The sequence below is a fragment of the Callorhinchus milii genome, unplaced genomic scaffold (genome assembly GCF_018977255.1).
Source record: "Callorhinchus milii isolate IMCB2004 unplaced genomic scaffold, IMCB_Cmil_1.0 Scaffold13, whole genome shotgun sequence".
NCBI lineage: Eukaryota > Metazoa > Chordata > Chondrichthyes > Chimaeriformes > Callorhinchidae > Callorhinchus > Callorhinchus milii.
Window position 1 is genome coordinate 11,985,311 of NW_024704754.1, and position 121,896 is coordinate 12,107,206.

Below are 121,896 nucleotides of genomic sequence, written 5' to 3' on the forward strand. Positions count from 1 at the left end.
TTTTCATTTGCCAACCCTGTTCCCCCCGACTGTGAATTTTTTTCAGAAGTACATTCAGATTAAAAAAAATAATTTAGAGCTTCCCCAGTGGCTCCCAGTGAATGTATTCAGTAAGCAGCTGCACCAAACACACCAGAAATATGCTATGTTCCATCCTTGGTCTGTATTGCGTTAGCTAATGTCAGCCGAGGAAAGAGTGTTGTGATTAGTTCAGAACTCCCCAACATCGTTTCTGTTCTTTATCACTAGCGAGTGGTTGAACAAGTAACGACAGGATCAGGCTTGGCTGTAAGAACCTTGTTGCCAATTCTAAATATTAAGGTTCCCCCAAGAATACTGTGCTTTGCTCAGGTAGCCATTCCCCCCACCCTTTGCCCCTATTTCTCTTTTAATTCTGCTTCTTGAGCTTTTTGTGGGTCATTACTGCGTGCAAATTGGCTGTCGCATTCGCCTACAAAATGCACAGTCACTGCATTTGACAATGAATGTATAAAGCGTCTCCTCCCAAAGTGAACGCCGTTATATTAAATGCAAAGATATAGCTCGGGTGCCCACTCCATCTTTGACATTTTCCCAATATGAAAGATGTTATGCCAGCGCAAATTATTGTTGTTCCAGATGGGGTCATTGTATACTTGTTGGAAACAATTGTTAACGACTGCGTGTTTGGCTGTCACAGGGCGAGCTGTGCTACACTAGGAACTGCTGTCTCAGCTGTGCCCTCCAGTGAATTATTAATGAGACTTCCACACATTTGTTCCTACACCTGGTTGCAGTTGGTAGCATTTAAAGAACAATGGGTTACCATGAATTATTCAGTCCAAGTGATTTAACAAGAATTACAAGGCTTGTCATGTGTAAACAAATGGGAACAAATTAATTATTGATATAACGTCTGAGGGGCATGAGATAACTAAGAAACAGGAGGTTGAATTTAAGGATGAATTACACAGTTGTAAGAGAGTTTCAGTGGAAGAAGACCCTTTGGTCCATTTGACCTCATTCTCCCAGAATACACACAACACCATCCTCTCGTCCTTCTGTAATGAGAGGGCAATTGTCAGGTGAATCATCAAGTGAACGGCCAATTCATTTGGAGAATCACTGTCCAGAGCACCAGGTGAAACTTTTTTTTCAAATAGTGCTGTGGGATCTTTAATGTTCACCTGAAGAAAAAGCAGTATAACTTCTCACCTGAAGGGCATCTCCCCTGACAATGCAGCACTCCCCCAGTACTAGAGGATTTGAACCTCTGTTCTGTGGATTCTAATATCCAGAGGTTTAGAAATGCTGCAGTGTGCATCATTAACTTATTGTCTCACTTGGTACAGCTGATGCAAGTCCCCTTTCTGGGTGACCATTCTCTAAACTGTTTTTTCACCAACAGGTGTGAACTCTTTCCTAGTTTACATGGCGTACAAAGATTACTATCAGATGTCAAATGTGGAGGTAAACAGAAAACCTACATGTTTTTACTTGGGCTCAATATAGGTTTACATCGTTGAATGTTGAGATAAAATCTAAAAATTTAATTTACTCGAATCCCTGAGCCGTAAGGCACACATTTTAAATTTTAAGAAAGATAATCGTTGACTTACAGTTACTATATATTTAAGCACTTGTATTTTACTGGCAAGATTTAAAAAATATCAATTTGTAGACTTCGACTCTATCTCTTTTTCTCAAACTCTCCCTTTCTCTCTCCCTCTTTCTCTCTCTGGATGTGTGTTGAGCTAAGTGGCTTTATCTCACACCAAGCTTTGTTTCTTTGGTAATGTTTCTAGACTTGAAAATGTTTCAAAACTTGAATGTAGATAACTGAGTACATACTGTCCTGATATATTGCTTGAATAAATATACCTTTTTGTCATCTGCCAATTGTCATATGCTTCAGTAAGACTTTATAATGTGCCTTTGGCCTGTTCATGTGTAAACTGACCTGTTTCCTCCTTGTGTTCCAGCTCTATGAAATCTGCAAGTACGTGGGAGAGCTTGGGGGGATACTGCAGGTCCACGCTGAAAACGGTGACATAATTGATCAGGTAAAGCACCGTCCACATGCTTGAGGTAGGGGTAAAGGATCGCCCACAAAATACAGGGTCACATCACTTAGTAAGATCCTGTGAAGCGCTTTGAGAAGTCTTGATGGTTTGATTAGGCGCTGTACCAAATGCAAGGATTATTATTCAATGAATTGTGAAGGACATTCACTCTTCTCTTTTCCAAGTAGCTCAGTTGTTTGAGTACTACTATATTGCAGGTGTAAATCCTGGAGGTCCTCTCATTGCTTCACCCTTTTTAAGGTTGGTGAAACAAGCGCCGTATTGAAAATTAACTAGGTGGGGGGAGATGGTAATAAGTGGGATATCCTTGAGGCTGAACTGGGTCAGTGTAGACATATCCTCAAAGCTTTAATGGACAGGGTGAACCTGCTTGATAAGTTGCATGCTAAAGGGATACCATTTGGTGCCTCCCACAATGTCCAATTTTTTTCCTGCCAATACACATTGTTCATTGAGCCATCTGGGAAGGCTTGCATACTGACTGTTTTCTACAATTTATTTTTCTTTTAGGAACAAAAACGCTTGCTGGAAATGGGGATCACAGGTCCAGAGGGACACGTGCTTAGCAGGCCAGAGGAGGTAATCCTGTTCTCTTTGTTCAGTATGGTAATTGTCACAGCTAATGGGCTTCAGGAAGGTGCTTGAACAGCATAACCAGTGGATTAACAGTAGAAAAAGAGGTTGTGAAGTGTAACCTGAATTTTCTGTAGTTATTCCCTTGGTCATAAACTGTCTATGTTCCTGAGGCACGAGACTTCAATTGTGACCCAAGTTCTCCTCAGAATTGATATCTCGTGAGTCAGCATCGCATAATGCGAGATTTGTTTTGAGAAAAGGCAGTTTATGCCACCAAACACTTCTACAACTCCAGTGTGTTGGGAGGGGAGATAGGGGAGGCAGATGGGGCTTCACAATAAGTAAATCTTTTTTCCTCTGAGCGAGCGAATTGGTTTTCAGGTGACCAGCTATGGTGCTGCCATCCTGAACTGTTCAGGAACAGTATGTGATTGATGTGGGCTGATACAATCTTTCACCTTTTCACAACGGCACGGAGGGCGGGTGGGGAATCTGTTTCAACATCTCCCCTTTAACTGGAGACCAAAATAATCAGCGTAAAGTGAAGCCTCAAGCAGCCACAGAAGAAGGCAGCAGCCCAACCTCATCCACATGTTTTATTTCTCCCTTTTATTACTTGGTAAAATGCTGAAGAAAATGTCTCTTCCACTCGGTAATTTTTAGCTGATGTTTCTAGAGGGGACATTCAGACTTTCAAAGAGGCCATTTCCTGTTGCAGAGACTCTGAAATGATGAGATATGAATAACTACCTTGTGAAAACATAACTCGGCTAATGGAACAACATACCCTGTGCTTACAATGTAAACCACGCACTGATAAAAGTCTGGAGTCCTTGAGGACTTCAGTGGTCAGGAATGCGTGCCAGTGCCATGGATGATATCATGCATCATATGATGTGCAAGAAAAACAGCAGCAATTTTTTTTCTTTCCCCCAGTGAAGATTTACAAAATGACTAGTGTTTTATGGTGCCTTTCCAAGCACTGGATGGTAGCTCTGGTGCACTTTCTTAACAGGCACTTTAATTGGGGATCTCCAGGTGTGGTTCTGTAATGACACAGCCCTCCCCTGCCCCTGGCTCTGCACTACTGAATTCCAGTGGGAACGGGGTTCAGTCCTAACCTTCGGTGCATTGTGATCATGCTGGCAGAGATCCCAGCCCACTGCTGGATATGGAAACCTGCTGGGATTGAATCAACATTCCCAGTCATGGTAACAGGAGGACTTAAGTGTTACCATGACACTTGTAACACATTCTAACATTTCTCTCGGAAGCAGTGTCTTTTACATTTTACAGTAAATATTGTGAAGCACTTTGAGATGTCCTCTGACGTGAAAGGCTCTATATCATATGTGAGGATTTTTTAAAATAGATGTCTCCGATCAGTACTGTACATTTCTGTACTAATTATAATTAGTACATTTAGTACAGAATGAGTTATATGATCAGCGAACAGGCTGTGCAGATTAAGGGCCACCTCTGAGGTAGGTGAAAATTGTGTAGTTGTAGAGAGGACTGGACTTCTGCAAATCTGAAACACTCACTTAACTTCCGAGCTCCCTGCCCAGGCTCTCAATGTGCTCACTTTCTTTCTCTTTCTCTGTTGCCGGCTTTAACTTTGGATAAAAGCGTGGCAGATCCGCACATTCCCTTCTCAATAGTGAAGTTGGAGAAGATGTGTCTACAGTGTTGGCTTGTGGATCGCTGCATTCACCAGCAGCTTTTTAGTGAGCAATATTGTTTAAAGGCCAGTGGCCCAACTACAGTGAAGAATGCATTCAGCAAGCTGCACTTGAATTCTCCAAATTCACCATTGAGAACATGTCAGGAATCCGTTCTTGTCCGTTTGATGTGATGAATTCTACATGGAATGCAAATTTAACAAACCCCTCCCACCCCCAACATCCCAATTTACTACATTCAAGGAACAAAAAGTGACATGGATTTTGAAGGTATGGAGAGAGGGAACAAGGTGGGGGGAGAGAAGTAAGCCAAAATGATTTAGTGAGAGAGTTCCAGAGAGCAGTGGGATGGTGTCTGAAAAGGAGACTGATGGTGCAAGTGAGGAACAAGTAGAGTGAAAAGCAGAGGAGGGCAGACTGGAAAAGATTGCAGCCGGAGGGGGAAGGCGGTGAAGGGAGTTGAATGTACCTTGGACCTAGCTCCTCCAGGTGAGTGTAACCTGAACAGACCAGAGAGGTCTCCATTACCCTTTGCCAGCAGTTAGTAGAGGTTTGTCACATCATGTAGTTTCTATTTTCTGCAGAAGGTTACTGCTGTTCCCCAAGCAGATGGAGCTGCTTGAGCCAAATGTTTTTGTTGTAAAGTGAGACTCGAGCCTTTAAATGTGTTCTTTATTATTCAGCTGGAAGCAGAAGCTGTATTTCGTGCAATCACGATCGCTGGCCAGACCAACTGTCCCCTTTATGTCACGAAAGTAATGAGTAAGAATGCTGCTGACATCATCGCGCAAGCCAAGAAAAAAGGTGGGGCCCAACTTTCACTTCCTGTTGGTGTGATTGATTCATCTTTTAAGTGCAAAGATGTTGTAGAATGACTGTAAACACACAATGTTTCTTTTTTGTGGTTTCTAGGGAATGTTGTCTTTGGGGAGCCAATCAGTGCTAGTCTTGGGACAGATGGAACACACTATTGGAGCAAAAACTGGGCCAAAGCTGCCGCTTTTGTCACTTCCCCACCCCTGAGTCCTGATCCCACCACTCCAGATTATCTGGTTTCCCTCATAGCAAGGTAAAGCTCAGTAGGATCTGAAGTGCACAGCAACAACTTGCACTTATATAGTGCTTTTTGTGCGGGGTAGAGTCTCAGGGCGCTGAAATGTAGAATTAAGTAGCAGGAATTGGAAAAGTCAATTCAGAATGCAGACTTCTTACTATCCACCTGGCAGAACTTAATCTCTCCTTAATAGGTCACTTGTTATGGACTGTATCCTGGAATGGAAGCCCAGTTGATTTTTTCTTTTCTTTGCCCAGAAGGGGCGGTAATGCTGATTGTAGCTCTAACTGCTGCCCTTACTCAGATCAGCAAACTCAGCACAGATTGGGATTTTAATCTTGACAGTGGGTTTAGAGCTACACCAAGTGGTGCCTTTGCCTACCGGGCAATCAGAGAAGCTGTTTTAGGACTTTTTTTTAATCAAATAAAAATATATTTATACTTGCCTCATGATACTATATTCCTAACAGGAAAAAAGAAACGCAATTCTTTCATAATCTGTTACAAATTGCAAAGGCTCGTCCCTTTGTGAACCTGTCTCTTCAGACTTCACTTGAATGGACAGACTAGGGAGAAAAGCCATTTAAAGATTTTTTACCACAAACATTTGTAGTCCCTATATTTGACCTGGGAGCTCCTCCTGCTGACCTGGAAATACTTGCTACTAAAACCTGGTGCAACAAAGCGGGGAAAATGGGTGATTATCATCTTGAAGCAAAAAAGTATTTAAAAGTTGTAAATAATGGGGAACCACAAGAACTCCTTTTTGCATTGTCCAAAGAAAGCGGAAAATACGTGAAAAGGATGGGTTTAGGCGTAGATAACCGATCAGATGCTGAGACAGATGCCTTGTTCTGACTGTTAGAGGTGAGGTTGTATGTGCTGATGGCACCTGTCCCTTTACAGCGGTGACTTGCAGGTGGTCGGAAGCAGTCACTGTACATTCAGCACAGCACAGAAGGCGATCGGTAAGGACGATTTCACCCAGATTCCCGAGGGCACAAACGGAGCAGAAGAACGAATGTCCATCCTCTGGGACAAGGCAGTGGTACGTGACTTTAGAGCATTGCTGTTCTGTTCCCTTTTTGCTGTAAGCCAAGGATTGAATAGACTTTGACCCATTACCAAGTACTGCATGAGAGATATCCTATCTGGCAATAGGAAAAGACAGTGGCTCCCGATTTGAGGATAATGAAGTTTGGCCTGGCAGTTGTCTGAAACGTACTCCAGTGTGAGATTTTCCACATGAGCCCTGTCCCCTGATAGATATTTGTAAACATGGAATCCGTTGATCGAGGTGGGGACCTGTCAGAAACTAACCCCAGGCACAATAACATACCCAGTGGAACCTGGAAAGCTCTGTCTTGCATCGCAGGCATTATGGCTTCCCACTCACAGCTTCCCTGTCAGTATAACGGAATTTGCACCATTCATTGTGAACAGTTCAGTGTAAGTGTGGGGGAATCCAGTCAGCTCAAGCCTTCTTGATTGGAAATAATGTGACCTCTTTATGAGGTGCTATTCTACATGTAGGTGCAGTTAGCAGAACGTTTTCATTCTCAGCTATGTTTCAGTTGTGTAAGTCTTTGGAATGAGCAGCGATACTAATTAGTCTGTCCCAACAGGCCACTGGAAAAATGGATGAGAACATGTTTGTTGCTGTAACAAGCACCAACGCTGCCAAAATCTTCAATCTCTACCCAAGAAAAGGGAGAGTAGCTGTAGGATCGGATTGTGACCTGGTTATCTGGGATCCTGATGCAGTGAAGACGGTTTCTGCCAAAACTCACCAGTCGGTCAGTGAACAGCTTTTATTCTGAACTTTTATTGAACGATATTCTGGTGCATTTGGTTAAAAATGAGGTTACTCACAAACCAGAAGTTGAGATCTAGGTGAGAAAAAGGCCTGAAAAATCTGACAAAAGATTGCGACGCAAAACATTGGGTGCAGACTGCCATTGACGATTTATCAAATTTCGATTTCCACATCCCAATGAGTTAGCGAGTTTATAGGGAATGTAAGGTTCTGGCTCGTGAATATCACATTTTCAACTTTATTGTTCCTTATACAAAGTGCTTGTGCAATAGATACCACAGTATATATTTTTCAATTTTGCCTGTCGTTGTTCTCCTTTCCTCTGTTCTTATGAAGGCATATTGTCTCTTTTTGCCTTCTATTAGAGCACTGTTGTATGTGTCCCTCTGCTTACTTGCGCATATGACCGTTATTTATGTGATAAGTCTTATTTCCCAATCTTGCCCACCTGCACAAATTCTATCTGGGTCTAGACTTAAACACTATTTGCTATTACTATTTCAGAAGATGCAGAATTTGGCAAATTCTTCAATTCAGTCTTAATTCTTGGTGGATTTTCTGTAGGTTCTTTTAAGAACTTGTATCTTTTCGTTCTGCTGTGTTGGCAGATCTGAAAGTGTTGTTCTGAGTTTATTGTTCTTGCATCTGGTGTCAGAAGGTTGTAGATTCCAGTCTACGTCAGTCCAGGCTGACAGTGTTTGCTGTAAAGTGGAGTGATTGTATTTTATAGCCAATTTGCACTAAGCACAAGCCATAAATCATCCCTCTAACACTGGCTTTAACAGGATACAGCAAATTATTTGTATCACCTTCCCCTTTTGCATTAGAACTCTGATCTTGTTTGGAAATCCAAGGCTGAATCATCATTGCCACTGGGAGCTGCCTCTTGAGGGCTGAGCCACTACCTGCAGTGAACTGTTGGTGTAAACAGGATCAGGATGTTTATGCTGGAGTCTGCAAGTTTAATGATCAGCCTTGCACAGTTTATGTGTTTAACTCTCGGAGTTTAGGTTTAATATCAGAATGTTTTCCTTGAGACGTATTTCAAACAGTTACACTAATAATAAAGCTGCATATATTTCTTAAAAGTAGAGTATCATGGTAGAGTCCCTCTGTGATAATAATAACCTATACATTTGATATAGTGCTTTATCACGTCTTTGAAACGTCTCAAAGCGCTTTACAGAATATACTGTAAAGTGAATTGACTATTTTGTGGGCGAAATGTGGCAGCAGTGTCCCACAAACAGTTGTGGGTCGAGTGACCAATTTATTATTATTATTTTCGAAGGAATTATTACCCCCCAGAAAAGCAATCCGCCAGTCGACTAACAATGGGTTTCTACTTACTGCTAGGTAAATAGAGACGTGTAGAGTAAAGAAACTTGTCCAACATTTCACCCTGCCGGGAATCAAATCCAAGTCTCTCACTTGCGAGGCGAGTGCTCTAATCAATGAGCTACAGGACTCCACATATATGTTATTGTATTCAAATTGAATACATTCAAACCTGTCTTCAACAACCACACGGGTTACTGGGTGAAAGTGGCCTTTATGTAAGGGTGGCCTCTGAGTAAGGGTTTGTGGGGTACAAACAGGGCTATTCAGGATGGTGTTAACAGGGGCTGGAAGTTGAATGGAGGTGGATACATCTTCATTACAAAGAATTAGCCGCCTGCCCCCATTTTTAAAATCTCCTCCTATCTTTTCAAGCATGCCTTCAGCCACACAGTTTTCGATTTAGCGCAAGTTGAGGACAAACACCAGGAAATAAGTATTTCTATACAAAGAGGATGAATCAACAGCTGGAATGAGTTATCTGGAGGGGTGGTGGAAGCTTGGATGCTGGACTCATTTAAGAAACACCTAGAAGTCTGAGGTCAAATGGGACCAAAGAGATTTCTTCATCATACCTCTCGTGTGATGATTCCTGTCCAGTTCATCATTAAAATAAACCATAATGTGAGAGTCCAAATTCTTAACTATTTAAAACCTTTCACAAAGTCCAGTCAGTCCACGACTGTTTGTGGGACACTGCTTGAGTAATTGGCTGCCGCATTTTGCCCTCAAAAATACACAGTTAATCCACTTTACAGCCTATTCTGTGAGCACTTTGAAACATCTCAATGCCGTGATAAGGCGCTATATAAAATGCAGGGATTATTTTTATTAAAGATCACAAGCTAGCCCCAGTAGCTTTTTCACACCTTGATTGCAAATTTCTTTCCAGTTCCCAGGCTTTCAATAAATTCCTCTTGATATTTTTGGCTGATCTTCCCCTACATCTACTCCACAAAAATTAGTTGAATTGGCTACTCATCTCATTGTTTGGGGACAGGTAGCTGGAGTAATACATTAATATTTGGTGAAGCTCTTTGTGCATTCCTTTACGTGGTGATGGTGCTATATAAATGCAAGTTATTGGTTGTTGTAATGAATACATTGGGAATTTCCAATAAGTTCTGATTTAGGCTCAGAACAATCATATAGTGATTGTGCTTCTTTCAGTCTCTACCATCATCTACCACCATTCATGTCAAAAAGGGGACCCTTATGTGCAATAGATTTCTCCAGTGGAAATTTACCCGAGGAAGGGAAGGGGGAAAGTGGGATCTGTCGGGGTTACTTAGATTTGAATTTCATCAATCTGCAGTCATCTTAAACCCAGCCTCAGGGGATGGGAGCTTTTCTTCTAGCTGAGATCAGAGTAAAATACTCGGTGCCTCCTAGGCTGGAGGTTTTACAGCATGTCAGCTATAAACTCACATCAAAGGTAGCAAAAATGTGGCTTTAGTTTCTGCCAGTAACTTCATCAAAGAATTGAGCCTTTCTCTTGATCACACAAGTATTTTGCTTTAGCTGCCAGAGTTGTAAAGACAGTGAATAACATTGTATTTTTCTACCGTTCATTCAAGTGTTCAATAAAACATTTTTTAAAGGAAAAAAATGACGTTCACTTTAACATGCCCATTCCTCTCTTCCCTTTTCTTGCTCAAACTCCACGTAGCTACACATTTTATTGTTTAAGATTTTGCTGTGTCTCTCCTTGTTCTCTTGCCTCTCGGAGGTCTGACTGAAGTTTTGTCTGCACTGTCTGTTACACCTCCTCTTCAGCTGTGTCTACTTCACTTGAACCATGGGTGTATAGTACGGGTATCTTGCAGGATGCAAAAGTGTCAAGGCTGTTCCTCAGATCAGTCTCTCACTCCTCTTTTGTGGGTCAGAATCCAAAATGCTGTTAGCAACATTAAGCAAGTTTCAGGCAGACATTCTTCCAAGTTACAACTTATTTCCTGGTCATGAACCATTCCTGGTCCCTCAGTTAGTGCTGTTACAGATAGTGATGGCAAACCCTATGTTACTAGCTACCAGGGGCATCCTCACAGTGTAGCCTGCCCACTCGTGGCCAGTACATCTGGCAGCCAATGCTTTTATTTCTCCTTAGATTTAATAGTGGGTTTTCCACTACAATGAAATTTACCGTCTGTCTTTCACCCTCCCACCCCACTCTCCCCAACCACTACTCCAAGTTGTGGGTACTACCGCATGCTATATTTTGTGTTCATGTTTTTATCTTTATTCATGATTTAAAATCAAATTTAAGTAACAAGAAAAAGCTCTCTCTGGTGCTCCACCATCTGTGCCGTGAACATGCTGCTATATAAGGATCTGCAGGGTGTGGATTGCATGATGATATGGGTGCTTCTCTCTGCCTTTACTTTACTGAGGTGTTGGAAGCCATGCTGCATTGCATCAGCAGTCCCGCAATAACTCATCCATGTAAGCATTCTTCGTGTAATAGCTGTTCGTTCAACAGAGTATGCACTTGGGCTGATCAGTGGCATTTGAAGTTCAATACAGATTAATGCAAAAGGAATTGCATATTGGAAGTAAAAGTATTCCCAGTACAGTGCATTTGCCCACTAAGATATTAGGTGTGTTTGATGAAAGGTTTTTCAAGCTGAGTTTTATCTGCATATTCCTGCAGATTATCACAACTCAATCGAGGAATTTCTTTTGTCCAAAAACTTCAGCCCAAATATTCCATGCGCACTTTGCCACAATGTTCTGGTTTGAACTACCCACCACTGAGCATCCAGTTCCTTTCTTTCCTTTCGCTTGTCAAATTGATGTTGGTGTGTGTGTGTGGCTGCTTAGACTGACTGAATCTGATTTGCTGACAGATTTCCCCTGAGTGTCTGAGTGTCTCTTCTCCAGGTTGCCATCCATGTCTACCCAGCTTGGATTATTTCTTGGAAATTAACTTGTCCATGCCAGATAGTTCAGATCATCTGAGGAGTAGACACCCAAGGCCTGAAATACTACATCAACTTACCCTTAAACCGTCATCTTAAGATTTCAAAGCGTGTAGAACTTTAGAAAATTTGTAATTTCAGGCAGTTTTATGCCATTTAAAAGGAGCTATGGAAAACTAGTTCTTGAATTAACACTAAATTTAAGAATTTTCTAAAATTCTGCACAGTCATACATTTTAAAGCAATGGTCCTATAGGTAAGACGATATTGGAATCTCTGTCGTGTCTTGTTCATAATTTAGTTTCAAGCTCATTCATTTAGGAAACATATTTTGTCTCGTAAATGTAAAAGTCATTAAAGTCATTAATGATTTTCTCATTATAGCTTTACTCCGGTATATATTACCGAACAGTTGAATCTCCCACCATATGAGTGAAGAGTCTGTGTGGGGCAGTAGGTAAACCGGTGCCTTTTCAGTTTTGAATCCTGGGTTCAAGTCGAGCTAGGGTAATCCTAACTATTGCAAATTAGATTGGTCAATTCGTAGTGGGCTGTTTGGCACTAAATCGAAACTGGAGACTATTTGTTTGCTAAAAATAGTGATCCTTTTGTTAAGTCTTTATAATAGGATTTATGGAGCTCAGCAGAGACGGAGCTCTCCGTTATTCCAATGATAGACTCTGGAGGTTTCAGCGAGTGACATTGAGTGAACAGATTTTTTCCCCACAGTTGTTCAGTTTCTTTATTCACTGGAGCTCATTCACTGCACTGATTAAAGCACTGCCTGTGCATCACTTCATTAACTGTCTGAAAGGCTGCAATTAGCTAAGTCTTGAGTGAGTTCAAGCTCCCTTTCTCCTCAGCTGTGCCATCTGGTGAGCACTCTTGAGTGTAGCAGCTGTGTGTTTCTCTTATTGCACTGATGTTTTAAAGGTATATTCATTAATGTCCAGTTGCATTCATCAATAAATTATTTTTGAAGCTTTGTTTTCAGTTGGGAATGGGAGGGAAGAAGCGGAACAATTATATCGAACTTTGTTCGTAACAGCACTTGATGGTGTCTCCTTGGCTCTGTTGGATTCTCTCTAGCCTCTGGGTCAGAATGCTGTTGAATGGGTTGAAGCTCCATATAGGAACGTGAGCTGATTGTCTTGGGCTGACGCTCCAGTTCAAGACTGGAGGGAGCTCTGCATTGTCAGAGTGAATGCACTTCACACAAGATCCCATTTGCCTGTTCAGCGGATGTTAAAGATCCCGCAACATTATTTGAAAGGAGAGGGAGTTTGTCTTGGTATCTTGGCCAGGAATCACCCAAATAAATTAATCACGCACTTCATAACTGATTCTGGGACTTTAGTGTGTGTGTGTGTGTAAAATGGCTGCAATGTTTACCTACAGTAACAGCGCTATGCTTGACAATGATTATTGTGAAGCACTTTGAGATATTTCAATGTGATAAGGTGTTATAAAAATATACAAGTTCTTTCTAGAAGCGTGGGACTCACATTTTCACACTTCACAATGTGGCAAACAAATGAATAAAATGCTTGGTCAGAATTAAAATTCATTGGTGAAGATGGTGTTCCTTTAATACATTGTTTATACAAAGTCAAAGGGTCTGTGGAAATTTACTGACTTGGATTCAGTGGGAATTAGATGAGGTAGAGTTCATCTTCCGGAGTTGATTGAACATCTGACTTTTTTTATGTTTAGGGCGGGTAGAGACTTCTAACTCAACAATCCTTAGTCCACTGTTTTGCAGTGCTCCACATGTGTCTCCAATTCAAGTGATGTATATCTAACATGAAATGTCAATTACAGACTTGACTTCGGGGAGTATTTCAGCTGTCTGTGTAAACATGGTTATTTCAGAAACAGAATTTGGCCTAAGCAGTCTCTTCTTCAAAAAACTATCAAATCCAATCTACATTTAATGTACTTGAATACGATCCAGCCTCAGCAGGAAACATTGCAATCTGTAATTTCTTTGGGGAAAAAAAGGGAGTCTGTAAATTTGCTCAGCGTAAGTTAATGGGAAACTTTCAAAGAGTTTTTAACTATTATTGCTGTCTTTACGGTTTTGTAATTTGAGGTGCTTTGAATCTTGTGAAATTACAGAGAAGACTGTTGTGGAATTTTGCTTCAAACCAATATGTAAAAAGGATATTGAGAAATGAACATAGCTTAAGAGGCCATTTTGTTAATGATGGAGCTGGATTATTGGAAAATGATTCATAAAAATAGCGCTAACTATAAAAGGATTAAAATGTCCGCTGCAGCAGCATTGCTTCTGTTCAGATGTTTGGTATCAGTTAAATGGGTGGTGACTGTTGTAGGCCTGTTCGCTAACTGAAAAAGCCAATTATTCCACCCTCAGGGCATCGAAACAGCCTGTGTGAATATAATTCCCAGTTGTATATGCTTATCGTCATAATGCAATTGAATTTTACTTCCTTATCTTGAGAGGCTGTTCGAGCTCCTCTCTCGTATTACTGAGCTGGATACAAACACAATCTGATATGGGAGACTTGTCTCACGTCTCAAATCCATCTATTTTTTCCACTGCAGCCTTGTTTTTCCACAATTTTATCAATAATCATCTTTTGAACCTTCCTTTCTTGTCCTTCACAAGCTGTAAATATACCACCCCCCACACACTACAGTGTGTAATCCAGTTGGAAGCAAAAAAATCATTATTCTTTTTTACAATTAATGTAATAGACTCAAATTACAGATAAGTGTGTGTGCAAATTGTACATAAGTACGTGTAGGAATGAAATAATCCATTAGAAGTGCTGTTAGATTATATCAGCACTAAAAGCCCGGGGAAGACTGGCAATGTGCTATATGAGCGACGCTCCTGTTGGATAAGTAATTGTAAGCAGAACTGCTGACCTTCCCAAAGAAACAAGCAATCAATAGCACTTGGACTCCATTTTGTTATCCCTGGAACCTGGCCACTTTTTCAGCTTCACATTTATCTCTGGTAAATGGAGAGTTCTTCTTGTTTTTTTTAAAAGCAAGGGGCAGTGCGGTGTGTCTGAGTCTAAGCTCATGCATATTTATATATATATAATATGTGTGTGTGTATACACAAGGGAGTTTGTGTGGACACTGTATATGCACAGTATATTTGTGCAAATGAATTGTAGTCAAATGTGAACCACAGAGAAAAAATAAAAACACCTCCACAAACTCTGCAATATATAGTTGTTAAAATAATGGGATGTGATTTACAGACAGTAATCTTGGGGTTTATACGACTATTATAAGCTCCCTGGGCTGTATCACTGATAGCGCTCCAGGACGCCATCCGGCATGGCGCTATATAAATGCAAGTTGTTATTTGTGGATTGTCCGTTGGAGCAGAGCTCATATTGTGAGTTGTTTAGATTCACAACCCCATAGTGATGTGAATGCCAATCATAGGGAGTCAACTGCAGCATAAGTGGATCTGTACACATCGACCTCTCTCTGGAGACGGATTTGTTCCAGTGCAGTAGACTGAGTCGAACACATCCACCTGCTTCAATCTGCAGTCCCAATGCAGTTTCTTCTGAATCAATACAGGAAATTGCTGCTTGACTTACTGTACTTTTCTGCCCCCCCCCCCCCGTTTTCTCCTGAGAATGAGAATGGCCCCACATGAAATAATGATCCTTTCATAGAGTGGGTTAGTCCAATAGATGCCAGTTCCAGTAGACAAGACTCCTTCTTAAGAAGGATCCAATTGACCAAAGCTAATTTGTCCAGAGACCCATCAGTGCCTTCCTCTGTTCACCTTTAATATTACTGTTATTCAAAATGCCATTAATATTAAAGGTTTCTAAATTGCCTGAGTTCATAACATTAAAAAACATTTTTAATTTTTTTTATTATTTTTGAATTAATTTAGTTCAATACTTTCCGTAGGTACCTGGATATTCTGATCTGATGATCTTGCTTGATTTATTTTTTACAGGTAGGCTTTTTAGCAAAAGAGTAAGAGGAAGATTATAAACTACGTGGATGCAATTTGCAATGTTTCCTGAAGCATTACCTGAAGTGCTCCGAGACTCTACCCTGTATGAAGGGTGCTATATAAATGCTAGTTATTGTTGTTGTACTTGTGTTATTTAGCAAGAGGAATAGAATCATAGACATTTACAGTGCAGGAGGAGGCTATTTGGCCCATCAGGCTTGCACTGTCTCTCGGAGCAAGTTGCCATTCACTGTCACTGCCCTCCATATTACCTAAGGGGGGTGAAGGGAATTGTAAAACATTGTTATCTTCACCCCATAGTTCCTGCCCTCTTCCCCCCCCCCCCCCCCCTCATCTCAGTATGTAAGCAAGTGAATCCTATTATTTTGAGGTGGTGCTGTCGATCTTTTAAGGTTCAATGCAGTGAGTATTGTGCACAAATACATTGTCACATCTTCCTCTTTTCCTCCCCCCACCCACCCGCGCTTCCATAATGATTTGGTGGCAGATAGAGATGCGATTATGACGGCTAATAACAATATTTTCTACCCTACCAAACAGAGCATAACATATTCAGTGAAGTGACTGGGTCTGATATTTCATGTGTAAACACAGCTGTGTTGTGCGCCATGTGTAAACTCATGCACAAATTACTGTTCCCCTTAATTATGTAATTATCAACCAATCCTGGTTACTGAAAGGAGTCTTTAATAAGAAATCCCATTTGAAATTCTGTTGATTAACAACTCCCTCAATATAGGTCTTTATGTGGTCTCTGCCCTTTTTACTGTGTTCGCTGAGGTAAAAGATTCGCCAAAGTCTTTCCTGACTCACAAAGTAATTGAGCACGCCACAATATTGCTCCCTCCCCGCTTAGGAAAGTCTAGTCAGTTCACATATGACATTTTGTTGAATTTGTGACTGCCCCACCATAGCAACCCTCCGTTCCACTCTTACATTATCCCAGTCACTACTTGCCAATAATCTTAACCAGACATTTATCCAACTTTTATCAACAGTGGATTTGACCTCACATCTCCTACCTTACCACCACCACCCCCGTGCTTCACATTGTAGCACCCATACTGAAATAATGTCTTCTCTGCCCCCCCACCCCTCCAATTATGTCTCCTGTCCTAATTCATTCTCAAAGGCATCTAGTTGCTCGGTAACAGTGTAATAAAGATGTAGCAAAGGCCTCCATTCATGTTCTTTGCAGGTAGTTGACAAGGCCAATCTGAGACCACTTCCTCATCCCCTCTATCTCATATCACCCTCCCTTCCTCCAAGCTCTCCACCATTCTTTTCTGCTCATGGAAAACACTTATATTATTATTATACACAAAATTCAATTAATCCAAAACTAAACTGCCCGGATACAACAACAACTTGCACTTATATAGCTCCCTCCACACAGTGTAGCGTCTCAGAGCGCTTGATTATTATTATTATTATTATTATTGATGGTGGCGGAGCCTGGTCCGAGCCAGGCGCGTGGTGGTAGGTGACCGTAAGTACAGTCAAAAAGGAAAGTTTTCAGGCAGGACTTGATAAAGAGGCGAGAGGGGGCAAGGCGGAGGGTTTGAGGGAGAGTTTTCCATAGTTTTGCGGCGTAGTTACTGAAAGAGCAACCTTCAATGGTAGAGTGGAAGGTGTAAGGGACAAGCAGGAGGCCGGTGCCAGTCGGTGGTGGTGCCAGGTGGTTGAATGGGGAGTGAGGAGGTCGGAGAGGCAGGGAAGTGCCAGGGAGTGAATGGATTTGAACACGAGTGAGGTTCTTGAAGTCGATCCGTTCGCTGATGGGGAGCCAGTGGAGCCTGGGCCAGAACTGGTGAGATGGGGGTATGGAGTTTGGCCGGGTCAGTGTGCGGGCGGCAGTGTTCTGAATGAGCTGAATTTTTTGAATAGTGGAGCTAGGGAGACCAGCGAGGAGTGTGTTTGAGTAATCCAGGTAGGAGGTGACAAACAAATACACACAGGGGATACTCACAAATGCGCACAAAATTCCATATCCCCATCAGTCTTGTAGCTCAGTGGTTAGAGCACTCGCCTCGCAAGCGAGAGACCTGGGTTCGATCCCGGGCAGGGCGAAATGTTGGGCATGTTTCCTTAATTGACACTCCTCTGTTTACCTAGCAGTAGGAACCCGGTTGTTAGTCAATTGGCAGATTACTTTTCTGAGGTTAATAATCCCTTCAAAAGCAAAATAATAATAAATTGGTCACTTCAAACCACGACTGTTTGTGAGACACTGCTGCAGGCAATTGGCTGCCGCGTTTCGCTCACAAAATATACAGTCAATTCACTTTACATATTCTGTGAAGCGTTCTCAGATGTCTCGAAGATGTGATAAGGCGCTATATCAAATGCAAGGATTATTAAGGATTATTATCATACCAGTCCTTGCCAGGTTCCACTGGCTTCCAATTACCAAATGGATCGATTTCAAGATCCTTTCAACTCTTTTTCAAATTCCTTTGTGCCCTCCCACCTCCTGCCTATCCAATCTGCTTACCCTCCACCCCTCCCTCCCCATTTTCAAATCCTGCCTAAAGACCTTCCTTTTTCATCATGCTTATGGTCATTTCCCCCTCCCTCTCCCTGTCACTCGGGGTCAGACCCTGCTACCATCAAGCACTCTGGGACGCTACCCTGCGTGAAGGGCGCTATATAAATGCAAGTTGTTGGTTGCTTTCTGAGGCTCTCTGCTCTCTCCTTTCTCCCCACTCATTGTTGCTCACTGGGAAAAATAGCTGGTGAGGAGTGGCCCTGAGTTTTTATAACTATAAACCAGACGTCGTCCTGTGTGTGTGTTGTGTTTATATATGTGTTATCTTGCCTCTTTCTCGTACAGACCTTGGATCGTTCCTGTCTGTCTCGTTGACCTGCCAGATGTGCTGAGGTGCAGCTTCCACATCTGCCATTTCAACTTTTCTTATTTTTGTCGCTTTCAGCCCAGACCCATAAATCACAGGTTCAGGGCTTGCCGAGAGTGAGCGGTACAAAGCCTGACCTGGCTAACCAGCCTGACATTAGTCCAGCTGCTGGGAAGGATCACCTGACTTTCCAGGAGGTTTATTCTAGTGCAATGATGCGATCACTCTTAACAACTTTTATTGACTGGTGGGTGTTAGTTAGTGGGCTGATATCCTTTACCTTCAGGTACCAAATCCTCTCCTTTTTATCTCTCTCTTTCTCCTCCCTCCCTTCTCTCTCCCTCTCTTTTATATCTTCTCTCTTCATTCCCCCTCTCTTCTCTTCTCTCATTCTCTCGCTCCCTCACCCCTCTATTGCGCCCTCTGTTTGCTGGCTGTGAAGTTTGCTGGCTACAGAGCAGGTTCGGCTCTAATTGAGGCAGTAACTGGTAGTGTGGTTCACTGACTGCTTCCAGCACTGCAGCAATCCTGATGTTTAAATTCCTTTTGTTTTTCAAATTTTGGGGTTAGACTTCTTTAAATTGTTTTCTTTCCATTTTCTTCCGTACACTTACAACATGTCACCAACAGCGTAAGCCTGTCCAGAACATTCTACAATCTATTCCAGCATCGTTCCTCAGTTGGTTGCCAAGAGGTCCAAGGTCCATGTGTGCGATGCAAGGAGGGGCTGGCTTACTTGGCTATTTTACTCCCTTTTTCCTCTCCTCCTCCCTAAGGCTAGGCTCACCCCCAGGGAATGTCTCTGTGTTTGAACCCGAGTCACTTGGCTGACAGCCTAACACACATTCCTCTATTGTAAGTCCAGTAGAAGCAAAGCGGAGTCCAGTTAAAGCAGAGTTCAGTTTAATGTTTCTTTCTCTGCTGCTCAGAGTCTAGTCTTTTATAATCTCCCTGGGTAGTGCATCTTGAGATCAGAGACAACATCCTCAGGCTTTAGAAAAAAGCAAGCAGATGGCACACTCAAGAAAGTTCTGTGAATGCTGAATGGGAACTAATGACTGTGACTAGAAGGTTATTCTGTGCACAATTGGCTGCCACGTTTTGCCAACAAAATACACACATTTCACTTTACAGTATATTCTGTGAAGCATTTTGAGACATCTCAAAGGCGTGATAAGGTGCTATATCAAATGCAAGGATTATTATTATTATACAACCACTAAAATTATCTTTCCCTCCCCACCCCTCTCAGCATTCCGTAGGGACCTTTCCCTCCATGACTCCCTGTTCATTCCTCCATCACCACTAAACAGTTCCTCTGCTCGCCCCGGCACCTTCCAATGCCAGCGCAGGAGATGTAATACCTGCCCCTTCACCTCCTCTCATACCACTGTCCAGGGCCCCAAACACAGTTTTCAAGTGAGACAGCGATTTACATGTACTACCACCAATGTAGTTTACTGCATTCGCTGTTCACGATGTGGATTCCTCTACACTGGGGAGACCAAACGGAGATTATGTGACCGATTTGCCGAACACCTCTGTTCTGTCCGCAAGCACAACCCTTAGCTTCCGGTCTCTTGTCATTTCAACTCTCCCTCCCACTCGCACTCTGACCTCTCCCTCCACGGTCTCCTACACTGTACTAATGAGCCACAGCGCAAGCTTGAGGAACAGCACCTCATCTATCTACAAACCTCATCTATCTGTTAGGGACCTTACAGCCCTCTGGCCTCAATATTCATTTCAATAATTTCAGACCATAACAGCTCATCTTCCCCTTCCCACTCTTCTGTGACCATTACCACATCATCTTGGTCCCAGACACACCTTTTCTCTCTCTGCTCTGCCTTTTTTGTTGCAATTCTTCCCCCCTCCCCCCCTTTTTATTCTGCAGTGTTAACACCTCTATTCCCCTGCTTTGTTTTGCATCATTAACGCCTCTTTAACCCATCATCCCCTGTCCTCTACCCCATTTTCTCCTTTGTCTTCCTTGCCCTGCCTCTGCCCTCTCTGTTAGCCCTTAAAGCCTCTCCCTCCCAACATGCCCCAGTTCTGACGAAGGGTCGTGGACCCAAAACGTTGACTCACTAACCTTTCTTCATAGCTGCTGCCTGACCTGCTGAGTGTTCCCAGCGACTTCTGTGTTTGTTTTCAGATTTCCAGCATCTGCAGTATTTTGTGTTGTTTTTATTATTATTATTATTGTCTTTGCTTATTCGAGGGTAAAAGCCATGCTGAGTTTAGCACCAAATGAAAATATTAGGTATTGCCACCAGCTGGGCGAGATTCTGTGTGAGAGGGATGTTTGGATTCCCACTTCCAGCTCCCCACCCCACCCTGTGTGCATTTTTTCATTATCTTGTGTGTTGTGTCACGGTACTTTACATCAGTTGCCCTCCAGTTCCTCACTAAAAGCTATTCACGTGTAAGCTGAGGCAAGCTAAGACAGCAATTTGACTGTGGGGGTGGGGCATCAGAGCTGAGCCCAACCTTGTCCTCAGTTGATGTCCAGGAATGTGCACTTTAGGGCGGGGGTGGTGTTTATTGGTGTTGTCGCTGTATAGCAGTCAGGAGTGACATCCCAAATTAATAGTATTTTCCCTCACCAGCCTGGGCACACTGGATTGTAATTGAGATCAAATCTGTTCCTTCCCTGATCCTTGCCAGCAGTGCATTCACCCAGTCAAACGCCCAACAAGAGGAATTGGATTCAACCCAGCCTTACAAAAGCAGGTCACAGATTTTAAACAGATTGTTAAATGTTTTCTCCAGTGTTCAATCAGCTGCCTGTTCAGGTTGGACGATAAAGATTTCCAGGTCAGTACTGAAAAGGAGAAGGGAATTTCTCACCGTGTCCTGGCCAAGTATCCTCCAGATAAATCAGTCATTCACTTCACAGCTATTTGTGGGACCTTAGTATGTGCAAAATGGCCGGAGATGTTTGGACTTGACTGTCATTATCTGTGAAGCATTTTGAGACGTTTTACTTTATAGACACAATAACCAAATGAAGGATGATTATTATTATCACTATCTCTTTGTTTACAGGAATATACAACATGATTGCCATTTTGACTTTGTCATTGTTTATATGAACATCTGTCTCTCTTGCAGGCTTAAATAAACCTTCTCTCTTTTCTTCCCACTCTCTTGTGCAACAGGCTGTAGAATACAACATCTTTGAAGGGATGGAATTGTTTGGCGCTCCTATAGTTGTGATCAGCCAGGGCAAGATTGTCCTGGAGGATGGAAATCTGCACGTGACCCCAGGAAGCGGACGCTTTGTCCCTTGCAAGCCCTTCTCAGACTATGTACACAAGCGCATCAAAGCACGGAAGCAGGTAAGAGCCATCACCTCCTCATTCCTCCAGTAGCCTGATTGAGCCCTGTGTACTTTCCAAATACAAGTAAACCACAGGAGAGCCTTAATTGCCCATTCTTACAGATATTAACGAAGTGAGCCACGTAGTTTAAATTTTGTGTTCTCATTGCCAGCATTCGTGAAGCCGGCTCAATTATTCAACTTCATTTAACTTGACTGGCGGTCAACAGAAATACACTTGAGCTCTTTGTTCACTAAAACTCCACAAAAGCAGTGACCAGCAGTTGAATGCTTGACCCAGCTTCACAAATGTCACGTTTGAGAATTGTACCACAAGCAAGGAGGAGGGGCAATGGTTCCACCACAAACATATTCTTACGTATTCCTACACATTTATATATTTGATATATTCTGTATGTTTATAAAAACCTTTGCTTTTTGCTTTTGATATAGTACCTTTCATGTCTCAAAGTGTTTCACATAAAGTGCAGTGACTGTGTATTTTGTTGGCAAAGTTTCCCAGTTTGTGTTTACCCCTAATCACTGTAACCCACGCACTTCTTCTGGTCTTGGGGATGATCTCTTGAACTCATTCACCTGCAAAATACCCAAGTCACTACACTTTACAGTAAATTTTGTGACGTGCTTTGAGATGCTCCCCTGAAGTGAAAGGTGATATATCAAATGCAAGGATTATTATTATTATACTTACTAGCATATAGAATATAAACCCAGGGAGAGAGACAGGGGACAGCTTTGGAAGGGCAGTAGAAAGTCCTTTGTGAAACATCACAGAATTTCCATTACTTCACTGGTATTAGTTTGTCCTAGGTGATGATCTAATCATATGTCGTCTAGAGACTTCTGTTTTGTCTCTAATATGTGTGTGTCACATTGCTGCTCTGTGTTGAGTTTATACAGTGTTTTTATTTCTTAAGCTATTAAACAGAAGGGCCTTGCAGGGCCCTGCAGCAGATTGGTCTTATGCCAAGTTGTTTTTCCTCCCTGCCCAGCTAGCTGATTCTCATGTAAATGGTGTTATCTTGTGTTGGTGTAAATAATGCCTCAATGCTGAACAAGGAGAAGCGGCACAAGATGTAATGTGTGTTTCCTGCAGGGAACCCCAAATACGTGATGCTTCTTAAACTTAGACTTCCAGAATGATCTCAGGTCAGAACCAAATTCTCATCTGTTATGTAACCAGGGTTCCTCCAAAAGGCGCACTTTACATCCCAAGGTACCACCTGAGCTACGGATTTCCTGAAAAGTGTCTTGAATCCTTTTGCTGTGATAGTTGGCCCGAAACATATCAGGCACGTGGGGTATCTCACCTTCCCTCCCATTTGTTCCATCCCTCACGCAGACTTCTCAGTAAAAAAACTTCCATCTGAATGTGAAGGGAAAACTGCAAATAGATATAAATAGCTGCAGCGAGAAAAGAGGAAAGGGGAAGTAAGGGTTTCACACAGGAAGTGGATCTAGACTTGCTTGGCCACCCAGCCAATTCCATGCATTCCTCAGTGCTTCACTCTTGGATGCAAACATGTGTGTCCGCAAAAGTTAACCAGTGTTGGTGATGCTTGATGGGATGGGCCAGCTGGTGAAGGGGTGGGTGGGATGGGGGGGGGTCACTGAGATTTGCTTATTTTGCTGAAAACTGCTGTTGGGGGAGGGAGAACAAGCGAATGCAGGTTTTAAATTACATTCCCACGCCAACATCTGACACCACTTTCATTCTTGAGAGAGAGAAGGAAATGATCACAATGACTGCTTTCACCAGCTTCAGGGCTGATACACTGAGTTTTGGTTATTTTTGGTTGTTATAAATCTGTTTTGGAAATGTAATTTTGTTGTTGTTAGAAACATTTACAGCTATATCTCAGGTGTTGGATCTGGGGATCGAGGCCATAAATCTGTTCTGACAATAATCCTTTACATGTGGTCCAGCGCCTTATTATCTCATAATATCATAAGTGCTTTACAGTGCTTGTTCTGCAGTGCTCACATTTCTGTTCTGTCAGCCCTGTCAGTAAACTCAGTCTCGATGTGGCTCAAATGCACAACCTTTTGACTCAGAAATGAGAGTGACCAACTGAGTCATGCTGACACCTCTCACATTCGAAACTGTGCCGCATTTTTTCCTCGCAATCTCCACTCCACACCCCCACCCAACCCCCTTCACCACCACCACCTCCCCATCAAATTGACAGCGCTTTCATCTCTGGGTCAGAAGGTTGTGGGGCCAAGCCCAAAATTGGGACTGAGCTAATAGTCTAGGCTGACATTCCATTGCAATATTGGGTGGAGCACTGCATTCTTGTAGGTGCCATCCTTCAGGTGAGATGTTGATCATGTTGAACATCTGCAAACATTGGAGATCTCATGAAAAGAGAAGCAAATTTCTCCTGGCCAGTATTCCTTCACATAACCTGGTCAGCCAATCCACATAATATAGCAACCTTGTGATTGTTTGTGGGAGGACTGTGCTGGACTGGCTGCCCATTTGACTGCAAAAAAAGTTACAGTAATTTCCTGTAAAACTCTTTGAGATGTTGCAATGTCATTAGTTCTATTATTGAAGGCAGGAATTATTATTGTTTATTATCACGCATTGATGCCTGGATTTGACATAGGATTAATGTGGATTTTTTTAAAAAAATACTATCCCGTCTCTCTACCTGGGTTTATATTCTATATGCTGGTAAGTATAATAATAATAATCCTTGCATTTGATATATCACCTTTCACTTCAGGGGAGCATCTCAAAACACGTCACAATTGACCATACTGTCCTCCTCCACTACTTCTCCTGCCTCATCCACTTCAGTGGGTGCACTAGCCTGGTTTGAGTCCTACCTAACAAACCACCGTCACTTTATCTCCTCAAACGGTTGCTTCTCCCTGCCCCCGCCCGGTAACCTATGGTGTACCCCATTCTTGGCCTCTTCCTCATCTACATGTTCCCTTTCGGCGATGTCATTCGCAGACATGGGGTAAACCTCCACATGTATGGAGATGACACACAAATCGATTTCTCCTTCAGCTGTGACTCCAGGTCCCCCGATGTTCTCTTGTTTGTCTGACGGTTATCAGGGCCTGGATGAGCAAAAACTTACCTACAACTCAAAGTTGACAAGACGTAAGCCATACGCATTGGCTTCCATCAACGTTTTCTATCCTGCGGCTCTCACCTCCTCAACCTCCCTGGCCTATCCCTCAGACTTACTGAACCAGTGCGCAACCTAGGCATCAGGTTCAACCCACAGCTGTCCTTCCTTCCCCACATCCGGTCCCTGACCAGGACCGCCTTCCTTCACCTCCGCCACATTGCCCGCCAACAACCGTACATTACCACAGACACAGCCAAAACATTCATCCATGCATCCATCCCTCCCAACTCAGCTTCTCAAATGCGCCCTTTGCCGGTTTCCCCAGCTCCACCATGCACAGGATCCAGCTGATCCAAAACCCTCATACTCACCTGTACTAAACTCTGTATCCCCACCACACCGGTTCTAGCCAGGCTCCACCTGGTCCCTGTCACCCTATCATCGATTTCAAATTCCTCACACTCATTTTCAAATCCCTTCATGCCTTGACACCTCCCTACCTCTGCAAACCCACAACCCTCTGCCTCCGCTCGACTGGCGTGTCCCTCGTGAACTCCGTTCCACCATTGGTGGCTGCGCTTTCAGCCAATAGCCGCGAAATTCTGGAACATCCTTCCTCTATCCCTCTGCCTTGCCCCCTCCTTCGCCACCTTCAGGTCGCACATGAAGACCTTCCTATTCGACTGTGTCTAGGCTCACCTCCCCCTGGCTCGGCATTGTGCTAGACAAGCGCTTTGGGAAGCTACCCTGCGTGGGGCACTATATAAATGCAAGTTGTTGTTGTTGATACCCAAATCAGGTGTAGAATTCAATGCCGCTAGACTGTAAAATAATACCTTTATTAAAACATAACAGCACTAAAGATTTAGTGGGATTTATTTAATCAGTTTGGAGTTGGTATTTCAGGCAACAGTTCCTTATAATTATTATCTTAATTACTATCTCTCAGACATCACTGCGCATGTGTTGAGGCCAGTGTCATTGGTGGTCGGTAACTGGGGTCATCACATTTATTAGTCCAAATATTTTCATTCACATTATATCATCAGCTTAAACCAGCCACATTTTTTTTGCAGCTTTGGAAACAGGGGCCCTGATAGAGCTATAAAAGTAGCTTAAAAGGTTAGAGAAAGGAAATCCAGGTCCAACGTAACAACAGAAAAGGACACCGATTCAAGTTGTGAATGGCAATATTAGGTCAAGCTTTAGGTCATATATCCTTACATATGGAATATGAGGGTATCCAGAGCATTGAGACTGATCTATTATATATCTGATTTGGGAGCAGCTTATCTGTCACTCCAGCCCAGATCAATAATTCTGTAATTAGCAGAGATCGGTAACTGTCAGTTCATCATGGATTGGTCTGTGATCCCTATTAATCTGTCGGGTTTGTTACAAACCATCTGGTTGCGTTTTTCCAGTGCCTTGCTGATACTTCAGTGTTAATTAACACAGGCTTATGATAATATTTATACATTCTCCTGCCGCACACCAAATAAATTGCACTGATCCGTCAATACTAAGCTCATCTTTGAGTGGAAGTTTCCATAAGTATCATGTGTGCATGGCAAAAGTGAGGAATTTCCATCTGGAGCTGCAGCAATGTTTCCATATCAGGCAGTAACTCACAGAGGCCTCCGGGCTAATTCCTCGATCAGTTCTGCTGTCTCTGATACAGTAGCAAATGGCTTAAACTGCAGGGCCTGCCCTGATGTAGAAACAAAGTAGAAAGCTGAGTTTTTTTATACAGTCAATTACTGGAGTTGAAAAACATTTGTCAGAAAAGTGTATAATGACGTGGGCATTATCATAAATAATGCCTCAATAATGCAACTGCGGACATAATGTGTCCTTCCTGCTGGGAGCTCCATAAACACCAATACAGAGGTGAGGTCTTGTCATGAACATGAAAGCCAACAGACTGGTTTAATGTCAAAATTAAAAGATGACACTTCCAACAATGCAGCAATCACCCAGCACTGTTAGACTAGATTATGAGCCCAAGTGGGACTTTAATCTGAGACTAGGATGATTGTTTGCCATGTTGTTCGATTCCGTCCTGATGTACATATTTTTTTCTCTTCACTTTATATCTTTCTTTCTCTTTCCTAGTTGGCAAAGGTCCGTGGTGTGCCAAGGGGAATGTACGATGGCCCAGTCTATGATATAGGCACTCCTAAAGCAGGAACCCCTTCAGCATCAGCTAAGACATCTCCTTCCAAACAGCCCCAACCAGTGCGAAATCTACACCAGTCTGGCTTCAGCCTTTCAGGTAAGAATTCATTGGCATGTTTCCAATTGTTCAATTTTTGTTTTTATAATTATTTTTCTCTGTTTTAGCTGTTGGTTCTTATAAGTGAAGGCCAGGGACCTGACAAAACAAATTTCTAAGTTGTGTGTCAGGCTGGCCAAGTGGTAGCATTCTCACCTCTGTTTCAGAAGGTTGTGGGTTCAAGTCCAAGTTCAAGTCACTTAGTCCAAGCTGATGCTCCAATGCCCATGCAGTGCTGGGGGAGCGCTGCATTGTTGGAGATGCCATCCCTCCGATGAGACGTTAAACCCAGATTCTATCTGCTCGTTCAGGTGGACACTAAAGATCCCATGGCACTATTTGAAACAGTTCCTCCCGGTGTCCTGCCAACAAATCCCCCAAATAAAATTGGTCACTCACTCCATGGCTGTTTTCAGGACATTGCATTGTACAAATTGACAACTGTATATTGCCTGCAAAATATACAGTCAATCCACTTTACAGTATATCCTGAGAAGCGCTTTGAGATGCCTTGACGACATAGTAAGGTGCTATATCAAATTCAAACATTATTATTACTTTAAAATAACACATTATTCATGTGTTCCTCCTTCTCATAACGTTCAATAATCTTGCATTTAAGTGATAAACAAGTCATTTCTGTACAGTGTATCAGACTTTGCTGTCTTCAACACACTGTCAAAAATTCTACTCTTCTCCCAAGACCTTTCCTCTTTGCTCCACCTCCGTGAAATCATACTTCCTGGTTCCACTTTTTCCACTGTCCCAGTGACTTTCACTATGTTTCCTCCACTGGCTTCTCTTACACCCGCACAGTCAAATATCCTTGGTCTTCTCCTTTTCCTCATCTACATGCTCCCCCCTTAGTGACATCAACCACAGACATGGGATCCACTTCCACATATATGCTTCCACTCTTGATTTGAGACCCACTGTTGTCTTGACTGTTTCCTGATCAGACATCAAGTCCTGGATGAGCCTTAAATTCCTTCAACTGAATGTCAACAAACCTGAAGCCATCCTTGGATCCTGCCACGACCTCCTCACTGTGAACACTCTCCCAGGTGCTCACAGAGCCTAGTGTTTTGTTCAATCCTAATTTCTTATGCGAAGAATCATTCCATTGTGCACTGAACCAGCTCCCAGTACAAGTTGGAGCAACCAGCTCCCAGTACAGAAGAGCAAAGGAGAAAAATTGGACAGATAGGAAAAAATGTGTACAAAGAATATGTTTTTAAAAAAATGAGATCCTTTTAACAGGTTTAGTGCCAGAAATTGCTGGCAGTTTAGTTTTTATGACTCACTTTGCACCCTGGAACTCGAGTGGCGGAATTTTGGCACCTAATGGAAGTTGTGCTAATGGAACTTGTGCTAATTTGAGACATTGCTTCATTGAGGAGTTGAACTGTGGCTCCAGTTAATTGATTGTTTTCTTGTTTCTCTGCATGTGTTGTATTTGGTCTTGATGTAGATTGCTCAATAGGGCAGCTGTGTTCCCTCTGCTACATCCCAGTTAACAGTTGCTTCAAGCTAAACAATAAACAGGGGGGAACGGGGTGAATGAGTTTGGTTTGAGGCTGGACCTAGAGAATCTCAATGAAAAAGAGCATCTTCTTCCCAATAAATCCCAAAACTCTTTTACTTCTCATGGATAAAAGTGTTGATTCTTTCAAGAGTAAATTAGACATATTTCTGTCAGGAAACAATATCTCGGGATACAATATATATTGTTGGACATGACATGCAAGTGCCAGGATGGTGGAAGGCAAACTGGATGGACCTTGTATTCCTTCGCCTAGATATGTTTTTATATTCTTAACTTGTGTTTGGTACTGAATGAACCTGATTTGGTGAACCAGATTTTCCGGTGGCTTTAATGATCTATCTTTTATATAGAATTATATAGGAATTTAGGAACAGGAGAAGATCATTAGCCCATTGCGGCTGTTTCGCCATGAACTGTTATCTTCCCTGATCTCATTTCCCTGCTTTCTGACCATTTCCTTTAATATTACTGATAACTCAGCCCCTCTCCAAGGATCTTCTAACCTTCCTTTATCTTTACTTGATGCCACACACTCAGGATCCTATTCAAGTTCCTACATTATGTAAACTCTGTTTGTCATGCAGCTGCAGAAGTTTCCAATTCCATCATTGTAGCTATCTCAGCAACAACTTGCATTTAAACAAACCCTATTTACATATAGAAATGTTTCTCACCCAACTTTCATCCAGAACATATCCACAGCAACTCTATTTACATAGACTGACTAAAGATCAGAAAGTCACCAATTGTATTTATCTGGAAATGATGATACCCTGGGTACAACTAAGTGGAAAAATATCAGTTTATAATTTTGCCAGCAAGGATTAGTAATGATCAACAATTGCTGTTTCTTACAATGCATATTCAGTGTTTGAGTGGGAAGAATAATTCCCTTTGTCAAGTTAATCGGCCAATGTTCTTTTACATGCATTGCCTTTGAGTGGGAAGAATTATCCCCCTTCTTTTCTATTGGCAAATGTGCCAGTAAGTAAATCTTAACTACAATAGGGAACAAGTTCTCCTTCTCTGTTTTAATTGGCAGAAGTGCTGTGTTAGCTCACACTGGCCTAAAAGGCGCAGTGGGTTTAACACTATGTAGGAAGGGGGTGATGACATGATCAGACAATGCATTGAAATTTTATAAGCCAATGATCTTCACACATGGCTTTGGCCCATTACCCATCGCACTGTGGAGTTAAGTTTCATTCAGTGAATGGCAGTAACTATTACCCTCTGGTGAATGAACCCTTTATTTTGTAACGCTGATATTTAACTGGATATTTTAGGTTATGGGGAAATTGAATTTCTAAATGGTGTTGAAGGTTGAAAGTATTTAGCTGGATGAGATTTGATTCAGTGAGAATTATCACTAAGTAGATTTGAGTGTAATTTAAGAATTGGATATTGAGGTGATTCTGCTCTTGTCCCAAGATACTTGGTAAGGCATGTGGAGTTAATCATGTGGTTTTAATCTAACTACCTTGCCATTATGTGCTTCTGTGGTCCCTATCCTGCCATGGAGTCTAATTTGCGGTATTTCTTAACTGGAATATTTAAGACGGAATTCTGTTAGAATTCCCATCGGCAGCAATTCTGCTCCAAAGCTTGAATTGCAGCCCACATTTAACCCAAATTGTTCTGTGCTTGTTGCAGTTTAACAGATCACCTAGAGTGGCCTCAATATAGAGGCTGGAGGGATTATGGGGATAAGACAGAGAAGTGGATTTGAATGAACACCTTGCTCTGAGAGCCAGTACAGAAACAATGACCTCTTTCTGTCCTGTAAATTTCTATGATTCTAGTTGACAACTAACAGGAAAGTAAAATTATTCATAATAACGATTATCAATATTGAAAAAAGTATGACTTGGAAAAAGCAGGTTGACCGAACGGCTGCCTTTTAGGCTGAAAATAATAATGATAATAATGATAATGCATTTGATACAGTGCCTTATCATGTGATTGAGACTCAAAGCTCTTCACAGAATATAATGGAAAGTGGAGTGACTGTGTATTTGTGGGTGAAGCACCACAATAGTGAAACAGCCAATTGCGCACAGCAGTGTCCTACAAACAGTCATGGATTGAGTGGCCACATTTTTTTTGAGGGTTTGTTAAGGGGTTATTTTATTTCTGACCTACTTGCTGAATCTATTTGATGTTTGCTGAAGGTTAAGGACTTCTGCCGTATCTGCCGCTCAGTTGCCAGTGACTTTTGCTTCACAGCGACCGTCTCATTGCTTGCAGGGGCTCAGGTTGATGACGGCCCACGCCGCAGTGGACATCGCATCGTTGCCCCGCCAGGCGGCCGGTCAAACATCACCTCGCTGAGTTGAAGACCGAGAGGAGGAGCAAAGGAAGGAAAGAACGACAACATTGTGCTGTAATGATGACGTTATATTAAAAAAAAGCAAAAGATTAATTGTGTTTTGTCCTACAAAAAAAGGTTACATTGGATTTGAACGTTAACAACGCCACAAGCCTTATCAATGAGCAATGTTACTTTGCCATAGCTTTAAGAATGTGTTTTCCATTTATTTAGCCTTAAGCTGTCACAGTTTACAAGTTAACAGTAAGGATGCAAAGATTACAGTTTTTGTTTTAATTTATTTGTTTTAAAAAAAAAGCAGTCTGTTTGCTAAAATATCATCTTCCTCCTGCTTCTCCCTGGAGATTGCTGTTGCATTTCACAGTGAAAATCTTCACTCCTCCCTTTTTTGAACTCAAATTTAGCGCACTTCTGGACGTAGTTTAGAGGAAGCACGATACAGAGCTGCATTTGGTGCTGGCATTAAACTAACCCAGTCTGAGGGTGGACCCACCACCCCTCCATGCTCTATATGTAACACTCGTTTTGTGGATCTTTTGCCTAATTGTAGTGTCAGTTTAGAGAAAAAAAAAGCCATATTTTATGTCGTACAATGCTTTTCACGTCTTCTGTTCTGTCTTGGCTTTAACTTCAGTGGAGCCTTAAGGTATTGTAGTCCAGTTTATTAGGTTTTTATATTGTAAACATTGTTAGCTGTAACTGGGTCCCTGTAAGATTATGTCCTTAACAGAAACCAGTGTAAAATGATCCTGTATGAGGCATTGGTACAGTGTTCATGTGACTGCAGGTCCTTTAAAGGCACATATGCAATTTACACACAACGTGGAGCTTATTTTAAATGTGCACTGTTTCATTCAGCCACAGCACCAAGTTCAGATTGTCGCTACCTTGAAGTGGGAATTGTAAAGCATTACCCTTTTTTTGTCTAGTTTTAAATGCTCTAGCACACTTTCCTTTCCCTTAAAGGGAAAGGGATAGTGTCCAAATGATTGGCTCTGCCCCAGTGGCTCTCAGGCTTTGCATTTACAAATCACATTCATTCAAGTCTGTAATTCTTCAGCCTGATTTTTCCAATCGCCAGTCAGTTTAGATTGAAAATGCCTAAAGCAATGAGGGAGCCAGACAAGTGGGTGGATGATAAAGCCAGGCATGCCCACAGTAATCCAAGGCATGATAATGTTGGACCAGCCTGACATTCTGATTGATAAATAAACAAAATAATTATTTAACAATTTCTCAAACAAATCTGCATAATCCCCTTTTAGTTCATTGACAGGATGTCAAATAAGATCTGTAATTTTATTGCAAAAGGAAAACATAGGCGTAATAAACAAACAGCACTTGGGAAGCAGTTGGTGAAAGGGTTAATGCACAGTTAGGCCTTGGGTGTCTGCTTCCAGTGGGTTTACAATTCACAGAATGTAAAATCAAATCACCCTCTGACCAAATTCACACTTTACTACAAAATTGATTTTCGGAATCACTTTACATCCACCCCAAACAGTTCAGATTATTCTCCAAACCAGTCCAATTCTCCTCTCCCCTCTCTGTCCCATCATTTTGGACAATTTCCAGCATGCTGTAATCGGTGCATCCTTCCGAAAGGTAACAAGATCTAATACATTATGTGGCAATTTCTAATGGGATTCCTGCTATAAATAGGAAGCCAAATGTAGGCTCCTTCCGGTAATCGGTAGGAAATCACGCCAGGCTATGGGAACTTAACTCCGAAAGTAGATTCCATAGAAACTCCCATAGTTCAGCATGATACTTGTTTGCTTTTTTTTAAAGCAACCCACAAGAATTTGGGCCATAATAGATCCCACTAGCGCTGATAGATATCTGTAAATCCTACTGCATGATGGTGAATTTTCCAGGACTTGGCTCATTAAGTTGTACATTGTTTTGTAGATCTCTTCCCACTTCACTGTGTGTGTGTATATATATATATATGGTGTATTCATTTATGTCCATGCTACCTCTGAATGCCACCTCACTGACCAAGTAGGCATCAGAATATCTTTGTGTTGATGATAGAGTGATCCTATTTTCAGAAACATTTCTGTGTGCTCTTATTAATTGGCAGTGTTTTCTACAATTGTATCGTAAGAAAGCAGAGTACGACAGTAAAACTCACAAAAGTCATATCAATGGGGACCATAACATGCCTTACGTGAAGTCCGAGCTACAGGCAAACTGTATGAGTTGTACAAAATCCAATTTAATCAATATCTACATTGTGCATGTGTAATTCAATGAGTTTCAAGTTTCCCATGATTCAATGAGTCTTGACCCGTCGCCACATGTGCACTTCCCGCCAAATATTGGAATCGCATTAAATCACAAGAAATGAAGTTCTTCTGCGCATGCGGCGGCAGGTCAAGACTACGTTTCCTGTGGTTCAATGCAGTCGGCCAATAAGTGCACATGCATCGACGGGTCAGGACGTCATCTCTCGCTATTCATTGCAGCTGGGAAATGTGGGAGTAATGGAAGATCAGGGAGCGGAGTTACGAGTTAGGAGATGAATTGTTTATAAAGTACGGCTAGTGCAACAAAATCTAAGTGGATTGGATAGTAAACTAAATGGAACTCGGGTGCATGTACGGATTAGGCAATTATATGATTTCTAAAGATAAGACTTATGCGAATTTTACTGTATTTCTAAACAGTTCAGTTTTTTTTTCCTCTCAACTGTTGCATGTTGATGGAGTTTGCATGGTACATTTAGTTGGTTTCAATCCAAAGTATCAAGGATGCTGTTAAACCCTGTAAACTAAAGTGATCACCCAACACCAGGTCATTTATTATTAAAGACTTCCCTTCCACCCCCTCCACCCAAATTTGTTAGCTCGATCTACTCAATGAGTGTGTCAGAAGGCAATAAAATAGCAAATTGCCTCAGGTCAACCAGGAAATACAAACATTAGAAATCATTGACAGCTCATAGCATGGGGGAAGGAAAGTTCTTTAAGTCATTTTCTTGCCTGGATCCTGTAAAATCCCACTTTGCTTATTTCATCTCCAGTCAGAAATGTCTATAGACTTCTCCCCTAGATAACCGACCAAACTGTACACATGCATCTCTGTAATTTATGCCTGGCTGGTCATTTTCTACAGATGATCATCGCCATGATCTCAGAAGCCTGGGAACATTCATTTCCACAGAGTGTACGATCATCTCAGTCTTCTTGTTTGTGTGAAAGATTGAAATTAATGTCCCTCTGTATATAATGCTGCCTTTTGGAGTTACAGCCAACCCGTTTTAAAATCATAGAGTGTTTGTAGCACAACAGGAGATCATTTGCCCCATCAAGCCCATTGCTGATGCCAGCTTACCCCACTGGCATGACCTGCTCTTTCCCACTGATTTGTGATCATCCAAAAATGGACTAATAGATCCTATGGTGTACTGGAAGTCACGTAAAAAGGATCTCCAATTACTTTTACAAAGAGACCAGTGTTTTTCCATTGCATCAGTCGTGCGCCAAATTATAAATCGGATCCGTTGTATTGCTTATAGTAACTTCAGTCAATTAGCCGTCTAACCAACATTTAATGAGACATTTAACTGAGACTCACCAGGAAGACCCTTCTCAGTTAAATGTCTTAGTTTCAGAGATGTCTTGCCCTCTGCTTTCTTAATTCCAGTTTGAAGTGTGGGTGGGTTGAGAGGTGAGGGGGGACAGTTCTCAGACCGTGTGTTGGGTTGTTTGTTTCCGTGTTGCCCACAGTGGTTCAGTGCACATCTTAAACTAGCAAACACACACTAAAGTCACATCATGTCCACAGTACTTAATGCGATTTGAACAATTAAATAACCAATTTCTTCCAAAACCTGTTTTTTAGAAGGTGTGAGGACAACGTTACCTAGGTGATTGATGTTTAGGAATCATTTAGTTCTTTCTTATATTTAATTGCGTTTGTATCTACAGTACAAGTATGGAACTAATAAATTTATGCAAATATGGCTTCACAAAGACAGTGTGTGCATTTGTTCCCCTTCTGCTGTCTATTATTCTACAAAGTCTCTTCAGTATTCTCTTTTCCAGACAATTAGGAGAAATCAGGAAAATTATTCCAATTGGTAATAATAATTCTCATATTTGAGATAGCGCTGTTCACATTAGGCGGACATCTCAAGTGCTTGACACGATATACTGCAAAGTTCATCAAGTTCACTTCACGGCTGTTTGTGGAACATGGCTGTGCGCAAATTGGCTGTCACATTTCGCCTACAAAATATGCAGATACAGCACTTTACAGCAAATCCTTTGAAACGTCCACCTGACGTGAAAAGCACTATATCGAGTGCAAGGATTATTAAAGTGTAGTCATTGTGTATTCACTAGTCTCATTAATAATAATCCTTGCATTTGATATATGGCTTTTCATGTCTTATCAACGTCTCAAAGCGCTTAATTAAATCTTTGAGGTGACAAATGGGTCATTTTAGTCAACTGCTATTTTAGACTTTCAACAGTTGCTGTTCCCGGGTGATGTTGTCAGCCTTGTATCAACTATGGAGTCAGCATCCAGCCCTGGCTACTTTGCACAGGCATGTAACGCAGTTGCTGTTTCAGAGCTGCTGAAACCTTTGTTGCTCAGCGCAGCAGTTATCACATCAGAACAACAGCTTAGCTTCATGGCAATATGCTGTTCATTCAAAATTATATGCATACAGAATGTTTTTATTGTGTTGTTTTATTTCTCCATCCCAACTCATCTCCCCCCTACAAAATAAAATAGGGATGACGATTTTGCCGCATTTCTTAATTAAGAAATCTGGAAGTCTTTGAAGCCAGAGCTGCAACTGAATTTTAACAATACTCCTTGCACCCCAGGCTTCACTTTTCCACCACAAACCGCCTCCCCCATCCATCTTCCCACGCCTCGCCCATCCTCTCCTCAAACTCCAAGATGCTGGACTTTCTCAAATCCAAAATCGAGGGGATATTTTAATCCACCTCTTCTCCGTCCACCGCCACTCCCACATCACCTCTCCCACATGACCCAACCCCCATCCATCTCCTTCAACCCTATACTCCTTCAACCCTATCTCTTCCTCCTCCGTCACCGCCATCGTTCGCAAAATCAAGCCCACCACCTGCTCCCTTGATCCCATCCCCACCTCTCTCCTTATCTCCCAGTTCTTCTGGCCCCTCTCCTGTCCGACGTCATCAACCTCTCCTTGTCCATCCGTTCAGTTCCCACTCCCCTAAAAACAGCCGTCATCATCCCCATCCTGAAAAAACCTTCCCTGGACCCATCCCTCCTCTCCAACTACCGCCCCATCACTAACCTCCCATTTCTTTCCAGCTCTGCTCCTTTCTCTCTCGCCATTCCCTCTTTGAACCCCTCCAATCCGCCTTCCGCGCTGCCCACAGCACATAAACAGCACTGGTCAAAGTCACTAATGACATTCTGAACATCTGTGATCAGGGCTCCCTCTGTCTCCTTGTCCTCTTCGACCTCTCTGCTGCCTTCGACATCATTGACCACTTCCATCCTCATACACCGCCTCTCCACTTTACTCAATCTTCACAGATCTGCCCTTGCCTGTTTGATTCCTATCTCGCTCACCGTCTCCACTTTGTTGCCTCTAACGGTTTCTCCTCCAGCCCCCGCACTGTCACATCTGGCATCCCCCAGGGCTCTGTCCTTGGCCCTCTCTTTAATATCTACATGTTCCCCTTTGGTGACATCATCCGCAGACATGGGGTCAACTTCCATATGTATGCGGATGACACCCAACTCTATCTTTCTGCCTCTACCCTCAACTCCAGGACCACTGCTGTCCTGACAGACTGCCTGTCGGACATCAAGTCCTGGATGAGGGCAAATTTCCTACAGTTGAATGTGAACAAGACTGAGGCCCTTCTGATTGGCTCACGCCAGCGCCTCAGCACCTCAGGCTTTGGCAGCATCAACCTCCATGGTTGTACACTACAACTCACCAGCCAGTCAGGAACCTCGGTGTTTTGTTCGACCCTCAACTGTCTTCCCCACATCCAAGCCATGACCTGCTCTGCCTTTCCTCACCTCCGTAACATCGCCCGACTCTGCCACAACCTCACCCCTCAGGCCACTGAAACTCTTGTTCACGCCTTCATCACTTCCAGGCTCAACTATGCAAACCCCCTGCTTGTCGGCCTTCCCAACTCCTCCCTCCACAGACTGCAGATAATCCAGACCTATGCAGCCTCTCCCGCACCAAACTCTGTGACCCCATCTCCCCCACTCTTGCCCGACTCCATTGGCTCCCTATCCTTCAGAGGATCCAGTTCAAGATTCTGGTCCTCCCGACGTGAAAGGCGCTATACAATTGTAATCGTTGTTGTTTCATTTTGACAGAGCGATTGTACCATTGAAGCGTTTCAAAGCATTCAGAAGTAATTGCTGTCTAGTGTAGTGACTCTGTTTGTATGCAATATATTTTTGGTTTTGTTGAGTCCCAGAGTGGCCTACATGCTGCAGTCTCGGTAACTGAAAGGAGTTCCTGTAGTTTTACACTGGAAATGTTATCATTCTGCAGTGTGACCCATCCAACACTCAGCAACATTGGTGTTCAGTCACCACCAAGTGGCCAAATGGGAAAAGGAATTTTAACAGAATGCTTAAGCTTCGACTTTGAAAGTAGGAAGAGCTACAATTTGTTTTAACCCTTATGTTGCCAGTAGATTTAAAGTCATTTATGCACTGATTCTTTCTGTTCATTTTTGAGCTCCCAATTGGGCAGAATTGCAGAACACCCTTTGGCGTTAACAAACATTACAGGAATAAACAACAACACAACAACAACAAGATTCCATTTATAAAGCGCCTTTCACGTCAGGAGGACGTCCCAAGGCGCTGCACAGTTGGGTCATGACCCGAGCAGGGGGGAAATGGTCAGGGTGAGGGAAGGGAGGGAGCGAGGAGGGGGAAATGGTCAGGGTGAGGGAAGGGAGGGAGCAAGGAGGGGGAAATGGTCAGGGTGAGGGGAGGGAAGGGAGGGAGCGAGGAGGGGGGAAATGGTCAGGGTGAGGGGAGGGAAGGGAGGGAGCGAGGAGGGGGAAGAGAGTCGAGAGGGGAGCTGAAGGCACGGTCAAAGAGAAAGGTTTTGAGACCGGCCTTGAAGGAGGAAAGGGAGGAAGCGGCGAAGGCACTGGGGGATGGAGTTCCAGAGCCTGGGGCTGAGAGGCTGAAGGCCCGACCACCGATGGTAGGGCGGTTGGGGCGGGGGACGTGGAGCAGACCGGAGCCAGAGGAACGGAGGGTACGGGCAGGTAGGTAGGGGGATAGTAGGTTGGAGAGGTAGGAGGGAGCAAGGCCGTGAATGGCCTTGTAGGTGAGGATGAGGATCTTGAAATCAATCCTCTGGGGGATGGGGAGCCAGTGGAGGCGAGCGAGGGTGGGAGTGATGTGGTCCCGAAGCCTGGTGCGGGACAGTACACGAGCTGCAGAGTTCTGAATGACCTGCAGCTTGTGGAGGGAGGTGGCGGGAAGGCCGGCGAGGAGAGAGTTCCCATAGTCCAGCCTTGAGGTGACAAAGGCGTGAACCAGGGTTTCAGCAGCGTGAGGGGTGAGGTAGTGCCGTAGTCTGGCGATGTTCCGGAGGTGATGGAAGGCGGTGCCAGTTGTGGTGCGGATGTGAGGGAGAAAGGACAGCTCAGGGTCGAACAAAACGCCGAGGTTCCTGACTGGCTTTGAGAGGTGGAGAGTGCAGCCTTGGATGCTGATGGTGTCAGCGCCTGAGGTGCGGAGGCGCTGACGTGAGCCAATCAGGAGGGCCTCGGTTTTTCGCACGTTGAGCTGAAGAAAGTTGTCTCTCGTCCAGGACTCGATGTCGGACAGGCAGCTGTCAGGACATCGGTGGTCGTGGAGTTGAGAGTAGAGGAGGAAAGGTAGAGTTGGGTGTCATCCGCATACATGTGGAAGTTAACTCCATGTCTGCGGATGATGTCACCGAGGGGGAGCATATAGAGGGTGAAGAGGAGGGGACCGAGGACAGAGCCCTGAGGGACACCACATGAGACAGTACGGGGGGTGGAGGAGAAGCCATTCGTTGAGACAAAGTGAAGACGGTGAGAAAGGTACGACCTAAACCATTCAAGGACAGTGCCTTGAAGGTTGAGGTGGGAGGACAAGCGGTGGAGTAGGATAGCGTGGTCGACCGTATCGAATGCTGCCGATAGGTCGAGGAGGACGAGGAGACAGAGGGAGCCCTGGTCACAGATGGTCAGGATATCATTGGTGACCTTGACCAGGGCAGTTTCTGTGCTATGGGCAGCACGGAAACCTGACTGAAGGGGTTCAAAAAGAGAATGGGTGGAAAGGAAAGAGCGCAGTTGGGAGGCGACAACTCTTTCCAAGACCTTGGAGAGAAAGGGGAGGTTGGAGATGGGCCGGTAGCTTGATAGCTGCGACGCATCAAGGGAGGGTTTTTTCAGGGTGGGCGTGATGATGGCAGTTTTTAATGGAATGGGGACAGAGCCAGAGGAGAGGGACAGGTTGATGATGTCAGTGATATGTGGGGCAAGAAAGTGGAGCTGGGAGATAAGGAGTGGAGTGGGGATGGGGTCAAGGGAGCAGGTGGTTGGTTTTAGGGATAGGATGAGTTCAGTGACAGAGGGTGGGGAAACGGGTACGAAGGTGTGTAGGGGAGGATGGGTAGGAGTCGGAGTGTGGGAGGGAAGGGGTGGGTGGTGGGTGGAAGTTGGAGGGGAAGTGACCGCGGAGCGGATTCCCTTGATCTTGGATTCAAGGAAATCCAGCATCTCCTCGCAGTGAAGGTTGGAGGAGATGACCTGCGCGGGGTGGCGGGGGGACGGAGGAGTCGGGTTGTGGTGGAAAACAGTAGCCTGGGGTTGTTCTTCGCCTCCAGGATTATCCTGGAGTAGAAGGACGACTTGGCCGAGGCTAGAGTGGAGCGGTAAATTTTGAGGAGGTCCAGCCAGATTTGTCGGTGGACCGTTAGGCCAGATTTGACACAGGTGCGTTCAGCAGCCCGCACCTGGCTTTTCAGTGAGCGGAGGTGGGTGGTGTACCAGGGGGAGGAGCGGGAGTAGGAGACAGTGCGGGAAGTGATGGGGGCAAGAGTATCGAGTGTGGAGGAGAGGGTATTGTGGAGGAGGGAGAGAGGAGAAGAGGGGTCGGTGAGGGTTGAAGGCCAGAGGGAGAGGAGTTCAGAGGACTCCAAGGCATCGGTTAGGGATTGTGGGGGTAACTTCTTCCAAGGGCGGTAGAAGATGGTGGTGGGTCTGGTGGAGGTGGGGAGGGGGGTGGAGGTGGTGAAGGAGATGAAGTAGTGGTCAGAGATGGCCTTGTCGGTAATAGTGACATCCGAGACACTGAGGCCCCGGGTGATCACCAAATCGAGTGGGTGGCCGTGACTGTGAGTGGGGGAGTTTATGTGTAGGAGAGGTTGAGTGAGGAGAGCAGGGAAGAGAAGTCTGTGGAGATGGAGCAGGAGGGGGTGAAGTGTAGGTTAAAGTCGCCCAGGATGATGAGGCGATCGGAGCAGAGGCAAAGAGATGTGAGGAGTGTTGAAATGTCAGAGATGAAGGTGGGAGAGGTTTTAGGGGGCCGGTAGAGGAGGAGGATTTTAAGGGAGAGGAATGAGGGGTGGGAGAGGGTGAGGTGCTCAAAGGAGGGGAAAGAGCCAGTGGAGTAGGGGGATAGGGCAAGTGGTGTCCTTGAGATAAGGGCAACACCACCGCCACGGCGGTTGGGGCGGGGGATGTGGTGGGAGGTGTAGCCGGGTGGCGTGGCCTCCGTGAGGGGGAAGGTGTCGCCTGGGGTGAGCCACGTTTCTGTCAAGGCCATGATATCAACGTTCTCATCAAGGATGAGATCGTTGATGACCAGGGCCTTGTTGCAGAGGGAGCGGACATTTTGCAGTCCGATGTGGAGGGAGCGGTTGACAGAAGGGTGTGTGGGAGGGGAGGGGGGTCCCGGTTGTGAGGCAGGGGTGGGGGAGATGGGGATGAGGGAGGAGAGGTTGACTCCCCGGGTCTGTGTCCGGGGTGGGTGGCAAGTGTGGTGGGGAATGGAAAGTTGCTCAAGTAGGATTGCCTATCAGTGTATTAATATACGCAGTGTATTAATCAGCGCCTTGGGACGTTGTAATATAACTCACCAAAACAAATACAAAATCGCAAATAGGTATAAAATACTTTCAAATATATTTATTTTCCTTTCTTTTTATCACCATTTTCTCACATTCACCCTTTGTAATCTATTTTCCATTTGCAGTATTTGCCGTTTTTTGCTACGGTAAGGTTTTAACCTACTCATTTCCTTTTACTGTTCTATTTACTGCCTATTTTCAAAGTGGCTGTTTTTTTTCGGAGTCCTAAATATGTAAGTGATAAAAAAAACATGAAAAAGGGGTCAAGAGCGAATCTCTAAAGCTTTCACTCAACCAAATTTCTGAATAATGTTTTCCTTTCTGCAGAAAACTATTTAGCTTCTGTCCAGCTGCCCCTATGAAATGAGTTTGGGAACCCATGCTGCAACCCAGTGTACCACTTGACTCCTCAATATCTAATAGAATCATAGAGCACACAAAAATAGCTCACTTGGAGAACCCCTAATTCCCTCTATACAGATGCATTTATACGAGGTTAGCACAAATCAGACCACAGAAACTACCAACGTGCATCCTAAATCAGGAAATGGTGGAAGTGAACAAATGTACTCATCATTAGACACCAGGTTGCTATTACACTGAACAAAGAACCACATTCTTCATTGCAAAGACAAGTGTATATCAGTCTATATTGTACATTGGACCTATTCCTGTTCTCAAACTGCCACTCTATCTCCAACCTCCCTTTCCTTTCCAAGATCCTGGAATGAGTCGTTGCTTCCTAGATTCGATCCTTCCTCTCCCGCCCTTCCCTTCACGAACCACTCCAATCAGGTTTCGGTGCTGCCCACAGCACGGAAATGACATTCTGTCCATCTGCGACCAGGGCTCCCTCTGCCTCTTTGTCTTCCTTGACCACTCTGCTGCCTTCGGTACAGTTGACAACTCTATCCTCCTCCACCGCCTCTCCTCTCACTTCAATCTTCATGGTTCTGTCCTTGAATGGTTCAGATCCTGTTTCTCACACCATCTCTATTTCATCTCCACACATGGCTTCTGCTCTAGCCCCCGCACTGTCTTGTGCAGCGTTCCTCAAGGCTCTGTCCTTGGTCTCCTCCTTTTCAATATCTATATGCTCTTGGTGACATTGTCCGCAGATATGGGATCAACTTCCACATGTACCCGGATGACACCCAAATGTATCTCTCTGCTTCCACCCTCGACTCCAGGACCACTGCTGTCTTGACAGAATGTCTATCAGACATTAAGTCCTAGAAGAGAGCTAACTTTCTTGAATGTCATCAAAACCGAGGCCCTCCTGATTAGTTCCCATCAGCACCTTCACACCTCAGGCTCTGACAGCATCACCATTGAAGCATGCACACTCCACGTTACTAAGCAAGTCCAGAACCTTGGCATCTTGTTTGACCCTCAACTATCCTTTCTATCCCCCATCCATGCCACGTTCCCATTCTGTATTCCCCCACCTCCGCACACATTGCCCGGCTCTCACCACAGGCTGCCGAGACCCTCATACACACATTCATAACATCCAGGCTCAACTACGTAAACTCCCCGCTTGTTGGCCTCCCCAACTCCTCTATCCATAGGCTGCGGATCATCCAGAACACTGCAGCCCGCACCAGGCTCAGCGACCCCAACACCCCCATCCTCGCCCGACTCCACTGGCTTCCCATCACACAGAGGATACAGTTCAAGATCCTGGCCTCATCTTCAAAGCCCTCCATGGCCTTGCTCCCTCCTACCTCTGTGACCTTCTAACCGCCTACTAATCTGCCCACTCCCTCCACTCAGTGGGCTCTGGCCTGCTTCACTTCCCCCGCCTCGCCCGTTCCACCATTGGCGGGGCGGGCCTTCTGCCACTCCTCCCCTGCCCTCTGGAACTCCATCCCGCAGTCCCTCTGCCTCGCCCCCTCCCTTGCCTCCTTCAAGACCCTCCTCTTCGACCATGCCTTCGGTCACCCTCCTTCCCCTGCTCTCCAACCTCCCCAATCCCAGCTCAGGTCTGAAACACCAATTGGGCAGTGCCTTGGGTCTTCCTCTAGACATGAAAGGCACTATATAAATTTAATTTTGTTGTTGTAATACAATCCTTCTTGTAGTCAAAGACAGTGGCAGTGTCAAAGGCATTTTGATTAAAATAGTCTCATTCCTCTCTCCCTCTTTACTATGTTTTTATTGCAGCTCTGGTTACCGGCCTCAGTGATATTGACCAAAGAAGGCAACACCTCAACTGCTGATATTGAAGGAAGACTTCAAGGAAGGATCCTAGAATGAAAGTCCATTTTAAACTGTAGTTCAAACTTGTCTTTTTGATAGTTCCTTTTTCCAGTAAACAAATAATTATATATAAAATAAATGCATGGCCAAAAGTACAGCATGGGTATGAGAAACCAACTTGATACCAGGAGGTGTTTGACATCCTCTGACACCTTGATTAGACTTTAAAGCCTCAAGTTTGTTGCTTTACACTCACCATATAAACTGGGTTTCAGAAATACAATTGCAAGCAGCTGTTGTAGATGCTGGGAGCCACTGGCTATGGTTTCAGCAGGTAGGCTGGGCTGGGCATGAACACATGGGGAGTGAAAGGGCCATGGTCTTTGACTTGGAACCACTGCAACATTTTGTGGTTGAAATTAAGTAATTTGAGGTGATCTCTCAGAAATAAAATTCCAGTGCACCAGCAATCAACACAGTACCAGCTCATCCCACTGTGCTAGGGATCAGCACTCCGGTGATGTTCTTTGTATGAGATGGATGCAAGTGAGAATTGCAAAGGCTAAATCCCTTAGCGTAATAGCTCTCCCAGAACTTCAAACTAAATTTGGATGAACAGTTTACCTGGGCTACATAACAAAGTGTTCCAAATATTAAATACTGTGTAAAGTGGTTTGATGTGACATTACGCTCTATTTTAGTGGTTTCCTAATGTTAGCAGTAGCAGCTGGCTCAGCGAGGAAGAGTAAACTGTAAGCCACTGATGGGCCCAAATTTATAGTCGCAAGGAACAAACCTTGGTGAGAGTGGTGTTGGTGGGGAGTGTGGGGGGAGGAGAATATCTAATATGTGAATATCATTATCAGATTAGGTCACTGATTTTAATTGCTATGGTTAGGCACCAAAGTCTAGGAAGCTTCGAGACCTTATGCTCAGTTCCCACCAAAGATATCCTGTGGATTAGTCACAGCTGCCAGCTGCCTGATCCTTCTGTCTGCTGGTGGCACAAAACTCACGACTAATCTGATTTAATCAAAGTAAAATTCACTGAGGAAATTAAAATAAAATAGAAACCTGTTATGCAAAAGCTAATGGGTTTATGTTCATGTTAAGTGAATGTCATTTTTTCTGAAGTTTCATGTTCATAAATAAATCTTGTTGGAATAATAATAATCCTTGCATTTAATATAGCGCCTTATCACGTCTTCAAGACGTGTCAAAGCACTTCCACAGAATATACTGTAAAGTGAATTGACTGCATATTTTGTGGGTGAAACGTGGCAGCCAATTGCGCACAGCAGTGTCCCACAAATAGTTGTGGATTGAAGTGACCAATTTATTATTATTTATTTAATTTTTACTATATTAAATGCAAAGATTATTATTATTATGAAAGAATTATTACCCCCGGAAAAGCGATCCGCCAATCGACTAACAACTGGGTTCCTATTTACTGCTATGTAAACAGAGGTGTGTGGAGTAAGGAAACTTGCCTAACATTTTGCCCTGCCGGGAATCTAACCCAGGTCTCTCGCTTACTCAAATTTCTAAACATATGTAAACTGCAATAAGGCCTGGGAAATTAAAAATTATGGAAATCAAACAATTATATTTTTACTGAAATGCTTAATTTCAAATGCAATTATAGCATTTCATTTGAATTCATTTTTTTCCTAAATTGAAAACAAAAATTTTAAAATTTCCAAATCACAATTCTTGAGAGAGAAATATGGATGTGATAATCATATATCATATTTCATTTTTGTAGAATATTCAGTATTACATTAAAAATAAGCAATATTCTAGTATTTTCTAAGAATGCATCAGGTGAAATTTTTAAAATAAAGACAAATGAACAAAAGTAGAATTTTTTTAATGAATTCTGAGAAATCTAAAATAATACAATATGCAATGTTACGTTTGAAATCCAGTTACTTAAATTTTCGCATAAAAATGACATTCAACCATTTGAAATGTATAAAACATTGAACACAAAGAAACTGGGAAATGTTTAAAGAATACAAAGGAAAATATAAAATATGAAAACATATCCACTTTTTAAATATATTTTTAAAATCTGGATATTTCAAGCAGATTTCATCTTCTATTTAATATTTAATACTATGTTAAACACCAACAGAAAATCCCAGGATAATCTAATCTAAATGCACATTGTCAAGATGGGTGCATTTACTGATAAATATATTAATTTGACAGAAAACACTGAAGTGCTTTGAGACAGTTGGAAGAGTAAGGCACTATATCAAATGCCATAAGACTATATCAGTCTTATAATATGACTCACCAAGCTCAGGAGAGAGGAGAGTTAGACAAAACTTCATGAAGCTATAGAATGACACATGTGAAAGAAAGTCCAAAAGTGAAAAAGATTGAGGGTTTTAGACAGATTTGGAATATCCCTAATGAGTAACTGATGCAGTCATTTCTAAATGTAGTCCTCTTTAGTCTTAACGGTTCCACAAACATTAAGATTCACTTACAAAAAATACATGAGCAAGACTTTTCTGAGCTGGAGTAATCCCCATAAACTGTGTTACAAAGGACAAGGGCTGAATAAGGTGCCCAGGCAACTTTTTTAAGGGTGAACTTTCGAATATTTGCTAAGCCAAAAAGCCAATGTTCTGTCCAAGTGGTTAGCTTCTCACACATAACAGCATTGTATGTTCTGACAAGTGGTTTAGAGGAATGTTAACCTTGTCAAACATCTTTTGGAATGCTTATGTCCAATTTAAAAAAAAGAGGATTTTATAATACTTGTCAGTACTGTATTGGCTCCAATCTCTACATATCCTGCCCTTTCAGCATCAACTAATAACAAGTTTTAGCAGTTAATCTGCAGAGGATTCCAATTTCCACTGCTCTTTGGCAGTCTACATTTGTAAATATAACTGGGCAATGTCAGCAATGCATTGACTGACATGTTGAAAAATAAGGCAAGATACTTTGAATAATTTTGGGGGGTCAGATGTAATCTCTTAGTGAATTTTAAACTACAACAACTAATTGCATTTACACAATGCCGTTCATGTTAGGAGGACATTCCGAAAAATATTGTGTAAAGATAATGTAATTGTATGTACCTTATAATTAAAACATGCTGTATGTTCCTTAGAATCATTGAATTATACAGCACAGAAGGAGGCCATTTAGCCCATCATATCTGTGCCGGTTCTTTGAAAAGAGCTATCTAAATCAATCCCACTCCCACTATTTTTCTAAGTGAAAAGTTATTTTGTCCCGGATTGTAGTGTCTAGAAGTTTCCCCACTACCGACGTTAGGTTGACTGGCCTGTAGTTCCCGGGTTTATGCTTCTGCCCCTTTTTATTCAGGGGAGAAACATCCGTAACCCTCCAGTCCTCTGGCATCACCCCGGTGTCCCAGGAGGATTGAAAGAGTGTTGCCAGAGTCTCCACTATTTCCAACCTTACATCCCTCAGTAACCTGGGATGCATCCCACCTGGACCGGGTGACTTATCTACCTTGAGCACCATCAATGTTTTTACCACCTCCTCTCTGTTTATTCTTATCCTATCCAAGTTCTCTACCCTCTCCTCCGACTGTGTCATTGGCTGCATCCTCTTCTTTTGTGAAGATAGATGTAAAGTACTCATTCAGTACATCAGCCATGCCCTCTGCCTCCACAAGAAGATTTCCTCTTTGGTCCCTAATTGGCCCTACCCTACCTTTTACTAACCTTTTATTCTTTATATGCTTATAAAATACCTTAGGGTTTCCTTTTATGTTGCCCACTAATCTTTTCTCATACAATCTCTTTGTCCCTCTTATTTTCTTTTTCAGTTCTCCTCTGTACTTTCTATTTCTATTTGATTATCTTCCGTATTTTGAACCTGACATTTATCATAAGCCTCCTTTTTCTGCTTTATTTTAATCCCAATTTCTTTAGTCATCCAGGGAGGTTTGGATGCCCTACCGTTCCCCTCTGTGGGAATGTATTTATTCTGTCCCCAAACTATCTCCTTCTTGAAGGCTTCCCATTGCTCATTAGCTCTTTTACCTGCCAATCTTTCTTTCCAGTCCACCTTGGCTAGGTCCCTTTTTAATCACTGAAATTAGCCCTCTTCCAGTTGAGTATCTTCACCTTTGATTGCTTTCCATAAGTACTCTGAACCTATTGATGTTGTGATCACTGTTGTCCAGATGTTCTCCTACTGAAACCTGCTCCACTTACCCATGGAAACTAATGGATAAGGAAAACGTTCCCTAAATAAGGCACTGCTTTCTTCCTCATTGGACTGTAAACATACTGATCCAGAAAGTTATCCTGCACACATTTCAGGAATCCTTCCCCCTCCTTGCCCTTTATAGGGTTATGTCAGTCTATGTTAGGATAATTAAAGTCCCCCATTGTCATACTCTATTGGTTTTGCATCTTTCTGAAATTCGCTTGCAGATTTGCTCATCTATCTCCTTCCCACTATTTGATGTGTATATATAGTATACACCTTGAGCCACTAAATGTAATATCATTGACAATGAGGATAAATCCTTGATTCTCTGTAAATTTACCTGTTGGAAAAATCTAATCTAAATGCACATTGTCAAGATGGGTGTATTTACTGATAAATGATAAATGCTTTTAGTGGAATTTTGCAATTGCAATTTCATCTGTAAGTGAAACAAACTGATATTTTAATAAAAAACAGGTCAAGTTGAAGAGAAGCTTCTTCCAGCCATGATATGCTGTTGACAGACTGAAAGTGGGTTAAAGCCCCCACGGCAGGCAGTTTTCTCGATGTCCTAGCCAATATTCTTCTCTCATACAAATTGTTTCAAGCAGTCCTAAATTAATTGGTCATTCAAGTCATTACTGTTTTGTGGGACTTGCAGATTAGCTCCTGAATTTGGCTATAAGATAATCCTCTGCACTTTTCCCAACTTGTAAATAGCATGTAATTCACATTGAGATAATTTAATATAATAATATTATCCTCATGTAAATGTTGTGATTTATAGCCAGGTGATGCATTTTATATGTTAAGTAATGTTTAGATGAGTTCAAAATATCGCAGGAAACATTTCAATCTGTCTGGAATCCTAACTCTGTATGTGATTAGACTTAACTCAGGAACCATATGTTTGAAGATTATAGCCTCTAAATGCAACCTTAGCAATCCTATGGTGATCTTTTCCTTTTTCCCTCACACTTAGTCTGGAGGCAGTGATAGCTTCAATTTGCTAACACTTCAATCTGCTTGGTTTTGTATCTCAAGACACATCATGAGATAGAACAGATTGCTTACGAACGGTTGAAATTAATGAATGGAATGCGCTTCAAGTACTCAGCTCCCTGAATCAGAGCCTGAATTAGGTTTTAGCATAGGTCTTGTCCAAATGGAATTATTCTTTCTGATGAGGATTAAAAAAACAAAATACTCTTTGGCCTCACACAAGTTCACATAGAATTCTACTGGTGAAACTTTACTCACCACATAGACATTTCGCCCACACAGAGCCTGGGGCTCTCTTTCTGTAAAGCTACAGATAAGATGCTAAGCCATTTGCCTGCTCAGGTCACTGGGTAAGATCCCATGGTGTATTTGGAAGAATAGATTGTTCTCTAGGTGTCATGGCTAATAGCCATTTCTTTTCCTTATTTAACTCTCTCTCCCCTACCCCCCTCCTCCCCAACAGATTAAAACACTACTATTCATCTCATTGTTGGTGGGTTTAGTTGTTGTATTTACTTATACACCAGGCACTACACTTCCACATAGATCTGCGTGTGAGACACTTTGAGATGTTTCAATATAGGACATTGAAAAAACATAAGACATGATTTTATTTGAATAGAGTTAGCTGTCACTTGGTCAACCATCACTGCTAGAGTATACAATAAGCTCTGCCATCCAGTAATATTTCTCTTAAGGCTCTACATGACTAGGGTCATTTCAGGTGGGGGAAACAAAGGCCATTCTACCAATACAATGTAAGAAATCTAGTTAGTGAATTTTAGTAAGTGAAACAAGCTGATATTTTAGTCTAATTTTCTGAATAAAAAATAGGCCAAGTTGAAGAGAAGCTTCTTCCAGCCATGATATGCTGTTGACAGACTGAAAGTGGGTTAAAGCCCCCACTGCAGGCAGCTTTCTCGATATCCTAGCCCATATTCTTCTCTCATCCAAATTCTTTCAAGCAGTCCTAAATTAATTGGTGTACTTCGAAGAACTGAAGTTTGTCCATGTGTCCAGAAGAGGGTAGCATTGCCTCTCCACTCTGGTGCAGAATTTCAAACTCACCATAAATTAATGTTTACCTTATCTGTTAGTTCCCATTATACAGCCGCAGTCGTATCTCTTGGGAATGAACCTGAGTAAGTGATCTATTTAAATGTTACTATTGATGTGCATCACACGTATCTACCACACTGCAGTTAGTATTGGTTTGCAATTTTGGTTAAGATTCTTTTGAAAATATATTTTGTTCAAAAAACTATTTATTTTCCTGAAAATAAGGCTAAAATTGAGTACATTTACAAGTATCTCCCTTTAAAACATTGTGGCAGAAGTCAGTGATCTTATTCAGTGAATAAATGAATTGTTTGGATCAGGAAAGACTTAAATGTAATTCCTGGTCTGTACTGGTTAACTGACTCCAGCTGAAGAAACAGTTGGAGCTACAATTAACCTCAGTGGCCCTGGGTGAAGAGAGGGAATTCAGCCAGGATTCTTGTTCCCAATCACTACACAGTGACTTCTGCTGGAAGGTGTGTACTTGTGGAGATAGGAAGGGGGCAGAATCAAGGGTGGCTGTTCAAACAGTCTACCAAAACTCACTGCCTGGGATCACACATGACTAATAGCCACTTAACTAACTAACTGTTTATAAGTGAGAGTGAGAGTTGTGACAAGGCATTTGGAGATGTCTGTCCTACGTGGAACGGGCTGTATTATTTTGAGTTATTATTCATCAATAGCAAAAATTAAACTATTTTAAGTCAACCAATTTTCAATTGAATAAAACCAATGCAAGTGTACAAAAATCTTTGGTCCAGCTGTTACACCTGTAGAAAGAAAAAGGAGAAAAACACCATAAAGAAAAAGAACCGAGGAGAAAATTGTCAAGAGGCGATGAAGAATGTACAGCAGAAGAGAAAATCCTCCCCTTTTTACAAGCTCCTCTGATGTGTGACTGTCACACTTCTTTGGTAGCATCACATTAGATAGAGAAGGGAAGTCAACACATATCCTTATGTCTTAAAGTTTGAACATAAAATTAACATTGGGCATATGTTAGAAGATTACTTACTCGAATGGTTCAAATAACACGACAAGTCTCAATAATACCTCCCTTGATTTGAACTTACAACGTCATTTGAACTTCCTTCAGCATCTTGAATGCTATTTCAGTCATCGCTTGTGCTCCATTCGTCCACTTGACATCTGACTAACAGCTTATATTTGTTTACGTCATAAAGCCAAGTAACTTGCAATGGGCTGATTGGTGATCCTTTTGTTACCAGTATATAATAGAACAGAACCAGGAAGTGGTCAAGTTGATTCAATCTATGACTCTACAATTAGCTCTGCAGTTATTTTGGAGTCAACATATTTTCTGTTTGGGTCTAAAATAGCTAGGTTTCTTTGGGCGACCTGCCTACAATGGCTAATGAATGACTTGATGTCTTGATGAGTTATTTGTAGTGTCAAACATAACAATTCTGTCCCTAGTCCTCACTGACTGACGAAGCAGCCAGGTGTTGGGGGACATTGACAAAAATATAGCCGGAGCTTGGTGTCACAGATCACAGATTTTACTGACTTAGGGGCCAATTAAGCAATCCTCAAATTGCAAATTTTCCACTAGGTTTAATTTTGTTTCTCTATAGTTAGACTGTTGTACAGCTGCCCTGCTTATGAAACGTGTCACTGATAATCAGCCCTGAAGCATATTCAGCTACGTGTACATCCCTGGCTGGTCTGTCCATTATTGAGTGTAAGGCACAATTTAGTGGTGTCCTGTAACATCTCAGTGTTATGTTCCTAATTGCTCTACCATTTCCCCTAACTACTATGGTATTTAATCTTTCAAATGTTACCATGCAGATCAAAATACTACAGCTTTGATTAACCTACTTTACTGGTGTAGCCCTTGGAGATGCTTGACATGAAATGGTGCATAAATATAAGTTCTTTCTCCTTTTCAGCATTGATCACTGATCATTATGTCCAGTATCAAATCCACTGAAATAAATTATCTCAGCTGTGCTCCCCTCCTTCCCCCAAATCCCATCAAGCCTGGGGAACCTCTGCCTTCCAGGGGTCCCTGGATCTCAATAGACACAAATGGTTTGGTCAATTAGGTAAAGAGATCAAACAAAAGGAATCAAATTCTTCAGAATTAACAATGATAATAAGATTAATCCTTGCATTGATATAGTGCTTTATCATGTCTTCAAGTGAATACTGTGAAGTGAATTGACTGTATATTTTGTGGACGAAACGCGGCAGCCAATTGCACACAGCAGTGTGATTGTGACTAAATTATTATTATTAATTTTTTGAAGGAATTATTACCCCAGAAAAGAGATCTGCCAATCGACTTACACCTGGGTTCCCATTTCCTGCTAGGTAAACAGCGTAAGGAAACTTGCCTAAGGTTTCGCCTTGCCCGGGAATTCAACCAGGGTCCTCTCGCTTGCAAGGTGAGTGCTTTAACCAATACGCCACAGGACTCCACCATTGTGAAGTAGATGCCAAACAGAGTCCTTACAGAACTGACCACAAGTACAACGGCAGCATACCTAGAAATAGCCTTCGGATTCCATCAAGGACAGACCTATGGAATACCCCGCCAATGCCTCATTTTTATATTTAACTAGAATGAAATCATTAAGAAAAAGCTGTTGGGGGTGAAAAATATGACATTTCATAACAGACTTGAAGAGTTCACCTCAATAAAACATCACATTTTTCACCACATTGTTATAATAATAATCATAATAATCCTTGCATTTGATATAGCGCTTTTCACATCTTTTCGACGTCTCAAAGCGCTTCACAGAATAGACTGTAAAGTGAATTGACGTATATTTGTGGACGAAACACAGCAGCCAATTGCGCACAGCAGTGTCCCACAAATTGTTGTGGATTGAAAATGACCAATTTTATTATTGTTTTGTTTTGGAGGGATTATTATTAGGCGTGTGGAGTAAGGAAACTTGCCCAAGGTTTCGCCCTCTGCCTGGAATTGAATCCAGGTATCTCGCTTGCAAGGCGAGTGCTCTAACCACTGAGCTACAGGACTCCCTGTTCTGATCTCCAGTTACCGGGTGAACTCCTGAGCTGCACTACATTGTTCACTTGCACAGAATCAGTAATCGTAAACCTCACTGTACTGTGCGATGAGATTCCCAAACACCACAAACATCTGGCTCACATTATCCCACAAGAAAATATTTTTCAAGCTGTCAAATATTTTAAATATCATAATTGAAGAACACGAGCAAACACCCAGTGAAACAGAAGGTTCTAATTCAAGATGAACTTTTCATTCATATGGTCTGTGCCTCCAGCATGGAATATTGGCACAATTCCAGTTAAAGACAACTGCAACAAGTGTAACAAGGGTGAGAGTCTCAACACATTGGTCTTTATTGGTTGCTAGGGTTTCAGAAAGCTTTATGTTAAGTTTCCTCGGGGTACCAATAGGTAATGTGTAAACCACGTGTAAAACTGTGTGAACAAAAGGGTCCCTAAATATGATAACATCAATGAAAAGGATTACAGTAGGTCCTGTATAGGGGCATGGTGCATAATTACACCTTGCCATACTCATGACAGATAACAGATAACGTGGAGTCCTGTAGCTCAGTGGTTAGAGCACTCGCTTTGCAAGCGAGAGACCTGAGTTCAATTCCAGGCAGGGCGAAACCTTGGGCAAGTTTCCTTACTCCTTACTAATAATAATCCCTCCAAAACCAAAAACAATAACAAATTGGTCATTTTCAATCTACGACTGTTTGTGGGACATTGCTGTGCGCAATTGGCTGCCGCGTTCGCCCACAAATATACAGTCAATTCACTTTACAGTGAGTTCTGTGAAGCGCTTTGGGACGTCCTCCCGACGTGAAAAGCGCTATATCAAATGCAAGGATTATTATTATTATTATTATTAACAGACCCCATAATAGACTGTTTGCTCGGTATAATGCAGCATTCGCCTAATGTTGATACATAGATTCCTAGCGCTTCCCCATTTAGAACAAACCCCCCCCAACTTCTATTCTTTCATCTGAAGAGTACTTTGAAACACACATATATGTACCAATAGGTCCTTGTGGAGTCCTGTAGCTCAGTGGTTAGAGCACTCGCCTCACAGGGCGAAACCTTGGGCAAGTTTCCTTACTCTACACTCCTAATAATAATAATCCCTCAAGAAATAAAAAAATAATAAAATTGGTCACTTCAATCCACGACTGTTTGTGGGACACTGCTGTGCCCAATTGGCTGCCATGTTTTGCTCACAAATATATAGTCAATTCACTTTACAGTATATTCTGCGAAGCGCTTTGAGATGTCTAGAAGACACAAAAAATGCTATATCAAATGCAAGGATTATTATTACTTTAAAATAACACATTGATCATCTGTTCCTCCTTCTCATCAAGTTCAATAATCTTGCACTTAAATGATAAACAAGTCATTTCTGTACAGTATATCAGAGTTTGCATATAATTTAACATATTATATATTAAAGTGAATTGGCTTTATATTTTGTGGGTGAAACATACGTAAATATTTCTCTTAGCCAAATATCTGTCTATCTCTATTTTAAACATTCCTATTTATTTAATCGCTTACGGTTTTCTGAGGCAGAGCGTTCCATATCTTCACATCTCTTTGTGTAAATAAATGTTTCCTGACCTCAGTTGTAACTGGATTAATTCTGATTTTAAGCCTATTTCTTGTGTAATGGATCCACCCACCAGAGAGTGGAGTTGTCCAATAGCCAGCCTGTCAATTCCTTGCATTGTTTTTAAATGCGTCAATCAAATCACACCTTATCCTCCTCTGCTCTAAGGAATACAACCTTTCACCATAGCTAAGCCCCTTCAGCCCAGTTATTAATCTAGTGAACCATTACTGGACACCCTCTGAGGCTTGTATAACCTTCGTGGGGTCTATGGATATGAACTCCTAGATCTCTCTATTCATTTGCCCTTCCTAGCACTTTCCCATTTAGAACATACTCCCAACAGCTATTCTTTCATCTGAAGTGTACTTCCTCACACTCTGCAGTGTTGTAAATTCTATCTGAAGTTCAGCCGTCTCGTTTAATTTTTTTATTGTCTCTTTACATTTTTTTGCCTGCCCTGTTCAAAGTAAACTAGCAACTCCTAGTTTAATGTCATCCACAAACTTAGAAAAATTCCTCTCTATTCCTGTAATCATGCCGGGCAGGGCGAAACGTTGGGCAAGTTTTCTTAATCCACATGCATCTGTTTACCGACTATTAAGTAGGAACCCAGTTGTTCGTCGATTGGTAGATCGCTTTTCTGGGGGCAATAATTCCTTCAAAAATAAAAATAAATTTTTCACTCAATCCATGACTGTTCGTGGGACACTGCTGTGCGCAATTGGCTGCTGCGGTTCACCCACAAAATATATAGTCAATTCACTTTACAGTATATTCTATGAAGCGCTTTGAGACGTCTTGAAGATGTGATAAGGCACTATATCAAATGTAAGGATCATATTTATTATTATTTTGTCCTGCCATTGATATGCAGGATGAAAAGCTTAGACCCAGCACAATCCCTTTGGGGATACCTCTTGTCACTGTCAATCAAAGAGCAGCCCTTTTGAACCAACTCTCTACCTCTTATCTCCCAAACAATTTTCTATCCATGACACAATATCGCCTTCAACTTGATTCCTGTAGCCTCATCTTTGGTCACCATAGAAACAAAAAACAGAAATGCTCTGATAAATATCTGTTCCTTGAAATGTCATTTCCAATGGGTAGATTCTATTTACATAACTTTCCCTTGTTGTAGGATACTTATAAATGCGATCACATATTCCAGGCATTAAGTATCTTAAAAACTTATTTATGGCCGTAAAGTGACAACAAATGAATGTCAGCTAATAATTCTGTTTTTGCAATTAAACAAAGCAATTTTATCATTGTAAAAGTTTTTCAGCGGTTATAAATCAGATTTCCTGATTTAAAGATGCCAGAAGGCTCCATGGAACCATAGTCCGTCAGAGGAAGAAGGATGAGAAGAATTTGATGGGAGTTAAAAAAAGTGGGAATTTCATATTGTAATGGATTGCATACTGCCTGATATATGTTCACTACTCCATGAAATATATCAGACAGTATGCACTCCACAATCTGCTTAGTTTTACATACGTCTGAAACCCAAAAATACATCACTGCCTTGAAGCACCAGCCAGAGTATGATTCTTTCCAGATACAAACTGCAAATTCCCACCCTTTCCCAGTGACTTCTTACATTTAGTTTGTCAGTAAGTAGCAGAAGATACTGTGGAGAGCTCTGTGATTGGGCCCCATAATTTGATCTTCAAGGTTTCTGTCCAGTTGCTACTTTGAAACCCTTTCCATGAAAATATAATCAATATTCTCTCAACCCTTCAGATTTAAAGAGGCATCATCTTCATCACGTATCAGTTCCACTCAGTTTGCATGACTCTGACCTTTAGAATCTGGGTATGAGTCCAACTCCAGATCTGCAGACCAGCCTGGCACTCCTATGCAGCACTGGGGAAGCACTGTATTGCCCGAAGAGCCATTCTTCTAAGTGAACCTTTAAACCCAAATTATGGTTCCTTACTGTGAGTGCTAAAGATCCCATAGCACGATTAAAGATAAGCAAGGAGTTCATCCCCTGACTTGAATATACTTTCCTCATCCAAAATCACAAAAGAGATTTTAGTTATTCGGCTCATTGATGCTTGTGGGACACCTTGACATCCCCTCCCTCCCCTCAGTAGGCGATGGCCTTCTCCATGTCCCACCCTTCCCCCCCCCCTCCCCCCCATTGGTGGTCGGACCTTCAGTGTTTTTGCCCTCACTTTCTGGAACTCCATCCAGGAAACACTCTGACTCGCCCCCTCCCTTGCCACCTTTCAGGTCTGTCTCAAGACCATCCTCTCTCACCCCCTACCCTCCATCTCTCTTAATTCCAACCCCCAGCTTGAGTCCATACCCTTAACTGTCCAGTGCCTTGGGACGGCCTTGCAATGTGAAAGGCACTATTTAAATGTAATTTGTTGTTGTTGTTTTTGTTGCAGGTGCGGATTAGTTGCTACACTGAGCTAGAAAACAGTGAGTGAAGATCACTACATTTCAAAATGACAATAAATGAAGAGTTTTGAGATAAGACAACATAGGAATTGCCAGTATAGATCTTCCTTTACAAGGCCACAGCATTTTGTGCAGCAGAATACAATTACCCCATATTGCTGATTAACAACATATTTGAAATGCACAGAAATTGTAAGATTGTATTTATTTTTGGTGCAAAATATGCTATTCTAGGTCTCAAAAGGCTATTATATTTTGAAAGTTGTACAACTTTTGAAAAACTGACTTTCACCCCCTGCAAACAGTAACATCCATGAATTAAAGCTTAAACCAGAAACATATAAATCATTTTTCTATTGTGTTTTTTGAGTGACAGAAACTCAAAGCTGCTAAACAATGACAGTGCCGTTGCTCACAACAGCTGAGCCCTGGATTACATTAGTCAGCGGTAAATATTTCTAGGCAGGTTAAGACGCAGGTTAAATGAAATGGTCCTTATCAGTGTATCGACTTGTCCCATCAGAGAATTTTGTGGATACTCTTTCTCCAGTTTAGTCAACATTTAAATCCATTAAAATTCAATTTCGTGTTGACTTGGCGTAAATTGCTTTTTCTTCACGAGGCAACTGGCTTTATTAACTTGTTACAGTCTTCATGAAAAAGTGTTTGGCAAACTAATAACTCCTTTAGACTCAAATCAGGTGATCATTTGGTTGGTAACAATGAACGGGAACAGTATTGGAAGTTACAGGAGTAAGCAAAGACCGATAAAATACTCAGGGTGGGGGGAAATGTATGTCGGCAAACGAAGACACATAGGAATGAATAATATTGGATGGATATGTGTGGGATGGATGACTATTCAGGCGTTTGTGTTCAGTTATGTTTGGGTATCAAGGAGTGTGCAGAAGTTTCCTGCAGGAGATAAGGTAGATGGGCTAGTGTCCACAATAGGATAGATTTCTGTATGGTTAATGTGAAGAGCAGGTTTGAATGTCTTTTAGAAGAGGGATGTCTTCCTGACATGAAAGGTGCTATATAAATGCAAGTTATTGTTGTTTGTAAATGGACACTACAGAGCTGAAATTGCATGGAAACGTGTTATTTCATCACTCATAAGCGAGCCTATAGTTATGAATATGACACTCATCTCTTCTCCCTTTTCTCTCCCCTCAAGCAACACTTGTTTGCCAAACACTCTTACTGGATGAAGATGCTTTCTTTTTTTGAGGTTTTGAAAATCTTACTGGAGTTCCTATCATATCCAGGGTATACTTGGTTTCATGTGCTCCCAGTGCAAGCATTAACATGCCAGTGTTTGGGTTGATTTTATCCAGTTGTTGTTCACTCCATCATCCTCTTCATTGTGCTGCTCTTGTCTCTCTGCAAGTTTCTGATGTGCTTCACCTACATTTTTTTTGAGCCTGAAATGAATATAAAAAATAGCTGTAAAACTTTGATATCTACTGTGAAGGATAATCTCATATCTTGGCCCCTTTTAAAACACTTCACAGGAGCTAAGATTCAAGGTTTATTTTAACTTTGTCTCTCAGAGGCCTGGAAATCATCAAGCCTTAAAACTATTGTCTTCAAACTTAAGAGTGCAGAAGTTTAGAGAATTCTGAAATTCAGTCTATGTTTGAAAGCTGGTTTTGGAAACTAACAATGACCATAGTTAAGAATTTTCCAAAACTTTGCACTTTTGATTTGGTCAGCCGGGTGTCTGACACATGCGGAAAACCATCACCGTGCTTAAGAGTATCAAACCAAACTGAGAATTCCTTGCATCCCACCTACACATGGAAATCCCAGAGATAGATTTTTGGAATGGAACACGCTCTCTCTCCATGAAGGGGTGCATCCTGCTTACCTAGTTCTGGAATGTTTTAGGCACAGGTTGGCAAGAGCCAAGGCTTGGGGACCTTAGAGTACATTGGGGTCCCCAAACCTTGACTTGGAGACCCCAAGGGAGGCTTGGGACAACAGCTGGAATTACCTGGAGTCTGGGTTTATGAACACACACCCATTCAGATTGACAGAGATAAGCAACAGCTGCTGCTAAACATCCACAACTTCAACTAGTGAAACCACCATTCAGTGGGTAAGGGTGTGTGTGTAGGAGGATGGAGCAAATGCTCTCATGCATTTCAGTTGTGTTGCTCACCATTACAGCTCACAAGGAGTTTCTGGTTCCTGCTAACTACCTAACAAGGGCTCAAACCAGTGCTTGTCAGATGTTTAATGATCTGTAATGAATGGTACCTCCAACAATGCAGCACTTCCCCGGCACTGCACTGATGTGTCATCTTAGATTATGTGAGTTCAAAGGCACAACGTGGGTCTTGAATCCACAACCTTCTGACTCAGAGTGTTACCAATTAAACCAGTTACACAATATCAAATATGAATATTATTCATATTATATTATTATTACTACTGCAACATGCGGCATGGAGAGATAGTAACAATACAACTACAGCATCTCCCTTTATATTGTTTATAAGTCAATTCAATGGAATATCCTTTCTCTTTAAATTCTTGTTCATGAATACTGTCAATTATTATTAGATTTTACAGAGCCTAGTGCATCAAGTAAAGTGAAGCTTAAAACTTGATTAATGTCTTTGTATTTACAATTACCTCAATATCCTCCCACTGAAGGGACAATCAATGACCCAACTAAAATTGGAGTCAGTGCTGCTACATGCCTTTAGACTGCTGGCTCAGGTGCAAATCAATGAATTGCTTTTTATTTCCTGTTTATCATATTTATATTATAATTGTAATTGGCACAACCAAACTCTGAATTGCCAAGACTTTCGCACACATTAATTAACCTCCCTTGAAGTTCAACTTGTGTGATTACTACTGTCATAATAATCATGTTCCACTGCAAGCAAAATTTCACCTAGTCTTAGCCTGTCAGACCATTTTGTCTCAAAATTTCAGATCGCGTTGAATTGTGGCAAGTACTTAGATTGAGTCTGAATTTAGAAGCCAAATTTTCATAGTTCTTAAAAAGACCAGCTTCCAAATTAAGACTGGATTGAAGATTTTTTTATAATTCTCCACAATCTTTAATTTTTTAGGAAGAAATGATCTAAACTGGCTCCACGCAAACCTAAACTTGTTCTCATTGTTTTGCTAGGATGCAAAGCTCCTCTGCTGGATAAGAATAATCGAAAAGATGGACCAGATCGGAGGATGAAGAGGAAGGAATGGTTACTTCCTCCTGGCAATCAGTGAAAGTCTAAATCTAAGATTAAGTGGAATTTTGACCTACCATGCTTTAAGGTAAGATTTGCATTAGATCAGAAATCAGACCATTTGAGCAGGCTATAATTTCATGAAACTGACAATTTTTTAAGGCTTGGTCTTTCTTTTATTTTGTGGGTGACTTTTATGTGCGAAATAAGGTGGGAATGGACAACATTTTTGTCCTTTGAGCACTCAGGAAAAAGCTTCTAGCACAACTACAACGTATGCCAAATGTATTGCGATGCAAAGTGTGCTCTTGAGCATAATACCTTAGTCATTTAGTAGCCTCAACTTTCAAACATTATACAATGCTTATCAATAATAATAATAATAATCATTGCATTTGATATAGTGCCTCATGGTGACTTATCACATCTTTTAGACGTCTCAAAGCGCTTCATAGAATATACTGTAAAGTGATTTGATTGTATATTTTGGGGGCGAAACATGGCAGCCAACAGTTTTCCACAAACAGTTGTGGATTGAGTGACCAAATTTGTTTTTTTAATTTTTTTTGGAAGGGATGTAATCTTTACAAAGTCAAACTACATACAAAACTTTTCAATATGCTGGTCAATGGATGCTACAAACAAAAGCAGCAGTATAAATGTAGCTGACATTTCGTACAACTCTGAGCTAGAATCAAAATCAAAACAGAAGCTTCATAAAGTGGAATGAGCTAAGAACACAATGTAGGTCACTAGAGAGACCTTCAGAACTGATTGTAATTGAAGTTATGAGATATCGGTAGGTGGATTTCCCTATATCTCTTGGTTTCCTTTGTAGATTAAACTGATACATGATTTTGTCATAATATACACTTCCTGAATTTATCAATGCTTCAATTGCTTGGAGACCCTTTTTTTGACCAACAAGGAATTCATTTTGACAATAGGTGTGTCTATGAATGCTGCTGGAGATCACAAGCTCTGATAGATGGGAGGCAATAGTTTTCTCCTGAAACATGCTGCAGATACAGATAGTCAACAATAATTAAAAAGATGGACAGGATTTGGGGATGAAGGGGAATGGGAATGAGCAGATGGTTACTGCCACTTTGCAATCAGTGACACTAAGGTCTGCAACCCCATCTGGATTAGTAATGAGAGAAACACTGGCTCGGAGGGTTAACTGGGGCTGGAATATGGCTAGAATGCGCCTTTTAGTTTTGCCCACAAAATATACAGTCAATTCACTTAACAGTATATTCGGTGAAGAGCTCTGAGAAGTCTTGAAGACATAATAAGGTACTATATCAAATGCAAGTATTATTATTATTTATGAAAGGATTAGCACCCTCATTAAGAGATACAAACATGCCACACTTTGTAAATTACACCCAAATTTAAATCTATGCAGTGAAGAAAATGCACAATGAAACGGACACTAGTTTCTAACATTGTTGCAGTTACACAATGATACATAACTCAGGTGCAGTCTAATGCGACGTCAGACCTACTTACCTTTCTCTGTTAAAAACAATGAACTCCTTCTGGACTGTTTCCAGATGTTGCTGAAGGTGTCCGTTCTTCAAATTTTGAACAACCATATCATAAGGAGATGAAAAGAGACAAATACATAAATTGATTATAAACTTGAATTATTTGCATTTTTATTTCATCATCAACAGCAACTTTCATTTAGAAAGCTCCATCAGAAGGAGGATATCTCAAAGGGCTTTACTAAGGTCTGAGTGGGAACTTGAGACAAGAAGGTGACCAAAGGTGCAGTCAAAGAGATAGGTTTCTCAAATGGAGTAACTATCATTCAATATAATTGAGACATCTTACATTTAACTAATATACACTTGTCAGCGCCTTGGGATATATTCCCGACATGAAAGACACTATACAAATGTAATGTGTTGTTGTTGTCATGGTTAAATACAAACAAACTGTGTTATTCTCACTTACGTCTTGGTCAAATAAATTCTGAAAAGTATTCTCGATCAACATTTTTTTTCTTGAGTCAAAACAGAAACAAGCACTTTATCTCTAAAGAAAGATATCTAGGTCTCTAGATATTACCAGTGCTGGACTGGCATTGTTTCAAAACAACATCACCGACTGGGGTTTATCTTACACTAACTTTTAATATCCTCCGCTATTATTATTGTGTTTTACAATAGGAATTCTCATAAAAACCACAGGATTGGTATTCAGGACAAGGTAGCTCCGTGTACAATTTGATTCAGTAGATTCACTTCCAAGAAGAAGATTGTAAGCTTCAAAGCAGAAAATTGCATCAATACTCCTCCAAATGAATCCTTAAATGCTTCTATCAGTCTGAGAGAAGACAAAGTCACCAAAAAAAAATTGTCCTCTCCTTCCTCACCAATTTTTTCCCATCCTCTCAAGATATTTTGAACCATTTCTTCTACTTCGGGGGGGTGGGGGATACTGTATGATTCCATCACTGTTGCTGCATTTTACGTAACTTTCCAAGTTCACGGGATCCTTGAAAGTGAATGACCACCCACGTCTGTCCTCATTCAACATAATAATCCTTGCATTTGATATAGCGCCTTGCATGTCTTTGAGATGTCTCAAAGCGCTTCACAGAATATGCTGTAAAGTAAACTCACTGTATATTTTTTGGGCGAAATGCGGCAGCCAATTGTGCACAGCAGTGTCCCACAAACAGTCATGGATTGAGTGATCAAATTATTCTTTTTTAAAACGTTTTTTTAAGGGATTATTACCCCCAAAAAAGCGATCTGCCAGTCGATTAACAACCGTGTTCCTACTTACTGCTAGGTCACAGAATTAAGGATTAAGGAAATGTTGCCTATGGTTTCATGCCACTCGGGAATCAAATCCGGGTCCACTCTCTTGCGAGGTGAGTGTGCTACGGTAGAGGACTTCTACCTTTCCACCTATAGTGGTAATCACTGTGTAGCAATCAGGAGCTGGATCCCTGGTTGATTTCCCTTCCCTAATCCCAGTAGCTGAGGATAATAGTAATGCCCTAACTGCGACCCTGGTTGAGATCAGCTAACTTAGCACAGCTTGCTATCATATGGATCAAAAATATATTTTATTCTTTAAGGAACAGATTAATTTCACTAATAATTTGAGCTGGTACTTGTTATAATCTCCATGCAGCTTCCTGACAGTTTTTTATGTCAATGAAACACTTTTAAAAATTAAATTATCCTTTTGATCTACAAACACCTTTCAGAAATTACATTTTCCAAATCACATCAATGCACTCAAATTTCTCACAATAGGTGGCCAGATCAGATAAAGTGTCACTCAGAATTCATGCGCTCCTCTACTGCTCGGGAAAGGTTATCTCTTTTGAACAGGAGATAACCTTGATCGTCACACAACTTGATGGATTTGATAGCAAGCATGAAATGAGAGAAGAAATATGAAAAAAATACATATAAAGTTGCTCTGTAAGGACATTCCATAAATAGATCAATTACATTTGCTGGAAGATTTCTCTAATTTTTAAAATTATAGTGTGTCGTGAATAACTTGAAGGCTTGATAAACATGTGTTGCTGATTGTTCTCTTAAGTGCCGCTGAGACATTATTGTTTCTCAAATTTAATGATGCTTCAACTACATTGAGTTTTGGTCAGACCCCATCTGGAGCACTGTGTTCAGTTTTGGGCACCCAATCTCATGAAGGATATATTGGCTCTGGAGGGAGTGCAACGCATATTCACCAGAATTATACCGGGGCTTAAAGGGTTAAATTATGAGGACAGGTTGTATAAACTTGGTCCCCATTCCCTTGAGTTTAGAAGGTCAAGGGGTGATCTGATTGAGATTTTTAAAATAATAAAGGCATTCGATAGGGTAGTTACAGAAAAACTATTTCCTCTAGAGAGGAAATCCAGAACAAGGGGGCATAATCTTAGGTCAGGGTATTAAGGGATATGGGGCAAGGCTGGGGTATTGGACTTGAGGTACAGATCAACCATGATCTTATAAAATGATGGAACAAGCTCTAGGGGCTGAACAGCCTACTCCTGTTTCTATGTTTCTATTATTAAGGTTGTGTCTCTAGACATTGCAGTGCCTAAAACACGCCTTTAGCAGATTGATAGCAGCTTTTTGTGTAAACAGTGCTAAGTATTCATTTCCAATTTGCTTAAAGAAGTAGGGATTAGGGATTGTATGTTGAAATCTGTTGAGAACTACACCATCAAATAATGAACAGTCTGTACCATTATTTATTCAATTAAGATTATCATCTCTCCATAAGAAAAGACTATGCCCAAACTTTCTTTCAGTCGGACAGACAGACAGACCAACCACAGCCACTGTTAGCACCACAATTTGGGCAATGAGCAGATGAATCAAATGGGTTGACTTGAGCTCATATACTTCCTTGTTTCCAGAGAAAAGGTGGTCTTGGTTGGACCTTAATGTATAGGCCCAATTGATAATTTATCCAAATGATCCAGGCAGGTTTTTCCAGCAAAATTTGAGTCCAACCTACCGTTGAGAGGAGCAGAAAGTGCGAATGTCAGAACCTGAGTCAGTCCATTTCATTCCTTATCTTTATAGTCATTCAGTTCATGTTGCTATGATTTTTAACTTCTTCATGTAGAGACTAGTGAGAATGTAGAACTCAACTGCTAGAAATTGTGAATGAAGTAAATATCATCAATGTACTTAAAGGAAAACTTGATACGTGCTTGAGATAAAACAAAATATAAGATATAAGTAATATATAATATAAGATATAAGATTTAAGGAGGTAAAGCTTTCAGTAATCAGAGGAGAGAACCTAAACAGAAAGCATTTAAATTTCAGTGAATCTTTGCAAGGAAAAATAATTATAAAAGTAATAGAATTTTAGAATAAGAGAAAATTTCCTGTAGCTCAGTGGTTAGAGTACTCGCTTTGCAAGAGAGAGACCTGGGTTTGATTCCCAGCAGGGTGAAAGCTTGGGCAAGTTTCCTTACTCCACACATCTGATAATAATCCCTCAAGAAAATAAAACGATAATAAATTGGTCACTTCAAACCACAACTGTTTGTGGGACACTGCTGTGCCCAATTGGCTGCCGCATTTCGCCCACAAATATACAGTCAATTCACTTTACAGTCTTTTCTGTGAAGCGCTTTGAGATGTCTAGAAGCCGTGAAAAGCACAATATCAAATGTAAGGATATTATTATTATTATTATTATAGGTGAGGGGAACAGGAAAGGTGGAGGTTCATGTAGAGTATAATTAACGGCACAGATTAGTTGGGCCAAGTAGCCTGTTTCCGTGCTGCAGCAATTGATGCAACTATGCAACAAGTTGGGTGATTAATCCTTTGGGTCCTTTATCAAGGCAGAAATTTATTTTAAGAGACACACTTTGTTTTGAGATTCTGTAAAGCTCCCTAGGATCCTGTAGGATTCCGGTAACTGATGTTAGTCTATCCAGTCTGCTTTTGGCCCAATCACAAGCCCTTTCCCTCTTGTTTCTGAACTTTCACACTAAACCTAGGCTCACAGGAGCAGTATAAATGTTCAATAAGATATTACTACCTACAGTAAACAACATGGAAATTGAGAGTGGAGAAAATTGGATAAGGTTGCTTTGGAACCAAAGCAATAACCGTTCATCAAATATTAACAACACTGGAGGTTGACTGATCAGTGGGATCTATAGGAGCCTGAAAAATCTAGATGAGAATTTTATGAGAATTGTATCTGTCCTAATATCACCTTAAACCTTGGTTTAGCTAAGACGCTGCTTCCTGAATAATCATCTCTAAATCCTGACGTGCTCTGAAGTGAATAGCAGCTGTTCTTTCTGCAGCATTTAATTAATTGCACAATGTTCTTTTCACAAGTCTTTAAATGCCAGGACCAATTATCCAGTAAGCTCCTATTCTCTGCTCCAGTTAATATTAAACACCAATACTCCTCCAAATGAATCCTTAAAGTGACAAACGAGTGTCATTTTTTGCAGAAACCCAAGTAAAAATGAATTACACACCAGTAGTTCCCCAACCTCTTTAATATTCCACTCGCCTCTCAGTCAGAAAGTTGCGTGTATATGCATTCATAACATCCAGGCTCGACTATGCAAACTCCCTGCTTGTCAACCTTCCCAACTTCTTCCACCATAGGCTACAGATCATCCAAACTGCAGCCCGTGTCCTCTCCTGCACCAGGCTCCACGACCCTATCACCTCTATCCTCGCCCATCTCCACTGGCTTTCCATCACACAGAGGATACAGTTCAAGATCCTGGTCCTCACCTTCAAGGCCCTCCATGGCCTTGCTCCCCTACCTCTGCGACCTCCTAATCCCCTACCATCCTGCCCGCTCCCTCCACTCAGCGGGCTCCAGCCTGCTTCATGTCCCCCGCGGGCCCTCAGCGGCCTCCAGCCTGCTTCATGTCCCCCGCGGGCTCCCACCCTCTGGAACTCCATCCTGCAGTCCCTCTGCCTCGCCACATCCCTTGCCTCCTTCAAGACCCGTCTCAAGATCCTCCTCTTCGACGGTGCCTTTGGTCACCCTCCTTTCCCACCTGCCCTCCACCCTCCCCGATCCCAACCCCCAGCTCGGTTCGAAACACTCACTGTCCAGTGCCTTGGGATGTCCTTCCAACATAAAAGGTGCTATACAAATGTAATGTTGTTTTTGTTGCTGTTGTGAGTTCAAGCCCCACGTTGGGACTTGGAATCACATAATCTAGGCTGGCACTCCAATGCAGTGCTGGGGGTGTGTTCCATTTTCAGAGGTGCCATCCTTCGGATGAGATGTTTAACTGAGGTCCCGTCTGCCTATTGTTGCGCGGACCATTTCTCATGCCTTTGCTTGATGTCTGCCTAATGAGATAGTTGGTTGGTAGAGCTTAACCCTTGGAGCTTCTTTACATGTCTTGGCTTTGTTGGTGGCTCTCTCACCTCTGAGTCAGAAGGTTGTGGGTTCAAGCATTGCGCCAGGACTTTGCATAATGCGACTTTGTTCACCGATATACTCTGTATTTACAAATAAACAACGACAGATTTGATAAACGGTCTTTCAAGAAAGCAGTGTCCCTTTCATAACAATCACCCTCGTGGAGTCCTGTAACTCAGTGGTTAGAGCACTCGACTTGCAAGCGAGACACCTGGGTTCAATTCCAGGCAGGGCAAAACCTTGGGCAAATTTCCTTACTCCACACGTCTAATAATAATCCCTCCAAAACAAAAAACAATGATAAATTGGTCATTTTCCATCCACAACAGTTTGTGGGACACTGCTGTGCACAATTGGCTGCTGTGTTTCGCCCACAAATATACAGTCAATTCACTTCACAGTCTATTCTGTGAAGCGTTTTGAGACATCGAGAAGACGTAAAAAGCGCTATACCAAATGCAAGGATTATTATTATTATTATATTATTATATTATTATTATTACCCTGTAGTTTATTTCTGTGCTGTGGAAATTTAATAGCAGTGTATACCAACATTGTTATTCTGAGACACAGCACTGGGAAATCAGCGGAAGACAATGTTTACAGGGATGAGAAGCAAAATTTCCATAACAGGTTCTCATAATGAGAGCTTTCATCAGAGGAACGATGAAATGCATTTTACAGCTGGTATTTTCAGCTACTGTGAGTGAAAGGCAAAAAGGTGTGGTTAGCACGGAGAGGGCAGGAAACAAGGAGACAGAAGGCAAGGAGGGGGAAGTTGTCGTTCATTTGTGCCAAGTCAGTGCAAAGTCTGAATATATTACAAACCTTTTCTTATTTTTTATTCTATTTTTAATTACATTCACTGTAAAACTACTGATTTATCATCATTTCCCAGGCATTTTTCGAAGTACAGTACATGACACATTGTGCATATTGTATGTATAATTGTCTCAGAGTCTGGAGTGGAAGGCCTTCCTCATTCTTGCCTCTCCCATAATTCTATACTGTAATTTGTTTTAAAACAGCAATATTGAGCAAAAGGAGACGGAGTTGACCTGAGACTCTTTTTAATCCCAGCTGTATTTTCATAAATGTAGAAAAACAATTAAAAATGTAATAACTTGCCAAATACTACACAATACTAATTTATGGCAAAGCTTTGGTATCACTCAGTGTATCTTTTAATTGCAGGTTATTCATTTATAATTATATGGAATGGCACAGAAATGCTGTGGCACTGGAATAGTTGAGGCTCTCATTAATGCACTGATAATACTTTGCATTCATATTTTAATTACTAAGCTCTTATTTGCTATTCAAGCTATACAGAACACGAGGCAAAGCGATAACCCACAGGTCAGGGCTCCTGGGATTCTTGTGATTTGATGTTTTCTACAATGTAAATTTACAGTGTAAGTTAGTGCGTTGGAGATTTGATCACTGACCAGCGCAGAGGTATCTTTCCTATTTTCTTTCAGTCGTTTTGCCAATCGTTTCTTCTTCTTGTGAAGAGGTTTAGACTCCAGAATCATCTCTTCAAGTTCAAAGGTGGGGTCACAGTTCAGGCGTCCTTTCTATCATCAAATGAGATAAACAGGACATTCAAGACAGGTAATGGAGTTAGCAAAGTAAATTTCTTGTCCTTCAATTTTCTCTTCTCTTTTCCTGAACCCACTGAAATATGGTTCACTAATTGCACCAGTGCCATTCTTTATGTACGAATGCAGATAGTGAGTATCAGTATATTATCTGACCATGCAAGGCACCTCCATCCTTTCCCAATCTGACATCCCACCCCAGCTGAGAGTAGATAATTCAGCACATGCCTGGATTTGAAACTGGAATTGCTTGGTGCATGTATACACTGAGCCATCATAGAAAAGCTTAGATTCATTGCTTCAACAGCACCTACCTACTCTGTGAGCTCTCCCATCCAGAAGAACAAGATCAGTAATATCATATGAACAACTCCAAGGAACCCCCAAGCTACTCACCATCCTGAATTGGATGTATATCGCTGTTCCTTAATCATTGCTGGGACAAAATCCTGGAAATCCCCGCCCAACACCAGAATGGCCAACACCGCCCTGACAATCAAGGACGAGCAATAAAGCTGGCATTGCCCACATCGCCAGATGAATAAAACTAAATTAAATGATTATGTAAACTTTTAATTTTATACATTTTTTATTTGACACAAGTCAAATTCTTTGACATAAGTAACTGATGGTAATTGTATGTCTTATACGTATCTCAATCTAGTCCCCCATTATGTATTGCAGATGAGTGTGTGTGGAGTAAGCAAACTTGCCTAAGGTTTTGCCCTATCCCACCCGGGAATCCAACCCGGGTCCTCTTGTTGCTTCAGAGGCAAGCGTGCTAGCCACTTGCTATGGGACTCCACAAATAAAATTTCACTACACATTCCAATGTTCGTTGTCCACTGCATCAAAGTACCTAAGCCATGCAGATATATTTACATGTTAACAGTCTTCAAGATAGCAACCACACAAGATAGAAAGGGAAAAGTCTGTAGTTTTGTCCAATGTCTTCCCACCTTTCCCAATTCCCCATTGCTGTGAGCAACAGTTTCCAAACCAGAAAGAGTCCCACATACATAAGTCACCTACACTGGAAATCATGTCCGCAAAAGTCTCCTTGGAGGGATGCACTCTTCTTATCTGATTCTGGAGAGTATTGGATGCAAGTTGGCGAGAGCCAAGGTTTGGAGACCCCAAAGTGTGTACCGAGGTAACTGCTGGAGTCTAACCAGCTAAAACGCCACAGCTCGCCCATTGAGAACACTGCATGGCAAGCTTTCCCACTGCTTGTCCAGCTAAGACCACCCTTCCCGTTAGTTAAGGCTTTGGCTCACAGGATTGACGGGAGCTGAGTGGGATCAGCCAATCAGCAGTGCTGTCATCAGCAGTGCCCTGGAATACTGCGAGCAGGAACCTTACTAGAGACCGTCACAGATATAATGCCTTATCACGTGAATTGATGTGTATTTTGTGGAAATATGTTATAATAATATACTGTAAAGTGAATTAACTGTGTATTTTATAGAATTATGTAATAATTATGTAGACTTAATGATGTAATTAAGCAGAAAACCTTGGAGCTGAAATAGCAGACACCGACTTACATTGGGAATAAATCCCGCTGTGATTTTTTTCTGCAGCGCTGCATCCCAGTTCATGTCTGCAAGGTAAGGAACGCTCCGAATATCAGTGAGACTGGACAGGCGCTGGACTGGGTTCACTGTAATCAACTGAGAAGAATGAATAAAGATGAAGGATGAAAAATAAACTTAGAATTAGAGCTGTGCTATTCCATGATGCATTTATTGTAAGGATTTGTGTTTAGGGGTTCTTGGCTCCATTGCTTTTAATGTCAAGCTTTCACATCACAGCCACCGAGATTTCCAGCAGGAACCAAAATACTGCAAATATCAAATCACACTGATCACCAGATGTGGGTCAAGGGCTCTCTGTTCCGATAGGCATGAAAGGAGATTGCACTGAAGTGGATTTCCCGCTTATATAATCATAACCTTTGCATTTGATATAGTGCCATTCACGTCAGGATATAATCTGGAAGTGCTTCACAAGTGCTACTGTAAACTGTAGTGATGGTGGATTTTGTAGACGAACATGGCAGCCAATTTGTGACAATGGCCCACAAACAATCATGAAGTGAAATTGCGAATTTTTTTTCTCTGGGGGAACCTTGGCCAGGAAACCAGGAGAAACTCCCTTCTAAACTGATGGTAGACTGATGATGATTGGAATGATAGCTAGTGAGGGGCAGGCACCACAGACTGTGCAAGCCATTTGACAGTGGTGGAGGTTGATACATTATAATGGAGAACATGTTCCACCAAGTGTTTCAGCGCCTAGCCTGCAAAGAGCATTCAAACCTCAGAGCGGTTAGCACCCAAGATTTTGCTAAATGTGGTCTTACCTTTCGCAGCAGCGATTCTAAACCCGCGGACCATGTGGAGGGATAGTTGATGCTGTTAGAGTTGAACATGTGAAGAATTTCGTTAACAGGTGTGCTGGACCGGATTTCATACGGTCTCTGTGAGAAGACAAAGTATGACATTAAAATACCATTTCCTAGTGGCATAACCAGATTCCTTCCTCCAATAGTGTAAAATGTTTTCACAGTATGCCTAACAAATAATGAAAAATTCCTTGAATCAATCTCCTAAAAAAAATTGTAGTGGTCTAATTTTTGGATTATATTGATGACGAAGGGCTCCCTAATGCCTTTTGCCCCATTTGCTGCTTCTGATCAAAGAGAAATACAATTTACAATAGCTACAAATTGGATATGATCTACACTCACACTCTAGCTCTGGGGTTGCTAAAATATAACAGGGCCCACAACAGTGAGTCAGGAATCCAAGATGGCAACATTTTTTGAAAACGAGCTTTGTAAGGATAAGATCAAATGGGCCAAAGGGTCTTTTTCATCAGAACTTCTCTTGTGAATTGCAATAATTATGACATTGAAAGTTGCATTTTTCATTGTGTGGAATGCTTTAATATGTTTCAATGTTAGACATCAATGGAAAGATTTGTTGTTAAATATTAGGCATCTATTTATACCCGGCCTTTGAGGAGCTCGTAGGCTGTGATTCCCAGGGACCACCAGTCCACATCGAAGGAATATCCAGAGCCTTCAACTGGATTAAATATTTCTGGAGCTGAAAAAAAGCACAAGTGATATTAATTAATTTCTGTTCATTGAAGGAAAGCAATATTTAAGTTATTTTCTGTAGACTTGTCTATCGATTCTCTAGCATCGTCTATCATTGCAAGACAGTAGCTATCAGACCTACATTATATATTACAACACATTAATTGACGTTTGCTGGAACATTTCCAATGAGGAGACATTTGGATGAGAAACTAAGTAAAGGCAGGATGTGCCTTTAGAAAGATATAAAGACTGCCCTGATTTCCAATAATATGGAAAGCTTTCATCAGTGTCTTGCTCCAGCTATTCCTAAAGGAAATCCCTGCACCAGAATTCGAACAGAGAAGCTGGAAGAAAATAAGACTCAGTGCTGTTTAGCCCTGAATAACAACAAGCTCTTTTGTGTTGTGGGTAACCTCATACCATATCTTGATACTATAGTTGAGTCCTAATGACTGTGAATAAATGCAACATGTGGAATGTCATTGAGCCAAATGCACCAGAAAAATCATAAGGTTAAATCTGATTGGGGCGATAGATTGCACACCTCTAAAGGAATCTCCCATTCACCATGTGTGTTATCAAAGTGCAATGAACAATCTGACACAAAGAACATCACCCAGGAAACCCAGGCTTACCCATATATGGTTTTGTCCCTGCAATAGAGGTGGCCTGCTTTTCCTGATTCACCAGAGCCGCAATGTTGAAGTCTGTGACGTGCACATGACCTAGAAGATTTAAAAGGAAATACAGAAAGTCAAGCAGCAGATCACTCAGGTCCTGTTAACACAGCAAGCCAAAGTCCTCCTAGGTAGGATGGTCCTAGCTGGGCAAACAACGGGAATCTTCTCTGACAGTGCTCTCAATGACAAATTATGTGGTTTCACTGGTTAAATGTCAGCAGAACCCTACCTATTCCGAGGGCCTAAGTCTTGCATTTCACCAACCTGAATCTAATACTCTCTGGAATTAGGTCAGCAGGGTGTGTCCTTCTAAAAGATGTGCATGACATTCCAGACAGAGGAGCACTTCCATGTGTAGATGGAATGCATTTGTGGAACTTGCAGTCCGGTTCAGATAATCTTAAAGTGATGTGTTTCCACCTGCGTCAGACACCCAGCTGACGAAAAACACAAAGATGACATTCTTAAGGGATCTATTCAAACAGTACCCAGGTTTATTCAGAAAACTTGATTTTTTTAAAAAACCTGAAACAAATAATATTTAATTGCAGTTGAAGTTAAGTCCATTATTTTTTTTTGATAACTGCTCGAAAAGGAAACATCTTGAAGAATACGGAGAGCGAGGAGATTGAGATCACTAGGGTGATACTATATAGTCTAGTGGTGCACTGAGCAGTCACTGCCTTTATCCACTTTATCGATATTCTGATGTAGATTAATGATATTCGGACACAACATTGAATGTAGCAGAATTCCATCAGAAAATAATAGTTCCATCTCCATCAAGAACAAAATTCAAATATTTTGAGCATTTTTGACGGAAATAAAACAAAAGTTTGACAGCAATAAAACAAAAGTTTAAAGACCAAAGTAGAAAAATAGATTACAATTTTGCTAACACTGCCATTTGAAGAATATTCCTTGAATAGAATATTCACACATCAAGTTTACATTTGTTGGTGTTTGCTGCATTTGTATCCCAAGACACCACACATATTCAGAGGCTATCAAAAGCATTTTGGGAAATTGCAATCAGATAACAAACAGTACGATTCTTGCAAGCTCATCATTTGGCATACATCATACAAGATCTGCACACATTACTGAATTATTAAACTTGTGTGATGGAGTAGTGCAGTCATTTTCTGCTCTCAGTCAGCCAGTTCTTAGAAGGGGTGTGGTCTCGTTTTTGGTGGGGAACGTCAAATTAATTTGGATTCCTTTGATTAAATGTTCCAGGTATGCGGAGCGACAGAAAAACTGATGCAATCATGTTCACTGAACACACAGCAGACTCCTAACGATTAATGCTATGGTTATACGTAAATTCTTCTTTGTCATGTTTATTGACATTTATGATTTAGCGGGGAAGCGAGGGAGAGAAACTTTCTTCCCATTGTTGCACGGGTTAGCCTCTTTCTCCTGTAGAACAGTACGAGTTGTCATCAGTTACTTGTGTACAATTACTGTAAGTCCACGTCTTCTTCTGCCCTCCAGCTTCTAACCTTGGCTTATGTAACCACTGCACAGACAAAATGTCATTCTGTCCAAGCTTGCGTGCCAAACAAGACACTTAAAACTACAGACTTTTGCGGGCTCAATGAAGAAATGTATTGATGCACTAACAAGAGTAATCTTATTGCTGTATAAGAAGTTGCTCAAGCTGTCCTTTCCTTCCCCTCTCCCTCCAACTGGAATAAAATGGGCAGCTCTCTCCATGTATCGTTCAAGGTAATGCAAGATTTTATTCTGAGNAAAAAGGTTAAAGAAGTTATCCTTGCTCTCCTCGTCAACCCTAATCACTGAAGGGTTATGACCCAAATTATAAGAGGATGGAGACACTTAATCCAGTCAAATTGCTCATTGTGACAAAAGGTTCAAATGCAGCTTAAAAATCAGGATTTACAACTAAGAAAGGAAGCCATGGCTCAGACCTCACATTATTGCTGAAGTTAAGGAGTTAGAGACAAATAATCCATATTTTCAAGTACTGGATAAGCCTAAACTTTGCCAAACTCAAAGTTATCAAAACTGAGGCTTTCCTGCCCAGATCCCATCAATGCCTCCTCACCTCAGACATGACCATATTGACCTCTCTGTATCGACCTCTCTGAATGATTATGGAATCTTGAGGAGCGTTAACATTTTATTCGACTCTTAACTCTCCTTTCAACCAGGTTTTGAACAAGACTGCTTTCCCCCAACTCAGTAACTATCTCACCTACTTTGCAGCCAAACCCTCATCCACCTTTTGGTCACCTCCAGCAACACCAGCCTCCACCCTCCACAAGCTTCAAACCATCCAGAACTCTGCTGCATGCATCCTGTTCCACACTAGGCTACTTAAACCTAGCACCTCCACTCCTGCTTGATTCCACTGACTCCTCACCTCCCAATGGATCAATTTTAGGATGCTCAACCTTATATTACCTTCAAATGCCTCCATAGTCTTTCTCCACCTGATCTCTAATCCCCTGCAACCCTATTGCCCCAGTGCTCCGGGACACTACCCCACGTGAAGGGTGCTATATAAATGCAAGTTGTTGTTGTTGGATAGCCGCTCCCACTGCATTTTCAACAGACTTAACTATGGCCAGATTTAGTCTTTGCCCATTGAGTGAAATTTGGAATTCTCTGCCAGAACAAGGTTGCAAATGTAGATCATAAATTCTTATGAATGCGAACAAGATAATTGCTTGAAAAAAAAGGCCAGCACAAACGTGTTGTAACCTTCTATACACTGTAATTCTCTTACAGATTTGATATCTTGTCTTAAGCACTTACCTTCCAGCTCACACTCAGCGTAGTAACTTTCAATATTTTTAGCTATTGGACACATTGGATTGATTGTACTTGCCACCATTACATTGCCAAAGGTTTATGATCACAGAGAGCCTGAACTATCTAATGAAGCTTGAACATATCTTTCTCTGTCAGTCAATCCCGCCTTCTCTTACAGAACAGTTTTAATAATGAGTAGAGGAGCACAGAGGAGAAGGTTGAGGTTACACAATGGCTAATTGAGAAGAGATTAAGTGCACCAAAAAAACATGAAATCCTCTCATAAAATGGTAAATAATCTTTGCATTTGGTACATAATATCTATAATGTCACAACATCTTGAACTGCTTCATAGTGCTTCACAGGCAATTGCTGTTGAGTGAAACGACTGTCTATTTATATAAGTGTGGCAGCCAGTTTACACAAAGCAAGGTTTCGCAAACAGCCATGAGGTCAACAATCAATTTATCTTGAAGATTGTTGATGAGGTCATAGAGAGAACCTCCCTTCTCTTTTCTAATAAGGTTGCAGGAACTTAACCATCCACCTGAATGGACAAATATGACCAGTATTTATTGTCTCATCTGAAACAACAACAACAAGATTCAAAGATAGCAAGCCTCCTTCGAAGATATATCATGCGTAACGGGACCAATCCAAAACATGTTTTGTCAACAAGATCAATAATGCTCAGCAGATCTAAGCTACATGCCCACAACACTTCGCTGTCTCTTTTAAAATGAGGCCCATTCATTCAAAGTTACGGCATTCTTTCCATTGAAAAAATGAGCTATTGCTCAAGATTCATTATACTTTGCATTTTATGTCTAGCTGTCAAACCTTCCAAATTGACCCATATTAATCCGCGTAAGTTTGATGGCTTTAATGGTTTTTAGATTAGTGCTGTTAACCAATTGTAAGAATAGACCGTTAATCATTAATATCCTTTAAGGTACGAGCCAAAGAGGGAGACCTTTAAAATGATAAACTCATGCAAATTTAGGTAAAGTTCAAGATTTTACATAAATGGCTCCTAGGACAGTAACAAACAGGACAACTGGACAGTGCATTTAGACTAAGGCTTCCTTCCAGTTGCTCTGTGGCACCATTAAGGAACCCAGGTTTGCTAATGTTACTTATTTGACAGAGATTTAAAAATTCATCTCAAGATGTCAAATCCAATTCTCCACCACATTTGCAAGGATTATCATTATTATTATTTGCCTATTACAGGGGTTGCTTTTCAACATCATACCCGGAGATCAGTTTCCCGAAGACAACTTCCTCTGTAACAAGGCTGGAAGCCAATAAAGAACCAGACTAAGAAATGATTCCACTTGTAACACAGAATTGTGCCTGAGACAAGTCTTCTTGATTGTGTCAGTGGTAATTATGGCAATATATGTTTTCTTTATCTTCATATATTCATATGCACTACTTAAAACAACATATTGATAGTTTAGTGGCAGCTCAGAGAAATAGTTTCATTGAGTAGGCCAAGAGATATAATAATAATAACAATAATAATAATAATTATAATAATCCTTGCATTTGACATCATTATCACTGACAATCAAGAAGACTGTCTCAGGCACAATTCTGTGTTACAAGTGGAATGAGCCTTAACACAGCCTACAACAACAACAACAAAATCGACAGCAACAACAACTTGCATTTATACATTGCGCCTCACTCAGGGTAGAGTCCCAGAACACTTGAAGAACAGCCTCCCACAACACTATATCTCAATCTTCCATTAAGCTGTTTTAAATGTAAGTACATTTTTGCCACTTACCCTGGTCATCCAGAAGAATATTGTCAGGCTTAATGTCCCTGTAAAATTCATAAAACAAATCATTAGTTTTGCAATAAACATAAACTTTGTTTTTCTGATCCACAGGATATCATGTTGACTCCTGGTCACAAATTCCTTTTAAAATTGGATCTAATTATAATATTTTAATTATTGTTTTTTTAATTAGCTAAGAGCTGCAGACATCTGTGAGCTGCACACATTAGCAGCACATCATATAGATTGAGAAAGTGCTCAAAGAAAGAGTAGGAATGATTTGGCATTCTGTGTGCCGGTATCAGCAGAAATGGGATGCAGTGCGGTAGCTAAGAAGAGAACAGCATAGGTGAAAACAACTCCAATTAATCATGGCTTTCTGTACATGGTCTACATACAAATCACAAGTTAGTAGATAATAATAATAATTCTTGCATTTTATACAGTGCCTTATCACTTCTTTGAGACGTCTCAAACCGCTTCACAGAATATACTGTAAAGTGAATTGATTGCAGCAGTAGCCAACTGGATCCAGGTCCTCTCGCTTGCGAGGTGCATGCTCTAACAAATACACTACTGGACTCCATGATAGCTGATTTCAAAGTATGTCCTTCCCAACAACACATATTCTCCATTCCACCACGCACCCCCCCGCCCCCCCCACACACACACACAGTTTGTTAAACTGGGCCGGAGCAAAACACACTCAATTCAACCGCTTTCAAAATGTTATTGTTGAGTTATTGTGCTCCATCAAAGCAAAGGGAAACAAAGCAACTTATCAAAACCAAATGTCTCAAGGCTCTTCAGAATGATTAATTTTAGGTATAGCAATGGTTTCATTAGGCAAATTTGGCAGCTATTTTGTAAACAAGGTTCCACAACCAGCCATGAGGTGAATGAAAAATCAATCTGAAGGAGTGTTGGCCAGGACACGAGGACAAACTCCTCTCTTTTCAAATAGGGTTATTTGCAGTCTTTGCAGATCACTGAACTGGGGTAACAGGTTAGATTATGAACTCAAATCCCAACATGGAGTTTGACTGACAACTTGCTGACTCAGAGATGAAAGTGCTACCCAGTGAGCCAACCTAATATCAAAGTGCCCTGTGGGGAAAAAACACTATCAGATTCAAGGAGGCTAGTTGGAATGTTGCAATGATATAGCTAAACCAATTCTAAGAACACAATTTGCAATTAAACAGCAGTCATCACTTAGGATAATGTCTTAGGATAGTGCTTCACAATGATGGGGGTTGGACACCTCCCCTTACCACTTGCTCGTGCCCAACCCCCATCATTGTGAAGCACTATCCTAGGGGCAAAGAGGTAGATTTTAAGAAAGGATTTAAAGATGGGGTGTGGTAGAGAATTTTAGGATGAGATAGAGGGCAGAGAGTAGAGGAAGGGAGTCTCAGATGTTAGGGGCATTGTAACTGAAGGCTCAGGCAGTGGTGGCAGTACAGAGAGGATGGCAGGCATGTGGGGAAACAGGGTACAAATAAGTGAGGCAATGTCAGCATAACTATTGGTAAAAACATCCATTACATGGTGGGGACAGCAGATGGACCTTGGTGTGTTCTGTGGGGAAATGCCACATTGGGAGGTGATCTGAATATATTCTAGGAATCTGGTTGGAATGTGGATTTTTGTGCCTCAAACCATTGCTTGAAGCAGTCTATTAATTATTTTTTAAAACAGCTAAATGCTTGAAAACGAGGGATATCAAAGTGTATGAAGAACACATTTTATTGAACTTTAATAAGCACAGGAGTGTGGCATTAGGTGAGAAGGTTTATGTGGAGAAAAATGCCAGCACAGACTTTATGGGTTGATTGGCATATTTCTGTGCGTAAAATTATACACTGTTATTCTATTTTTGGCCTTAAAAGGTAATATAACAGGACAAAAATGTATAGAATTCTACATCTATGCTGACACTTTTTGACATATGTGAATAATGATGAATGAGAATGCACTCCTGAGCTCAAGACAGCCAAATGCTGAATAGATTATTACCTGCATCTCTAGCTCCTCGCAGCTATGATTTAAGCTTTTTGCTTTCGATCACTCATGGAATGCACACAATATCAAATAGTCAACAGTACGCCATTACAAATCGTAATATATTTGCTTTGAATTCTAAATACACTGTCCTCACATCAGATATTTGCTATTCTTGAAATCTCTCAACTGTAATATAAAAGAAGAATTAAATAAAAGAAGAAACCAAATAATTTTGATGTGCAGACAGCATATCAAAGAGGAATGTCACATCTTGCTGGAAAAGTTTGGAAAAACAAGAAAAAACAATGCTCAGACAGATGTGAAGAAAGTACTCAAAGACTCTTTATGACTTACTATTAAAATTTTGTGATTAAAACACAACTTCCTAAACTGATTATTCTGATTATTAATAAAAACAAACAGCACCCTTATAGACAACAACACAACTTGCATTTGTATGGTGCTCCTCACACAGGGTAGTGTCCCAGAGCACTTGACAGTGGCGGAGCACAATGCCGAGCTGGGGGCAAGTGGAGGTGACCATACGTAGGTCTTCGGCCGCAATCTGAAGATCGGAAGGAAGGGGCAAGGCAGAGGGATAGAGGAAGAGTGTTCCAGAGTTTCAGGGTGTAGTGATTGAAAGCGCGGCCACCGATGGTGGGGGCATGAGGGACATGCAGAATACTGGAGCCAGTCGAGCAGAGGGTTGTGGGTTTGGGGGTAAGCAGGTCGGAGAGGTAGGGAGGTTAAGGGATTTGAAAATGAGTGTGAGGATCCTGAAATTGACTTGTTTCGCACTAGGGAGCCAGTGGAGCCTGGCTAAAACTAGTGTGATGGGGGTACGGAGTTTAGTACGGGTGAATATGCGGGTGACAGAGTTTTGGATCAGCTGGATCCTGTCCATGGTGGAGCTGGGGAGATCGACAAAGAGGGCATTTGAGAAGTCAAGTCGGGAGGTGATGAACGCATGGACGAGTGTTTTGACTGCATCTGGTGTTAGGTATGGTCGAAGGTAGACATCAGATAGCTTGAGCATATAAGCACTTATTTGAACACCTCAACTGTATTACATTTAATATTTTAATAACTCTGCAAATACAATGTCATACAATGTCTACCATTGTTTTTGGGGCATTGTGTTCCAGATCCATATAATCGCAACATAAACTGACTTAGAGTTAAAATGCCATTTACTCCACCTGCCTGCCCAGAGGACTTGCACAGTAATATTTATTCCAAAGAACTTAGGTCTGGAAAAGATCTGACCAGTCCCAAAGTAAGCAATTCAAAAACTATTTCAACTTTCCAACTTCTTAATCATTGACAAAGAGCTAGCCAGTTCTCCTCTTGAATTTGCTGACACAATATATCACCACACATGCTTCCTTGGGTAATCTTTTCTACATACAGTATCCACCATCGTCAATGTAAAATAATTGGATGTAAGCTGTCTTCCCACGACCAATTCTGCATCCATCTCCAAGAACATGTCAGGTTCTACTTTAAACACTTGGCAGACTCAGCATTCATTATATTAAGTGGTGATCATTCTGATGTCTTGAATTAACAATTCTGTCAAATAAGCCTTACAAAACTCAAAGAATGTTACAGGAAAGGTACATACCATTTGGCCCATCAAATTTGCACTGCTATTTTTCTCTACATGAATCTAAGCCACTTTCCTGTTTGCTCCATTTCATATTTCTTTTTTCCCCAGCATCTAGTTAATTATTTTTTTAAAAATATATGGACTACTTCAAAAATGGTTTGTGGCAGACAATTGCATACTCCAACCACCCTCTGTGTATTTCTTTTTCTAACTTCCCTTTAAATTCTTGTAATTATTTTAAATGTGGGCCAATTTTCTAAACAAACAAGTAGAAGACGGGGAAGTAAAAGTCATTCAGCTCGTCCAACGGGCCACGCATCATTGACACTGTATAGGATTCCCAACCCCTGGAGGGCACTCTCTATACCAGTCCCTTTCCTACACTATGTTAGCATCAACAAATGAGACTGACAATTTAGTACCAACTGAATTCAAATCTGTAATGGGTAAATAGTGTAAAATACCGGAGAATTTTCGAGTATCATTTTTGGAGTGGGTTTTCTTAACTTCTGCATAAAATTTCAAGTCAATAGCTGTCCAAGCACAATCAACCTGCTGCAAAACAAGCCACAAACCCAAGATGACACACAACTCTATCTCTCTGCCTCCACCCTCGACCCCAGGACCACTGATGTCCTGACAGACTACTTGTCAGGTATCAAGTCCCGGATGAGAGCTTACTTTCTACAGTTGAAAGTCAGCAAGACCGAGGCTCTTCTGATTGGCTCGCACCAGTGCATCCGCCCCTCAGGCACTGGCAACATCAGCATCCACGGACGCACACTCCACCTCACCAAGCCAGTCAGGACACTAGACATCTTGTTTGACCCTCAACTGTCCTTTCTCCCCCACATTTATACCATGACCCGCTCTGCCTTCCCCCATCTCCGCAACGTTGCCTGACTCCGGCACTGCCTCAACCCTCAGGCCGCCGAAACCCTCCAACATCCCTTCATTACAACCAGGCTCGTCTATGCCACACCCTGCTTGTCGGCCTTCCCAACTCTTCCCTCCACAAGCTGCGGATTACCCAGAACTCTGCAGCTCCTGTCCTCTCCTGCACCAGGCTCCGTGACCCCATCACACACACTGGAACTCCATCCCACATTCCCTTCACCTCACACCCTCCCTTGCCTCTTTAAATGCATGACCCTCCTCTGCAACCATGCCTTTGGACACCCTCCTATTTTCTCTGCCCTCCACCCTCCCTGTTCCCAACCCCCCGCTCAAGTCCTAATCCCTGACTGTTCAGTACCTTGGGATATCCTCCCGACGTGAAAGATGCTTTACAAATTAAATTTTGTATTGTGTTGTAGTTTTGTATCAAGGCTCCTTGTGCTTGAATGTGCTAATTACCAGTGAGTCTTTTAGCATCTGTGTTTTTCTCTTTATTTTTTGTTTGGCTGGAGATGAAAGGAAACAAGACCAGAACATTCTAATAAATCCAGGAGCCGTATAACAAGAGAGCAGAAAGACAAGGAAACGAAAGCCTCTAAAGAAAAGAGCAACTCCGCAAATGCAAAAAAAACCAATAAAAATCTAACAGTCAAAGGTAGGAAATCAAGCCACACACCTTGTAACAGAGACAAATCACCAGACAGAGAAATTTAACATCTCTGCTTGTCAATGAGAAGATTAGCACAACCTCTTGGGAAATCAGTTATACAATGTAAAATACATGAATTTTCATCAAACCTGACAGTGAATTTGATTTCAGGCCCTAAAGATTCAAGACAGACTACCTTAAAAATATCAAGCTTCACATTATTGGAGAGAGGAAGTGTTTTGAAGTATATGTGACAGGTTATAGATATGCTGCAGTTATGGTGTCACTGGCACTCAAAATATATCTTGGTGAGGGAAAGAAATCTGGAGGTTTTATTTAAGGTTTTTCTATTAATGTATTTTTTTATAAAAAAGCCATATTATACTACAAATATAAGTTTTTTTTCAGCTGGGTGTATGGTATATGCGGAAATGCATCACTATGCTTATGAGTATCGAAACCAAACTGAGAATTCCATGGATCCCATCTTTTTTTTTGGTCAGCCGGGTGTCTGACACATGCAGAAACCTATCGCACGTGTCACCCAGCTGACTAAAAACAAGGCGGAATAAAAAGAGTATATTACAGCAAGAGGCCACGTAGTGTGTATATCATATAAGATAAATAACTATTCCTTTTATAAATGTTAGTAATCACTTATTGAATCAGGCCTCAGAAGTTTACATCAATCTAGAGGAAATCAACAAATTGTTGGTAACTCAATACCATTTCTCCAACTCACCCTCAGTAACAATGTCAAATTGTACGACTTTGTGCTGGTTGGGCCTGTGATCGAGATCAGTAAGTTAGATGTTAAAAAATTAATGGAGAAAAGGCAAATGTCCCCATTGGATATGCCAGTCAGCTAGATCTTATGCTCTTGCCTTGAATAGGGATTGCGCTTGATTCGATTAGTGGCTTCCAGTATCAGAAACAATTAAAATCACCGAAAACAAAACACAAAATACTACAGGTGCTGGAAATCTGAAAACAAAAACAGAAGTCACTGGGAACACTCAGCAGTTCTGGGTTGTTCAATTTCACATCATAAACCTCAAGTTATCAAGGGTAGAGAGTATACAAGGAACCAGCAGAAGACATCCACAATAAGGGCATCAACAGGAATACGTTTTAATTTATGGATAATAAAAGAATTGTACAACTTCTCTATAAAGCAAGATTGGCAGACTACGATTGGGCTTAAGAAACAATTTTTATTAATGTCACGTAAAACAACAACAACAACAACAACAAGATTCCATTTATAAAGCGCCTTTCACGTCAGGAGGACGTCCCAAGGCGCTGTACAGTTGGGTCATGACCCGAGCAGGGGGGAAATGGTCAGGGTGAGGGAAGGGAGGGAGCGAGGAGGGGGAAGAGAGTCGAGAGGGGAGCTGAAGGCTCGGTCAAAGAGAAAGGTTTTGAGACCGGCCTTGAAGGAGGAAAGGTAGGAAGCGGCGAAGGCACTGGGGGATGGAGTTCCAGAGCCTGGGGGCTGAGAGGCTGAAGGCCCGACCACCGATGGTAGGGCGGTTGGGGCGGGGGACGTGGAGCAGACCGGAGCCAGAGGAACGGAGGGTACGGGCAGGTAGGTAGGGGGATAGTAGGTTGGAGAGGTAGGAGGGTGCAAGGCCGTGAATGGCCTTGTAGGTGAGGATGAGGATCTTGAAATCAATCCTCTGGGGGATGGGGAGCCAGTGGAGGCGAACGAGGGTGGGAGTGATGTGGTCCCGAAGCCTGGTGCGGGACAGTACACGAGCTGCAGAGTTCTGAATAACCTGCAGCTTGTGGAGGGAGGTGGCGGGAAGGCCGGCGAGGAGAGAGTTCCCATAGTCCAGCCTTGAGGTGACAAAGGCGTGGACCAGGGTTTCAGCAGCGTGAGGGGTGAGGTAGTGCCGTAGTCTGGCGATGTTCCGAAGGTGATGGAAGGCAGTGCCAGTTGTAGTGCGGATGTGAGGGAGAAAGGACAGCTCAGGGTCGAACAAAACGCCGAGGTTCCTGATGGCTTTGAGAGGTGGAGAGTGCAGCCTTGGATGCTGATGGTGTCAGCGCCTGAGGTGCGGAGGCGCTGACGTGAGCCAATCAGGAGGGCCTCGGTTTTTCGCACGTTGAGCTGAAGAAAGTTGTCTCTCTTTATAAACATAAAACATCTTTATGTTTGGCATTCTCAATGAGGAGGAAGCCTTGTGTGACGGGAAAGTAAAGAAATCTGCTATTATCTGGTTCAATTCCTCAACAGAAATAACTGAAAGTGATACAAGGATGAGACTTTTTATAATATATGTTACGTTAGCTAACTCTACCCAGATTCTAACCTGCAGCCACTGGTTTACAACTTTAGCCATTTTACGCTTTACTCAGGAAGCCATTGAGAGAACTATTGAGGTTTTTGAATGACTAATGCTGCATTATTTTCAATATACATTAGCCTGTTCATTATAGTAGTTAAGATGCATTTACTCTGAATAAATCTTAAAATTATTACACCTATATTTTTATCTGCAATGGTTTACAAATGTTTACAATAGGTTAGGTATATTTGGTGAGAAAATGTTTAGCGATATAGATTTAATTTAAAAGGACAGTTCAGTTTATAACGTAGGCTGCAAGCACATAGGTTCCAAAGGTAAAAATGATCCAATCTGAACCAAGCAATACAAAGTGAGTAAAATGACATACAAATGTGAGCCTGTGTGTCTATAATTAAAGTAACTCAAATGGAAGTGCATCAAATGTTGAAAATACAGGTAAGAATGTTTCATTAGGAGAGACCTGTGGATTAGAATGCTCCAACTATTATATTTAATGCCAATCAACGTTTTCAACAAAGAGAGTTGGCTACAGGACTCGTGGAGTCCTGTAGCTCAGTGGTTAGAGCACTCGCTTTGCAAGCGAGAGACCTGAGTTCAATTCCAGGCAGGGCGAAACCTTGGGCAAGTTTCCTTACTCCACACGCCTAATAATAATCCCTCCAAAAAACCAAAAACAATAATTAAATTGGTCATTTTCAATCTACGACTGTTTGTGGGACATTGCTGTGCGCAATTGGCTGCCGCGTTCGCCCACAAATATACAGTCAATTCACTTTACAGTGTGTTCTGTGAAGCGCTTTGGGACGTCCTCCTGACGTGAAAAGCGCTATATCAAATGCAAGGATTATTATTATTATTATTATAACAGTGCCAATCAATCCAGTATTGTAATTTGATGAGACAACAGACGGAACATCTAATTATTTCAGATACACCAGGCCTTTGAGTTGAATTGTTTCTACAACTCATTACCAGGTTTTAATGACCCAATTACACATCCTATCAGTAGGTATCATGACACTGGAGAAGCTGTTTATAGCAGGATTCAGTGGTACATAATACACATCACTGTGTGGGATAGTTATCCGATTTCATATAAAGCAATATAAAGTTTCCAGCATGCAAAGAATTGGTTTTTTTGCAATGAGTGTTATTGGCTCTATATAGACTAATCATAATGTATACAGGCATCTGGCATCTGACCCTTCCTGCCACTTTATTATTATAGCTCTATTTGTCAACTCCTGTTTCCTCCTAACACAGCTCTAACTCAATGATAAATGTTATAAAGAACTAAGAAATAATTGGGGGCGTCTTCAAAACTTGGAATACTTAAGAGTCACTCTAATGCTTCAAGAATTTTGTGGAAAATTGGATGCCTAGGGTAAATGGATCAAAGAGCTACTCCTATCTAAAAATAATTTAATGATTCTGATCATTTGTATTCCTCAGGTTATTGTATAATGGTTCCAATAAAACTTGTGCCACAGCACAGTATTTGATCATCAACGTGCTTACCGATCCTTACAGTCTTCAATGAAAATTAAAGAATGGTCAGTTTGGCTGTAAAACGAAACTGATCGCACATTAATTTATTTCTTCCCCATCCATACAACACACATTCACTACACTTTACAGTAAAGTTTACAGTATATCCCATGAAGCGCTTTGTGACGTCATCCTAATGTGAAAGATGCTATACCAAATGTAAGGATTCTCATTATTATGATCCTATCTTTTGCTTCACTAGGAATCTCTTGTTGTTTCTTTCCTGAAGTTAATAGACACATTTTGTTTCAGCTTCAGGTTTCTTCCAGCTCCTCAGCCAAGTGACCATTATTTGTGTGCGAGTCCGAACAGCATGTACTGATATGCTAATTTAAGGAGCAGGATTCTGTCCTCACTCGATGTCGACACATGTTCAGACGTTCAGTGGTGATTTCTGGATAACTATCAGGAGTGAGAAACCTGGTTCATTTTCTCCTCCATAACCCAGAGCATCAACATCAATTGATGTGGCCTCCCAGCTATGAGGAACTGACGCGGTGCGGCAAAGGTTCAGCTTCAGACTTTCCTGATCTGCAGGAGTCATCCAATCACTAAGTAAATTCTCAAGCCACTGTGGCAGTGTTTTCTGTAAGGATCATTGTTCCAGTGAGGGTATCAACCAGTCTAATATTCTCATCTCTTAATCTAAGATTCATGGCTTCCAGAACCCCTTCATCATGTGGAGTCCTATAGCTCAGTGGTTAGAGCACTCGCTTTGCAAGTGAGAGACCTGAGTTCAATTCCAGGCAGAGGGCGAAACCTTGGGCAAGTTTCCTTACTCCACACATAATCCCTCCAAAACCAAACAATAATAAATTGGTCATTTTCAATCTACGACTGTTTGTGGGACACTGCTGTGCGCAATTGGCTGCCACGTTTGCCCACAAATATACAGTCAATTCACTTTACAGTGTGTTCTGTTGAGCGCTTCGGGACGTCCTCCCGACGTGAAAAGCGTTATATCAAATGCAAGGATTATTATTATTATCATTAAGGCTTCTCTGTATTGTGTTGTTTCTTATTTACAGTGTATCACTTCTGCTTTTTTGAAGTAATGCCAAGTTTCAACTGGGGTCACACTGAAACATTAGACTGATCAAGAAAGGAAAAAAAACATGTATTCAGAACAATAGTGTAATTTGAGAGGTGTTTTAATTAATACCCCTGAGGTGTAGACCAAGGCACTATGAATTATTGTAGGCTCCACTTAGAAACAGTTCTTTTTTATTTAAGTTGCCCTTCCAAGAAACCCTTTAAAGACCATTTTGTGAAAATGAACAGTTAACTCTTTATTAAAATACTAACACCAATCATAGCAAAATGGTAGAAAATGTGCAGAAATCTGTCACTCCTCAGCAAGAACAGGTATAAATCCTGTACACCTCTCCAAAGTGCGGTACTTTTGAAGCAGCATCCATCACACCCAGCAGGAAATACATGGCATTGAGTACAATAGGTTATTGTGATGATAAAACTGTTATTTCAACTCAGGAATTTTGCATTATTACAGCAAAGAATTAATTTACCGTCGATTTTGAGAACTCAATGTCAATAACAACCAACTAAGCACCGAAGTCTCAGTCCCCACAGCTCACGGTAATGTGGGTCTCCTGTTGCAGCAGGTTGAGGATCAGGTGTTCCTGACAAAGCTGAGATAGGAGATTCTCTTGTTACACAGAGTGACTGCTTCTGAATATTGTAAAGATCTATTTTGGTCTGTGAACAGGTGCAAGGCAGTAAACTGGAAACAAATCCGCTCATTACCACACAGCAATTTGTCTCCACATTTTGGTAAGGGCTAATTCTTGACGTAAGTGATGCTGAGTTTCTAGACAGGCTCAGAAAAAAATCCCCAGGGATGTATGAACTATACTCTAGAGTCTAGACTGACTGCAAGTTAGATACATTTGCAGAGGGCACTCAGTTGGGGGGGCACAACGGAATTAGAAATGGCAGCAAAGATTTTTGAAAGAGAGTTTGATAGGGTATGAATGTGTCTGAGGAATGGCAAATTAAATTCAATACAGATAAAGGCAAGGTATGTAGGGAGTATACAATTGGAGGCATATTTACTCCAGGATGGAAAAAAACTTACCAAGGGAAAAGTTGAAAGAAACATGGAGGCATTAGTTCACTCATTTCTCACCAAGCCAAAACAGTGTGAAGCACCAATAAATAAGGCAAACAAGATGCCAAATCAGTTGGGTTTGGATCCCAAGAAGTTCATGCTCAAATTGTACAATGATCTGGTCAAGCCATCTCTAGAGTATTGTTCTACTCACCAAGACACAGGGGCTGCCCAGGCCATAGAGATAGTACAGGGGAGAGTAACAAGGATAGTTCCCAGTTTTAGAGGAATGAAAGCTCTTTACAGAATATACAGTAAAGTGAATTGACTGGATATTTTGTGGGTGAAATGCAGCAGCCAATTGTGCACAGTAGTGTCCCACAAACAGCTGTAGATTGAGTGACCAATTTATTATTATTATTATTTTAAGGAATTTTTACCCCCGGAAAAGCGATCAGCCAATCAACTAACAACCAAATTCCTACTTACTGCTAGGTAAACAACAACAATAAAATTCTTACATTTGTACAGCGCCTTTCACGTCGGGAGGAACAGCCCCCTCAAGGTGCTGAACAGTCAGGAATCAGGACCCAAGTGCAGGGAGCAAGGTTGGGTTGAGGGGGTTCAGAGAGGTAGGAGGGCGGCTGAAGGCACGGTCGAAAAGGAGGGTTTCTAGTCGTGCCTTGAAGGAGGCAAAGGAGGGAGGGATTGGGGGACGGAGTTCCAAAGGGTGGGGGCAGATTGGCTGAAAGCCCAGCTGTCGATGGTAGGGCTGGTCTGGTGAGAGGCATGGAGAAGTTCGGAACCTACTGAACAGAGGGAGTAGACAGGTTGATAGGGGTTAGCAGGTCAGAGAGGTAGAAGGGGGCAAGGCCGTGGAGGGCCTTGAAAGTGAGGACGAGTATTTTGTATTCTATCCTCTGAGGGATGGGCAGCCAGTGGAGCCGGGCGAGGGTGGGTGTGATGGGGTCACAGAGCCTGGTGCGGGAGAGGACACGAGCTGCAGAGTTCTGGATAATTTGCAGCTTGTGGAGGAAACAGTCGGGAAAACCGACAAGGAGGGAGTTTCCGTAGTCGAGCCTTGAGGTGATAAATGCATGTATGAGGGTTTCGGCGGCTTGAGGGGTGAGGCGGATTCGGGCAATATTGCGGAGGTGGGGGAAGGCAGAGTGGGTCATGGCACGGATATGGGGGCAAAAGGACAGTCGAAAAGATGCCCAGGTTCCTGACTGGCTTGGTGAGGTGGAGTGTGCATCGCTGGATGGTGATGCTGCCAATGCCTGAGGTGGGAGGCGCTGGCGCAAGCCGATCAGGAGGGCCTCAGTCTTGCTGACGTTCAGCTGTACAAAGTTAGCTCTCATCTAGGACTTGGTGTCTGACAGACAGTCTGTCAAGACATCAGTTTCCTGGAATTGAGGGTAGAGGCAGAGAGATAGAATTGGGTGTCATCCGGGTACATGTGGAAGTTGGCCCCATGCCTGCGGATGATTTCACCAAGAGGGAGCTTATAGAGATTGAAGCGAAGGGGACCAAGGACAGAGCCCTGAGGAACACTGCACAAGACTGTGGGGGCTGGAAAAGAAACCATTGGCGGAGACAAATTGGAGACAGTGTGAGAGATAAGACCTGAACTTTGAGATGTCTCGAAGATGTGATAAGGCACTATATCAAATGCGAGGATTATTATTTATTATAACCATTCAACGAAGATTAAGGTGAGGTGGTAGAGGAGGATGGAGTGGTCCACAGTATTGGTGGCAGCAGAGAGGTGGAGGAGGACAAGAAGGCAGAGGGAGCCCTGGTCACAGATGGACAGAATGTCATTTGTCACCTTGACCAGAGCAAACCCGATTCGAGGGTTTCATGAATGGAGTGGTAGGAGAAGAAGTGGGGAAGCAACAACTATTTCAAGGACCTTGAAAGAGAAGGGAGGGTGGAGATGGGCCGGTAATTAAAAAGTTAAACAGAGGTGTGTGGAGTAAGGAAACTTGCCTATAATAATAACAAGATTACATTTGTATAGCGCTTTTCACGTCAGAAGGACGTCCCAAGGCGCTGGACAGCATACAGCATTTCAGACCCGAGCTGGGTCAGGGGGGGAAGGGAGGGGAAAGGGGGTGACCAATGGCATGGGTGAAGAGGAGGGTTTTGAGGTGGGACTTGAAGGAAGCTAAGGAGGGGGCAAGGCGAAGTGATTGGGGGATGGAGTTCCAGAGGTTGGGGGCAGAGTGGCTGAAGGCTCTCCTGCCAATGATGGGGCGGGTGGGTTGGGGGATGTGGAGCAGGCCAGAGCCGGCTGAGCAGAGGAAGCGGGCGGGTTGGTAGGGGGTTAGGAGGTTGCAGAGGTAGGGTGGGGCGAGGCCATGGAGGGCTTTGTAGTTGAGGACCAGGAATTTAAACTGGATCCTCTGAAGGATAGGGAGCCAATGGAGTCGGGCGAGAATGGGGGAGATGGGGTCACGGAGTTTGGTGCGGGAGAGGACATGGGCTGCAGAGTTCTGGATTATCTGCAGCCTGTGGAAGGAGGAGTTGGGAAGGCCGACAAGCAGGGGGTTTGCATAGTCGAGCCTGGAGGTGATGAAGGCATGAACAAGAGTTTCAGCGAATAATAATCCTCGCATTTGTTATAGTGCTTTTCACGTCTTCTAGAATCTCAAAGCGCTTCACAGAATATGCTGTAAAGTGGATTGACTGTACATTTGTTGCTTAAGGTTTCATCCTTGTGAAACATCCTATTTTCTTGCACTCAAGGAAGAATATGTATTGGAAACTTTAGCCAAGGAATACTGCCAGCATGTAATAATGCAAACAGCACCAAGGGTAAAAAATGATCCAAATCAATTGAAAAAAGCCATTTCTCCATTAAAGTGCTTGCTAGCTTCTTTTGTCCATAAAATATGGTTTAATTATAAAGAATAATGTACTATCAAACTATTTAGGGACTTAATTACCTACTTTATCTTTTACTCTTGGATTGCAAATGCTTTCTCACTTATTATGTCCAGAGATACATTGTGTTTATAACCTGGTGAGTCATCAAATACTTAATATTTCTTTAATGTTGAATGATCCATTTTAGCTTTCAGTCACCTTGAGCAGGAAACAACACCTTTTTAACGCAGTTAAAAACATTTTCCATTGAATAAAATTATTCAAACAGCTGCTAATCCCCAGCCACCTTGTTGCCACGTCAACTATGAATCATGAAATCAAACATTTCTTCAGCCAATTGGTTGTGACTAATGCATTGTCCAGGAAGGCTGTACATGTGGGATTGATTGGGCTGTTGAAAAAGGTTATAACTGGATATTTGGTGGAAAGAAATATGAAAAGAAGGAAAATAATTTTAAAAATAGAGGAATGGATTTAATAGGAGGAATGGCCTCCGACTGTTTCCGAAATGCACAATTTTTTCTTTGCACTTTTCTTCACACACACCCCCACATAGATTTTTTAGGTTCCATCAACTCATGTGCACAACAACAACAACTTGCATTTATATAACACCCTTCATACAGGCCAGCGTCTCGGAACGTTTAGCGCAACACTGAGTAGCAAACAGTGCAAGGCGCCTGGATGCGTTCTGGAGAAATGTTTTAAGAGATGTGATGAGAAGGCAGGCTTAAACTTAAACTTAAATTAAAATTAGAGGTTCAAACCAAACATGGGGCACCTATGGGGCACATGGGGCTGTTTCTGATTCTAAATGTTTTTAATCAATTTCTGATTATTATTCTCAAGCAGCATCAATATGATGAAGAAATCTCAGGATGATGTAGGGATGCGGCTATAGTTTATTTTGACTTTGAGGAATTAGTGAGTTAGCAGCTTTTTTACTCGACACAAATCTCAGAGTATACTGTACTTTCATAACTTGCAATCAAAGCCGATGACCCAAAGCCCGGAGAATAGGTGGGATGGCGTTTCTAAATATCGAATACGCCACAAAATTTACTCCAATATGGTGAAAAATGCTACATTTAGTGGGACATGGACTCCAACTCAGAAGAGAGAGGTAAACAGACAGTTTAGACTGAACTAATTTATACAGAGAATAGTGAATATGGGGAACCAACTATCTAGAGAGATGGTGGAGGCAGATTGTGTCAGTAAATTCAATAAGGAATTAGATAGATAATTGGTGAACAGGGGGCTTAAGAAATTGAGTCTTTTAAAACGTTGAGACCTGCCAGATGGACAAGCCAGAACACCCTGAATATACAATTCATCACAGCTAGTCTGATAATGCTAATATGTACCTAGTCTGCTTATACTCAAAATGAATTACCTAAAAATATAGTGATTCCACTGTCAAAAGAATTACAAGTAAACAGATTAGACATCACACTGCATGGGTCCGAGGGCAGTGATTATATTTCCTGCTGGTTTTCAGTGTTACACAGCAGGCTGGCTACAATTGCCTCAGGAAGCCAAATTAAAGTGCACGTACAGTCTTATTAAGATTTAATCTACACATCCCATCCATTGACTGGCAACAGAATAGTTACGATTTATCAGGAAGGCATGTTGAGAGAAGACTGTTTGTGGGCGTTGCTATAATTCTGCTCTAATTGAGTTCACCTATGCAGGCATTACACTGCACAGGAAAATTCTGTGGAGTACTTTAAGATGTCTCCATGATGTGATAAGGTGCTATATGAAAAGCAAGAATTATTATTTTCAGAAAGAAAAAGGGACTGAAGATTTGCCTGACTTTCTCTTTCAGACACTGACCGGCCTGCTGTTCATTACTAGCATTTTCCTCCTTACTATGGAAGGTGAAAGCTTGCACAACTATTAAGATTGGAAGTCAATCTCTGGCTTTCTCTCCAATGCCTTGGGTTTTACAAAGTTTTTACATCCCAATTTTTCTCCACCAATAGAGAATGAGAGCACGTTAGCGAATGCACTAACAGCAAACCTGCATGGTAATAAGCACAAGCTCTCAGACACTGACTCTCAGACACAAGCTCTCAGACACTGACTTTCTTCCTAAGGAGGTTATGAACCATTTGGATGAGATGTGATTGTGACGTCCAGAGAGTAATAATGTAACTGGAAATGACAAAACATGGCTGAAAACCCTCAAAGGATAAAAATGAACTAAAAATTCACTGCAGGTACAATGTACCAGCCAACTCTCCAGAGAGTGAATGTAATAGGTTCCTTCCTATGTGTCAGGGGTCCAAGCTTCGTTCAAAGGCAAGCTTTAGTTGTATGCAATCCCTGTTCTGTAATAGGACTGCTACAAGCTGGGCTGGTGTAGTCAGTGCCAGTGTTGGTGCTGTCTGGTCCACCACCTACTGAGTCCCATGTGTAACCGAATGCAGTGCCCACCAAGTCAAAGTTCACTAATCTGCCCTCTAATCTGCTGGAAAACATGACACTTTTCAGCCAGAGAAAGATTGTAAGTCACATGACTGTTGCAGGTGGATTAGGAAAGCTAGAAGGGGAAAATATTGGAAAATCATCAGAAGCAGACTAAAAAGAGTCTCAGGAAGAAAAAAAAGGATACTTTTATAAGATTGAATTAACATTTTTAAAATGTTACAATAATAATTTGCAATTATGCATTGGTTCCTAACAGCTCAGTAACATTAATAATAAATTATTTTTCTACTCCACAATGAGATATAATCTTTTTATTAAAAAAAGATTGGAATACAGTCTGCTTGGATTTACTTCAGTTAAATAACTTGCTTTAGAAAATATACAGGAATGCATTATCATCTGATTAATTAGATGTGAATTCAATTATCATTTCACTGTCGTTTTGAAAATCTTTAATGATTTGAAATATGCGAAATAACAAAATAAGTAGTCAAAACGTCAAACAAGTAATCTCCACCTAATTGCATCGCAATGTGGTTCAGTTGAAAAAGTCTTGACAAACATCCCTTCAGCTCACTCAATCTCAACACTCATGTGTCATATTGCAGCTTTTCAACCTCATTGAGTTCAATTGAACAAAATTACAATCAGGCTTTTGCTGAGTGGGAACACTTCACACTGCGAGAAGTGGGCTCATTTATAATAGGACTGCAAATCCAACTACAAACTGTGCTGGTATAAAAATCTGTATTATTCTGATCCCGCATTTAGAATTCTGTAGGGCATCGACCTTACCACTCGAAACAGGTCATTTGGTCCAACTAGCCTGTACCAGTGTTTATATTCCACGTGTGTTTATACCCCTCCATTCACTTCTCCCTCTTGTATAATTTAAGTTTATTATGTTGATGTTTTATGCTTCAATCACAAATTCAAGCAGTGAGTTCCCCATTCTCACCACCCTCTGAGTAAATAAATTCCTTCTAAATTCCCTTTTAGATCTTCTATTTTTACCTTCCCGTTTCGGATTCACCAACAAGTAGAAACAACCTATTAATGTCTACTTTAATTAATCTTTCATAATCTTAAACACCTCTACCACGTCCCCTCTAAATCAACTCATCTCCAGAGTGAAGACTCCCAAACTTGTTAAAAAATACTTGATAGCTGTATCTCCTTACTCCTACCATCCTAACAAATCAACACTGCAGCCTCTAAAAAACTAACATCTTTCTCCACAAGCTCTGGTGGCATTAAACATTGTCAATTTTTTCCACAAGTAAACAATAATAAAATGCTTCACTTTTCTCCAAAAGTGTACTGCAAAAATACAGTACGATATATAATAATAATAATAATCCTTTCATTTAATAGAGTATCTTATCATGTCATTGAAAAATCTCAAAGCGCTTCAAGGAATATATTGTGAAGTGGATTGGCTGTATTTTGTGGGCAAAACGCAGCAGTCAAAAATATAAATCTTAATGTGTATAAAATCTACATGTATTGTAGATATATTGTAGATATGTCGTAAGCATTCTTTGTAAAATGTACACAAGTGTTGAAGATCATAAGTCACCCCTTAGTCATATTCCTAGGCAGAGAAAGAATCACTAAGCGCTCTTATAGTGTGTTTTTATAACGTGTTGTGCCTAAACGCAAATTGTTGAGTAAATTTTAAATTTGTGTGACTTTATAAAGAGTAATCTAAAATTTCAATTATTAATGAAGTAACATTGAGGCCGGTTAATAACAACTTTAACCTGCACTTCACCCCCTCCTGTTCAATCTCCTCAGATTTCTCTTCCCTGCTCTCCTCGCTCAACCTCTCCCTCCACATCAACTCCCCCATTCACAGTCACGGCCACCCACTCGACTTGGTGATCACCCGGGGCCTCAGTGTCTCGGATGTCACTATCACCGACAAGGCCGTCTCCGACCACCACTTCATCTCCTTCACCACCTCCACCCCCCTCCCCACCTCCACCAGACCCACCACCATCTTCTACCGCCCCAGGAAGAAGTTACCCCCTCAATCGCTAACCGCTGTCTTGGAGTCCTCTGAACTCCTCTCCCTCTGGCCTTCAACCCTCACTGACCCCTCTTCTGCTCTCACCCTCCTCCACAACACCCTCTCCTCCACACTCGATACTCTTGCCCCCATCACCTCCCGTACTGTCTCCTACTCTCGCTCCTCCCCCTGGTTCACCACCCACCTCCGCTCACTGAAGAGCCAGGTGCGGGCCGCTGAACGCAACTGGTCAAATCTGGCCTAACGGTCCACCGACAAATCTGGCTGGACCTCCTCAAAATCTACCGCTCCACTCTAGCCTCGGCCAAGTCGTCCTTCTACTCCAGGATAATCCTGGAGGCGAAGGACAACCCCAGGCTACTGTTCTCTACCACATCCCGACTCCTCCGTCCCCCCCGCCACCCCGCGCAGGTCATCTCCTCCAACCTTCACTGCGAGGAGATGCTGGATTTCCTTGAATCCAAAATCAAGGGAATTCGCTCCGCGGTCACTTCCCCTCCAACATCCACCCACCCCCTACCCCTTCCCTCCCACACTCCGACTCCTACCCATCCTCCCCTACACACTTTTGTACCCGTTTCCCCACCCTCTGTCACCAAACTCATCCTATCCCTGAAACCCACCACCTGCTCCCTTGACCCCATCCCCACTCCACTCCTTATCTCCCAGCTCCACCTCCTTGCCCCACATATCACAGACATCGTCAACCTGTCCCTCTCCTCTGGCTCTATTCCCATTCCCTTAAAAACTGCCACCATCACTCCCACCTTGAAAAAACCCTCCCTTGATGCGTCGCAGCTATCAAGCTACCGGCCCATCTCCAACCTCCCCTTCCTGTCCAAGGTCCTGGAACGAGTTGTCGCCTCCCAGCTGCGCTCTTTCCTCTCCACCATTCATTATTCGAACCCCTTCAGTCGGGTTTCCGTGCTGCCCATAGCACAGAAACTGCCCTGGTCAAGGTCACCAATGACATCCTGACCATCTGTGACCAGGGCTCCCTCTGCCTCCTCGTCCTCCTCGACCTATCGGCAGCATTCGATACGGTCGACCACGCTATCCTCCTCCACCGCTTGTCCTCCCACCTAAACCTTCAAGGCCTGTCCTTATGTGGTTTAGGTCGTACCTCTCCCACCGTCTTCACTTTGTCTCCACGAATGTTTTTTCCTCCGGCCCCCGCACTGTCTCGTGTGGTGTCCCTCAAGGCTCTGTCCTCGGTCCCCTCCTCTTCACCCTCTATATGCTCCCCCTTGGTGACATCATCCGCAGACATGGGGTTAACTTCCACATGTATGCGGATGACACCCAACTCTACCTTTCCTCCTCTACTCTCAACTCCACGACCACCGATGTCCTGACAGCTGCCTGTCCGACATCGAGTCCTGGACGAGAGACAACTTTCTTCAGCTCAACGTGCGTAAAACTGAGGCCCTCCTGATTGGCTCACGTCAGCGCCTCCGCACCTCAGGCGCTGACAGCATCAGCATCCAAGGCTGCACTCTCCACCTCTCAAAGCCAGTCAGGAACCTCGGGATTCTGTTCGACCCTGAGCTGTCCTTTCTCCCTCATATCCGCGCCACAACTGGCACCGCCTTCCATCACCTCCGGAATGTCGCCAGACTACGGCACTACCTCACCCCTCACGCTGCTGAAACTCTGGTCCACGCCTTTATCACCTCAAGGCTGGACTATGGGAACTCTCTCCTCGCCGGCCTTCCCGGCACCTCCCTCCACACTGCAGGTCATTCAGAACTCTGCAGCTCGTGTACTGTCCCGCACCAGGCTTCGGACCACATCACTCCCACCCTCGCTCGCCTCCACTGGCTCCCCATCCCCCAGAGGATCGAATTCAAGATCCTCATCCTCATTCATGGCCTTGCTCCCTCCTACCTCACCGACCTACTATCCCCCTACCTACCTGCCCGTACCCTCCGTTCCTCTGGCTCCGGTCTGCTCCACATCCCCCGCCCCAACCGCCCTACCATCGGTGGCCGGGCCTTCAGCCTCTCAGCCCCGAGGCTCTGGAACTCTATCCCCCAGTGCCTTCGCCTTGTCTCCTCCCTTTCCTCCTTCAAGGCCGGTCTCAAGACCTTTCTCTTTGACCGTGCCTTCAGCTCCCCTCTCGACTCTCTACTCCCTCCTCGCTCCCTCCCTTCCCTCCCCTCACCCTGACCATTTCCCCCTTGCTCGGGTCCTGACTCAACTGTACAGCGCCTTGGGACGTCCTCCCGACGTGAAAGGCGCTCAATAAATGGAATCTTGTTGTTGTTGTTGTTGTAATACAAATTTGCACTTATATAGCACCTTTCATGTCAGGAGGATGTCCTAAGGCACTAGAAAGTCCAGGGTTTGCACGCAAGATGGGGATGGGGGCCGAGGGAGTTGGGGGTGAGGGGGGGAAAGATGATTGTCAAAGAGGAAGGTATTTAAGCAGATCTTGAAGGAGGCAAGGGAAGTAATGAGCCACAGTGTCTCTGGGAAGCAGTTCCAGAGAGTGGGGACAGATATGCTGAAAGCCTGACTGTTAATGGTAGGGCAGGTAATGTGAAGCAGGCTGGTGCCCGCTGAGTGGAGGAAGGTGCCAGTTTGATGTACAGGATAGGAATATTCTATAGAATTGAGTATTCCTCCAAAATTTTATCTTCCCTGGACACAAAAGTCGGTTAATTTAATGTTTGTTCTGCTTTATATTTGACTCTCTGGAAATCAACTAATTAAAAACTGTTTCCAGACTTTAAATGTGAAACGCTGCAATGCAGGCTGCCTCCATTTGCAATAAATTAGTCAGTTCTGATTCCAATGGGAAACTAGTCAGTACTGTGAACATCTGCTCTGCATTATTCTTTAGAAGTCCCTAAGGGCATTTGATCAATGTGAAATTCAATGTGAACTCTCCATGATGTGGGACCAGCATTTCTGGCAGCATTCATGTTGAAAATGATGTTTTGTTTTTTTTTTGTTTTTTTTCCTTGCATTTGATATAGCGCTTTTCACGTCGGGAGGACGTCCCAAAGCGCTTCACAGAACATACTGCAAAGTGAATTGACTGTATATTTGTGGGCGAACGCGGTAGCCAATTGCGCACAGCAATGTCCCACAAACAGTCGTAGATTGAAAATGACCAATTTATTATTGTTTTTGGTATTTGGAGGGATTATTATTAGGCGTGTGGAGTAAGGAAACTTGCCCAAGGTTTCGCCCTCTGCCTGGAATTGAACTCAGGTCTCTCGCTTGCAAAGCGAGTGCTCTAACCACTGAGCTACAGGACTCCACGTTTCAACCAAGTAGAACATTGGTCAGACTCCCATCTGGAGTACTATGTTCAGTTTTGGCCACCGCACCTCAGGAAGGATATATTGGCTCCGGAGGGGGTGCAACGCAGATTCACCAGAATGATACCAGGGCTAAAGGGGTTAAATTATGAGGACAGACTGCATAAAGTTGGTATCTATGCCCTTGAGTTTAGAAGGTCCAGAGGTGATCTGATTGAGAATTTTTTAAATAATAAAGGGATTACGATAGGGTAGATACATATAAACTATTTCCTCTGGTGGGGGAATCCGAAACAAAGGGGCATAATCTTAAAATTAGAGCTAGGCCATTTAGGAGTGAAATTAGTAGGCAGCTTTTTTACCCAAAGGGCAGTGGAAATCTGGAACTCTCTCCCCCAAAGGCTGTGGATGCTGGATCAATACACATCTTCAAGATGGATAGATATTTGTTAGGTCAGGGTATTGACGGATATGGGGCAGGTCTTCTTTCTGCACCATTTCTCCAGCCATGCATTCATGTATCTGATCCTGCTGGTTTGATACTCACTTGCATGAGGCACTGGGAGTAATCCAGAGATCACCACCTTTGAGGTCCTATTCTTCAGCTTTTTCCCTAGCTTCTGATAGTCTATCTGTAGGATCTGAGCCCTTTTTTCCCTATGTAATGGATCCCAACATAGACCACGACTTCTGGATGTTCCCCTTCCCCCTGTAGAACGTTTGCACCCGCTCCATGATGTCTTCAACCCTGGCACCAGGGAGGCAACATACCACGTGAGAGTCACATCTCTGGTTGTAGAAACGCCTGTCTACTCCTTTCACCATTGTGTTCCCAATGATAATTGCATTGATGCTCTTCCCTGTGTCCCCCTGTGCATCCATTTGCTTTGACTCCCCTCCCCAGAGGTGTCATCCCCATTCAGTACAGAGAACCGGTTTGTGAGTGCTACATTCACAGGGGATTTCTGCACTGCCTGTCCCCTCTTTCTACCAGGCCGGGTGGTCACCCACACACTCTCCTTCTGAACCCTCTGTGGTTGTGGGGTGACCACCTCCTGAATCGTTCTATCCATGAACTCTTCAGCCTCCTGTATGCTTTGTAGTGACACCAGCCTCTCCTCAAGTTCAGAAATCCTGAGCTCCAGCTCGAGCAGCTGGAGGCACTTCCTACACATGTGTGTGTCCAGGGCACATATAGCATCCTGGAGTTCCCATATGGCACACATTGTGCAGGCAACCGGTCTCAGCTGCCCTGCCATATTCTCAGACATGTATATTATTTTAATATCACCTATAGATTTTATAATTATGCACCTCTTTCCTGCTCTGCACCAAATTCCCACTCTCACAAATTCCTTAACAAAATTCTCTCAGTTCCCTCCTCACACTGCTGGGCTCTCTGCTCTTGGGAAAATAACCCGGATCATGAAGATTCACAGGAGGAGATCTGGAATCCCAGATCTCTAAACCAGAGATCTGGAATTCCAGATCTCCTCCTGTGTTAGGCTGCTTCAGTATCACCAATAATCGGATAAAACTACATGCCTTCGGTGGGAGCCAGCTCATAGCTACCTGCTTCTGGGAAACTGGGCGCACTCACCTCAGTTGTTAACCCAAACATATTTTTCAGATGTTTCTCTCCCCCAAATCCCTTTGCCTTGTATCCTTAAATCCTTAAACATATTTATTTAACATATTTTTCAGATGTTTCCCTCCCCCAAATCCCTTTGCCTTGTATCCTTAAATCCTTAAACATATTTATTTGTGCCTTTGGTGAATATCTTGAAATCTGCCCTCCTGTCCTATCCTCCTTGCTTGGTGATCTACATTGTCTTTATGGCTTTCACCGACATGAAAGTCAAAATTGATGTTTGACCAGTACATTCCTAACATTTTCCATTTTTATTTTTTGTCTCTGGTTTTCACAATTTATTTTCTTACCTCTATCGCAAGTCATTAGTACAGATTATATTATTATTATAGATTATTAGCATTTTGACAGAATTGAGACCTGCAGAAAAATAAATCAGCAAAAAGATTTGCTAGTGAGAAATGTCAGGGTTCACATTTCCTGCTGTTTCCATTGCAGTTTTTGTGATCAATTACCCACAATCTTTTAAGTCTCAAACCTCAATTGTACTATTAATTTTTGAAGCTCTCATGGTCTCTCTAATACTGTGCATCAGAACAGATAGGAGATAATTCTCAGAAATCAGAGGAAATTAATTTATTCACAATATTAACTGTTGTATTTGCCTATGAAATGCACAGTTACTACACTTCAGAGTATATCCTGCAAAGCACTTTGAGAAGTCCTCCAGGTGTGAAAGGTGCACTTTCAAATGTAAGCATTACACATTCTCAGAATAAACTGATAGAACATGTGCAGAGGTGGTAGAACGGGGAAACCATAAATTTTTTTAAAAATGAGCCAGACATTCTGGAAATTAAAAGGATTTAGGATTTTTAAAATGAGATTGAAGGAATTGTTTGGGAAGTTGGATTGGTTGCTCAAAGGAAATACATAAAGAACTAATATTAGAGAAGAATTTGGAGACAAAGAAGGAAATATAATTAGAATAAACAAGTGTAGATCTAGCTCCACAAGGCACTTTAGGCTGACTGTTTTCCTCCTATGCTGAGCTTTCTATGCATGCTTCACCCGTTTTGAAAAACAATTCCATTATGGCATCACTGTTTCCTTTGTGCTTTTAATATACTCCAACATTGATTTAATAAAACAACCAAAAATCTTCTAAAAATGTATTGTGAGTGAATGACCTTCTCCAGTGACCAATAATGGATTGCTTTCTGGTGTGGTTATGTACGAGACTATTTCAGTACTGTAACAATGCGTTTTAAAGCAGGAAGGCTTCACTGTGCAGTAATGACGATAAGCTCCTCTAGACTGGTCTAATGTAATATTGACCACCTGAAAGTGAAGATCACTGCATTCATAACTGTCTATGCCAGGAATAAGATCACCCTTAGAAGGTGTTTCACATAAATTCGGGCTCACACTGACCTGTGAATGATGTGCTTACTCTGTAGGTAATCCAATGCCAGAACCAGCTCACAAATGTAAAGTTTCACTGCATCCTCCTTAAAATGAACATTCTGCTGCAGGTGATAGCGAAGATCCCCACCCAGAAGAAGGTCCACCACCATGAACATATCTTCCTCATCCTGAAATGAATACCTGTGAATACAAGAGATGAGGTGTAACAACTGGCTTAAATGACTGGTGAAATGGCAAGTCCTTCAAAATACATCTTAAACCTAAACATTAATTTTAGATACCAAATGAAGCCAAAGTTAAAACTCTGAGAGATCAGATAAGCCATACTAGATGTCTCGAAAATGTATTTAAGTGAGAAACTTAGAATTCTTGACTGAGATATTTTTAAAATGAAATTGAGATTGGATCGAAATAAATCCCAATACAAAAACTAAAACCCAAGCAAATTGAAACTTCAGAAAGACCTGAGAAACTTAAAGTGAACTCCCTGATTCGTCCCAGCATCTCTCCTGGATATCCAGACTTGCGTTCTTAAAATTAGATCATGTATATTTACTGAAGGAACTCAACAGTGCTTGGCAACCCTATGTTTTTCTTGTTAAGGAAGACACAGGAAATTAAATTTCAGTCTCATTTGAGTTTCTTTTCATCTATAATCCCAAGATATAATACGATCATGGACAAAGAAAGACTGAGTCATTATTAGCTTCAATCTGCAAAATATTGGCAAATGCCCATTAACATCAGGTCATTCTATGCCCTTGGAAAATTCACATCATCAGTTATATGAAGGAGCATGCGAAAATCAACTGGGGATGGATTTGTGATAAAACACCATTAGCTTCAAAATATTCCCAAACCTTAATTTAATTTTCTGTTTTNAAAAAACACAAAACAATTCAGAGTCTCCAGGGATGATGTTTTCTGATTGTTTACGTGAGGAACAACAGCCGAGGAGGAAAAAAAGTCACAAAAGCTGCAATCTTTCTTTTCTGGAGGGACAGGAATCATCAGCTATTTAATGCTAGTAATCTAGAAACTGTTTAACACAGCTACTCCCCACCTGCCTTTCTGCCAAGTATTCTCAAGTGGTTCTGCTAGTCAGTAGCATTACAGTAAATTGTGTAAATGTAAGGAAAGGCTATTTTGCAGAACGGTGGCTTCCAGCCAAACAATGTCCATTTGAAATAATATTCCTTGCTTTTGAAAAAGCACCTTAACACATTGTTGAGACGTCTCAAAGCGCTTCACAGAATATACCGTTAAGTGAATTCACTGTATATATTGTGGGCGAATCACAGCAGCCATTTGCGCATAGCAGTCGTGAATTCAGTGACCACATTTTTCTTTGAGGGATTATAACCCTGGAAAGTAATGTTAGGGGTGTCTATGATAATAGGACATTTTCCAGATCCCCTGCCCGACACTCTGCTTCCTCCATCCATAATTGTTTGAACCTTTTTAGGAAGGTACCTTTTACACCCACGAATTGGGTGAATTTATCAATATTTGGGTAGCGTACAACCGCTCTCACTGAGTTAAGCAGGTGTGAGCTGGTGTCAGTTGGATAATAATGAAAATGTGTTAAAGATATTAATTTCACAATTAATTTAATATGAAATCTATACTAATAAAGGGGGTCTACCTTTGTGTTTGTGCATCTGTCTTGTGTATCTGTCAATCATGCAATAACCGATTGATGTAGACACATGATTTATACTCATCGGAAAGGTCTTGAAAGGAGTCATGGGCATATTTTGGGGGGGAATTTCCTATCATGATGAGTATTATTAAAAAATAAGCTCCAACATATGAGGTATGCATCGTATTCTGCAACTATGTAGTGACAGAGGAACACCCAAACCATGCAGAGAGATATTTCTATATTCTGCAACAAATGTATGGCACTTTTTTCTAGTTGTCATGAGAGCTAGAGTCCTCCCTTGTGGGACAGACAGAGAGAGAGACTGAGAGAGAGACAGAGAGAGAGTGACTGAGATAGTGAGAGAAACTGAGAGAGACAGAGAGAAAGTCTGGGAGAGAGACAGAGCCTGAGAGGGATTGAGATAGGTAGAGGGACTGAGAGAGAGAGAGAGAGAGAGAGAGAGAGAGAGAGAGAGCCTGAGACAAAGAGACTGAGAAATTGTGAGAGAAAATATATTAAAGGATTCCTCCCACTGAGTCCTTCCAAAAGGAGTCCTCCCACAGGAGTCCTCCCAGCTGAATATAGATAAAGACAAAATGTCTTGCCTATGTGTCTGTGTATGTGTCAATCTACATTCCATATTGGATCTTTTGGTTGCAAGCGAAGTTGCAATGGGTACAGTTAGTATATAATAATTCCAATAAGGCCATATCCTCATGTTTCTGATTTTGTCCTGTAGTGATCAGTAGTACTGGGCATCACATGAGTAGAATCAAATTTTCAAAATTACTTAACAATAGACCATTTTTAAAGACATAGACTGATTTGAACTGTTTCTAAACTGGAACTTTCTAGAGTTACCTGAAAGCCATTTTTGATAAAAAAAACTTACCATAAATTGACGAGAAATGGATGTTCCAAGCCTTGCATGATCTGCAGCTCCTTAAATACATTCCGCACTTCATTGCGTTCCACACACTTCTGTTTGTTCATGTATTTCATAGCATACATCTTCTTTGTGTCTTTCTTCTGTACGATGCAAACCTGGTTTTAATCATAAGGACAATTAGTACAAAGCAGTAAGCTGTAGAAATTATCTCCAAATTGCTTCAATGCACCACATACTGCAAGAGACATTTATTCTTAGAGAAGTCTGCCTTACTCTGATTGCCAACGAGGCAATGCTGGACTTCCTCGAAACCAAAGAAGAGGAGATCAGCTCAGCCGCCTCTGCTCTTCCGTCTACTACCTCCTCCCCATCTTCCACTCACACCCTGGCTCCTACCCATCCCCCACTCACACCTTCGAACCTGTCTCCCACTCCTCTCTCACCATCACTATACATAACACACATGAAACCGACTGCCTGCTCCCTCGCCCCATCCCTACCCCTTTCCTTACCACCCAGCTCCACCTCCTTGTCCCTCTACTCACAGACATCATAAACCTCTCCTGTCCACTGGCACCGTTCCCACCCCTTTAAAAATGGCCGACATCACTCTATCTTTAAAAATCCCTCCCTGGACCCATCCCTGCTCTCAACTACTGCCCCATCTCCAATTTCCTTTCAAAGGTCCTGGAATGAGTCGTTGCTGCCCAACTTTACTTCTTTCTCTCCCACCACTCGCATCACGAACCCCTCCAATCGAGCTTCTGTGCCACCCATAGCACAGAAACAGCTTTGGTCAAAGTGACAAATGACATTCTGTCCATCTAGAACCAGGGCTCCTTCTGCCTCCTCGTCCTCCTTGACCTCTCTGCTGCCTTCGATAATGTTGACCACATTGCATGACTATGCAAACTCCCTGCTTGTCAGCCTCCCCTCCATAGGCTGCAGATCATCTAGAACTCTGCAGCCCATGTCCTCTCTCTCGCACAAGGCTCTACGACCCTATCACCCCCATCCTCGCCTGACTCCACTGGTTTTCCATCACACAGAGGATACAGTTCAAGATTCTGATCCTCATCTTCAAAGCCCTCCATAGCTTCTGCAACCTCCTAACTCCCTATCAACCTGCCCGCTCCCTCTGCTCAGCCGGCTCCAGCCTGCTTTAAATCTCCCTCCTCGCCCGCCGCACCATTGCCGGGCCGGCCTTCAGCCACTGCCGGGCCCCACCTTCAGGAACTCCATCCCGCAGTCCCTCCACCTCGTCCCCTCCCTTGCCTCCTTCAAGACCCATCTCAAGACCCTCCTCTTCAACCATGCCTTCGATCACTCTCCTTCCCCCATAGCCTCCACCCTCCACACTCCCCAATCCCAACCCCCAGCTTGGGTCCGAAACATTGACTGTCCAGCGCCTTGGGATGTCCTCCCGACGTGAGGCACTATACAAATGTAATTTTTATTGTTGTAACAATAGTGACGTTTTCACTATATCTTTACAATATACCGATATAGTTTTACTTTATAAAGTTGTAATGAATAGATTACTGGTTTTAGTGGTTAACTTAAGTGTTCCATTATTAAAGAAACTAAACCCGCAGTTGTTTGTTGGGTTTTGTTCCTCAAGTTGTATTTAATTCACATTTTTGTTAGTAAACGACATTTGAGCATTTTTCCTTCTTTATGCGGTTACTTGCAGATCACACAGAAGAAAAAGATGCATGGCTGAAGATTGTTACAACAGCTATTTGAGCCATTAAATATTTTTACAATGATGTTTTTCTCCTCAAGTTCAACTAATCCTATTCCACTCTTAGGCTCCTTCCCCTTTAATATTCCTATTTTTTGAAGCACTTAGCTAATTTGCTTCTAAAAAAAAGTTAATGGACTCAGCTTCAACTGCGGATTGTGGCAAAACATTCTGCATTCCATCCACCCTTTATGTAAAGAAAATAGTGGTGATAACAGATTATTGCAGAATGACAGAAAATCCTGGCAAACATCCAGAGGATGCTCAACAACCTTCCAACCACAGCTTTTCTTAACGTTGCATTATTCAGGAGCACTGAAGACAGCAATGTTTTAATATGCTGTTTGCAATCCTATGTTTGTTTCTTGATTATTGTGAAATCGCTGTGATAATATTTTAATTTCCTTCTTTTCTTTTACAGCAGATGATGTGAAAGTTACAAAATGTAAACATCAATTTACAATCTCCCTCTCCCCATTTAAGCCTAGAGTTGTATGCATTAGCTTTATGAGCTGGAGTTGCAAGGCTGAAATCCATTCACCAACTTCAGATAAGGATTACAATGTTTCTTGCTATCTTAATAATACATTGTGCAGAAGGATTTCTTGCTATTTTAATACATTGTGCAGAAGGAATGGTAATCCAAGGTGGCGGGAGCACTAAATATGGCCCAATAACTTTCTTGCTTGATGAATATGTAGTGTTTTTGAAGGCCGTGTAAAGTAGAGCAATGAGGCTATTGTGTTATATACGAATAAGCTAAGGTGTTTCAACAACAGCAACTTGCAATTATATAGCGCCCCTTAAACAGGATAGCGTCTATCTCATCAATCCTATTATGGTCAATACTGCTCTAAATGTTGATCCTAAACTCCAAATACATTGTCCTACACACTCTTCTTCCTTATCATAACCCATTCCCAGAATACCAACGCTGTAGAACTGTTCACTCTTCACTTCCTCCCAAAATCTACAGGCCTTTACTACCCCCCCACATCCCATCCCCACCCCCCCACCACCCCCACCCCAAGCTCAGGGGAACTGAGGGCAATTTCAACACCACATATGCTTTCCCTGGCAGAGATCAACTCGCTCAATACTCACTGGGGATTGAACCACATTTATGTCACTGAACTTGTGTCTGAAACGCAGAAGAGACAATTGCTTCTGGCCCTTAAAGTAATGGAAATCTGGCTTCAGGGAAACATGTCCCTTTTATAATAATAATAATAATAATAATAATCCTTGCATTTAATATAGTGCTTTTCACGTCTTCTCGATGTCTCAAAGCTCTTCACAGAATATGTGAATAATAGAACAGTATCGCCATCAGAGTCTCACAGCCCAGGGACAAAGGAAGAACAAAAATATACTTGAAGTATACTTCTTTCATTGAGTAAATTAGGTCTTGGGTTTATAAACAGATCCTCATTGTTCCCTTGAATTCAAGATTCTATTTCCCACAGTATTAATAATAATAATAATAATCCTTGCATTTGATATAGCACTTTTCACGTCTTCTAGACGTCCCAAAGCGCTTCACAGAACACACTGTAAAGTGAATTGACTGTATATTTGTGGGCGAACGCGGCAGCCCATTGTGCACAGCAATGTCCCACAAACAGTCGTAGATTGAAAATGACCAATTTATTATTGTTTTTTGTTTTGGAGGGATTATTATTCAAGGAAAGTGCTTGCATCCCTATAATGGAATGTATGCCATTCCATTTTTAATCACCTGTAACTAATGCACAAATGATTTGAAAAGTTTAACACGGATAATAGATGATAAAGCAATGACAATTACTTACCTTCCCAAAGCTACCTTTTCCAATAGCTCTTAAGATCTGGAAATGGTCTAATGTGACTACAGAAACAAAGAGAATTGTAAGATTCAGCATGTTATAGAATCACAAAATATTACTGCACAGAAACAGACCGTTCTATTAACTCAGTATTGGTGTTTTTCTCCACAAGTTTTATTTGGTCATTCTGCTACCGAACAAATCACCTTGGAGGCTAGGACACTCCAAGGAGACACCTCGAAAATTCCCCTCTGCCAAGGAGGATAATCATTAGCTGGTTAACAGTTCTCCACACAAGTCTAATCCCCCTCACTCCCTATATCCTGTAATATTTCCCTTCAAGTGTCTATCCAATTCCCATTAATAATCCTTCAGTTAGAAGCTGATAGTATCTTATCTCTTATTTATTGAAAGGAGCTTGTTCTAAAATTAAACAGCAACATGGGTCTGAACAAAGGAAAATAATTAGCCAAAAGAAAATGTATGTTGGAGAAAATCACTGTGACAGGTAGCACAGCAATAGAAACAGCATTTACAATACCGTAGCTCAAAGTTTATTAATAATACAACAACAAGATTACATTTGTATAGCACCTTTCACGCCGGGAGGATGTCCCAAGGCGCTGGACTGTGTACAGCATTTCAGATCCGAGCTAGGGTCAGTGGGGGAGAAGGGAGGGAAGGGGAAGGGGGGTGGCCGATGGCATGGTCGAAGAGGAGGGTCTTGAGGCGGGACTTGAAGGAGGCTAAGGAGGGGGTGAGGCGGAGTGACTGGGGGATGGAATTAACTCAAAAATAGTCAAAGCATAGATATTTTTTTCCTTTTTTTCAAGTTTATTTATCATCAGGATTTACAGTTTGTTAACATCTGGGACTTGAACAAAAACTAAAAAAGATTTTTCTGGTTTGCCTTTCCCCCTTCTCAGTTCAAGGTTTTTCAATAATTCATTGGGCAAATGTATTATGATAAGGCCAGGGAAGGACCTCAATCTGTGCTGAGTTCAGTAATTTTGTTTGTGAGAGAGAAGGGTGCTAAACAATTGGTCTCACGACAGGATATCCCACACCTGATCACTGTTCAGAAATTCTTGCCGACACTGTTGATATTCCTATGCAGGCTAAAATATTAATGCTTATTTTAATTATGTATTCTACATGGCTTCTGGAGCCTGAGAAATCGTGGCACAAAATAAGACATTATTTTCAGGAGAGGAGCAGAGAATACAATATTATTGTAAGAGACAATATTATTTGTCATGAAAGAGCTGTATAAGAGAAAAGAAGCTTTCCACCTATATGCCTATACCTATGGAAATAAGTTTCAAGCCAGCTCCATCAATATTTGTAATAAATGCATTATGAAACAAATATATGAGTAGTTTGGGGCATAATAACCCATGTCAGAAAATACTGTCTGGCTATCTCATTTCCTTTTTCTAATCTGCTCATTTTGTACATTCTCATCTCTTTTAGGATCTGTATTTGATATTTTTAAAGACATATGTTGGGGTGGGGGAGGTGAATGCTGGTTTAAATGTTTAAACATGTATTCCTCTCATACAAAAAACATTTTCATATCAGCTCAGACCACAGCTTGTTCCCTTGCCCTCTTCCCCTAAGGAGAGAAACAAGTTTATTTCATCCAATTATGTATTCTTTGGATTCTGCCTGAGAGATCAGGAGTGATGTTTAGTGGTATGAAAAATGATTTAAATGCCTCAAGACATTCCTGCTAGCTGCATTCTTATGTATCCTGTTGTTCAGGTCATTCATAAAGATCTAATCAAAATCTTCACAATTCTAGGCACTGGAGCAGGGATTGAAGCATGGATCACATTTATAGTCATTCAAAGGAGGACTTTAATAAAAATATGTATCATGTTATAGATTATTATCCTCATCTTTGATGTTTCAGTGACTGTATATTTTTGTAGGCAAATTTGTGGCAACAAATTTGTGCACAAAAACGTTCCACAAACTATCATGAAGTGAATGATCAATTTTATTTGGGAGATTGTTGCTAAGATACCAAGAGAATCTCCCTTCACTTTTCGAATAATGCCATGGAATTAACAATTGTGGAATAAGCAGATGATACATCAGTTTAACGTCTCTTCCGAAAGATGGCACCTCAACAATGCAGCACTCCACCAAGGAATGCATTAGAGTGCCAGCCTAGACCATGAGCATGGGGCTTGAACCAACCCATAACTTTCTGACTCAGAGACAAGAATGCGGCCAACTGAGCCAGGCTAATACTTATGCATTGCTCATGGATTGCTGTGTACATAAATAAAACATAAATTTTTTTACTTAGTATGTCAAGGCTTCTCCTTCTGCATAATGTGCCCTACTTGGGATTCTCTTATTTAAATTTATTTAAATTTCCAGTGTAAGTAAATATCCAGAGGTAAAACTTCCAAACTTTTCACACAATTAAATTCTGCTATAACATTAGGTTGTTAATAGGATCTAATATATAGTATTCACAGCATTGATTGCAAAGTTCTTATGACCTTTTTTCTCCTCCTCTTTTTGTGATCTCCCTAACCCATACTCTGTAGTTGGCCACTGGATGCACAGGTGGAAGATCAGAAATTCAGCGCTTGAGGACGTTTTCAGGACCTTGGACAGATCACAAGGAGTCTTATGGCCTTTTAGCTATATTTGATGTGGGATTTACAACAACAACAACAACAACAACAAGATTCCATTTATAAAGCGCCTTTCACGTCAGGAGGACGTCCCAAGGCGCTGCACAGTTGGGTTAGGACCCGAGCAGGGGGAAATGGTGAGGGTGAGGGGAGGGAAGGGAGGGAGCAAGGAGGGGGGAAATGGTCAGGGTGAGGGGAGGGAAGGGAGGGAGCGAGGAGGGGGAAGAGAGTCGAGAGGGGAGCTGAAGGCTCGGTTAAAGAGAAAGGTTTTGAGACCGGCCTTGAAGGAGGAGAGGGAGGAAGCAAGGCGAAGGCACTGGGGGATGGAGTTCCAGAGCCTGAGGGCTGAGAGGCTGAAGGCCCGACCACCGATGGTAGGGCGATTGGGGCGGGGGACGTGGAGCAGACCGGAGGCGGAGGAATGGAGGGTACGGGCAGGTAGGTAGGGGGATAGTAGGTCAGAGAGGTAGGAGGGAGCAAGGCCGTGGATGGCCTTATAGGTGAGGATGAGGATCTTGAAATCAATCCTCTGGGGGATGGGGAGCCAGTGGAGGCGAGCGAGGGTGGGAGTGATGTGGTCCCGAAGCCTGGTGCGGGACAGTACACGAGCTGCAGAATTCTGAATGACCTGCAGCTTGTGGAGGGAGGTGGTGGGAAGGCCGGCGAGGAGAGAGTTTCCATAGTCCAGCCTTGAGGTGACAAAGGCGTGAACCAGGGTTTTAGCAGCGTGAGGGGTGAGGTAGTGCCGTAGTCTGGCGATGTTCCGGAGGTGATGGAAGGCGGTGCCAATTGTGGTGCGGATGTGAGGGAGAAAGGACAGCTCAGGGTCGAACAAAACCCCGAGGTTCCTGACTGGCTTTGAGAGGTGGAGAGTGCAGCCTTGGATGCTGATGGTGTCGGCCCCTGAGGTGCGGAGGCGCTGACGTGAGCCAATCAGGAGGGCCTCGGTTTTTCGCACGAAGAGCTGAAGAAAGTTGTCTCTCGTCCAAGACTCGATGTCAGACAGGCAGCTGTCAGGACATCGGTGGTCGTGGAGTTGAGAGTAGAGGAGGAAAGGTAGAGTTGGGTGTCATCCGCATACATGTGGAAGTTAACTCCATGTCTGCGGATGATGTCACCAAGGGGGAGCATATAGAGGGTGAAGAGGAGGGGACCGAGGACAGAGCCCTGAGGGACACCACATGAGACAGTGCGGGGGGTGGAGGAGAAGCCATTTGTAGAGACAAAGTGAAGACGGTGAGAAAGGTACGACCTAAACCACTCAAGGACAGTGCCTTGAAAGTTGAGGTGGGAGGACAAGCGGTGGAGTAGGATAGCGTGGTCGACCGTATCGAATGCTGCCGATAGGTCGAGCAGGACGAGGAGTACATTTACACAGTAAATGGGCACAAAAAGTGTATTTACATTTTGTGGGTGGATTGAATACCAGGTCCTGTTCCTCAAAAGACCTCCAGGAGATAGTTTCAGAATGAAAGAGATGCCAAAGCAGGAGAACAAGTCTGTTATGCGGCAGATAATTCCAAAATGCACTCTTTAATTAATACTAAATATGTGATTTAGATTTAATATTTTGCAATGTATTAACTATGGATTACTTGGACAAAGATGGATCAGCTGTGATCTAATAGAATGGCAGAATCGGCTTTAGAGGCTGAGTGGCCTACTCCTGTTCCTATGTTCCTATGTTCCTATGTTGAAGAATAAACTGGCTTCACAGATTCGGCACAGGAAACAATATTGGGGGAGGGAAAAAACAGGGGAAAAAAAGTAGAAAAAAAAATTATTTTTTTACTCATTATTGAATATCTGCTATCTTACAATATCACAATTCCATGGATCTGAAAATAGCTTTACTGTGAGATCATGAAGGGGATAGCAATCTTCTGTCTATCAGGCCAGGGGAGTTGAAAGAAGGTATAAAGATGATATGAAATGGAGCATTTCAAAAAGAGAGTTGACTTAATGGTTTTAATTGTCTATTACAGATGAAGGAATGCGTGTTAAATGACCTGTTTAGTGGGATACATACATAATTGAGCTGTTCCTCAATCATCAGTGGGGTTAAGAAGCCAATTTGAGACAAATTATTGATTGCACTTTAAACTGAATTTCCTCAAATACCCTCCAGATGTGATAAGGCACTATATCAAGTGCAAGGATTCTTACTTTATTGTTGTGTTGAGTTTTGGAATTAGGGACTGTGAGATACAGAAAGCATCCTCCCTGGAATTGTGAATGCATATATAGAATACAAGTGTTTGGGGCCGTGAGATGTAGGGCAACAGTTTGATTCATAAACCCGTTCCTTGTCTCAATAACATAAGATATAAAGTCTCCCACATTTGCTTCTAATCAGTGCACCACACCAACTGGTCTCTGATCCTCACAGCCACCCCCTGTATCAGCTGCTCACAGCTCACTGGAGAAAAAACAAAGACAGGAAAGAGAATAGAAAATCATTTTTATGATGTAGGAACTAACAATGTTTACACTCCTTAAAAGTTATAATCAATCCCATGTTCTCTAGAGCATGGGGCTGCCAGCAGCTGATCTGGAGCAGTGCTTCATGAATCAGAAACTGGGAGAAAAGCATTCATTACAGGGGGAAGTGAAGGAGACTTGACAGGAAAACCAACTAAGGAATACATGTGTAGGTATTCCTTAATACACACCTTGTACTAATTAAGGCAACAAATGGGTTCAGGAACGTAGTTTCAATACTCAAAATCATTCTCATTAATCTACAAGTATTAAACTTGAAGTTAGAAGACAGGTAGCAGTGCATTAAACCAGATATTAGGGCATGTGTATACTTATCTTAGACAGGATGGCAATAAGGGCCTTAGAAAATCTGGCCTAGGAGGAAATAAGGAAATCTGCATATCATAGAATCATAGAATTATACAGCACAGAAGGAGGCCATTCGGCCCATCGTGCCTGTCCCAGCTCTTTGAAAGAGCTATCCAAATTAATGCCACTCCCCTGCTCTCTCCCCATAGCCCTGCAAATTTGTCCTCCCCAAATATCTATCCGCTTCTTTCTTGAAAGTTGTTAACGATTCGACTTCCACCAGCCTTTCAGACAATGTGTTCCAGATCGGAACAAATTGCTCTGTGAAAAAATTTCTCTTCATCTCCCCTCTGGTTCTTTTGACAACTATCTTAAATCTTTATCCTCTGGTTACCGACCCACCTGCCAGAGGAAACAGTTTCTCCCTGTTCACTCTATTAAATCCCCTCATAATTTTGAACACCTCCACTAAATCTCTCCTTAACCTTCTCTGCTCCAAAGAGAACAATCCTAACTCCTCTAGTCTCACCATGTAACTCAAGTCCTTCATTCCTGGTACCATCCTGGTGAAACTACTTGCCAACCTCTCTAAGGCCCTGGCATCAGTGTATCATTGATTAGCTGAAATGGTGCTGTACTTTCCAACTGTGAGTTCATAAAATGCACCATATGGGAAGCATCCTACCTTTCTGATCAATTGGAGGGCTATTTTTCCATTGGAAGATTCCTGTTTTACAAGCCATTTGTAAGACATACACCATACTCCATATCATTTAAGGATATTTCCGCACCCACAACATACACACAGATGTAAAGTGACAACATACACTGAAGGCAAGTGAATGTGATCCAATCATGCTTATGATGTTTGAAGAAGGCTAAATACTTGAAGCAAAATCACTAACAAAACATTCCTCTGATTCAGTTTTGTTGTCAATTTCAATCTTCCAACAAAATAGGTTGGATGTGATGAAATTGCGTTATTGCTGGAGGCAGTCAATATCAAGAGCTTCAAAAGAAACTTACAAGATGAAGCACTCGGGGCAAAAGAAAAACCAAGAACATTCAATGCATCATCCACATGATAAATTCAGATTGGACTAACTATAAATGTGGAGTCTGAAAGCCTAACTGCTAGCCAAGCTTCAGGAGGTCCAGAAAAGCAATGTTGTGTGGCCTTTCACACAGGCAAGGAGAGCAAAAGCTGAATGCTCTCAAATCACTCAGTCATTTGAAATCAGTGTGTCACTGTGTTTGTACATTCTGTTCTAAGAATTCCCAGAGCTCTCAAAGAAAATCAATAAAAATGTATCCAACTAAACCAGAATTAATGTCTTCATTGATGCTATGGCTGCAGGGTTCCACGTTTAATGCAGCATGATTTCAATTTACGGACAAATTGCTACTAAATTCCCTTATCTTCTCCCCACGTGCTACTTCATACACTGATACTCCAGTGCTAGGACTGGGAGGAAAGCACTGCATTGTTCAAGGTATTATATTTTGGATTAGATGTTAAATTGAGATCCTGTTCTTTGGATGGATTTTTAAGATACCATTAAACTATTCAAAACCGAGTATCTCCAGGTATCCAGGCCATCAATCATTCAGACAAATTGGTCGATCACTTCTAGGTTTGTGCATCTTTGCTATGTGCAAAATGACTTCAAAGTTACTTTACGAAAAGTCACTACACATCAATAATTATTGTGAATTATTCTGGATATTTTGACTTGATATGAGCTATAAAAATGCAATTTCTTTCTTACTGGCATACAGTAAGTACTGCTTATAAACACAGGGAAATTATAGGCAGTAGAGAGGGTACAATTTCTCTACATTATTACAGAATAACACTTTGTAAGGAATTCCCCCACCGAGACAAACATTTGGATTAAATATGAATAAACTAATATATATAAAGGGAACCTGAACTGAGGAGAGACTAGGGTCAGAGGAAAATGGCTAATGGTGCAGTAAAAAGGTTGGGTCCTTAGATGGGCAATAAAAAGGAAAAAGAAAGGGGCGAGGCAGAGGGATTTTGAAAGTGTGTTCCAGTGGGTGATGGCAAAATGTCTCAAAGCTCATCTGATGAAGGTAGGGCAGAGAAGGTGGAGACATGAAACAGACCAGAGCTGATGGAACAGAGCGAGTGTCAGGGGAGTAGAATCGTAGGAAATCACAAGACTGCGGGGGCATTTGAAGGCAAAGCCAAGGATTTTAAAGTTCATCTGCTGGAGGAAGGGGGAAGCAAGAAGATTAGAGTGAATGAGCTTGTGGAGAGAATGTGAGCTGGGAATTCTGGATGATCTGAAGCTTGTGGAGGGCAGAGTTGGGGAGACAAGTAAGAGGGGCATCCGAGAAATGAAATCTGGACATGACAAAGACAAAAAGACAAGGTTTCGGCCGCATTGGAAGGAGCTAGTGGGGGAGGTGGTCATGGAGCTGGCGGAAGTGGATATGGTCAGAAAGCAGATGAAAGGCTAAATGAGAGTTAAGGGTTATACAAAATAGCAAGCAACTACACAGATTCCATGAGCTTGAATCAGGAAAGTTGATAAACTAACTGCACAAGCTTCCCTCATCTCACACCCTCATTAGCATTAGCATTTCGTAAGTTGATTGCAGATGCTGCTTTAGTTATATTGAATTATCAGTGCACATCCATAGCCTTACAATGTGTAAGGCTTGAGATTTACAATTTATAACTACAGTACAGTAATCACATTACTCTTAAGAAACAGTTTATAGATTTTCCCTTATAACTAAACATATCAGCTGCTTAACCTCAATTACCCTTAGGATCTGGTCCAAAGCACTCCACTTCTCAGCATAGATTATTCATAGTCAGGTCCTTTTCTCTGTTATTAATATCACAACCTCTTGTGCTAGATTTCAAATGTAATTTTAGTGTCTGAATCACTGAATGTCCAGCGCCTTGGGAAGTCCTTCCAACGTGAAAGGCACTATACAAATGTAATTTTATTGTTGTTGTTGATTTCTGTCTTTCCAATATTGCTTCATGCTTTCCTTTTCACAGATTACCTCAGTTCTTATGGCATTTCTTTCTGTCCTTACCTTACATAGATGAACAGCTTGGGGTTAAGATAATGTCGATAAACTTCACAAGCTTCACTATTTCAACCACAAAATGTGCAGTCAATTCACTTTACAGTATATTCTGTGAAGCACTTTGATAAGGCGCTATATCAAATGCAAGTATTATTATTGTTATTTCGCTCAACCACTTTTTTGTAGTGGACTCAACCACACAACAGATGGTGTGTTACGTATTCATATTAGCTTCTAATTATGAGTGTCAGTTTGGTTTAATTGGCAGGCATCAAACCTTTGAGTTAGGTTGTATGTTCAAGCCCCATTACAGGGAGAGAAATGTTGATCAAGGGTGGCATTCCAGTGCAGTAATGGGAGAGTGCTACTTTGATGATGGTGCTGCTCTTTGGATTAGATTTAAAGCTGAAATCCCTTTGAGCTTTGAGAACAAACCTGCTTGTTCTGCTGGAACAGCCGGATATTATAGTTGTCGTCCTGACATGAAAAATGCTATACAAATGTAATTTGTTCTTGTTGTTGTTATTTTACTCCTGAACTCAAAGTCCTGCACAAAATATCTGCTACCAAAGACCCAGAAGAGAGCACATATATTCTTTGTTTCAATACAGATCATGAGAAGGAAGTCAGGTCAATGAACTTTTAGTTTATTCTTTGTTTCCCTTAGTTAATTTCCTGTCCAAAAGCTGGTGATAATTTTAGGTCTGGAAGAGATATTGAATCTGACAGGGTGAACGAGCTGAATTAACATGCATAGCCGACATGAGACAGCTATTAACCCAGGGGTCTTCCAGCGATTGCAGGCAGAAATGTTAATTCCCATCCCCTGCACTATCAATCTCTTCAGAGGCAGAATTCCAGATGAGTAGGAAGTACATAGCAACAGCAATAAACAGAATATACAAAGCGGATGTTAACATTTATTTTCATTCTACTCAGGTCTCTACTGTCTAGCACTGTACTCCCATATAGATCTATTTAACAGGCGAAGGGAAAAGTCAAATTCCTTCATTCAGGAAGAGTAGGGAGAAAATAGTCAAAAGACCACATTGAGTTTTCAAATGAAATGTTCTTATTTTGTATTTTATCTGAATTGCGCATACAGACACACAAATATACACACAGAGAGTAGAAAATAACTTGCCAGGAAAATAAATTGTTTCTTTTGGTAAGTTGAACTCAAGAGACAAGGGAAAAGTGATTATGTTGAAACAAGGTGCAAACAGATTTATCGCTCATGTTGAAAGTTAATTAAAAGTCTTAGTAAGTCTGTGAGGCCTAATAGATTCACTGTGGAAAGAAATGTACTTGGCTACGTTAGCAACATTCCAGTGAAAATAGTGAGAGTGATTTCAAGCTACAGATGGGTCTATCTGTGGGGAATGATGACTATTAATGAGTCTGATTACATTTCAGCATGAGATTTGGATAAAATCTGTCTTCAGTGAAGTTTGTTATTTGAAATCCAGCACACAAACGAATAACAGATTACAACTTTTCAATTTACCTTTACACTCAAGGCATTTGGAATGTGGTGCTCTCGCACACAACTTGCAATTGAAGAAAAATGAGATAGATGTTTGAAGAGGCAAAACAATAAAGGGATGAATAGTCTTCTTTGTGTTTAACATTCTAAGACCAATTGATCATATATACTCTGATGATCTTGTTCACATTAAATTGTTTCAATTGGTACAGCTCTTGCAAACATAATATCAAATGCAATTATGATGTAAAATGAAGAATGAATTAAAAGAAGTTGCTCTAACTAATCAGTGATGCACGAAGTCACCTTGGTTACCTGAGTGATGAGTGTATTGTGACAGTACTTTAGGTAAGAAAAGAAAGGAATACATTTTCTGAGCTCAACTAAGAGCAACACTTGTAATTAAAAGTATTTTATTAGTAGTAATAATAATAATCCTTGCATTTGCATACTCCTTTCACATCAGGAGAACATTGCCACATGTTTCATAGGATACATGTTAAAGTGTGTTTTGTGGGCACTTAAGACAAATTGAACATAAAACAGCCCAATGCCAATGTGTTGTGGCACAAAACGATGGGGCGTGAAATGGTGCTGGTTCAACACTCCGCACTCTAACAGGAATTGTTGCCTTCAAGAGAGAGTCAATGGAGAAAACAGGTACATAAACAAACCAATTCTTATCCTTTCCCTCTCACTGAAATGACAATGTAAATGCCTCTGGAAAAGATACATAAGCCAACTACTGAATCAACTACATGTTGGGCAGGTGCTAAAAATTACCAAGCAAGTAAGCAAACCTTTTATAATATTAATTTGCCCTAAAAGATTATTATGATATGTTTAATCTGGTTTATGTCAGCACACAGATCAAAGCGCCAGCTGTTAAACAATACAGAAAAGTGAGTTAGTGTAATTGCTAATTTTACACCACACACTTGACAGTAATTATTTTGAGTTTATATCATATATATATGAAACAAGTACTCTCACACTTTAAATATTAATTTTGTTTCAGTTGAAATTATTACAGTTCTATGAACATTTTAGAGCACCCAATTACACTGTGCAAACCTTCTTTCCCATAGTATAATGCGGACAACAACAACTTACATTTATATAGCTCCTTTCACGCGGGGCAGCGACTTGGAGCGCTTAAGAGTGGCAGAGCCTGACACCGAGCTGGGGGGAGGGAGGAGGTGACCGTAAGTATGGTCGAAGAGTAGGGTTATGATTTAAAAGAGGGGAAGACAGGGGGAAGGTGGAGAGGTTTCGGGAGAGAGTTCCAAAGCTTCGGGGCATAAACCTTCAAGAAGGGATTTAACTATTGTGTTCCTCACCTCACTCAGCACCCTGTACTGCACCTCATCTCTCCCCAGTAATTCAGGGTATAGAATGAATATATGGCTTCCTCAGCATCAACACAGTGTGGACAGGGAGCTGGTCTCACCGCTTAAAGGCTGTAAGTGCAGCACCAATGAATAGGAGCACAAGAATGGGTCAATTGTGTGCGAGCTGGAGACCCAGATACATGGTTATTGCCAGTTTGGAGGTTTTTATACATATTATACCTTCTCTTTGTTCCTTTGCTCAGTCTCTTCCTCCCACCCTCCCCCTCTCTCTCTATCTGTTGTATTATTCTCTCATGTGCTGCACAGGCAGCCGGAGTGAGATAGCTCTTAGCCATCCAATGCAATCATTAAAGGGTATAAGCTCAATGGTCCAGAGAACGTGTTTGGTTGGAGAGACACCGAGTGGATGGACACAGGTTGTTTAAGGAGTCAGTCAGTCAGTCGGTCGGGTTGGGTGATGTGTTGGGTTTGGGAGAAGCTCTGCTCTGAGACTGTAGATGGGGTGAATGAGCATCGTTTAATTAAACCCTTTCCCACTCAAAACGATAAAATGAACAAAACATCCCACAAAATCTTTCTCCTCTTGTAACTCAAAGTTTGCTTCAAGGTTTAAGAACATTTTTTTTTTTAAAAACGGCCCCAAAACATCACCGTTGACAACAACAGTTTTAACTCAACCCCCAAAGCCGAAAATGTTGGGTGGGAGAGAGAGAGAGAGAGAGACAGAGCAAAGCTCTAACCCGACAGAGCAAAGCTACAGACTTTATTCTGCAGATTTTAAAAAAAACAATGACTTTTCTGCAGATACTGTCACAGGACCACAGGACCCGCAGAGATAGTGGGAAGGAATGGTGCAATGTGAGTGCAATGTGAGTGCAATGTTCCTCAGATCTCTTTCTGAGATGAATTGATCTTTTTGATGGAAAGTTGCACAAGAAATCGTGGCGATCACTGATTACCTCTCTCGTCTGTGCAACCGGTCTGATCCACTCGCTCTGCACATCAAAGGCTTCACCTCCCAGTCACCAAACCCACGGTGAGATGAGAAAGTTTAACATCATTTGGTTCTTTCCCAATAAAAAGCTTTTTCTTCTTTCAAATTAAAATGTAACAGTCAGACCAAAGGGCATAATAATTTATTATTATTCAATAATAACCTTATTATTATTATTATTAATATTATTATTATTATTAGGGAATAAGCTTTGGATAATCCAACTTTTTTTTAAAATTTAAGTGTCATACACACATTACGTTAATCGAAACAAAAGCAACCAGACTGGATGTTCAGGTCAGTAAGTGTTCCTACCATCCTCGTTGGCATCAAAAATCGGCGTTTTGTTGGAGTGAATCGCTCCCATTCTCCGCTGCTCCGATGTGCTGTGGGTTTCTCAGTCACTTTGAGCGATTGAGACAGGATTCAGGTACAGATATCAAACGCTACCAACAACCATCGCTCACTCACTGTGTGCATTCAGCCCCAGGTGACAGGTGCAGGAGGTGGGTCACCCCAATCCCCCCCCTCCCCCAGCCCTAACCCAGCCCTAACCCCCCCCCACTAACCCCTCCCCCAGCCCTAACCCCCCCCCAACCACTAACCCCCCTCCCACAGCCTAACCCCCCCCCCCCCCCCCAACCTACACCCCTCCCCCAGCCCTAACCCCCCCCCCAACGCCCTAACCCTACCCTCCCCACCCTACCCCCCTCCCCCAACCCTAACCCCCTCCCCCAGCCCTAACCCCCCCTCCCCAGCCCTAACCCCCCTCCCCCAGCCCTAACCACCCCTCCCCCAGCCCTAACCCCCCTCCCCCACCCCCCCCCCCAGCCCTAACCCGCCCCCTCCCCCAGCCCTAACCCCCCTCCCCAGCCCTAACCCCCCAGCCCTAACCCCCTCCCCCAGCCCTAACCCCCCCTCCCCAGCCCTAACCCCAGCCCTACCCCCCCCCCCTCCCCCCAGCCCCTAACCCCCTCCCCAGCCCTAACCCCCCTCCCCCAGCCCTAACCCCCTCCCCAGCCCTAACCCCCCTCCCCAGCCCTAACCCCCCTCCCCCAGCCCTAACCCCCCTCCCCCAGCCCTAACCCCCCCTCCCCCCCGCTAACCCCTCCCCGCCCGCCTATACCCCCTCCCCCCCTCCCCAGCCCTAACCCCCCCTCCCCAAGCCCTAACCCCACTCCCCAGCCCTAACCCCCAGCCTAACCCCCCTCGCCCCCCAGCCCAACCCCCCCTCCCCAGCCCAAACCCCCCTCCCCAGCCCTACCCCCCCCCCAGCCCTAACCCGTGAGTGTGTGTGAGTGTGAATACTAACAGGGTTTTGGAGTTGACATGTCACGATGAGGTCATTTTTCCTCTCTCTCTCTCTCTCTCTGTCTCTCTCTGAGACGATATCATACACTAATTACTCATTTCCCTCCACTGTCCCCATGTTCTGGTAATGTCAGGATTGTCATTGGAAAAACACACACATCAGAGACACCCCCAGAGCACTGCCCTATACAAGAGACACAGAGGGAATTAACAGAAGGGAAAGGCAATCAAAACATCCAAGGAAGAGAGTACACACAATGGAACAATATCAGAAGCACAGATGCTCTCCTGCAAAGAGAAATAGAGGTACATCTCCGTATCAAGTGACAGGGATTATTATTTATTCATTATTATTATTATTATTGGATACATTAACAAATGAGAAAGTGAAAGGCAGAAAGTGACGATGTGCGAGGAAACTGGTGTAATGGATCAGGGAACCGCCCTACAGAGGCTCCAATGGGAAAATGTAATTGTTGAAGAGAATGGACGTACTTTATTTGCAAAGCTGTGGTTTTTCAAAAAATATACAACTGAACGTCTAATCCCGAGAAAGCCTGTTGGTCAGTTATCTCTTGCCTTACAGTCACCATTTACCAAAACACCAGAAATGTGTTGATGTGTGTACTTTGTGCAATTATGCTTGTGCATGTAAACACTTCAACTACTGAAATGCTTCGTAAAAATAACAGTGAGATTGAAATAGCCATAGATTGTAAATGCACGTCTGAACCTCTTATTCTCAGTCTTATTTGAAATCGAGTGGTTTCTCGATTCTCTGAACAAACCCTCGAAAATAACTGGTGCTGTGAAGCGACATCTAGTGCTGAAAAGGACA

The 121,896-nt window shown here is 42.1% G+C and overlaps 3 protein-coding genes across 6 annotated transcripts in view; 1 reads left to right on the plus strand and 2 right to left on the minus strand.

Annotated features, from left to right (window-relative positions):
• LOC103177290 (dihydropyrimidinase-related protein 3) overlaps positions 1-34,845 on the plus strand; it is an 81,244-nt gene extending 46,399 nt beyond the window's left edge. For 3 of the 4 annotated variants that reach the window (XM_007891390.2, XM_007891388.2, XM_042339843.1), the window contains exons 5-14: positions 1,388-1,449; positions 1,962-2,042; positions 2,574-2,642; positions 5,005-5,125; positions 5,234-5,390; positions 6,282-6,423; positions 7,001-7,171; positions 21,449-21,628; positions 26,835-26,994; positions 30,767-34,845. In XM_007891390.2, the coding sequence (XP_007889581.2) occupies positions 1,388-1,449; positions 1,962-2,042; positions 2,574-2,642; positions 5,005-5,125; positions 5,234-5,390; positions 6,282-6,423; positions 7,001-7,171; positions 21,449-21,628; positions 26,835-26,994; positions 30,767-30,876 (1,253 nt within the window). In that variant the 3' untranslated portion in view covers positions 30,877-34,845. The remainder of the gene's footprint in view (positions 1-1,387; positions 1,450-1,961; positions 2,043-2,573; positions 2,643-5,004; positions 5,126-5,233; positions 5,391-6,281; positions 6,424-7,000; positions 7,172-21,448; positions 21,629-26,834; positions 26,995-30,766) is intronic. The other variant, XM_007891391.2, reaches the window with a different exon arrangement.
• A 21,878-nt stretch (positions 34,846-56,723) lies between these two features.
• On the minus strand, positions 56,724-69,847 carry LOC121850036 (serine/threonine-protein kinase 32A). The gene is made up of 4 exons (XM_042339966.1): positions 69,764-69,847; positions 68,064-68,192; positions 61,216-61,280; positions 56,724-57,918 (listed from the first exon to the last, which is right to left on the minus strand). The coding sequence occupies exons 1-4, from the start codon at positions 69,815-69,817 to the stop codon at positions 57,798-57,800; spliced, it is 369 nt and encodes a 122-aa protein (XP_042195900.1). The 5' UTR covers positions 69,818-69,847; the 3' UTR covers positions 56,724-57,797.
• Positions 69,848-70,024: 177 nt separating this feature from the next.
• LOC103177291 (serine/threonine-protein kinase 32A) lies at positions 70,025-120,276 on the minus strand. The gene is made up of 10 exons (XM_042340068.1): positions 120,063-120,276; positions 107,406-107,461; positions 103,854-104,005; positions 101,323-101,496; positions 76,582-76,619; positions 74,790-74,831; positions 71,961-72,050; positions 71,232-71,329; positions 70,582-70,698; positions 70,025-70,060 (listed from the first exon to the last, which is right to left on the minus strand). Exons 1-10 carry the CDS (start codon positions 120,112-120,114, stop codon positions 70,025-70,027), a joined length of 855 nt encoding a protein of 284 aa, XP_042196002.1. The 5' UTR covers positions 120,115-120,276.
• Between the last annotated feature and the right edge of the window lie 1,620 nt (positions 120,277-121,896).

Excerpts from the sequence above, each read along its gene's own strand:
- LOC103177291 (XM_042340068.1), bottom strand. The coding sequence starts at position 120,114 with ATGGGAGCGATTCACTCCAACAAAACGCCGATTTTTGATGCCAACGAG. Across the intron at positions 101,497-103,853 it reads CCATTTCTCGTCAATTTATG|GTATTCATTTCAGGATGAGG; the intron begins GTAAGTTTTTTT and ends TTGTATTCACAG. Across the intron at positions 70,699-71,231 it reads ACGAGCTCCTCAAAGGCCGG|AGACCGTATGAAATCCGGTC; the intron begins GTATAAATAGAT and ends GTCTTCTCACAG.
- LOC121850036 (XM_042339966.1), bottom strand. The coding sequence starts at position 69,817 with ATGAACTGGGATGCAGCGCTGCAGAAAAAAATCACAGCGGGATTTATT. Across the intron at positions 61,281-68,063 it reads GGAAAGATACCTCTGCGCTG|AACGGACACCTTCAGCAACA; the intron begins GTCAGTGATCAA and ends CAAAATTTGAAG. Across the intron at positions 57,919-61,215 it reads ATTGTTTTTAACAGAGAAAG|GCTCAAAAAAAATGTAGGTG; the intron begins GTAAGTAGGTCT and ends TATTCATTTCAG.